The sequence below is a fragment of the Peromyscus californicus genome, unplaced genomic scaffold, assembly GCF_007827085.1.
Source record: "Peromyscus californicus insignis strain IS unplaced genomic scaffold, ASM782708v3 Scaffold_13__1_contigs__length_99412109, whole genome shotgun sequence".
Classification (NCBI taxonomy): domain Eukaryota; kingdom Metazoa; phylum Chordata; class Mammalia; order Rodentia; family Cricetidae; genus Peromyscus; species Peromyscus californicus.
In genome coordinates this window covers 58,561,346-58,683,411 of record NW_026294424.1, presented here as the reverse complement: position 1 = coordinate 58,683,411, position 122,066 = coordinate 58,561,346, and the positions used below count along the sequence as shown (strand labels likewise).

At 46.1% G+C, this 122,066-nt stretch overlaps 2 long non-coding RNA genes across 2 annotated transcripts; both read left to right on the top strand.

The window, feature by feature from the left end:
- The first annotated feature begins 50,572 nt into the window (after positions 1–50,572).
- Positions 50,573–58,952, top strand: LOC128108455 (uncharacterized). Its single transcript, XR_008217475.1, has 3 exons — positions 50,573–52,178; positions 55,562–55,640; positions 56,858–58,952. It is a non-coding gene; the product is annotated as an uncharacterized LOC128108455 (long non-coding RNA).
- A 9,366-nt stretch (positions 58,953–68,318) lies between these two features.
- Positions 68,319–121,704, top strand: LOC128108453 (uncharacterized). Its single transcript, XR_008217474.1, has 3 exons — positions 68,319–68,653; positions 111,789–112,067; positions 116,302–121,704. It is a non-coding gene; the product is annotated as an uncharacterized LOC128108453 (long non-coding RNA).
- Positions 121,705–122,066: the final 362 nt, after the last annotated feature.

Genomic DNA, 122,066 nt, shown 5'->3' with positions numbered 1-122,066 from the left:
AGAGCCCGCGCCCCGCCCCTGGCCGTCCGGGCCGCCTAGCTGCCGCCCGAGCCCCGGGGGGAAGGAAGGGCGGCGCTGGCCGTTCGCGGCGTCACACGGCTCGCGGCCCGTAGCATCGCTTCCAAAACACACACAGCCCCGGTTCGCGGGCGAGCCGAGGAGGGGGGAGCGGGGCTGTCAATCAGCGGCTCCCGCGGGAGGGGCGGCCCCTCCCCGGCGGAGCGCAGGAGGGCGGTAGAGCGGGTGTCGCGGCGGGAGGACGCCGAGTCCCGGCGCCCGAGAGCGCGCTGGCTCCGAGCGCGATCGGGGACCAGGGCAACGGGGGTCGCGCTGCGGCTGCCTGCGCGCTGCAGCTCTGTGTTCCGGGACCCTGTGGCTGCCCTTGTCCTTTCGCCCGCCCTGCAGGGACAGCCCGGGGGCGCCTCCAGCCCGGAGGGACTTTGCTTGGAAAGGTAGAGACCCTCGGAGGCGTGCAACTCACTAAGGCCCCGCCTGCCCTGGAGCGAAAAGGCGGCTGTGGCTGGGCACTGCTGCCAGAAAACTTAGCAAACTTCGGGCAGATCCTCCCACCTGGGGCGAGAGCTCAGGCTGGCCCCGGGCTCAGCCCCGCGACCTTTTCCTTTCACCGTGTTTAGAAAGCAAGCAGCCTCAAGGCGCTTTTCTGTCGGACTCGTGCAAGGACGATTTCGCATAGCTTGGTGCTGGAGTCGGATGCCTTTGAGTTTCTTTTTAAACAGTATTAATGTAATAAGGAACGTAATAAAAAGAACAAAGGACAAATTGGTTCAATTGTTTTAGTTTTGTGTAATGTTTTAAAACAACCCGGCTTCGGTCTATGGCTTGTTATTGCTTCAAGATGTTTTAAAGGCCCTTTAAGTTCAACATTCTCACTTTGATGCCTCATCCAGGCATGTTACTACTTAAAACGTAGTGATACATAGATTCCCCGTCCCTTAATGTAACTACACAGTACAATAAAACTAGAACCCAGTAACCTCCAACATTGAAATTGCCTGTCCTGAGGAGACCCAGCAGCCACTGGTTCAGATACCATCATAATGCCCTCTATTAACTTTTAAAATATAAATGATGGGAGACTTGGGTGGCTTATTTGAGTAAAATACACACACACACACAAAAGACAGTTGATTTTTGTGTCATTTGTTAATTGCTTTTAGACCCATTAGCAGTCTGCTTGAATGGCTTGGATCTGAACAAGCTGAAACACAAAGCAATGACTATGGAATTGTTTACTTGGCTCACAGTAGGTGCTCAAAAAAAAAATGCATGCAGGTTTCAACTCAAGGGGACATGTTGAAAACCCATAACCATAGCGCTCTTCTGTTGTTCACATGGGCATGGGACCAAAGAAAGGTAAAGCAGATATGTTGGGGGAAAGGTGGCCCATGATGAGAAGGTAGTAGCTTTGATGGGGGTTGGGGGATTAACAGGTTAGTGAGCACTCTGGATCAGGTGGCTCCTAGGAGGAAGGTCAACTCAAAACCTGTGTTCAAACGCATCCATTCAGTGCTGAGCAGCTCAGTGAGAGACAAGGAAGCCCTGCTAGGTGGGCAAGTCAGAACTGCCTGAAGTCATCGTGGACTCTTGCCCTCCTAGCAAGTCACCGAACCCTCTTCCATCATTACCTACTCCTTGGTCACTACCATGATCCCCCGCGATGTCAACAGTCTCTCCCATTTGTAATATGGCTACCCAACGCGGAAAGAGAGTAGACGCAACGGAGTAAGAATGTTCTTTCTACATAGAACGCACATCTAAATGTGTCAGTGTCTTGGGTGACTCAGTTTAGACTGAAGCTCAACCTTTCTCTACTGATGGGTTCCTGTATTAGTTACTTTTCCATTTCCGCGATAAAACACAATGACCAAGCTAATTTAGAGAAGGAAGGGTTCATTTGGGGCTTACGGCTTCAACACCATCACGGTGAGAAAGCGTGGCAGCGGGTAAGTTGGCATCAGGAACAGCTGCGAACTCACATTTTGAACAGCAGACAACCAGCAGAGAACTAACTGGGAATGCTGGGAGGCTTTGATACCTCAAGCTGGCTCCCCGGTGACCCATTTCCTCCAGCAAGGCAGCTCCCGAACCTCCCCAAACTGCGCCATCAGCAGAGAGCTAAGTATTCAAATGCTTAAACTACCACATTCCACTCACTGGCATCTCTCATCTGTGGCCATGGGATAATGCAAAATGCATTTAGTCCAAATTCAGAAGTCCCCATAGTCTTTCAGTTTCAACTCTGTTTTAAAGGTCTCAAGTCTCTTCTGAGACTCAAGGCAATCTGTCAGTTGTAACCTCCTGTAAGATCCAAAAGCAAATGACTTAACTTCTAATGCACAGTGGCACAGAGTGTATATACCATTTCAAAAGGGAGGAATGGCGCGGTATGAGAGGAAACTGGAACAAAGTATGAAGCCCAGCAGGGCAAACTCCAAAATTCTCTACCTCCTTGTCTGATGTCAGAAGGCTTAGATGTCACTGCCCTTGTTTTTTTGCTTCTTTGGGGGGCCTGTCACCCAGCTACTGGAGGCTTATTTATTCTTAATTATAAACGCGCAGCTTTAGCGGTTTTGTTTTTTTTTTTTTTTTTTTTAGCCGGCTTTCCTTAACTTTCATTATCCCGTCTACCTTTTGCCTGTGGGCTTTTCCCATTCTCTTACTTCTGTAAAGCTTCCTCTTCCTCTGTGGCTTGCTGTGGAGCTGGGTGGCTGGCCCCTGGAGTCCTTCCCTGCCTATTTCGTTTCTCCCACATCTCTTTTCTCTTCCTATCTACTCTCTCTGCCTGCCAGCCCCGCCTATCCTTTCTCCTGCCTCGCTATTGGCCGTTCAGTGCTTCATTAGACCATCAGGGGTTTTAGACAGGCACAGGAACACAGCTTCACAGAGTGAAACAGACGCAGCACAAACAAAAGCAACACACCTTAAATAATAATATTCGACAGCCCTTCCAGCTCTGCTGCCCGTACCACAACCTCCTCGCTTGGGTTCTCCTCCTCCCTGTGGGCCGCTCTCCTTGGCCGACGCCCCACAGCTCTGGCATCTCCAACATCTTGGGGTCTAAATTGCAACTGTGGCTTCACTTCCTCCACAGTGTCACACAGCAGCCTTTCTGGGCCCCCACAAAAGGACTCTTCTGCCATATGCCTGACCTCAGCGGCTCTCTGAAACCATGGAGTAAGATTCTATAATTCCTTTACTTATATATCCGTCATGACTGAAGTCAGCATCTCTTGCAGAATATTCCTTTACACTGTGTGAAGATGTGTCACTGGGATTGGTTTAGTGAAGAGCTGGATGGCCAAGAGCTAGGCAGGAAGAGATTCGGGCAGGACTTCTGGGGACAAGAGAGGCCACGGGGAAGAAGAAAAGGCGGAGTCACCAGTCAGATGTGGAAGGAGCAAGATGTGCAGGAGGAGAGGTGAAAGCCACAAACCACGTGGCAGTACGTAGATGAATAGAAATGGGTTGATTTAAGTTAGAAGAACTAGTTAAGAACAAACCTAACCTAAGGCCAAGCATTCATAATTAATAATAAGTCTCTGTGTCATTATTTGTGAGCTGGCGGTCCTGACAAGAAAGTTTGTCTACAAGCATCACCTGGATAACACTGTCTAGTTCAGCTCCAGTTTGGGATGGATCCTCTTCCCCTTGAATGACATTGGCCGCAGCTTTTGTTTGCTCTTCCTTTCCAGGGGCAGAGAATTCTTTATCTCCTTCAGCACAAGCCTTGGCTGCAATATTGAAAGTTCCCAGTGCTCTCTTTCTCTCCAAACTGTACATTTTGTATTTCTTTGTGCCCTGCTTGCTCTTTTTTTTTTTTTAATTGTAGATCTGTGTAGCCATGCAACAGTCAATATTAGGCTGTCTTGAAATCTCCTCTACCAAAGAGATCAGACCAGTGGTTTTACACTTAATCTCAGGCAAATTCTTAGGGCAAGGGCAGAAGGCAGCCATAGCTTTTGCCAAAGTCTCACAAGAGCAGTTCCCAGCCTAGTTGCTCTTAAAATCCTTATTTCCTTCTGAAACCTCTTGAGCTGCTCATCCACAGTCTCCAAAGCTTCCAGCACTAACGTCTTCCAAATTCCTACTAGGACATCCCATTAAGCCGTGCTTACAGAATTCAACTGCTTTCTAGTTCAGAGCCTTACAGTCTTCGACTTTACCCCAACCGCCCACCCCCCTACACACAAAATCAGTCTGTCACAGCAATATCTCCCCCTCCACACACACACAAAATCAGTCTATCACAGCAATACTCCACTCCCTAGCACAAACTTTAGCCTTAGTTCATTTTCTGTTGCTGTGATAAAAGATCTTGACCAATGCAATTTAGAAAAGGAAGAGTTTATTTGGGTTACAGTTTCAGAGGGATGAGAGTCTATCACCATCATAACAGGAAAGCGTGGTAGCAGGCAGACATGGCTCCAAGGCTGAGAGCTCACATCTTACATGGCAGGCAGCAAGCAGAGAGAGCTAACTGAGGTAAGGCTTTGGTATCTCAAAGTCTGCCCCCTAGTAAGGCTTGCTCCAGAAAAGCCATGCATCCTAAGCCTCTCCAGACATCTACCAACATGGGACAGACCAAGTATTCAAAGGCCCAAGAATCTGAAGGACAGCTCATTCAAACCAACTCAGTTCTCCACCTCCCACGTAGATTCCATTCTCCTGTTCTCTCTTCTCACCCTTCTTCCCTGGCCATTTCACATGCTTGGGTCTCTAGGACAGTGGTTTTCAACCTGTGGGTCACAACCCCCTTTTGAGGTATTCACAGGGGTGAAATATCAGATATCCTGCATATCAGATATTTACATTATAATTCATAACAGTAGTAAAATTGGTTATGAAGTAGCAATAAAATAGTTTTTGGTTGGGGCTCACCACACCATGAGGGACTTTATTAAAGGGTCACAGCATTGGGAAGACTGAGAACCACTGCTCTAGGTGGAGAAGGCTCCTTGTCTTTTATCCCAACATTTTACCTCCACATTTATTTCCCTAAACTGTTTACTCTTTAGGTTGAGACTTAAATGATGGTGTCTCAGAGTTATATCTCCTCCTACCCACCATCCTCCACCTTCCTTTGGACAAATTAAGATGCTCCTGCTAGGTACTCTAATAGCCCCCAATTTCTCTTTTTGAGAGGAGGAAGATTGGAGATAATCTTGAACTCTGATTCTCCTGCCTCTACTTCCCAACTTCTGGCCTTATAGGTATGCAATACCACATAGTTTAATAATGTGTGTATGGAGTGTGTATGTGTGTGTGTGTGTGTGTGTGTGTGTGTGTGTGTATGTGTGTGTGTTTAGAGGCCACAGGTTGGCACTGAGTCCTTTATCCCTCTCCACCTTATTTTTTGAGATGGGATCTCTCAGTGAACCTTCTGCCCATTGATTGCCTAGACTGGCTGGTCAACAAGCCCCTCCCCCATTCTTCTGTTCTGCTTCTCAGTCCTGGGATTGTAGACATGCTGCCATACTTGCATGGGTGCTGGTGATCCAAATCCAGATCCTCACTTTGTGCTGCAGGTTCTTTACCAACTGAGCCATTTCCTTTATCCTGGACATTCCCTCCTTCCCCGCTTGGTGTTGAAGATTGGACCCGGGGCACCAGGCCAAGTTATACTTTAAGCCAATAATAATTATTTGATCCACAGGTTCCTTGAGGACTTTCAGCCATGCTGGATTTTTGAAGATTTGTTTTTTCTTTGTTTGCTTATTGTTTTGTGGTTCTGAGGATTTAACACAGGTCCTTCTGCATGCTAGGCAAGAACTCCACTGCTGAGTTCTGTACACCCATTTCTCCTCTTATCACACTTTCATTCTTTGTCTGTGCACCGTGATGATTTCTCAGTGGAACAAGAATGGAACCGAGGACAGGGATTGCTTCTTGAGCAATATTCCATGTCCAGAGTCTGGCTGTTCAGTGACAGCATGTCTCGTGAGTAGATGTGCTTTATGAATAGGGAGGAAGAGAAGATCTCAACGCAAGAACTGAAGGCTGAGCTCTGTGGTACAGTAGATCTCAACACAAGAACTGAAGGCTGAGCTCTGTGGTACAGTGGTGGCCTAGAATGTACAGGAGAGGGAAAAAAGAAAGGGAGCACTAAACCCAAGTACTTGGCAGTAGTGAGGAGGGTGGGGAGGAGGAGCAGGAGGGTGTGCCTCTTGCTGAATATTCTCAAGCACTGGAGTGGAAAGGTAATACTTGAGTAGGGTTTGTCACTTGGCTTTGCCTTGTGTTGTTTTTGCAGTGCTGGGGGATCTAAAAAGCTGTTGTCTGCTGGGCGAGCACTCTAGGGCTCTATGCTAAGCTGCTGCTAGCCCCAGACCTAAGGTTTGGTTTGGTTTTCTTTTTCTTTTCTTCCTTTTCTTTTTATTAATTTTTTGTGGCAGGGTTTTGCTGTGGGATGTCTTTCTGTATGCTGTGAATATGTGTGGCTCCCATTGGATGATAAATAAAGCTGCAGTGGCCTATGGCAGGGCAGGATAAGGTTAGGTGGTACCTTCAAACTGAAGCCGAGACAAAGAAGGGTGGAGTCGGGAGAGATGCCAGCCAATGCCAAGAGAGCAACACGATGCCAGCAGACTGGTAACGCCATGGCCACGTGGCAACATATAGATTAATAGGAACGGGTTAATTTAAGATGAAAGAGCTAGCTAGCAAGAAGCTGAAGCCATAGGCCATACAGTTTGCAATTAATATAAGCCTCTGCATGATTATTTTATAAGCGGCTGCCAGACCACGGGGCCAGGTGGGAATGGAGAAATTTCCATCTACAGGGTCTGTTGTTCTCCAGGCTAGCCTGAAACTTGCAGTGTAGCCATGAAGGATGAGCTGTAACATCCTGATTCTCATGTGTTCACCTCCCCAGTACTGGCAGTACAGGTATGAACACCTCACTTAAGGTTTATTTCCTGAACCTCCTATTTTATTATTATTTTTTTTTAGAGAAATGAGATGTTTTCTTTTTTTTTTTTTCATTTGTTTGTTTCAGACAGAGTCTCATGTCTCCTAGCCAGGTTGGCCTCGAAATCACTATGTAGCCAAGATAACCCTGAACTCTGGGTCCTCCTGCCTCTACCTCCTGAATGCTAGGATTACAAGCATGGGCCCCCACACCTGAGAGACAAGGGCCTTACGCGAGAGTCCAAGCTAGCCTTGAACTTTTCACGATCCTCCAGCCCCAGTCTTCCTAGCGCTGAGATTTCAGACATGAAAGACCATGTCTGGTACATGGTTTTCTTTGTATCCTCAACGCTAGCACAGTGTCTGACCCAGGCTTAGGTGCTCAATCACTCCAAGATAAATACAGTCTCTCCAGCTGGCTTTTGGGGTGGCTGCTTTCCCCAGCCAGCCCTGCTGACAGCAGGCTGGTCTGCTTCAGTTCAGGTAGCTCAGGCTCAGCACAGGCTCAGCACAGGCCACCCCTCCTTGTCTTCTGCATAGCCACAATTGCTCCCAGCCATTCACTGCAACCCCACCTTTCTGGCTGGAGAGTAGGTATGTGACCTAGTTCTGGCCATTGGGGTAGGAAGGCAAGTTATGCCAGGGCCTTGTGGGAAATGTTTTTCTTCCTCACAACAGGAAACCCCCAGACCTACTTTGGAAAGTGTGATGTGAGGATGTGATACTTAAGCATACTGCATCTATCTTGTTTGCATGAGAAAGCTAGGATTTCAAGTTTCCACATTCATGGTTCTCTTCTCCTCCCGTTTAGTTTTTAGTTCAGCTGTTACTTCTTCAGGGAGGACTTCCCTGCGAGCTTTGTTTATTGTTTCTGTGACAGAAGCAGCTCAGGAAGGGAAGGTGTATTTGGCTCCTAGTTGGAGCAGACAGTCCCTCATGGCAGGGACGGCACAGCATTGAGAGCAGCCGTGGCCATGGCGGCGGAAATGCGTGGCAGCTGGTCACAGCGCATCTGCGGGCCGGAAGCAGAGAGACAAATGGTGATATTCAGCTCCCTTTCTCATTTTTTCACTTTTGTCCACTCTGGGGTCCCAGCCCTTGGGGTGGTGCTGCCCGTATTCCGAGGGGTCTTCCTTCCCCGGGTAAACCTGTCTGGAAACACCCTCAGAGACACCCCCAGCGGTGTATCTCCTAGGCGACTCTAGAGTGAAGATAACCATCACAGTTTTCTTCACTACAATCTGTCTCGTTCCATTCCTCTCCCTTCTCCATTCACGGCCCTGTGTAAACATGCCATCGACCAAAATTAGCTTATCTTCCTGTGTGTGTGTGTGTGTGGGGGGGGTGAATGTGCACATGAGTGTCTGTGGAATCCGGGTTGATATGGGGAATCTTCTTCAGTTCTCTTTCACCTAATTCTTTTGAGACAGGATCTCAGTCAGACTCAGAGCTCACCTTCATGACTAGTCTTGCTAGCCAGCTTGCTATGGACGCTTCCTGTCTCTACCTTCCATGGCTAGAATTATAGGCAAGCAGCCATACCTACCCATTATTTTTATGTGGGTTCTGGGAACCTGAACTCTGGTCCTCTTGTTTAAGGGGCAAGTGCTCTAACCACTGTGCCATCTCCCCAGCCCTATCTTACTCTTTAAAAAAAAAATTGTATTTTTTGTTCCTTAGAAGGAGGATGAGGACACTTTCATTCATTCCTCTGTTGTAGACAGCAAATAAAAGGTATTCCCCGGGGATTTACGGATTAATGAATGACAAGATGACCACAAGATAACCCAGACTGGACAGGATGACCACGAGATAACCAGGTTGAAAGTGACTCCGGGTCTGGTAGATCCGTGTCTGCAAAATCCCAGTTTCTCTTGTGCTTTCATCAAATGTAGTTCCACGTCAGGCAGCTGTTTGTGTGCAAAAAATAAATAGCCCTGAGATTTCCTCTTTTCTGTTGGGGTTTAGAAGCTTTCGGTTTCTTGCTCAGGGAAGTTTCTCCTCCCGTCTGAGGACGGGAGAAGTGACAAGAGCAGAGATGTGCCATGTGACTGTGAAATTGTCATGTGACTGTGAAATTGTGGACAGCACAGGTCTGCGTGCCTTGGAGAACGAGGCTACTGTCTTTGAAGTGAAGTGGGAAGTACACGGAGGGCCGCCCGTCTCTAAAACACTGCCATGCTGTGGAGATTCTCTCAAGCATCTCTAGAAGTCCCTACTTACCCGTCTGTTCATCCATCCGTCTGTTCAGTTTAAAACTGCCAAGAAAACATTGAGTATCGGAAGTGTTGAGGTTGAATTAGATGGCTAAGAATTGGTTTGGTTTTAGGTAGTGTTAGTTATTCGGCTGCGCTGTGTTCTTACCCTGCACGGAAATGTCACGAAACACGACAGAATCCGCTAACAAGAGTTTTATTAAAGGTAAAGGGACAGAGAGTGAACAGGCCTGCGGGAAACACGTGTGTGGAGAAGAAGAAGAAGAAGAAGAAGGAGAAGGAGAAGAAGGAACCGGGAACATGGCGCCGGATTTTAAAGGCTGGGCGTGGACAGATCAACGTCACTACTACACGCAAGCGCGTAGATCACATGGCCACGTTGTGCGCCTACGTAGCCAACGGAACGTCACGGATCTTGGTCACGCGAGGAAATGGCTATCCTGACCTGGAACTGGCTAGGCGGAAGTGTCCGTCGGGCATATGCGAACACGCCCGACTGACCATGGGGGCGTGTTGTAAACCCTTCAGGTAGAATCTTGCTACATAGTCGAGTCTGGCCTCAAATCCTCAATTCTCCTGCCTGTACTTCCTGAGTCCTGGGATTATGGGTGTGCAGTACTCCACATGGTTTGACGACCAAGAGTTCTGATGAAGTCCACACTGTGTATATCATTTCCTGCCTGCTTCACTCAGGAGTGCAAGCATTCCTAATGCAGGTGCAGAGTGCCCTGGATTCTGTTTTGGCTGGTCATGCGATTCAAAGACAGTGGCACCAAAATAGCCAGGTGTGGTGAGACACAGCTGTATTCCCAGAGGTAGGGTGGGCTGAGGCAACAAAATTAGAAGTTTACGATTAGCCGTGGCAACCCAGTGGTGGTGGTACACACCTTTGATCCCAGCAATTGGAGGCAGAACCAGGCAGATCTCTGAGTTTGAGGCCAGCCTGGTCTGGTGAGGGCTACACAGACAAACCCTGTCTTGACAAACCAAACCAACCAACCAACTAAACAAACAAAAAGATTAACAATGGCTGCAGATTGAGTTCAAGACTTGCCTGGGCTACTCCAGATTCTATCTCAAAACAAACAAACCATTGACAACAAAGTTAGGGGGCGGGGGAGTGTTCAACCCAGAATAATAGCACAAATAGTTGAATCATTGGATCTCGGAACCTAAGTAGGGGAGTTCAATCAAGAGGATGTGGGGAGACGGCCAAGGGATTAACATCTGGACATTCCAAATATCTAGAAAGTGAGAGCACTGGGAATAACGTCATGAGTGACCTGGAACTCTCAGAGGTGAGGGGTCAAAGGGAGGCCTGTGAGTTTAACATCTACAGGTGAAGCGGTCCCTGGGACGGCGTGGTCCAGGGAATGTGGGTGGAAGAGGAAGCTAGAGAGCAGAGACACTCCTGAAGGACATCAGCGGGCACTGTGCACGGCTCCATGGGGATCCTGAAGTTACTCAGAACCGTGGCCACAGGATCCTGTGAAGACCCAGCCTCCTTCTGCCACGGGATCCTGTGAAGACTCAGCCTCCTTCTGCCGCGGGATCCTGTGAAGGCTCAGCCTCCTTCTGCCGCGGGATCCTGTGAAGACTCAGCCTCCTTCTGCCACAGGATCCTGTGAAGGTTCAGCCTCCTTCTGCCACGGGATCCTGTGAAGGCTCAGCCTCCTTCTGCCACGGGATCCTGTGAAGACCCAGCCTCCTTCTGCCGCGGGATCCTGTGAAGACTCAGCCTCCTTCTGCCACGGGATCCTGTGAAGACCCAGCCTCCTTCTGCCGCGGGATCCTGTGAAGACTCAGCCTCCTTCTGCCACGGGATCCTGTGAAGACCCAGCCTCCTTCTGCCGCGGGATCCTGTGAAGACTCAGCCTCCTTCTGCCACGGGATCCTGTGAAGACCCAGCCTCCTTCTGCCGCGGGATCCTGTGAAGACTCAGCCTCCTTCTGCCGCGGGATCCTGTGAAGACTCAGCCTCCTTCTGCCACGGGATCCTGTGAAGACTCAGCCTCCTTCTGCCACGGGATCCTGTGAAGACTCAGCCTCCTTCTGCCACGGGATCCTGTGAAGGCTCAGCCTCTTTCTGCCACGGGATCCTGTGAAGACTCAGCCTCCTTCTGCCATGGGTTCCTGTGAAGGCTCAGCCTCCTTCTGCCACATCTTCAGTCTATAGGAAAAAACCTGCCAAGAAACTGCTGGTGGCAGTTTTGCTGTCCTTAAAGCAGCTTCCCTGAGTCGTGGGTAGCTCGAGGTAAACGTTATCATTCATGTTTGGCTGCCTATTGGTTATTTTTTCTTGTAAATATGTCAGTAGCTTAAGTATTTCTATAGCATTGAGATTTTAAGTTAGCTCTGAGGGACCAGTCAGAGCTATTAAAGAATTATCATATTGTTTCAGAAGGATCTGGTTCATAATTCTGAAGTCAGGGACTTATACATGCAAAGATTTATATAGAAATTTTATTGCTGATTGGGAACTGAGTTCGTTCATTGTTATTTTACTTATCTACTTTTTGGTTTTTTTTTTGTTTGTTTTTTTGTTTTTTTTTTTTTTGAGACAGGGTTTCTCTGTGTAGTCCTAACTGTGCTGGAACTCACTCTGTAGACCAAGTTGGCCCCCACCTCAGAGATCTGCCTGCCTCTGCCTCCCGAGTGCTGGGATTAAAGGCCTACACCACCAGGCTCAGCACTGTTATTGTTATAATAATAACATCACACACTGAGCATGGTGGGTTCGATGTAGTGTGTCCCCCAAGAAGCTAGATCTCCAGTATGGAGGTGATACATAGGACCTTTAAGAGATGGGACCTTAGCAGGCCCATGGTGGTTCCTGCCTGCAATCCGAGTATTAGGGAGACAAAAGTGGATCTCATATTCTAAGTCTGCTTGGGTACATGGGAAGACCCACGTTTTGTTTTGCTATTTTAAGTGTATGTGTGTGTGGGGGGGTACAAATAACTAAATCACATCAGGCCAGGACATCCCAAAACGATAATGGAGATGCTAGAAGAAGTGATATTTGTCAGATATTTGGAGAGAGGAGCCTTGAGTCCCATTTTGGGGTGTAAAGAATATAGGATAATATAGGATAAAGGTTCCACTGGGAACCTGGGGTCCTGGGGTAGCATAAGGCAAGACAGGACAGACCAACTCAGGCTATGTCATAGAGAAACTGTAACTAAACACTAGGAAGCATGGATGGATTTTGAAAAGATAAATACCACGGTAGCATATAAAGCGGTATTAAAGGACTTGGGGAGATGGCACCTGGCATAAACACGTGAGGACAGAAGTTCAAATCCCCAACATCCACACACATGCTGGGCAGGTGTGATGGCTGCGTGTAGTCTCAGTGCTCAGAAGGGAGAGGATCCCTGGAGCAAGCTGGCTAGTGAGACTAACCAAATTGACACATTCTGGGTTTAAAGGAGAGACCCCGCCTAAACACATAAAGTGGAGGGCAACCGAGGAAGAAACTGACATTATCCTCCAGCACCCCCTGACATGAGACCACACACCCATTAGAATACATGTACACAAAAGTGTACCCAACACACATACACACGTACAAAAACTGACAGAAGGAAAAAGAAAAGGTGTTATGCCTGTTAGAGTGCTCATGCCTGTAATCCAGCGCTCAGGAAATAGAGGCGGCGACAGGCTAAGGAGTTAAAGACGAGCCTGGGCTACCCAAGACTCAGAACAAACAAACACGTGACCAGGGAGGTGGTTCAGCAGGTAAATGCGCTTGCACATGTTTGGTTGGGACCTCCAGCTCACCCCATTCCTGTGTCTCTCTCTCTCTCTCCAAACCCCACCCGCCCAGAGTCTCCCATGGAAAGGAAGGTAACAAAAAGCTCAGATCCACAGTCTTGGTGGTTACTCTAGCTTTCCTCCCCTCAAGCTGCCAGCCACCCAAGTCCTCGCCTGAAGTGCCCGGCTTTTGACCATACGTGGGCGTAAACCCAGACCATCATCGTGCCTCACCTACAACCTATAAAGTCTCCCTGCTTTCCTTTGTGGGCGTGGCTTCTCTGGCCTCCATCTGGGACTGGAGAACCCACCCTGGAGTTGTTTTACTCAGTAAACCTGTCATACTCTTTCAGTTCGGCTTGATCCAGCTTGCCACATTGGTGGAGAAACCTATTATCAGGGGTCAGAAAACCTGTTACCACATAAGTCTGATGACCTGAGTTCAATCTCAGAAAACTATGATAGGAGAGAAAAATCTCCCAAAAGTTGGCTCTGACCTCTGAACATGTGTTGTGCACTCGTATCACACACACACACACACACACACACACACACACACACACACACACACTAATAATAATAATAATAATGATAATAAAAGTCAAATTAATTTTAAAAGAAAAATATTAAATAACATCATTGAATAAGCAGCACCTATAATGAACACAGATATTTCCTGACTTCATATGAGGCTCCTACTCAATAAATCCCCCCCCCTCTTCTTTTTGAGACAGGGTTTCTCTGTGTAGTCCTGGCTGTCCTGGAATGTACTATGTAGACCAGGCTGGCCTTGAACTCAGAGATCCACCTGCCTCCTAAGTGCGCCACCTCCACCCCATCTTGAACTGATCTTATTAAGTGAAGATGCAAATGCAGTTCAGCACCACAGTCCTCCATGGAGAACTGCCATGCATAGCAGGGCCAGAGCAGATCCCATGGCCTGTCACCAGCCCCAGGGGAGATGGAAATCTGAAATGTAGTGGTTCCTTTTTACACCATTGTAGAGTGTATTAGTCATGGATCTCTAGAGTCATAGAACTTACAGAATGAATCTCTCTCTCTCTCTCTCTCTCTCTCTCTCTCTCTCTCTCTCTCTCTCACACACACACACACACACACACACACACACACACACACACACGGGATTATTAGAATGACTTCTGGGCTTTGGAAAGTCTTAGAATGTGGTAGTTGCTCAGTCCATGAGGTTGGATGTCTCAGCTGGTCTCCAGTATACACTGGAATCCCAGAGAAGTAGGCTCTAGTGCCAGTGAAGGAGTGGACTTGCTAACAAGGTGAGGCCAAACAGGCAATAGAGCAAACAAAAACTTCCTTCTTCAATGTCCTTACACAGGCTTCCATCAGAAGGTGGATTATGATATGAATTACAGATATGAATTAAAGGTGTGTCTTCCTACCTCAAAGATCCAGATTAGACCCTCCTACTTCAAATTAAGCAAAAAAAAAAAAACCTCTCCATTTTTGGATTCAGTTCTAGATGTAGTCAAACTGACAACCATTACTGCTATGGGATGTCATTCTGTATGCTGTGAATATGTGTTGCTCTGATTGGTTGATAAATAAAATGCTGATTGGCCAGTAGCCAGGCAGGAAGTATAGGCAGGATAAGCAGATAAGGAGAATTCTGGGAAGAGGAAGAGCAGAGTCAGGAGTTGCCAGCCAGACAGAGGAAGCAAGATTACAAGGAAGAACTGAGAAAAGGTACCAAGCCACAAGGCTAAACAAAATAAGAATTATGGGTTAATTTACATGTAAGAGCTAGTCAGTAATAAGCCTGAGCTAATGGCTGAGCAGTTATAATTAATATAAGCTTCTGAGTGATTATTCTATAAGCAGGCCATGAGACTGCGGGAGCTTGGTGGAACCAGAGAAAACTTCCAACAAGTCCATTCCTTGTCAACTTAACACATAATCATATCTCATCATGCTTCAGTATGGTGGGGAACACGGTAAGGCCAGTGGATTCCATGGTCATGGGCCCACTATCGCACCTCTCTGGCTGTGAAGTGACTTCCTTGGTCAGAAGCAATACTGTATGGAATTCCATGGTGGTGGATTTGGCATTCTGTGCATCTGTGGATGGTGATTTTGGTGGAAGCACTATGTGTAGGAAAGACAAATCCATAACCAGAACAAGTATCTACTTCAGTAAGGACAGAGTGTTGTCCTTTCCATGGAGGAAGTGGTCCAGTGTAGTCAACCTGCTACCAGGTCACTGGCTGGGAATGGTGCCATATTGGGGGCTCAGTGCTGGGCTCTGCTGTTGGCAGATCTGGCACTTAGCTGCAGCAGCTGTGGCAAGGTCAGCCTTGGTGAGTAGAAGTCAGTGTTGTCAAGCATAACCCCAGCTCTGCCACCATGGCTACTTTGTTCATGGGCCTACTGGGCAATGACAGGAATGCCTGAGGAAAGAGGTTGACTGTCCACAGAACAGGTCATCCTATCTACTTGATTATTGAACTCCTCCTCAGCTGAAGTCACCTGTTGATGAGCATTTACACGGGACACAAGTATCTTCACATCCTTCCACACAACCATTTGGAGAGATCCATCCACGTACTTCTTTCCCAGATGTCCTTCTCTCCAATTTTCCAATCATGCTGTTTCCAAATCCCTGGCCATCCAGCCAATCCATTGGCAACAGCCCATGAATCAGTGGACAATCGCGCATCTGGCCATTTCTCCTTCCCAACAAACTGTAATACTATGTGTGCTGCCTGAAGTTCTGCCCACCAGGAAGATTTCCCTTCACCAGTGTCTTTCAGAGTTGTTCCTGAAAGGCGCTGTAATACTTCAGCTGCCCACTTCTGGGTGGTGCCTGCATATCATGCAGACACCATCAGTAAACCAGACCCTAGTCTTCTCTTCCTCAGTCAACCGATCATAGGGAACACCCCACGAGACTCTAGGTGCATGCTTAGCAAGACTCTAGGTGCATGCTTAGCGAGACTCTAGGTGCATGCTTAGCAACAGATGGCATTGTAATGGGAGTACAAACCATAGGCATTTGGGCAACTTCTTCATGTAACTTGCTTGTGCCTTCAGGACCTGTATATATGGGCCCAATCAAGTATATACCACTTCCATTTGATAACCAATTGCTGCTGTGCATGTCCTACTTGATGACTTGTTGGGTCAGGTACCACCCAGCTCATGATGGGCAGCTCAGGTCACATGATAACTTGGTAGCCCATTGCCAAACGTTCAGTTTCCACTAAGGCCCAATTAAAGGCCAAGAGTTGTCTGTCACAGGGAGAATAGTTGCCTGCAGATGATGATAGAGAATTGCCCCAAAATCCCAAGGGTTTCTGCTATGATTCACCTATAGGGGCCTGCCAGAGACTCTGAATAGCATCCCTATCTGCCTCTGACATGTCGGGTACCAGTAGGTACCAGTAGGTCTCCTGGAGCACATGGTCCAAGTGGTAGAGCGGCCTGCACAGCAGCCTGGACCTGGTGAAGAGCCTTCTCTTGTTCCAGGCCCTACACAAAGACAGCAGCTTTCGGAGTCACTTGTGAAGGGCCGGAGTAACACGTGCAAGTGAGGAATGTGCTGCCTCTAGAATCCAAGTGGGCCCACCAAACGTTATGCTTCTTTCTCAGTGAGAGGGGCAGGTGCAATCGCTTATCCTTCACCTTAGAAGGAATGTTTCTGCATACCCCACACCACTGGACTCCTAAGAATTTCACTGAGGTAGAAGACCCTTGAATTTTGGTTGGATTTATTTCCCATCCTCTGATGTGCATATGGGTTAAACCAGTGAGTTCAAAGTGATTGCTACTTCCTGCTTACTTGGTCCAATCAGCATAATGTCATTAATATAGTGAGCCAGTGTGATGTTTCTGGAAGAGACAGACAATCAATATCTCGTCTAACTAAGTTATGACACAGAGCTAGAGAGTTAATATATTCTTGAGGTAAAACTGTAAAGGTGTACTTGCTGGCCTTGACAACTGAAAACAAATTTCTCTCCTTCGGTCCTTACGAACAGGTACTGAGAATAAAGCATTTGCTAACTCAGTGGCTGCACACCGTGTACCAGATGTATTAATTTGCTCAAGTGAGGGTACAATGCCTGGTACAGCAGCGGCCATCAGAGTCACTACCTGACCAAGAAGGTCCACATCAACAGACTCAGCCTGATCCAGTTTTACGTTCCTTCCACTATTAACCCTCACCCTTCAAATCCATTCCCACACACATTCTCTAGACTTCTGCTTGAATGAATTAGCAAACTCATTAAGCTCTTTAGTAGTGTAGCTTACCTCCTCACAGACTACACTTTCTACCTCCACTCTAGGAGCTGGCTTTGTCTTAAGTCTGGGTATAGGTCTCGAGACAACTCTTGGTGGACCCTGCCGGACATCAGTATTGTCTGGCCTGGCATGTCCTTCAGAGAAGGTCACTGCTGGTTTAGCAGACAATGAAGGATTCATTTCCTCAGTCAGAGGTGGAAAAGGCGATATTTCAAGGGGTGGGGCTGAGGGCAGAGTGTTGACTTCCTTAGGTGAGATTAAACCCTTGAGAACCTGAGGGTTCAAAGTTCTCAGCTTCATTAGGGTCCTACCACACAGCTCCACCCCAAGTTACATGATCCCATTCTTTACCAATTAATGCCCTCACTGTAACTGCCCAAAGCCTCCAAAGCTGGGACTTGAATTTTTGCTGTAGTTCGGCCAGCTTGACTTTCCACAGCTTGAGCTCTGTGGCTGCTGGAAAGAAGGTTCTATTCCAGCGCACACTTAGAAACTTTTAGACTAGTGATTTTCAACCTTCCTAATGCTGCGACCCTTTAATACAGTTCCTCCTGTTGTGGTGACCCCCCCAACCATAAAGTTCTCTCACTGGTACTTTATAACTGCAATTTTGCTACTTTTATGAATTGTAATGTAATCTGATACGCAGGATGTCTGATATGCGGCCCCTGGGAAGGGTCCTCATGACACACAGCTTGAGGACCACTGCTTTAGACTCTTCATGCTCATCTGGAGCAGGTCAATTTTATCACTAAGTTCATTGTTGTCCTTCACCCGAGTCTGAGATGCTAGGAGTTGGTTAGTTTTATCATGGAGCTCATCCGTATCCTTTGTCAATTCATCCGGAGAAGTTAGGAGCACCTGACCAGTATCATCATTTTCCTTATTCTTCCCCAAATTGTCAGAAGCCTCTTATACAAGGTCATTAAATCCATTGTCACTCACAGTTGTTGAATCAGGATAATCAAATGCATTCGTCTCTTTAAGTCTGTAATGTAGTTCACACCATAGGCTTCCAGTCCTCTCTGAGCTACCTACCAGGAGAGGCTTCTGTAACCGGGGAGGCTTCAACAACTGTAGGTGTTGGCAAATTGAAAAGCTTATTCCAGATACTTAAGAGATCCGTCTTTATACTTCTCTTGTTCTAGAAGTACTTCTAGTCCAACTTCTGTATTAGTCAGGGTTCTCCGGAGTAACAGAACTTATAGAGTGAATCTCTCTCTATATATAGAAAGGGAGCTTATTAGAATGACGTACAGATTGCCGTCCAGCTAATCCAACAATGGCTGGTTGTGAACAGAAAGTCCAGAAATCTAGTAGTTTAAATAAATAAAATCATTAGGTTAAACCATTCAGTCATGGACTGTCCATATATGGATGCATGTATACACGTTGCGTCTTTTTGCTTTTGAGGGTTCACACATGCATTTTTCTCCCTCAGTGATTCAGCCAGCAGAATGTGAAATACACTTGAGGTACTGACACATTCATGTCATCTTCCCTTTTCTCCTTCTTCCCAAAGGACTGCCTGCCCGGCCTCCCAAATCTTTGCATCTAAATCGAGTGACATTGCACAGGCGTCCAGGTGCATGGAAGGACTTAGCCATGTAGTCCTGGGTCTCCCAACTTGGTGCATCCACAAGGACTTCGAAAGTTTGACTGGTTTGTCCATGGAAAGACTCAGCATGTGGTCGTCCTTAGGAATGGGGCAGACATCTTTATCAACTTTGGGAAGAAAGATTTGCTGAAAAAAAAAAAAACATGAAAATGATTGGAGTGATTGTCCCAGTGGTTGGCGGGAGGGTGACTTTTTTTCTTTCCATTTCTATACTCTGATGTAGTTTTTCTTTAATAAACACACTTTTAAGAAACAAGGAAAAGTGTGTGTCTTTTAAAAAAATTGTAGAAAGAAGTGTATAAGTTTTGTCTAATGAAATGCAAAATTGGCCCCTTGGAAGCCCCCCAGACTCAGAGGCACCTGGAAAGGGGGCAGGAGAGCGGAGAGGAGGTGGGAGGTGAGAAGCCTGGAAGAAGCAGACTTTTTAAGTTTTCAGTGGCCGCTTGAGTGGTTGGGCCTGCTGAGTTTCTTGAAACTAGAATTCTTCCTCAAAATATCTTTCTACTTGAAAAATCTCTCCAAGCAGAAAAAGCTGAAAACCAGAGGAGCCAGCAAATTAGGCTGAACAGAGCCCAAGTTCCTATTTTTAAAGGCATGTACTTCCTGGGGCCCAGGGTCCACTCTTCCTCTCTGCGATCCTTTGCCAGGACCTATTGAATCCAAGGCCAACAAAAGAGGAGTCGGTGGTTGGGGCTATGAACGGGAGAGAGCTCCCCCAACACCTGAATACCTGCCTTGGATCTCCTCAGCTTGAGGGAGGGCGTCCAGCCCCCAGTGTCTTCCTTCAGGCTTGTTTGTCTGTTATTGTTCTGAAGGTTTTCAGGGTAACTATAAGCAACAGATCTTGTTAGTTCCTCTTAAGATTGCCCACTCCTCCCCCACCCTTATTTCTCACCTCCCAGCATCCTGTTTGTCTCCCTGACTTGGTTCCCCTGCCCCACCCCTGACCCCCACCCAGCTACCAGTCCCCTGAGCCATGCTTTTCTTCCCTCAGTTAACTTTTTTCATTTTATTGTGTGTACTGAGACCAAACACACCATGCGTGCGTCTAGTCAGTTCTTGTGAATTTATTCAATTTTTAATTCACTAAGACATTGGTTTTTCTCTCATGAAGACACGTAAAGCATAGTCAGATCTGATGGTTGTCTCTTCCTTCCCTTCCCTTGAGGCAATGTATTTATAGACTGAAGGGGAATAAGAGGAAAATGTGGAAATAAGGAAATGTGGGCAGTTATGGTCTAGATATGCAGTCTCCCTAACAGGCTTCTGTGAAGGCTTAGTGTTCAGTCATTGAGAGGTGGGTGATCAGTCCAGTCATTGAGAGGGGAGTGGTCAGTCAGTCATTGAAAGGGGAGTGGTCAGTCAGTCATTGAAAGGGGAGTGGTCAGTCTAGTCATTGAAAGGGGAGTGGTCAGTCATTGAGAGGGGAGGGGTCAGTCAGTCATTGAAAGGGGTGTGGTCAGTCCAGTCATTGAAAGGGGAGTGGATCATCAATGCACTGACCTACTCAATGCGTGATGTTCTTACCCACAGGTCGAATGCATAATCTGATGGCATTGTTTGGAGGTGAAGGGAACTTTCAGAGGTGGGGCCTAGTTAGAGGAAGTAGGTCATTGGAGGTATGTCACTGGGGGCTTTCTCTGGTTGTTCTCCAACCTCTGCTGTCTATGAGGCATACAGCTCGGTTCTGTCATACCTTCACCCTTGACTCAGCCTTGACCCAGATGCAAAGTGAACAATGGGACAAGTGTCTGGATTGAAACTTACAAAACAGGGGCCAGAATATAAAGCTGTGGGCTAGAATAAATCTGTCCTTGTATATTGTTTTTTTTTTTCAGGAATTTGTCACAGTTACAAGAAACTGACTAACATGGATAAATTTGAACCAAGCACAGGACATTTTTAGTGGTCTTTGACTGTTTAAACTTGTCTGGTTATGAGTGGGTTAGAACTATGTAATGCACTGTACAGTTGTGTTCACATCAGTATGATGTTTAGTTTATTAGATGTTTAAAAAAACATATGTGTATATATGTGTGTGCCATGGTGGTCATGTGGAGGTCAACTTTACCACTTTGTGGGGTTGTTTTTTTTTTCTTCCCACCATGTGTGTGGGTTCAAGGAATCAAACAGATCATAAGAGTTGGCAGCAAGTGTCCGTATCTACTGAGCCTTTTCACAGGCCCAATTTATTACACATTAAAGAATGTTTCAGTAGGTAGTATACAGTGGTACACACATGTAACCTCAGCACTAAGAGGCTAATGCAGGAGAATGGCCATGAGTTCATCTAGCTCAGCCAGTGAGTACAAAGCAATCCCACGCTACATTGTGAGACTTTGCTTCCAAAAAAAAAAAAAAAAAAACAAAATACCCACCCAGTATTTTAGCCAGCCAGTAATCTTACACGAGCTATGTTAGTTAGCTTTCTGCACTGTCATGAAATACCTGAAATAATCACCTTATAGTGAAAAAAATGTTTATTTCTGCTCAGTTTGAAGATTCCAACCTGATACCAGTTGGGCCCTTCCTTAAGGTGGCACACCAGGATTGTTTACCCAGGATTAGGAAGCCAAAGAGCTAGGAGGGGCTGAGTGACCTATAGTCCTCCTTAAAGGTATAATTCAGTAACTTGAAAACCTCCCACTAGGCCCTGCCTTTTAAAGGTGCAACCACCTCCTTATACTGTTGCCTAGACACCAAACCTTTGACACATGGGTCTGAGGGTGGGAGGGGTTGGGGGGGTGGCGTGAAATTTAAGATCCAAACTACTATGAACTGTCTGGACTTTGGCTCTATTATTTATTTATTTATTTTTACATTGTTGTGGCAAATGGGTCTGCTAGCCCTCTGGAACCTAGCTCTTCAAATTTTTCAGGTTTATAAAAAATATTGTGGTGGTTTGAATGAGAATGGCCCCCTACAGGCTCATAGGGGGTGACACGGTTAGGAGGTGTGGCCTAGTTGGAGTGGGTGTGGCCTTGTTGGAGGAAGTGTATAACTGGGGTTGGGCTTTGAGGTTTCAAATGCTCAAGTCAGGCCCAGTGTCTCGCTTTCTTCCTGCTGCCAGCTGGTCCAAGTGTAGAACTTTCAGCTTCTTCTCCAGCACCACGTCCGTCTGCCTGCTTGCCGCCATGCTTCCCACCGTGACAATAATGGACTAAACCTCTGAGCCTGTAAGTCAGCCCCAATGAAATGCTTTCCTTTGTAAGAGTTGCCGTGGTCATGGTGTCTCTTCACAGCAATAGGACACTGACTAAGGCAAATATTTGTCTTTTAGGACAATATTCATTTTAGAAATACCAGAATAGAAAAAACAATTAGCTCTCCAGCACAAGTGAAAATATAACTCTGTACAGTTGCCACAATGTTATCACAGAAAAAGATACTTGTAAAAAAGGAAAATTCTGTCTTTAAAAATACTTACATTTATTTATTTTTTATTTTTTATTTAGTGTGTGTGTGTGTAAGTCAGAGAACAATTTATGGGAGTTGGTTCTCTTTCTACTATGAGTCCTAGGGATTGAACTCAGGTCATCAGACTTGGCATCAAGTACCTCTACCCCCTGAGCCATCTAGACAGCCCTCCATTTCATTTTTTTTGAGAAGGGATAAATACTTTGAAAACTCACTGAGCACAACCAAAAGTAGTTTGTCTAATTCCAGAAATGGAAGGTGATGGTGATGGTGGAGTCCATTAAGATCATGCTTAAACCTTGGGTTTCTCTTACTATGTCGTGGATATTCATAAAATGAAGACTTACCCCAGATTCACTCGATGTCCGTGTTTGCTTGTGTGCTTATTGGACAAATTTTTCCAACACAATTCATGTTCCTTCACTCAGTGCTGAGACAGCCAGGCATCATGAGGAAGGCTCCTTACTAGAAAGGGACAGGACAAGCCTTGTTGAGGATTGTCACCTTTTCCCAGGACAGAAACTCTTGGCAGCACCTCCCCCCACTTCTTTCCCTCTTTGCTGAGGCGCAGGAAAGCATCTTTCCAAGGTCCAGCCTTTGGGACTTTTTCATTACTAAGTGGTAGCACTTTCTGGCGAGTGGTGTGATGTGGATAAGGACATCATTAGCCACACTTGTTAAGGCAACTCTTTTCCTCTGTACATAGAGGACAAGTATGCTCAGATGCTTAAAAACAGTCCTAGTCCAGAAGACCTGACAAAGCCGCATTGTATAACTCGGACCCAGCAGAGGCAGTGTGTGACACCTTCCCTGACAACATGGCTGATTATGTTATTTCAGTTCCAGATAACAATCTTTCTATTCCACTCCTTTATTTTAAAGGAAACTTTTCCTGTGTCATTGTTTTTCAAAAGTGTCTCAATTTTCGTTTCCAATCAAAAACTAAAAGTGTGCCCTCCAAATATTTTAAAATTTGTTTTTAGACTTTGCATTATCCTCCCGCATCTTGAGTTTTCCAACTAACTGGACCACTAACCATCGTTTCTATTCTTATGAGGGCAAGGGCTTCATCTTCTGTTATAGCTTTTATATTTAACAGGCAGTTCTATATTATTTTCTTTACCATGGATTTTTTTATTACCCTTGTTGACACAGGCCTCAAGGTTGTTCTTTCCATGAAAATCTTTAGTAAAATATAAAAGATTAATATGATCTGAAGAGAAACTGGAGGATGTAAATTTCCTTTTAAATTTAATGGTCAGCACCCACAGAAAGGATGTCTGTGTTACCACTGGGAGAGTGCTTGTTTCTATGTGTATATTGACACATTGTTACATATCACTTGCTTTGGTATTTTTGAATTACATTCCTAAAAATACAAACTTTATTGGCAATAGTATAGTTTAAATCCTTACTTCCCAAAGAGATACTATAACAAAATATCCCATTTCAACTATAATCAAAATCTCAGGCAAAATGTCCTATTACATCACACCAAAAGGAAGAGAAAGTTATTCCGGGATTAAATGAAGAAGTTGGACTATGACGTCCGTGCCTCCCAGGCTAGGGATAATCACTGGGCCCGATTACCTAAAATTTTAGTTGTTGCCTGGATGCCATTCAGTGCAAAGAAATGCACCAAGTCTTTTCAAGGTCATGCCAAGGTAAAATCAAGAGGTCTGGAAGCAAATGGAAAAACATCACACTAATTTTTCCTAAATGCTCTGCCCTGAATCCAGAGAAGAGAATTCTGTTACGCTGGGGCAGTTTCATTCACACCAAGTGAAGCAGGAAAAGACTGACTACCGGAAGCTAAACAAAACAAGAAAACTCCACAGGAATGCATTTCTCCCAGGATGCCTTCTACTTATAATCGCGTAAACGTACTGCAGATGATTGCCAGAGGCCGGAAAAGCAGAGAGCATACACATTTCTGCGTTCTGCTGCCCACCTGCTTATCTGAGGCAAGTGCCTCTCAATCAGAAAAATGAGAGGAAAGAATGACGGGAAGTTTTGGGGAGGGAACTTCCTGTGTGGTGGTTCCAATGGGATGTCTATAATAGTGTCAAGCATTTGAATACTTTGTCCCTAGAGGGTGGTGCACTTTGGGGAGGTTAGGAGGTGTGCCCCTGTTGGAAGAAGTACGCCACTGGAGGAAGGCTTTGGGGTTAGAAAGCCATGCACCATTCCCGGTTTGCTCTCTCTGCTTTACTGACTGCGTGTCAGAGACCTGAGCCCTCAGAGTCCTCTCTCGGCAGCCAGCCACCATGCCTGTCTGCCGCTACAGTTCCACGTGACTCTTCTCCCTCCAGAAACATAAACTCAAATCTTTCTGTGAGTTTCTTTGGTCAGGATGTTTTCTCACAGCAACAGAAAAGTAAGTAATTACAGAAGCTGGTACCAAGGAGTACCAATTGCTATGACAGACAGGACCGTGGGTTTTTGGTGTTCTTTGAGGAATGTGGAAGACTTTGAGATGTTAGACTCTAGAATGTTAGACTAGACTAGATGTTAGCCTAACATCTAGAAAAGGGGTTGAGTGCTATAAGTGAAGCTGAATGGGCCATCCTAGGAGTCTGGAAGACAGTAATGCTGAGAGATGCGCAGACCGTGGAAGCCCAGTATAGGAGGTTTTAGAGGGAACAATATTAGCAGCTGGGCTGGAGACCACTTTTTAAAAAATTTTCAATTGATTAATTAATTAATTTTTTTTGTGATATGTTGGCAAAGAATGTGTCTGCTTTCTGCCCTTGTCCTAAGAACTTCTCTGAGGTCAAATGAAAAAGTAATGGCCTAATTTCTTTGCCGGGGGGGGGGGGGGGGGGGGGGGGGGGGGGGGGGAGATTTCAAGACAGGCTAATGTTGGTTCTGCTGCATGGTTATTAGTAATCACTCTTCAACGGGTCTGTCATGAAACAGAGTAACTGGGGCAGAAAGCAATGCAAATGCACAGAGGAGAAAAGGTACACCAGAAACTCTAATGCTGCAGCCAAGGCTTGTGTGAAAGGGAGAAGGAAATTAAGGACAGGCCGGATCTGCACTGGAAGAAAGGGAGGGGCGCCCTTAGGGCAAGATCCCACCCCACTAAGCTTCCAACTTGTAAAAGGAAAATGCTCAGGTCATTTTCTGCTCCTGTAAAGCAACAACACACAGAAGCTGCTGAGAATGTGATTCAAGGGGAGGAGAGTCCATCCTAAGCTGGCAGCCGAAAATGGCAATGTCATCCATAGCCTGCTAGCTTTAGAGTCATAAAGAGTGCACAAATAAAGAGTTATGGAATCTTACACCATGGTTCCAGAGAGCTGCTCAGGCCAGGCATGCAGCAAAGTAGTTCCTGCAGGAAGGCCCTGAAAGACCATTGTGTGGAGCTGTGGACGTGAAGCATGGGTTATGTTGGAGACCACGGGATGTTGGAGATGCCAGAACCATGGGATATCTGCCAGAGAGAGACACAAACTGGGAATGGAACCCGCCCAAGAGAAGGAAGTACATTTCAGGCATCAAAATTAGCAGGGCAGAGACATCTAAGCCCTTTGACACAGAACATGGAGCTAGTGTATTTGGTATTTGCTGTGCCGGGTTTGGGTCTTGCTTTGTTTCAGTGTTTCCTCACTGTGCCTCCATCCCTCCCCTTAGAATGGTGATATATACATTCTGTGCCATTATGTGCTGTAGCTATGCAATTACTTTTTGATTTTAGAGGGGTTACAATTGAGAGATTGCCTTGAATCTCAGAAAAGACTTTGGGCTTTGAAACTGAGATTGTGAAAGACTATGGAGACTTACAGAATCAGACACATGCATTTTGCATTGTGATATATGGCCACGAGACTATGGGGGTCAGGGAGCAGAACATGGTGATTTGAATGAAGATGTCTCCCAGAGTCTCTGGCATTTGAATACTTTGCCTATAACTGGTGGTGCCCTTTTGGGAGGTTAGGAGGTGTGGCCTTACTGGAAGAAGAAGTGTGTCACTAGAGGAAGGCTCTGAGGTTATGAAGCCCATGTACAGTTCCAGTTTGCTCTCTCTGCTCCTGCTTGTGTGTAGCAATGGGAGCCCTCAGTTTCTGATGTCAGCACCCAGTTGTTATGCCTGACTGTTGTAATGTTGCCCTGATGTGACAGTGGTGGACTCTTGCCCCTCTGTAAAAGCCCAAATAAGCCCTTCCTTGTACTCGGCTGTTTCTTTCAGGCCACCAGCCAGCTCCAAAATCATGACATGGAGACTTCTTATTAGTTATGCGTGCCCAGCCTAGCTTAGGCTTGTTTCTGGCTAGCTCTTTTAACTTAAATTAACCTGTTTCTCTTTATTTCTGTTTTGCCTCAGAGCTTCTTTTTTTCTTCCTTTCTTCCTTCCTTCCTTCCTTCCTTCCTTCCTTCCTTCCTTCCTTTCTATATATCTTTTTTTTTTTTTTTTTTTTTTGGTTTTTCGAGACAGGGTTTCTCTGTGTAGCTTTGCGCCTTTCCTGGGACTCACTTGGTAGCCCAGGCTGGCCTCGAACTCACAGAGATCCGCCTGGCTCTGCCTCCCAAGTGCTGGGATTAAAGGCGTGCGCCACCACTGCCCGGCCCTTTCTATATATCTTACTGTCACTAGTTCTTCTGTCTGTCTGTCTGTCAGATACCTGGCTTCTGACCCCAGGCATGTCACTCTCCTCCTCATTTCCGTCTTTCTTCTCCCTTCTCTTGTTCCTCCTATTTTTTCTCTCAGCCGCCAGCCCCGCCTTTCCTTTCTCTGCCTAGCTATTGGCCATTCAGCTCTTTATTAGACCAATCAGGTGCCTTAGGCAGGCAAGTTGAAACAAATGCAACACATCTTTACATCATTAAACACTCATCCTTACACTTTTAAACAAATGCAGCATAAACGAATGTAACACACCTTTACACAGTTAAAGTAATATTCCACAACATAAACAAATGTTAACACATCTTTCAAACCACCACAGCTTCTAAGCATGAGTTGACTGGAGGGAAATTTTATTTGCATTTAAATGACTTATAGTTTCCCTCACTACAAAACCCACCACTGCTACGTCCTCTTTCTCCATTAGAATATTGCTCCTACCCAAGTACTGGAGATTGAATCCAGGGCCTCTGTAGATGTAATGGTCTTATTAAATAAATAAAAAACACAGAGCCAAATGCAGAGTTAAAAGCCCAAGAGGTCAGAGCAGTAGCTAAGAGCTGAGACTAAAACCGTCTTCTTATCCCTTGCTGCCGCTGCTGTTCTTCCCCTGAAAAAGAGTCCTACTTCTTGTGTGTCTGTATTTTTATTGACTTTCTGTTCTGCCTTCTCATTGGTTGTAAACCCAACCACATGACCTCCTTGTCACTGCCTGTCTATACAGACCTCCAGGTCTCTATGGTTGGTATTGAGATTAATGGCATGTGATTCCAAGCTGGCTGTATCCTTGAACACACAGAGATCTGCCTGTCATGTGATTGGGATTAAGGGCATGTGCTACCACTGCCAGACTTCTGCTATGGCTTGCTATTAGCTCTGACCCCCAGGTAACTTTATTTATTAACATACAAATAAAATCACATTTCAGCACAAATAAAATATCACCATAAGCCTCCCCCAAGTTGGCCTTGAGCTGGTCATCTTCCTGCCTTAGCATCCCAAGTAGCTTGTTGTTGTATGGTATTTTGTTTGTGTTCTGACAAATAAAGCTTGCCTGGAGATCAGAGAAGCAGAGCAGTCAGCCACTAGAGACTTCTTACCTCTACAAAATCTCAGACCAAATGGAGGAGAGTCCTCAGACTGAATGGGGGGCCCAGGATCCTATTACCAACTGCCTTATATTCCTGTCTCCACCTCTTGATGCTGAGATTAAAGGTGTGAGCCTCCACTGCCCAGCTCTGTTCCTCTTTTAGACTGGTTTAATCTCGTGTAGCCCAGGATGGCCTTGAACTCCTAATCTCCCTGCATGTGTGTGCCTGGTGTCTGTGGAGGTCAGAAGAAGGTGTCAGAGCCCCTGGAATTGGAGGTACAGACGGTTGTGAGCCACCATGTGGATGCTGAGAACTAAACCCAGGTCCTCTCGAAGAGCAGCCAGTGGCTCTGAACCATGGAGCCAGCCTTCTATTTTGGTCATACTTCCTTTTCTTAAAAAAAAAATCATTATTATTTTATGTGCGTTGATATTTTGCCTACATGGATGTCTGTGTGAGAATGTCAGATCCCTGAAGGTGGAGTTATAGGCAATTGTAAGCTGCGTGTAGGTTCTGGGAATTGAACCCAGGTCCTCTGGAAGGACAGCCAGTTCTCTTAACTGCTGAGCCATCTCTCCAGCCCCTTGCTCATACTTTCAGTATTATCCCTTTACCAGATTTCTCCTTCTTCACCCTTCCCTTCACCCTAACCATTATTTCTCAATTCTTTTTAGTACATGGGTACATGTTTTTTTAATGGAATATTATTCCAATGAGGGAAAAGAAAACTTAAGGTTTTTCTTGTTGATGTTAATTGATCCGAGGGTCTTTCTCTTTATAAAGAAATGCCACAGAAAAAGTTGGAGGCTCTCTCCCCTACATTTTAGATCAATTCCTTTTATAAATTATAAATTGCAATTCTTTTTGTTTAATTTAATATAGCATCTGGTGGTAATGGTGATTCAGACCAGTGGTTCTCCACCTGTGGGTCATGACCCCTTTGTGGGGGCTGACTGACTCTTTCACAGTGGTTTCCTAAGACCATCAGAAAACACGGATATTTACATTATGATTCATAACAGTAACAAAATTACGGTTATGAGGTCGCAAAATTTTATGGATGGGGGAGGGGTCACCACAACATGAGGAACTGTATTAAGGGGTCACAGCGTTAGGAAGGTTGAGAACCACTGTTCTAGACTTGTCATGTGCCTCTAGAAAAAGGACATCCTGCCAATATGATGGCTTGTGCCTGCAACCCCGGCACCCAGAAGGCTCAGCCGGGAGGCCTCTTGTGAGATCAAGCCCAGCCCAGCCTGAGCTATATAAGTCCTAGGCCAATCTGGGCTACGATAGGAGACCCCAGCTCAAAAAACAAAAATATGACACGAGAGAGAGAGAGAGAGAGGGGGGGGGGGGAGGGGGGAGGAGCTGGTGTAGATGAATACATGCGCTCAGAAATGCTTAGTCTGCAGTTAACTTCCTTTCATCTTTTCCTGTAAAGCCCTCTCTGTCCCTTTGTCATACCTTCCTGGACACTAGAAATTCATATCATGCCATCAAAGATTTAGCTAAACCCCTAAGGAAGGGCTCTGCATCTGCCTCTGTAGCTCCATATAAGTCAGTCTAATGGCAAGTCTCCTTTGGAAAGTGTAAGGATTCTGTCCTTAATTACATCATCAGCCTGCGACGGCGTCCCAGCCTAAAGAGCAGGTGGGCCCTCTGTGCGTCCCTCTCTTTCCTTTCTGCTCCTTCCTTCCGTCTGTCCTCTCTCCTCCCCCTCTCCCCCCACTCCCTATAAAGCTCAAAAAGGTAACTGTGGCTCGTGACTCTCCTCCAGCACTGTCCTCCGTCTGCATGGCCGCCGCAGGCGGCAGCCAGCCACGAGCAGCGCCACTTAACCAACAGAACGTCTGAAGACTGTGTGCATCTCAGAAAATTCTACCCATCAGAAGATAAATAGAGAGATGGTCCCTTGTAGTCATGGTGGAGTAACAAAGACCAGGCCTTAACGGTGTAATAAAGTATTAGAAAACAGGAGGAAGTATGAAACCATTGTGTTCCGACGTCAGACAGAAGTCTACACAGAATCCTGACCCCTAAGAGAAAAAGATGCAGCATAAGCTCCATTTGGCTTTCTGCCTGAGGCTGTTTCTGGATTTTAAACTCAGGAAGGAGCAACCAAGGAAGATACCGGTAGCCTTGCTGATAGATATGGTGGAGACCAGAGTCTGAGGAAGCTGAGGTGACCAGAAGTCATTGAGTAAAGTTCCGAGAAGAAAAGGCTATACAAGAGTGGGAAAAGCTAATGAATGTGAACTGTGCATAGGAGTCTTTGCAGAGCACTAGACCCAGGTTCACAAAACGACACAGCGCACTTAGAACACAAAGACTAGTAAGCTGTGAGATACATAAATCTCCAAGCACACAGGAAGTGGGACTGTGTTTAGATCTGCCTAGGCACAGGAGAGCCCCTGGAACGTTCAGAGGAGATTCCTGAATCATGTGCTGGTAAGTAAGTCAGAACTATCTTTGGAGTAAAGTATACTGTAGACCTGGGGGTGGAATGTTTTTCCAAGATTTATAGAGAAGAAATACTTTATACTTGGGGGCGTCTCATGGTCTCTGCCATGCTCATCAGAGTGAAGACAGCCATAGACATTACAGAAGTGCTTGTTTGGGCTGAGTTCCTCTGATGTCTAATCTTGATTGTCAACTTGATTAGATTGAGAGATACCTAGAGTAATAAACCACACCACTGGGTGTGTCTGAGAGGCAGTTCCGGAGAAGATTAGCTGGGGGGGAAAGACCTACCCTGAATGTAGCTATGATTCCAGTACTTTGGAAGTAGAGGCAGGATTAGAGTTCAAGCTCACCATTAGCTAAACAATGACTACAGGGGAACTGATTTCAAAAAACGGAAATTATTCAGTCAAGATCAAAATGATAACCAGATAGAACTATGAAACACAATATACCAGAAGAAGTAAACATGTGGGCAGGGAGAAAAGATTTTGTTGTGTCAGTTTTAAATTTCTTGAAAAGTTAATTGGTTATATAAAGTAAAATTAATAATGCGCTTTTGAGACCTATCAAATATGTAGAGGTAAAATGATTGGTGATATGTTGAAAGACGAGATGAAGAAAAACAAGTTCTGCAGCTGTAAGAGTTTGGCATTATACATGAAATAGTACAATATTATTTGACTATTATGAGTTAAAGTGGGTAGTATAAAGTACAGAGTAGTCACCCAAAACATCCTCACTTGGAGGGGTTACATCCCATAATATCATCAAGTTGAAAATTCTTAGCAACACAGTACCCTGTGGAGCATGAGTTGTTTCTCTTTATGATTGCATGGCTGTGTAGAGCTGTGTCTTGCAGCTGGCAAGCATCATGAGTATGATACCACACCATGGAGGAAAAGATCAAAATCCCAAATGTAGTTGCTATTGAATGTATATTGCTTTGTCACCATTGTTAACTAAAAATGAGTTGAACCATTGTAATTTTTGGACTGCCTATACACACTTGTGTATGTACTGTGTATAAATACTATGGAGTAAAATTGAATACTAAAAGGAACTAGTTAATTTAAAATAAGCATAATAAAGGAAAAAATGAAATAATTACAAGTAAGTCAAATAAAAAGCCATTAGCAAATAATTGATTTAAACACAACCACAGTGATAATTATATTAAATATAAATGATCTAAATATTCCAATTAAGAGTCACAGGTTCTCAGACGGTCAAACAACAAGTAAGATACAAAGTATACAAGAAAATCACTTTAAATGTACAAGGCAGATGCAACTAAAAGAAACCCAAAATATGTATTATACAGATATAAATGACAAGAAAACTGGACTGGCTAGATTAGTATCAGAGAAGGCAGACAATAGAAAAACAGGAACGTTACTATGAGTCACAACAGACTTTTCATAATGGTTAAAATATAAATTCCACCCCAAAGATATGGCACATATACCTTTTTGTGCATTCTAAACACAATGCAGCTTCAAAACATTTGTAGCAAATGCTAACAGTACTGAACAATTTTTTTCCTTCAGGGCTGGGGATCGAATCCAGAACCTTGCAAATGCAAGCAAACATTCTATCACTGAACTACAAACACAGCCCCTCATGAAAGGAAGCTTTAACAATCTACAGTTACAGTTGCAGATTTCAACACTTTTCACTTAATAATCAACAAAGAAAAGACAAAATCAACAAGAATATGGAAGATTTGAACATCATCATCAACCAACTGGATCTAATTGGTCTCACCCCAAGGACTTCAAAATACACATTCTTTTCAAGTTTACATGGGATATTAGCCAAAGGAGACCATATGTTAATCATGAAACAAGTCTAAAAAAGTTTGAAAGTATTGCAATCATGGAGTATGTCTTTTGACCATAATTAATTAAATTAGAAATCAATAGCTGCTATTTGGAAAACCTCTAAATATTTGGGAACAAAACAGCACCCTTCTAAACAACACACAGATAAAAGAAATAAATCACAAGGACACAGAGAATATTTTGAATTAAGAGGAAATGAAAACACATGTACAAGAACTTGTGGGATGTAGCTCAGGCAGTGTGTCCAGGGAATATGATATGAAATGTTTATATTGGAATAGAAGAATAAAGTCAGTATTCTGAGATTTCACCTTGAAAAAAAGCAAGAAATGAACGAATTAAATCGAGAGAAAATAGAAGACACAAAATCACAAATATAAAAAGCAAATATCAGTAAAATATAAAAACAGAAATGAAAGGAACAATGGAAACTAATGCCGGTACTTGGAAGTGTTCAGCTAAATCATAATCCTCCAGCTAGACTCAAAGGAGAGGGCACAGGTTAGTAATACTAGGAGAGAACGTGCTATAGGTGCACAGATAGAAAGATAATGAAGAATACTGTGGAGCCTATCATGTCAACAAGTTCAACAATGTAGATGAGTCTGTGTATTAGTCATTTTTTCTGTGGCTGTGAGAAAACACCATGACCAAGGCAACTTATAGAAGAGAGATTATTTGGGCTTATCATTTGACAGGGATAAGAGTCTGCCATGGCAGGGAGACATGGCAGCAGCAAGCTGAGGTTCTGATCTTGAACCAAGAGTGTGGAACACAGACAGCAAACTAGAAACAATCTGGATTTCTATTACCGCTGCAGCTATTGTTATTCATTAAGCATCGCTGTTTACCGTTCGAGAGAAGCCACGAGGTAGGACAAAACCCACTCTAAGAGTTTATTAAGGGAAGGGAACAGGAAAGACGTGCATAGGCCTATGGAATGACTGTACAAGAAGAGAGGGGAGGAATATGTGGAACCCGCTTTTATAGGCTAACCCCGCATATGCGCATATGGTCTTACATAGCCACACCACACATGCGCATAGATAACGTGATCAGGATGTGGCCAAATTATGTGATCACGCAGCGCAAGGATTGTGTAGGATGTAAGGCCCTGGGATGAGTAAGCATTTTGCCAGCTCTTGCTTGATCATGTAGCAGGGGAAGTGACTAGAAGTTCTAACAGTTATACTATACATTACGGGTCATTTATATATTATGGAGCATTTGCTGCAATCCAGGAATCTTGAGGAGGTTTTTTTTTTTTTTTTTTTTTTTTTTTTTTTTTTTTTTTTTTAAAGATTTATTTATTTTATTTTATGTGAATTGATGATTTGCCTGCATGTCCATCTGTGTGTGAGGGTGCCAGATGCCCTGGGACTGGGGTTACAGACAGTTGTGAGCTGCCATATGCGTTCTGGGAATTGAAAAGCAGCCAATGCTCTTAACCTCTGAGCCATCTCCTCAGCACCCTGAGGAGTCTTTTAGAAGAACACTGTGAGGTAAGGGATATTCTTACAGGACATAATGGCTGGATAAGCTTAGGCACGGAGACATGAGGAACCTCTCGATGGTTCTGTAGCTACTACAATTTGAACATTTGTTTAATGCCAGAAGCGACCCTCTGCCGATACAAGTGTTTGTTGGAGCTGCTCAGCTTCACGTCCTGGCCTAGCAGGACTTAGTGTATCAGCCCCGAATGGCCTTCCAGTTTTTCTGTTCATGATTTAGAACTGCCATCTCAGTCAGAATATTTAGTTTCAAATGCAAAATACTTGCAAACTAAAATTATGTGTATTAAATTGTGAAATCTGCTCTACTAGAATGGGAAGGGTGCTCCATGACACCCTGAGCTTTTAGTTAAATTTTTGTCTGGCTACAAGTATCATGGCTTGCTGTGGATATCGCTCTGTATAAATAAAATGCTGATTGGCCAGTAGCCAGGCAGGAAGTATAGGTGGGACAAGCAGAGAAAAGAATGCTGGGAAGTGGAAGGCTGAGGCAGGAAGATGCTACCAGCCGCTGCCATGACAAGCAACATGTAAAGATACCGGTAAGCCACAAGCCATGTGGCAATTTATAGGTAACTAGAAATGGGTTAATTTAAGATAGAAGAACTAGATAGGAAGAAGCCTGCCATGGCCATACAGTTTGTAAGCAATACAAGTCTCTGTGTGTTTACTTGGTTGGGTCTGAGCGGCTGTGGGACTGGCTGGTGAGAGAGATTTGTCCTGACCGTGGGCCAGGCAGGACCAGAAAAACTCTAGCTACAATGGCTTCCAAGTAGAAAACAGTGATTTCCTTTTCTTTGGATGGAATAAAATGCCCCTTCCCTCCCAGTGTAGACTTAGATTTCAATGCCACGGCCCGACTTGATTGCACAAAGACTCCCACAAGTCTTTACACCCTGAGAGCTCTCTGTCCCCAATTTGCAAGATGGGAGGTTTTGGTTTCAATGTGGGTCTCTGAGGATTAGAAGGCTTGCTCTGGAGTTCTACTTCCTCTGCTTCCTCAGTTTCTTGCCTTCTGTATTTCCAGAGCTTCCCAAGTTGGAATCTCTCAAGAGTAGTGTTTCTCCAACTTCTTGACCATCGTCCCACTATAAGAAATGCACCTGGTGGCCGGGCGGCGGTGGCTCACGCCTTTATTCCCAGCACTTGGAAGGCAGAGCCAGGTGGATCTCTGTGAGTTCGAGGCCAGTCTGGTTTACAGAGCGAGATCTAGGACAGGCACCAAAACTACACAGAGAAACCCTGTCTTGAAAAACCAGAAAAAAAAAAAAAAAGAAATGCACTTGACTGTACTAAGACTGTAGCTCAATTAATGACTGCTTGTGCAGTGTACACAAAGTCCTGGGGTTGATCCCCAGCACCCTAAAAACCAAGTGTGGTGGCACACACCTGTAATCTCAGCACTTGTGGGTGGAGGCGGAAGATCAGAAATTCAGAGTCATCCTCAGCTACATAGTGAGTTCAAGGCCAGCCTGGGCTATATAAGACAGCCTCAAAAAAAAAAAAAGTACCCTCATATAATCAACTTCACAAACCGAGATACACATTATTTTAAAATACATATGTAATGTAGACGATCCCTTTATTGTACAAACTGAGAAAATGATTGCTGAAGATATAAGTACACTGGAGCAATGGGGAGAAATGGGCTCTTCTGGGAAAATTGGAGCATATGTCTCCAAACCACTTAACCACATTTATTTTGATACATTCTGTTATCTTATCAAGTATACTAGATAATTAAAAAAAATGCTTTCGGGGACCTGTTAAATTGTTTTCCGTAGCTCACTAATGATTCTCCGCCAAAGCACTTCGATTCCCTCTAGAGACTAATTAGTGTGTTTCAATATTCCTGGGTCCAGGAGCGCTAAATGTTACTAACATAATTATTTGCATATACAAATATGGAGAACTCAGGCCCCAGGCCAGGAGGACTCCTAGTTACCAAAGCTACTCTTACTCTGTCTCTGTTCATTCAACTGCTAAGTCTTGGAACCCCTTCTTGCTGTCCAGTGCTGGCAATGGCCAGGGATTTGGTGGTTGTGTTGTAGTGGGGTTCACACTTATGAAAGGCTGTCTTCACAGAACATGGGCATGAGGGAACGCTGTAGGGCATTGACTCATAGGCCGTAGAAACAGAGGGAAAGGAAGGCCAGGAAGACGGAGGAGTTCAGAAGAGGAGTAGCAATTCCATTTGTCCCATTCTCCAGGAGGATGCTGATGTGTTCGGGGAGCGAGAGGGACCACCACAGAAATGCTGTGCTGCTGGCACCTTCTCACAGGCTAGTATAATGTGGTCCTGGGTCTGTGCCAGCCGCTCTTCCTGAACTTATTTTAAACTTCCTGAACACACTTACAATAGCTGTAGTCTTTTTGCAGGGGATTGGTAGTCTTTCTCTCTTCCTTCCTTTCTTTCTTTCCTTCCTTCCTTCCTTCCTTCCTTCCTTCCTTTCTTTCTTTCTTCCTTTCTTTCTTTCTTTCTTTCTCTTTCTTTCCTTCCTTCCTTCCTTCCTTCCTTCCTTCCTTCCTTCCTTCCTTCCTTCCTTCCTTCCTTCCTTCTTTCCTTTCTTTTTTTTTTAAGAAAGGGTCTCAGAACCCCAGGTCATCTCGTCTTCCAACTTGCTATGTGTCTTTAGTTGACCTTGATCTTCCTGTTTCTGCCTCCCAAGTGCTGGTATCATAGGCACACACTACCTCTGCTACTGCTGGACCTGCCGAGTTTTTGACATACAGTGGACAAGGGCCAACTCTCTCGTCTCCTTTCTTCTTCCCGCCCTGCTCACTCTGAGTCACCTTTCCCACAGCACTTTCACCTTCTATAAATGTCCTACATGGTTGACTTATCTGTGAAGTTTAGTATCTGTTTCCTCCTGCAAGAGAGCAAGCTCAGATGGAGAAGGCCTGGTTTAGCCACCGAGGTGTCTCCTAGCTCCTAAAGATGTAGCTAGTGCACACGTAGTAGAGTCCTGATAACTTTGCTTTGGAATGACTCCAAAAGTTTGTGTGTGTCTGTGTGGGGGAATGTCCATGTGTGAGTGCAGGTGCCTGCAGAGGCCAGACGAGGGTGTCAGGTCCCCTGGACTTGGTGTTATAGGCAGTTGTAAGCTGCCTGATACAGATGTTAGGAACTGAACTCTGAAACAGTAGTACGCACCTTAAATGCAGAGCCATCCCTCCAGCCCCCAAGGAGCACATTTCTGTGTATATAAAAAATAGTACAGTTATTATCCTTGGATTTGAGGGAAAGCAAAGGCAGAAACCTGCAAGAGATTATTGTGATGGCATCTGCTTCCTCCCTCAATCCAACAGCCCTTGATCACTAGCTCTTTTGTTAAAGAAAACTGAAACTGAAAAGTTAGAGAAAACTCTAACATTTGTTAGAGAAAACTGATAGTTCGCCCTCTCTTCCTGGAGCTGCCCTGCTAAGAGTGGAAGCAACATTTGCTGAGCTGTCTTACTGCAAACTGGGGTGATCGTTATGTGTGTGTGGGGGGGGGGGTGGGGGTGGGGGAGTGGTACAAGCATTGCTCCAGGAAGGCAAGAATTAACGTGTGGCTTGGCCAGAGAACTCAGGGACCTTATCTTTGGGTAGAAGTTAGCTCGGTGAGAGGAGAGCCAGCAGAAGCATTCAGGCCAAGAAAACAAAACTGTAACAGTCAGGAGTAGGAGAAAGCCTGGTGTTCTGTGTGTGAGTGTGGGGGAGGCAGACGAAGCGGGCAGGTGGCCCGGTAGAGGAGGGAAGGTGGGAAGACATGCCAAAGAGGGTGACTCCTCAACCCAGGAGCGAAGGGGAGCTACAGGAGCTGGCTGTGCAGAGGTGGTAAAAAAGGTCCAGCTGGAGGAGAGACAGTGGGCTGGGGAGGGCAAGGAGGTTGCAGGGAGGCAGGTTAGGAGGTGTGTCTAAGTCAGGGTTTCCATCGCTGTGAAGAGACACCATGACCATGGCAACTCTAATAAAGGAAACTATTTCATTGGGGCTGACGTACAGGTCAGCAGTTTAGTCCATTGTCATCATGGCAGAAAGCTCAGCAACATGCGGGCAGCCATGGTGATGGAGAGGTAGCTGAGAGTTCTACATCTGGATCCGTGGGCAGCAGGAAGAGTGTGAGACACTAGGCCTGGCTTGAGCTCCTGAAACCTCAAAGCCCACTCCCAGCAACACACCTTTTCCAACAAAGCCACATATCCTAATAGTACCACTCGCTATGGGCTTATGGGGGCCATTTTCATCCAAACCACAACAGTGTGCTTTACTGGACAAGGCAAGATGCAATGGAGTGAAGATGAGGGGGTGGGCAGATTAGAAAATGAGACAGAATTCAGAGTGATGGCGGCAACTCCAACAAATAGACGGTAGCATATAGACAGACAGACACAGACACAGACACATACACACACACACACACACGAGGATTTTTAATATTTCTATGAAGTAGAATATAAAGCATCTTGTAGGGAGCAGAGGAAGCCCCCAGTGAATGAAGTCCTGGGTGAGTGCATATCGTTGACATGAGCAGTGCCATGGTGAGAACCCCAAGGCCTCCAACCTGAGGGAAATTGGCAAAGCTCTTTCCCATATGGGTCAGGATCAAAGCCTCTCTCTGTCCAAACACAAGTGGTTATGGTTATTGATCAGTGTGCACAGAACTAGTAACTGCAGCTTCCTCCTCCCGAATATTTACATCCTGAGACTTCTCACCTCAGAGACCTCCTGCTCCATCTAGCCACCCTTAGTTATACCTAATAAACACAGGAGGCTCTGGGTTCTGTTGGTAGTAGGTAGAGCTCCATTGGAGCACACACCCCACCCTGTGTGTCTGTCATCTCTTCATTCCTCCGCTGCCTCAGTCAGGTTTCCAAACCCAAGCAGGACTGGTTAAAGCAACTTTTGTTTGTGTCCTTTCTAGGAGCCACTAACTTCTTTGGTGTTCTTAGTTTAGCTGGGTGGGATGTTGCCTTAGGGCCATGCTTCCCTTTATTCCAAAGCAGATTTGGCCATTTCTTAATCTTCTGTGGTGATATTGTGTTCCCCAAAATATTGTGCACCCTAATAAACTTATCTGGGGTCAGAGAACAGAACAGCCACTAGATATAGAGGCCAGAAAATAGTGGCACTCGTGCCTTTAATTCTATCATTCCAGAGGCAGAGATCCATCTGGATCTCTGTGAGTTTAAAGTCACACTGGAAACAGTCAGGTGTGGTAATAAGAGCCTTTAATCTCAGGAAGTGATGGCAGGAGGCAGAAAGGTATATAAGACGTGAGGACCAGGAACTAGAGCTGGTTAAGGTTTTAGGCTTTGAGCAGCATAGTTCAGCTGAGATTCATTTGGATAAGGACTCAGAGGTTTCCAGTCTGAGGAAACAGGATCAGCTGAGGAACTGATGAGGCGAGGAAGCTGTGGCTTGTTCTGCTTCTCTGATCTTCCAGTGTTCACCCCAATACTTGGCTCAGGTTTGATTTTATTAATAAGACCTGTTAATATACTTGCTACAATCTCCATATCTCTTTCCGCAACATTTAGTTTCCTGGTGGCCCTTTTCTCTTCAAACTGTACATTATATATTTCTCTCTGCCCCACTTGCCCTTTTTCACTGTAACCTGTAAAAGAGTGATTACTAATAACCATTCAACAGAGTCAATTAGCCTGCCTTGAAATCCCCTTCACTGCAGAAATTAGGCCATTATTTTTAATTTTAGTCAAGTTCTTAGAACAAGGGCAGGAAGCAGCTACTTTTTTTTTTTTTTTGCCAAAATTTTACAAGAATGGCCTCTAGTCTACTTGCTAATATTGTTCCCGTCTGAAACCTCTTGAGCTGGCCTCCACAGTCCACACTGCTCTTAGCTCCGCTGTCCTTCATGCTCCTACTAGAATGACCCGTTAAGCTCTACTTACAGTGTTCAACTTCTTTTCTAGTCCACAGCTCCAAATCTTTCTACAGTCCTGCAAAAAGCAAACGAACAAAAACCGTAAGGTCAGGTCTGTCACAGCAATAGCCCACTCCCCCGTAACAACTTCTGACTTAGTTACTTTTCTACTGCTGGGACAAAACACTGTGACCAGGGCAACTTATAGAAGGAAGGGTTGGTTTGGCTTGGGGTTCCAGAAGGATAAGAGACCATCATGGTTGGGAATCTGGGGTCAGGCAGCAAGCATGCAGCTGGAGCAGAAGCTGAGAACTCACATCTGGAACTCACATCTGGAACCACAGCAGAGAGTGACGTGGGGATGGAGCATGGGCTTTTGGGACCTCAACGCCTCTCCCAGTTGCGTGTTTCCTTCAGCAAAGCCACACTTCCTAAACCTACCCAATCAGTGCCACCATCTGGAGACCCAACATTCAATTGTTCGAGACCGTGGGGGACCCCTCATTCAGACCACCGCAATAGATAAGGATCCTAAGAAACTATCCCTTTATGGAGAAAAGTATGCATCAAAGACATTCATTGCAACCCTGACAAGAAAACCAGGAACTGCTTCAATAATCACTGAAATAATGACTAAAGAAGGGTATGGTTTAAAAGTTTTAGAAACAGGTAGCAAAATACCACATAGTAAAAAAAAAAAAAAAAAAAAAAAAACACATTGCTCTCTGCTCACAGTATATGAGATAAAACATGGAAGTTGCATACTAGTGCATATAGCACAGCATGTTTTCTATTAAAGGTCTTACCAAAAAAAATGTGTTCTCCATAAATGGGCTAGAATATGCTTAGAAAATGAATACACGGATTTTATGAAACTTGGAATAATGATTATTTCTATAGAATGAAGCTTTGCTTGTCTTGACACTGAATCTTTCATATTTAGCATCCCGTTGCCCTTTGGGGGCCTGGGCTGTACTTCAGGTCTCTGTATCCTCATCACCTGCCCTCAGAAGGCCTCATTCACTGTTTGTTGGATGGTCAAAGTGCCCACACCCCTTTTATAAGATCTATACACAGCAGTCTTGAAGTACAAGAGACCATTTTTTTCCTCCTTTAAGAAAATTAACATACATTAATTATACTTAATAATGGGTTTTCATTCTGACATTTTCAAACTTATCTGTCATGTTCTTGACCATGTTCACCTCCATTATCCTCTCATGCCTCTGTCTTATTTCTGCTGACCCTCTTTCTGTTCCCGAATCCTTCCCCTTCTACTCTTGTGTTTATATGTCTATAAACCAATGGTTTTAATTAGGGATACACACAGGGCCATGAGCAATTTACCAGTGGCCACATCACTGAAGAAACGAAGCAACTGAAGAAATGAAGGGACTGAATTTTAAAAGTCTCTACAAGTCGGTTTTGTTTTTGAACATTGAGCCTAAAATAAAATTTAGAAACAGAAAATTCCAGCATTTAGAAAGTGAAGGATTTAGGACGTACATGGAGGACTTGCTTTCAATCAAGAATCGGTGGAACACCCCCAGGCATGGGAGCACATGCTTGCTGTCCTAGACCTGGGATGCTGAGCAGGAAGACGGCGGATTCTAAGCCTTCCTGGGTTATGTAGTGAGACCTTGTTTTAACAAACAAATAAAAACAAAAATAAAGACTGAGTGCCAGTCTGGCAGCATTCACACTACAGCTGAATCTGAGAAGCAGGAGCAGCGAGCAGCTGGTTTACAGAAGCAAGGTCAAAGACAGCACGCTGGTTCTCATCCATCACCTCTCCCTCTCATCTCAAGGTCACTTGTGAATGATGTGCAAATGGGTGGTGGTGTGTGTTTTTATTTTCTTGGTAACCCATGTTAGTGTTTGGTCTCTTCTTGATTAGTTTAATTGCCCTACGAAGCCCCCAAAGTCTAGAAGGTCAAAACTGAGAGAGAGAGAGAGAGAGAGAGAGAGAGAGAGAGAGAGAGAGAGAGAGAGAGGTTTTCACAAAAGGAATGGATGCTTTATCTCTGTTTGTCTTTATGCTTTTATGCTGCTGTCTGTTGTATATTGCAGCTGTGGACATTGAAACACATCCTGTATATTTGATATGATTTGGCTTCTGTTCAGCAGCTTACATTCAGAAAAAAAAAGCATTTAGTTACTTTTTTTTTTTTTTTTTGAGACAGGTTTCTCTGTGTAGCCCTGGCTGCCCTGGAACTCACTCTGTAGACCAGGCTGACATCAGACTCAGAGATCCACCTGCCTCTGCCTCCCGAGGAGTTACTGCATTTGTGGTAGTCTATCTGGACGTAAGTTTGCTCACTGCAAAGTGTTTGTAACCACAAGCTATTGCTTGCCAGAGCTTGGTGACCTCAAAGTTCTGAAAGTGTTCATGTGCAATATTACTACCGACTTTAATGTGAAAATAAAGTCTGCTTACTCTCTTCCAATTTTCGATTGATTACTGAGTATGAAGATGTTACAAACACTTGAAAATTGAATTTGGCTATTGCTTTAATTCTGGCTTTTAAACATCCAAATACTGTACAACTTAGAACTTCTATTTCTTTTTCTTTTTTTTTTTTTTAAGGCCGAATGCTGTTTATTGAAGGAGGGAAGAGGTCTTAAATACAGGCTTACAGCACAGTGGGAGAACCCCGGAGGGCAGAAGTTCGCTACTGATGTTTTACAATCTTGCATCTAGGAACTTCTATTTCTAAAATACTTAATTTAATTTGATTATTGCTTGGTGTGTGTTTATGATATGTGTGGGTGTAGAATACCACGTATGACGTGGTGCATGTGTGGAGGTCACGAAAACTCTTGGGCCTGACTTAGCTGTCTTCTTCCTCAGTGGGGCCTGGGGATTGAACTCAGGTCTTCAGACCTATGAGGTAAGTACTTTTAGCCTCTGAGCCATCTCTCAGGCCTGGTTTCCAAGAGTTTCTCTCAAGGAAGTTCTGAGAGTTATACACGGAGACAAGTGTGTCAAGACATTCATTAAAATGCTGGCGTTGCCCTGGGCTTGGTGGCACGGGCCTGGAATCTCAACCCTCAGGAGGCTGAAGCAGTCAGGAGGATTGTTCTGAGTTCGAGACTTCCTAGGCTACATGGAGAGACTCGGTCTCAAGAAATCACCCACAAAGAAGGAAATAACATAAGTAGTGAATAGAATGAGTACAATTTGATCTAGCCTTCATTTATTTGTTTTTTTTAAATTTATTTTTGCATGAACGTGGGTGTGTTTGCATGAATTTATGTGTACCACATGCATGCCTGGCGCCTACAGAGGTCAGAAAGGGGAATTGGCTTCTCTGGAATTGGAGATAAAGATGGTTGTGAGCTACCATGTGGGTTCTGGGAATTGAACCCAGGTCATCTGTAAGAGCACTGAATGCTCTGAGTCTTCTCTCCAGCCCCACAGCCATTCTTTGAAAAATACCAGAGTCATAAAAATGACTCTGTATTTTCTTCTTCTTCTGTGTGTGTGTGTATGTATGTATGTATGTATGTATGTATGTATGTATGTATGTATGTATTTCTACTTTGCTACCAGGGGTGGTGCTAGGACCTCCTGCATGCTGGTCACGTGCTTTACCACTGGGCTAAATCCTCTCGCATTCATTTTATAATTTTCGTTTAGCACAGCATATTGTGTTAGTTACCTTCCTCGTGGCTGTGAGGGAAGGCTTTAACTTGGCTCACAGTTGAAGATAGTGCAGTCCATCATGACGGGGAGCAAGCTGCAGAGTTCATGATGGCGTGAGCATGGGGCCAGAAGGGCCTGACGCAGAGAGCAGCGCGGGCTGGCGCTCCGTTTCTCCAGCCAATGGGATGCCGCGGCTGATGTTCAGGACGGGTATTCCCTCCTCAGGAAACCGCTCTAGAGATGCCCTCACGGCTATGCCCAGAGGTGTGCCTCCTCAGTGATTCCAGATCCAATCAGGTTCTGGATGGTGCGTAACCATCACCATAATTACTCGACTGGAAAAATGGCAATTTGGGCCTCGCTCAATGCTTTCTTCAATAACAATATCCCTTGCTCCTTGGATGTTTTTATTTACCCAATTTGTTCTTATTGGTTAGCATAACTTGGTAGCCCCAGTTCAGCCTTCCCCAGCTCTAAGTTTTAACTTGTGCTTAGCTTTTACATCTTCTATTTTTGGGATTTCTTCTCAATTTCGGTTCCTGAGACTGAGCCGCTGTAAGTCCCAGACGGCGCGCGCTGGCGAGCTGTCAGGTTCGTTTTCAACGCTGCGCGCTTCTGCAAGCTCTCGCAGGAGGGCGGAAGTCTTTTCGTTGTGTTTTTGCTTTTGACACAGGGTCTCGTGTAGCTCAGGGTGGCCTCTAACTCCAAACATAATCAAGGCTTGACGTGATCCTCCTGCCTCTACCTCCTAGATGCTGGGGTTACAGGAGCGTGCAGCCATGCCTGTCTTGGGAGGTCAGGGACCCCCAGTCACTGCTCTGTTTCTATCCCGGAGGTGGCTGGAGTTACAGCTTACTGGTAGAACACTTGTCTGGCATGCATGTGGACCTGGATTTGAGCCCCGGTACTGCAGAACAAGTGTGCAAACAAACCTCAGGACCGTGCATAGATGCCGTTACTTAGTAACTGTTGCTTTGGTGAGTGAATTCAGATTCAATGTCTCTGTCACTGTTGACTGTCATCATGTGTTTGATGTGTCCTTTGGCTGTTGTCTACCTAGTTAAAAACTTGATGCACATGGTGTTTATGAAGAGGGTGACGTTGTTCGTCCTCTCCTCTCTTAATACTTACAGCTCCTACAGTCTGCTGCACTGTGTTTCCAAAGGAGACGTCCGTTCTCCAGGATGCTCAGTTTCCCTTCAGCAGACACGAGACCACTAACACTGGTAGCCAGGAGCCAGTCCGTGTGTTGTTGAAAGTTCCTAAGTCTTCCAGTCAGCCAGATTTTACAGCTATAACCCAACAGCTTATTTTTGGGAAACGCTACACTTTTAAAGCAATATTTTCCAGAAGAACACTGACTTCTGGCCGTGTGCTCCGTAAGTCACAGAACAAATGGTGATAATGTATGCTAACCTTAAAATTGTGTGCCTCCTTTTATACAGCAAGAGCGATGTCACTTCTGAGCTCCCCGTCAGGCAGGAGACTCGGAACCGCGGTCTGTGCTCACTTACACTGCCGGTCCTTAGCTTTGCGGCTGCTTTGCTTGTCTTGCTCCTGGGTGGCTGGTGTATTGCCCACACTGGCCTCAGACTCGCAGCAATCCTCCTGCTTCTGCTACTCCTGCTGGGATGACAGGAACACACCACCACATCTGCCTTTAATCTCAGTTTCCTGAAGGAGCTATTCCCACCCCCCCTTTTCCTTTGCCACCTTGCTCTTTCAGCCTCTTTAAAGTGGCACTCTGTTTTGTCAAAAGTGGCCTCAAATTCTTGTTGCTCTGCATAAAATAATTATCGTTAATGAGACCAATTAAAAAAAAATTGCTGACCTTCTCAGGGGCTTTGAAGGCCTGCACCTCACTGTACCACTGAACCTTCTTCTGGATCACTGGGTAGGAGCCCTCTCAGGGGGCCACGTGTCTCATTTCAGAGAGCCAGGGACATAGGCATGTCTTGCCAGAGTCAGAGAAGGCCCAGAGAGTGCTGGGTCTGGGGTCTGCCAGGCCAGTCCTTGTGACATGACTGCATGTCACTGGAGGGACCCTTGGTCTAGTCACTATACCTCAGTATTTCTCCCCTTGGGTATAAAATTCCGAGCCATACTTATCTCTGGGCTTTTATGAAGTAAGATGAGAGGATGGATGGCAGTATGTTCTACCCACGTTGCTGTTGTCTACATGTGTCTCTCATGGATGTGTAATGAAATAACTGCATCACAGATTTAAAAAAAAATTTTAACAATTTTTATTTATTCTTATTTTATGTGCATTAGTGTTTTGCCTGGATGAATGTCTGTGTAAGGGTGTTGGATCCCCTGGAACTGGAGTTACAGTTGTGAGCTGCCATGTGGGTGCTGGGAATCGAACCCAAATCCTCTGGAAGAGCAGTCAGTACTCTTAACCACTGAGCCATCATCTCTCCAGCCCCTAGATTTTAAATTTTTATTGTATTTTATTTCTTTTGTGTGTGTGTGTGTGTGTGTGTGTGTGTGTGTGTGTGTGTGTGTGTACAGCATGAGTGTGGAGGTCAAAAGACAATTTATAGAAGGCAGCTCTCTCCTTCCAGCATGTGGGGTACAGGGATTGAACTCAGGTCCTAGGAGTTTGGGCCAGAGACCTTACCGACCTTACCATCTTGCTGCCCTGCGTCCTTGTTTCCACAGAATCTGGTTTATTGACCTAAGCTGTCTGTTCTGGAGCTCACTCTGTAGACCAGGCTGGCCTTGAACTCACAGAGATCTGTGGGCCTCTCCCCCGCCAAGTGCTGGTGGGAATAAAGGCATGAACCACCACACCCAGCAGAGAGGGCACTAAAGATGGCTGAGACAAGTCTTGTCAGTCTTTCTCAGAAGAGTTCTGCTGGTGGCTGTTCATCAACAAACCAATTTATTGGTCAGCTAGCCTGAACTAAGACCCTCCGTGTGTATCTTCCAACACTGGGGTTATCTTAGTTAGGATTACTATTGTGACCAAAAGTTGGGGAGGAAAGGGTTTATTTGGCTTACACTCCACATCATTTGTTTATCTTAATTGAGGTCTCCCTCCTCTCAGATGACTTTAGCTTGTGTCAAGTTCACATAAAACTACCTGGCACAATTGACTCCTTGTTAATTTGACACACAAACACATCACTCACAGTTAAGCCGTTACCTTTCCTTTCCTGTTCATCCCCAAGATCACACATTGATCTCAATATCACAATATAAAACATTTTACAAACTTAAAAAGTCTCACAGTCTTTACAAATTCAAACACTGTCAATTCACTCTCTTCAAAAATCCATAGTCTCGCCGGGCGGTGGTGGCGCACGCCTTTAATCCCAGCACTCGGGAGGCAGAGGCAGGCGGATCTCTGTGAGTTCGAGGCCAGCCTGGACTACCAAGTGAGTTCCAGGAAAGGCGCAAAGCTACACAGAGAAACCCTGTCTCGAAAAACCAAAAAAAAAAAAAAAAAAAAAAAAATCCATAGTCTCTTTTAAAAGCTAAAAATCTCTTCTAAAATTCAGCCTTTCAACTGCGGGCTCCTGTGGAATAAAAAAAAAAATAAGTTAAATACCTCCTTACTTCAAGAGGGAAGTTTCAGGGTACAGTCACAATGAGATCAAAGCAAAACCAAATTCCAGTATTGTAAATCATTCAATGTCCAGTATCTGGGACTCACTCACAATCTTCTGGACTCCTTCAAGGGTTACTTCTCTGGCTCTGCCCTCTGCAACACACACAGCTTGTCTTCTAGGCTCTGGCAGGCTCCACTCCACAGCTGTTGCTGATTTTGGTGGTCATCCCATGGTACTGGCATCTCCAAAATGCTGGATCTTCTGCTACAATTGAACTGCACATTCACCAATAGCCTCTCCTGGGCTCTCTTCATGGTGCCAAGCCTCAACTTCTCTGCATGACCCTTTCAGTCCTGAGCCTTCAACTGCTACTCTGACTGCACCTTCACCAATGACCTCTCCTGGCTTCTCCCGGAGCCAAGCCTCAGCTGCTCTCCATGGCCCCTTCATGCCTTCAAAACCAGTACCACCAGGGTGACTCTTACACTACCACACAGCTTCTGTGTGCTAACTCACAGGAGTCACTTGCAGAAGATTTCACCTCAGTAATGCTGGTCTCGTCTTAATCATCACTAACTTCTCAGCTCCAGCTAGCCAGCATCAATTGTCCCAGTAAAGCAAAGGTTTCACTTTAATGGTGCTGGTCTCTTGTTAATCACTGCTGACTCCAGACACATTTGATCAGAACCACAGACTTTTAATTCAAATAGCAAATATGCAATGGTCCTAGTAGTCTTTAAGAAACTCTCAAACCTCCCCCTGAAATGTCACAAGCCAGGCCTTCATCATCTGTAGGTTTTGTTTTGTTTTAAAGTTCATCATCTGTAGGTTTTGTTTTGTTTTGTTTTAAAGTTTTTTTCAAGATAGAGCTTTTCTGTATAACAGCTCTGGCTGTTACAGAACTTGGTTTGTAGACCAGGCTGGCCTCGAACTCACAGAGATCTGCCTGCCTTTGCCTTTCAAGTGCTGAGATTAAAGGCGCACACCACCACACCCAGATCTCCATTTCTCTCAACACTCTTATCTTCCACGATCCCATAGAACAGCTCATCAAACCTTGAATACTCAATGGCTTTTCTTGCCCAGGTTTCCAAAATCCTTCCTTAATCCTCCCAAAAACAACATGGTCAGGTCTGGCACATCGATACCCCGACTGTGGTACCAATTTCTGTCTTAACTAGGGTAACTACTGTGGTGATGAAAGACCATGACCAAAAGCAAGTTGGGGAGGAAAGGGTGTGTTTGGCTCACACTTCTACATCACTTGTTCATCTTAATTGAGGTTCCTCTCAGCTATCTTTCGCTTGTGTCAGGTTGACATGAAACTATCCGGCACAGACAGGGTTGTTCACCAGAGGAACAAACACCAGAACAGAAAATTAGCAGTGTTGGCCTTGTAGATCCAGACATGCCAGAGCCACACAGTGGTGGTGACTGAAGGGCTCTGTCTGCCTTTAGATATGGCTTCCTTGCTGTAACACACTAATATCTACAAGCCCCCGTGTGTGTGTGTGTGTGTGTGTGTGTGTGTGTGTGTGTGTGTGTGTGTGTGTGTAGGCCAGAGGTCAGTCTTTCATGTCATTTCTCAGAGACTTATCACTTAGGCGAGGACAGTTGGCCAGGAAGCACCAGGGAGCTGTCTCAGCCTCCCTCAAAGGGGCTTGCAGATGCACACTACTGTGCCAGCTTTTGTCACGGATATGAAGGTGTGAGTGTCAAAATGTGCTTACACGGCAAGCGCTTTCCAGGCCAAGTTATTTCCCCCAGCTCTGAACACTAGTGTTTTAACATGGGAACCAGGTATTTAAAGTCTAGAGGTCAGGGGCTGGAGAGACGGGGTGAAAGTGACAGCTGGTCTTGAAGAGGACTGGAGTTTGGATCCTAGCACCCACAACAGGCAGCTCACACTGCCTGTAATTCCAGTTCCAGGGGATCCGATCTCTTCTTATGGCCTCTGAGGACTCTCTCTCTCTCTCTCTCTCTCTCTCTCTCAAATTAAAAAAAAAATATATATATATATATATTGGTTTTTCGAGACAGGGTTTCTCTGTGTAGCTTTGCGCCTTTCCTGGGACTCACTTGGTAGCCCAGGCTGGCCTCGAACTCACAGAGATCCGCCTGGCTCTGCCTCCCGAGTGCTGGGATTAAAGGCGTGCGCCACCACCGCCCGGCAAAAATATATTTTTTAAATCTAGAGATTAGGATGTTGCCTTTTGAAAACAGGAAGAACTCTTCATGGCAGGCTAGGCTCTTTCACAGGGACAACTGGCTGGTGCAGTATCTCAGCAGCCATTGAGACGTGCCTTCTCTCATTATCACGGAGAGAGCCCCATGTCCCCATGGTCTCCCGACCCATGAGGCAGATAGGAACCATCATCTAATGTCACCTACAATAGGATGTATTGCTTGGACACTGTTCTAACCACCTTGGCGAACCATTCTTTTATCCACCCACCTACTCATCTGTCTCTCAAATGTAACAAAAAGAAAGCACGCTAGGACCAGTCTTCAAGGTCTCTGCCTCAAAGCTCTCCGGGTTTTACTTCTGACCACTCAGTTGTATCACCTGGCAGTGAGTTTATTTGGGATGGTGCGGGAGGAGGTAAGATGCCCCAAATCAAATGTAACCACAGTGAACGGTTGTGGTACCAGAGCCTCTTGTCCAGGACACTGTGTTTCGTTTAATTAGAGAAGGGGCCACATCAAAAACAAAACAAAACAAAAAAAAAAGGTGATTTTTGTAGTTTAAAGATCAACCACTGCAGCCAGGTTGAACCCCTGCATGAGGCCATCTAAGACCGGTGCAGATGGGGAGAGAGCAGAATGGTGTCGCCAGACCTGGGGCAGACCAGACAAGCAGGCTAGCTGCTGCAGAGGCTGCTTGCTGGGGCTCCGGGCTTGCTTCTGATACCAGGGGGAGGGAGACTAACCTGGGTATTGGGGTCAGGGAGGTGGCCATAAGGTGTCTTTTGACCAGTGTGGTGTGGGATGAAGGCATTCCTCCAGGAGTCCTGCTGGACTTCATTCATGGCTTTCACAATAGAAGAAAGTAGGTTTTGTAACCCCCGTCTCCCTACGGTGCTGGCCTGACTGTTTACTTCTGCCTCAGTCCCTGAGCCTGTGAGCAAATACTGCAGGCACTGTTAACGAGCAGAAACTTGAGACAGAGCTTATCTTGTAACGCTGGGGTTTGCATCACACGCAGGGCGTGGCGCTGTTTTAGAAGGCAAGTTAAATAATTACGTGTTTACAGATTGAGCAAACAGCCTGTGTGGCCCAAGAGGGCTCCGGCTCTGCTCCTTGAATGCCAAGTGAACCAACTTGTTCAGCTGGGTGTGGGGTGGGGGCGGGGGTGGGGGGGGAGACTCAGAACTTGGAGGCATCAAATGGTTTCAATATGATATATATTGATATGATATATATATATATATATATATGTACATGTATGCTTACATACATACAAACATTTTTAAATATATGTGTGGGCAGACATTGAACATCTATGTATCACCTTGTATTGAAGCGTACCTATTGATAAATTAAGTATCTACGAAATAGAGTAGGCAAGCTTAGAGATGTTCTGTGAGTCAACTAAGGTTAATTTAACAAGCCCAGGTTATTGACCCATCTGTGTACCATCTTTATATATATTAAATATACTACTTTATGGTTTTGGTGTTTCCTACATGAACGGCAAATTGGCAGACGTTCATGCTACCGTCATCAGGGCCATCATAAGCTTCACTGTTTTTAAAATTTTTTAAATTTTAACTTAATTCATTTGTGTATTTTGTGGTCTGTGTGAGTGTATGGTGTATGTGTGCAGGTAGCCAAGGGAGCCAGAAGCAGGGCTCGGATCTCGAGTCACAGGGAGTTGTGGGCCACCTGATGTGGGTGCTGGGGATGGAACTCAGGTCCTCTGTGAGTGCTCTTACCCATGAGCCATCTTTCCAGCCTCTGAACTTCAGTCTTTAGGGGGAAAAACACCAACAAACAAAGTTATGTGTTCCATTCTCTTACTTTAATGTTCTTTTTCCTGGGAGAAGGGATGGAACCATGTTTGATATTTGTGTTGTGGTGGTGTTGTTGTTTCAAGAGACAGGGTTTTGCTGTGTTGCCAGTCTGGCCTCAGACTCTTTTTTTTGTTTTCTTTTTTGTTTTCTTGAGACAGGGTTTCTCTTTGTAGCCTTGGCTATATTGGAACTTGCTCTGTAGACCAGGCTGGCCTCAAACTCACAGAGATCTGCTTGCCTCTGCCTCCCGAGTGCTAGGATTAAAGGAGTGAGCCACCACCACCACCGGTCACGGCCTCAGACTCTGAAGGCTGATGCAGCCCTACTGTCTCGGCCCCCTGAGTAGCTGGGACGACAGGTGCCCAGCTATATGGTGTTTTTTTTGTTGTTGTTTGGTCGGTTGTTCTGGTGGTACCGAGGATCAAACCCAGGTGCTCAGGCACGCTGACTCCATTTCTCAGGCTGTCAACTTTTGTCAGGAAGCAGTCGTAAGAAGCCTTAGTCATGAGCCCTCGCCCACTCCCCCACCGGCTCCCTTTCTTTGCTTTATTGCTCGTAGATGATTTCTCCCTGTTCCATTTTTGCTTGTTTTCAAGGACAGCGCAAGCCGTGAAAGTTATCTTCTGGCTGTGCTGGCTGAGGACTTTTTAAGCCTTCTTGAAACGGGGCCGTCACTCATCCTCATGGCTTGATGAGAGACCAAAAGGTGGCGGCTCAGGTGCGGCTCTCTCCTTCCCTCCTCAGCTCAGCTTCTGTGAACTTCGTGGGAAGGGCTTTAGAATTATCTGCATAGGGGGGCCAATGCCCCTGGTGTTCTTGGAAGTGGCTTCAGGGCGCAGGTGTTGGGCCTCCTTTGCAGTGACTTTACATGCCACGTTTCCACTGTCATAGTAGTTTTGTGGACCAGGCTTCCCTGTGGAGTGAGGAGACGATAATTCGGGTGACTCTGCTTCCCTGTCCCTGCCAGAAGGGTTCGACAGCTTGACTGTGGAGTCATGTTGCTGCTCCTCGTGGTATCGTCTCCAAAGTCTCCACATAGACTTTGAGCCAGGCCGGCATGCAACTTCCTGAAGGACTGCTTCCCTCCTCCTCGGAACGGGGAAGGCCACAGCTGCACCAGGATCCTATACCAGCCAGGTCTCACTTCCTTATTTATAAAGGGTGAGAATCAGACAAGATTGCCTCTAAGATCCCTTTTGTCACCAGCCAATGGGCTAAAGAAGACTAAAACACATGAGCAGGACATGCTGGTCTATACCTAACTTCCCAGCACTTGGGGGCCAGAGGCAGGAGGATTGCTGTGAGTTCCAGGCCAGCCATGAACATGATGCGATCCTGTCTCAAAAATGTAAGTGAGAAGGGTTTAAAAACGTGTCCACAGTGCATTTAAAGTGCTGCATGTGTGACTGGCACAGAGCAGTCCCTGTGGAAATGAGACGAGTCACTGCGATGACAGATTTTAGGACTATGGCCGGGAGGCTTGCAATAGATTAGATTCCCAGGAAGATGACATTTGCTGCCCTTCATGGGTGTGAAATCCCTGAAGTTGATGAAGGACTAAGAATGCCCAGTGCAACCAGAAGTGATGGGCAGCGTGTGGTGCAGAGGGGAAGGGTTCTTCTGGTGGGCAAAGCCCTCCACTCGTCGACGTCTATCACTTGATGCTGGTATATGTGTTTTTAATGAGGCTATCTCATTATCAGTATAGTCTTGTGACTTGGCCAGCCTTATTATCTCAAGGGCACTGTCATATGCTGTATCCAAAGACAGTATATAGATGACATATTGTGACTCCTGTTTCCCATAATAGATATGGGTGTGTCCGATAAGAACCCGGGATGAGCAATTCTTTCTCCATGACCCAGATATGGAGACCGACTTTGGTCTGCAGTTACTGTACAGTTTCCCAGCACCTGCCATTTCTGTGGTTCCGTATACATCTGGATTCCTGGCAGTCCCACCTCAGTTTAGGACTTCTCAATCTGGCTTCTCTAGGTCTCGGGGTATTTGTGAAGTCCTTGCAGTTCCTTACAGAACTGCACACGTATGGGTGTATTTCCATCAGAGCAATGCCAGCCAGAACAAAAGAGTAAAAGAAATGCAGCTGGGAATGGTAACGTACACGTATAATCACCGCACTGAGGCAGGGGGATTGCTCTGAGTTTGAGGTCAGCCTGAGTTACCAAGTTGCTCCAGGGCAACTTGGGCCACAGAGTAAGAACTTGTCTCAAAATGAAACAGCAAAGCAAAGAATAACAACAACAACAACAACAAAATGAATAAAACCCGAAACGGCACGAGGTGTTCATGAAGGTGTTCCAACCAGGGAGGGATTAACATGACTTTTGAGAGATTAAGAAATAACCCCAGCCCAGTGATCCCCAAATGCTTCTTTGCTCCCCAGCCACAGCCCTTCCTGCTCCACACACCCCGTTCCTCCCTTCCCAAGCGATGCCATGGTGTTCATGGTGTCAGCCAGCTGTCTGGGACAGAGCCCAGGGTGGCTGAGAGGTCTAAGCCGCTCCCATGAGGAAGTGTGAAGACTTGGCACTTTCTTTGTCCTTAGAAAGGGAGACTGTCCCCCCCCAACCTCCCCCCAACTTAAATGTCATAGGATAGTTTCCAGGGGAAGAAAAGAAAAACCGGCTTTAACATTAGCAGTTTAAGAGTGTAAAATAAGCGTTGCAGGGTGAGACTTAAAAATGTTGAATTAATTTGTTTTAAGGGAAAAAGGGCTGCTTTCCACTTCTGTTTGTGAAGAGTGACCCCTGGATGCCTGGTTTTGCCTCTAGGCTGGCAGGGATCACAGGACCACACCCTAAGGCGGCTCTTGGCGAGGTCAGTCACTCTTCCTCCTCTCTACTTTTCTTCCTGTTCATCCATTCCACCCCTCAAAACACCCCAACCCCTCTTCTCTCTCTCATTCACACACACACACACACACACACACACACACATTTTATTTATTATTATTATTATTATTATTATTATTATTATTATTATTATTGGTTTTTCGAGACAGGGTTTCTCTGTGTAGCTTTGCGCCTTTCCTGGAACTCGCTTTGTAGACCAGGCTGGCCTCGAACTCACAGAGATCCTCCTGCCTCTGCCTCCCGAGTGCTGGGATTAAAGGCATGTGCCACCATGGCCTGGCGGGTTAGGAATATCTTAAAGAGATACTAGCCACCATGGATCTATTTGGGGGAAAGGAAGTGGATTTTAGTCAAATGTGACTTTGAATATACAAAACGTCTCTTTTTAACAACGGAGACTGGCCTGGGAGATGGCTCTGGAGGTAAAATGCTTATCACATATTCGAGAGGATCCGAGTTTGATGCCCAGCACCCACATAAGCAGTCGCTGCATGTGTCAACGTCTGCAATCCCAGTGCTAGGGAGGAAGAGACAAGTGGATCTCTGGGGCTCCGCCGGCCAGAAAGCCTAGCTGAATGTGTGAGCTCCAGGTTTGGTGAGAGATGAAGTCTCAAAGCAACAACCAACAACAGTCTTTGGCCTACACATGCATGTATACACACTTGCACATGCACCTGCACACACATGAACACATCTGCACAGCAGGCTTATAGATATCTATCTAGACAAATAAATTGTGAAGCCTCTGCCGCTATTTAGATGAGGGAGTCCATTCGTTCAAGAGTTAATGTGCATAAGATGCTGGCATGCAATTCTAGAAACTTTCCTTTTGGTATGTGTCGTGTATGAAACAATCAACAACAATAATGTTTGGTCAGACTTCTGAAATAGAAAAGCTGAAGTGATTGGAGAAATGTACCAGGTCACCCACAGACGGATATTCAGTGTCACTCAAAATACAAGTGGTGGAGCCTGGCGGTGGTGGCGCACGCCTTTAATCCCAGCACTCGGGAGGCAGAGCCAGGTGGATCTCTGTGAGTTTGAGGCCAGCCTGGACTACAGAGCGAGAGCCAGGATGGGCACCAAAACAGCACAGAGAAACCCTGTCTTGAAAAACCATTAAAAAAAAAATACAAGTGGTGGGTCCGAGGGATAGGGTACTTGTTATGATACAGCACATGGGAGGCATTGGCAGTTTTGGACCAAGGTGCCCTGCAGCGGCAGACGCTGTCACCGTGATGGCGGCAGTGGTGGCGGTGGCTGGTGGCATGGCAGGATGGAATCACACCCCTGGCACACATGTCCACGGGGAAAAGAGTTTATTTTGGGAGGGGAGGGGAGGAGAAAGGAGAGAAAGAAAGAGATAGGAAAGTGAGAGAGAGAGAGAGAGAGAGAGAGAGAGAGAGAGAGAGAGAGAGAGAGAGAGAGAGAGAGGTGCGGGCTACCTCTAGCGAGAGGGGGAGAGAGGAAGAGGGGAGGGTTTTTTTCCTCTTAAGGGGGCTTTAAGGTAAGATGCTGTCAGGACGCTGGGTGGGTTTCCAAGGGGAGGGTCAGAAAACCAACAATACTGTTCAGCAGTCAAGTGCAACAGCAAACTGCCTCCATTGGATCTTCAAAGATGAATCTCAACATTAGTGTTGAACAAAGAAAACAAGCTTTAGGGATGCACAAGCTTCACTCTGTGTGTGGTGGTGGAGGGCGTGTGCCTAGCCCGTTATTAAGTGTGGGCACTTGTTTTTAGTGATCTGGAGAGAAATACAGGGTGACCATGCCGGGGACAACGTAAGTTTCAACTGTTTGTGCTGGTGACTGACTGGCTCTGTTGGTGACCTCTGGAGGCCTGGCTTTTTTTCTACAGAAAGCATATGCGGTTTTGTGACTATCCTGCCGCCGTCTAATGGGCTATGGGACTTCCTGGTAACCACAGCCTCACCCAGGTCCAGAGAGCCAAGTCTCTTCCATTTATGTGTGTGTGTGTGTGTGTGTGTGTGTGTGTGTGTGGCTTTTGGCATAGCTATAAATAAATAAATACATAACCAAAAATGCAGAAATGCTAAAAGAACGGTACCGCCAGCCCAATATATTTTCAGTATTTGCAATTTATCCTTCACGGTGTCTGGTGAATTCTTCTACCTCTGATCCCATCCACAGCCTACATTTGAAGTCCTGTGCCAATAGCCTGCCAGCTATGCCTCTGCATGGCCCCATGACTGGGCCCCAGTCATGGGCAGAAGGCCATGCTCCAAGCAGGCTGTCAGCCTGACTCTGAGAGGGCCTGAGAAGGCAAGTGCTCCTGACTGCTGTCCTTCCTCCCAGGAGGGTCCTCCTCCCAGGCAGGGGGATCTGTGGCTTCTCTTCGGCGACATAAGGCAGGCTCCAGACCATGCATGTGCCCTCCAACACAGAATAAAGACATTTTTACCTTCCCAGCCATCCTCCCTGGCCTCCAAGCAGGGCATTTAAGGTCAAACAGACTTTGAGTACACACCCTGTGCCAGCCAGGCCCCACCCAGGGAGAGAACTGGGGCTAGATATATGGCTACAGTTTAATAGCTCTGTAAAATGTCCAGCCATCTTACTATTTTTTTTTAAAAGCAGAAAATGTTCATCCCTAAGAAAAAGTTGCAAAGAGGCATAAACTACTTAAAATGGAAATCTATTTTACTTTATCAGAGGGAAATGGATGTTGTGTTAAAGTTGTTACTTGGGGCTTGGGGAAATTCCTGTGTAAATGGCTACAGAAGTTAATAGCTTCAGCCAATTAGGAGAACACTCTGGGAACCTTTTGAAGTCTGGTCCCTCCCGCCCCCCTCGTTTTAATATTCTATTAAGTTTTGTATACTCTAAAGCGTTCTCATTGTGAACCACTGGATGCTGTCACGAAAGAACACATTTATTTCGACAAATATACCCCCATGCAACCACAGGCTAATGCACATTTTACAGGATCAAAAGGCAAACAATAGAATTAGGCATCAATTTCAGGGACTCAAGAGCCGTAAATCCAGGCTTGCACCAGAGCCCTGGGCAAGGTTGGTAGGTTAGCCGGTTATGAATCCAATTTTCTAAGCTCGCTGAGAAGAGCTGAGGACAACTTCCCCAGACAAATGAACAAGAAGGAAAGTGTCTGTTGGTTTTCCTTTGCTCTTTCCAGATCCTGGCTAAGGGCATACTGAGCCAGCAGGTTTACCAGGAAGCTGTTGAGCATGCGCAGAAGCATTTTCTGCAGGATGCACTTCTTCTGGACCGTTGCCAAGGGTTTTCCATTCTTCTGTGGTAGGCGTTTCTTGAATGTTGTCGTGTAACCAAACAAAGAGCATTTGCTTAAAGGGTAGAAAATGGTGAAAATCCATGTTTTCTTTTTTAAAAAGCAGGTTAAGCTGGGCAGTAGTGGTGGTGGCGCACACCTTTAATCCCAGCACTCAGGAGGCAGAGGCAGGCAGATCTCTGTGAGTTCGAGGCCAACCTGGTCTACTGAGCTCCAGAACAGCCAGGGCTACACAGAGTAACCCTGTCTCTAAGACACAAACAAACAAACAAAAAAACCATAAAACAAAACAAAACAAAAAACGGTTGAACAGCAATCCAAGCCAAAGACAAGACCAAGAGAGACCCCACTATTCCTCCAAGTGTGTTTCAGTTAAAGTATTGTGATTTTATTTTCCCTTGTAACAGAGTCATAACTTTTCTGAAGTTTTGATATACTAGTAATACTGTTTTCTAGAAAGTAATCCCCAAGGCCTGCTTTCCTCTGATGTCATTAGATGGTTTTCAAAACTGAATTTTCACTTTAGACATTTCTCATGCTTTTTAAAACAGTATGGGAGCCCCTGGCAAGTGTAAAGGAAACCTGGAAGTATAGAGAAATTTCTGAGACAGAATTTCTTTGTCACTTCTAATTCCCAAATTCTGCTTACAAGAGAAAAAAAAAATCTGAAAAATGTTTTTGTTTGGAGCAGACAATACTTTTTTTCCCCCCAGAGACAGGTAGTTTTGGTGTCTTTCCTGGAACTCACTCTGTAGCCCAGGCTGGTCTCCAATTCACAAAGGTGTACCTGCCTCTGCCTCCCGAGTGCTGAGATCAAAGGCGTGCGTGGCTGCTAGAGCAGACAATACTTTAAGACTACTGCTAATTCATAGGGATGGAGAGACAGGACAGTGGTAAAGAGCACTTACTCTGGCAGAGGACTCAAATTCTGTTCCTATAAAGGATGGCTCACAACCACCTGTAACTCCAGGTCCAGGGGATCCAATACCATCTTCTGATCTCTGAGGGCACTTTTACCCACCTGTACATATCCACACACAGACACAGACACAGACACAGACACAGACACAGACATACACACACACACACACACACACACACACACACACACACACACACACGCTAGTTAAAAATGGGATGTCTTTCTGTACGCTGTGAATAGTGTTGCTCTGATTGGTTGATAAATAAAGCTGCATTGGCCTGTGGCAGGGCAGGATAGGTTAGGTGGTACATTCAAACTGAAGACAAGATGAAGAAAAGTGAAGTCGGGGGAGACTCGAGCTTGAGGCCCAAGGAGCAACAAGGTGCCAGCAGACCGGTAACGCCATGGCCACGTGGCAACATATAGGTTAATAAAATGGGTTGAGTTAAGTTATAAGAGCTAGCTAGCAAGAAGCCTGACCCATAGGCCATATAATTTTGTAGGGCCCTGCCCGCCCCCCCTCCCGTTTTGGGTAGCTGTTGCCTTGCTTGCTGACCTTAACCTTGATGTCCTTCCTATGCTAATCCCCTGCCAGTTTCCTCCTTCCTGAGGTTCTTTGTGTATTCTGCATTTGGTGTAAACAGCTTAGATGCCAGAATGTAAAACATCGGTAGGGTTCTCCCATTGTGCTGTAAGCCTGTATTTAAGGTTTCCTTCCTTCTTCAATAAACGACATTCTGCACTCTGCTGAGGCGAATGACCCGCCGTCTCTTGTCTCTGTTTTTTGATCCACAGCCCCTCACTCGGACATGGCATGGTGAACGGGTGGTGGTAGCGTGGGCGTTACCGCTACATAATTTACAATTAATATTAAGCCTCTGAGTGATTATTTTATAAGCAGCTTCAGGACCTCGGGGCTGGGTGGGACTGGAGAAACTTACGGCTACAATACATCATTAAAAACTATTGCTAATTCAATGTTAAATTCTAAGCTTAAATTTTGACACACTAAAAAAATACATAAATATTGCTCCACCAGTTATTTTCCTTCCTTCCTTCCTTCCTCCCTTCCTTCCTTCCTTCCTTCCTTCCTCCCTCCCTCCCTCCCTCCCTCCCTCCCTCCCTCCCTCCCTTCCTTCCTTCCTTCCTTCCTTTCTCTTTTTCTTTCGAGACAGGGTTTCTCTGTGTAGCCTTGGTTGTCCTGGAACTCATGCCATGGACCAGGCTGGCCTCGAACTCACAGAGATCCGCCTGCCTCTGCCTGCTGAATGCTGGGATTAAAGGCATGTGCAGCCACCACAGCTTGACCTAGCCATTTTTAGAAAATTTACTATTTTCTAATAGTAAATACTCGAATCCTCCCACATACCATATTGTTGTTTTGTTCGCTTGTTCATGTTTTTGTTTTCCGCACTGGGCATTGAGACAGCAGCCTTGCAAGTGGCAGCCGCACTCTCCCCCTCCCCCCAAGTACTTCCTCTTCCGTTGTCTCTCTTTTGTTTCTCTTTTCTTTTTAAATCTGAGACAGGGTCTTGGCTATTATAGTGGTAAAACACCATGACCAAGGGAACCTATGGAACAGTCAGCGGTTCTCGACCTTCCTAACACGGCGACCCTTGAATGCACTTCCTCACGGTGTGGTGACCCCCAACCATAACATTGTTTTGTTGCCACTTCACAACTGTAACTTTGCTACGGTTATGAATCATAACATAACATCTGATATGCAGTCCCTATGAAAGTGTCATTTAACCCCCTGTAGGGGTGACAACTCGCAGGTTGGGAACCGCTGCTAAAGGAGGAGTTTGCTTGGGCTTGGAGTTCTAGAAGGTTAGAGACCGTGGCGGCTGAGCAAAGGCAGAGCAAGAAGCTGAGGACACATCTTTTACCACAAGATAAAGCAGAGAAAAGGAGCTCAAGATATCCTGAGTCTTCAAACTCTCAAAGCCCAGTTCCGGTGACACCCTGTCTCCCCTGAAACTCCCAAACTCCCAAACAATGTCTGTTGGCATTCAGACCCACCCCTTGGGGACCCGCCCAGCATCCTGACATGGGTCCCCTTTAAGAAAAAACTGCTCCCTCTCTTCTTTCCCCTCTCTCTGGCTCTGAAGTAGTGTGTGCACTTCCTCTCTTCCTTCCTTTTTCTCTTTCTTTCCTTTCCTATCCTCCTTTCTCCCTGCCCCCTAGTAAAACTTTCCACGTGGATGCTGTGTCTGCATGGTGTGAGTAACTCTCCACCACGTCACGCTGCCGCCAGCCTCGTCTGCGTGGTGTGTCTCCTCTACCCGCTGTGCCCCTTGGCTCCACCCACCAAGGCCTCTGGTGTACTGTTTTACAACAATGTCATCAATTAGGGACCAAGTATTCAAATCCTGAGACTACAGGGGGCATTGCTCATTCAGAACATCACATCCACTTCCTGGCCCTCATAGTCTTGTGGATGTGTGATAACGCAAAAATACACATAGTCCAACTTTAAAACTCCTCATCGTCTCTTACACTTGCAATACTGTTTTAAAACCCAAGGTTCAGAGTCTCTTTCAAGACTCAAGGCAGTCTCTTCTCTCTAAGCCCCTGTAAAATCAAAACACAACTTACATACGTTCCACATGCAATGGCACAGAATATAAATTAACATTCCGAAAAGAAGGAAGGGGGGCACAGTGAGGAAATAGTGGACCAAAGGAAGACTGAAGCCCGGGAGGGAAACGTCCAAGCCTTGTGGCTCCATGTCTGGTGTCAAAAGGCTCAGATGGCTCTGCCCTTCAGGTGCTGCTGGCTATAACCTGCTTCTCTCTCTTGGTCCGGTTCCATTCCCCCTGTAGAGCGTTCCTCAGCAGATATCTCAAAGCTGTGGCATCTCCAACATCTTGGAGGCTCCACTGCAAACCGGGCTTCGTTTCTACAACTTCGCACAATGACCTCTCGGGGTCTCTCTCCACGCAGGATATCCCCCACACATTACCTGGCCTCAAGAGCTGTCGGAAACCATGGAGGAAGATTCCACTACCCATTTACTCTTGCATCCTTGCCACGAGGAGGACGCCGCCAAGCTCGGCTGCCAGCTTGGGCTGGACTCTGTTCACTTGAATCACGTTTGCAGCAGCGTTTGTTGGTTGTTCCTTTCTGGGAGAAGACGATTTTTCTTCCGCAAGTGGGAAGCTTAGGTGAGTGGGATTTTAATGAGGGCAACCTTTGGTTTATTCCAGTGCAGACTAGGCCTTTGCCTAAAACAATAATCTTAACGGCTGCAGCCTCTCTCCCAGCACAGGCCTTGGCTGTAATATTAAACTTATCAGTGACTTTCCCCTCTCCTAATAGCACATTTTGTACAACATTTTGTATTTTTTTTCTCTCCCCCATTTGCTATTTTTCACTGTAGACCTGCATAAGAGTGATTACCAATAACCACACGACAACGATGCTAGTACTAGGCTGTCTTGAAAGCTCCTCCACCAAATAAGTTAGACTACTTTTAAATCTAGTCCCAGACATTCTTGGGACATGGACTGAAGGAGGCCTCATTCTTTGCCAAAAATTCACAAGAATGATCTCTGTCCCAGCAGCTGATTTGGTTTTCCTCTGAAACCTTCAGCTGGGCCTCCACAGTCTGTGTAGCTCCGAGCCCCACTGTCCTCCAAGCTCCTGCTATGAGGGCTTACTAAGCTTTGCTTTGAGTGTTCAACTGGTTTTTCCAGTTCAAAGTTCAAAATGTCCTGTTTACGGTTTCTAGTGCCGTCCTATCACACCATAACTGGACATCAAATTGGGGAGGAAAGGGTTAATTCGCTTAGACTTCCAGGTCATCCTCCATCACCAAGGAAACTCAGAGCAGGAACTCCAGCAGGGCAGGAACCTGGAGGCTGGAGCTACTACAGAGGCCATGGAGGGATGCTGCTTCCTGGCTTACCTCCCCTGGCTTGTTCAGCCTGCTTTCTTATAGAACCCAGGACCACCAGCCCAGGTTGGCACTGCCCACGGTGAGCTGGGCCCTCCCACTTCAATTGTCAGTCCAGTGGACATTAAGCTAGCCAGCACACAAAGCCTTCTACGTTCCCCATAAAAGCTACACGGCTGGGTCTGTTGCTGCAATAGCCCACTCTCTATTACCGATTTCTGTATTAGTTACTTTCTACTGCCGTGATCAAACACTGTGATCAAAGCAACTTGTAGAAGAAGAAGGCTGTTTGGTGTATACTTCCGGAGGTTTAGAGTCCAGGATGGCTGAGCGAAGGCCACAGCATCAAGGGCAGGAAGCTGAGGGTCACATCTTGAACAGCAAATATGAAGCCGAGAGAACAAATATAAAATGGCATGAATCTTTTAATTCTCAAAGCCTGCCTTCGATGACGTACCTTCACCAACAGGGCCACACCTCCTAAACCTTTCAAACGATACTGTCCAAGTATTCAAATGTCCGAGACTATGGGGGACAGCTCTCACTGAAATTATTATGGTTACCCTTGATCTCACTGTAGCCCAGGCAGTCCTGGAACCTCTGATTGAATTCTGCCTTCTGAACAGTTGGGATTACAGGTATGTACCTCCAGGCCTGGCGCCACCTCACTTTAACAAGGTTTCAATTAATACCCAGTCTCACCCAGTGATAATATAATTTGTGGCCAGGCAGTGGTGGTGCACACCTTTAATCCCAGCACTTGGGAGGCAGAGGCAGGTGGATCTCTGTGAGTTCAAGGCCAGCCTGGTCTACAGAGTGAGATCCAGGACAGCCAAGGCTACACAGAAAAACCCTGGCTAGAAAAACTTAAAAAAAAAAAAAAGCCTTTCTGATCTTCCACTGTGCAGTAGGAATGCTAACACTGAATGCCATATTCACCGTGATGCTGTGAGGATTATCGATGTCTGTAAGGGATCCCAGCAGGGCCTAAAAGGCTTGTAAAGGCTTAAAAGTTTATTAATTCATTTTTCACCTTCCTTCATTTATTCCACCAGTACAAATCAATCTGGAGATTAAAATAGAAGTAACTGATGTGGTTTCAGATGGTGGTTTTTTTTTTTTAGCGTTAGAGCATTTCTGGGAGCTCCATGTGTTATGTGTCCTTTGCATATACAAATTTCTGAAAGTATTCTTCAACCCAAATAAACCTGTTTTTATTTTGATGACCGTGTGACTGACTCAGATATATTTGGAGAACTGAATTACATGCGGAAGAAAGTCGATTCTGAAAAGCCAGCTCTACCTTGAAGGTGTTCTCCGTAGGAAGACAGTAAGATGGCATTTTCCTGCGTTCAGCGTTTTACTTAACTCCTGAGGCAAACCATGGCGATTCTCTTTTCCTGCCTGAAGCCTCCCTCTTGCCCTCAGGTTTGGGCTTCAGTCTTAAGCCTGGCTTCCCTCAGTTGAGTTTTGTTGTGTCCTCGGCTCCCACTGGTGAGCATCACTTCCGGGGCGCGCAGGTGCCGGCAAGCACCGCAGAGTGTCGGCTGAGATGCGGGAGGCGGCCCTAGGGTGCTGCGCAGCGGTCCTGCAGTTTCCGCTTTAGTTCTCCAACAGCAGCGCTGGGGGCCGCCCCCCTTCCTCCACAGCCTCTTTGTGAGATGGGAAGCATGGGGCCTGTCGTTTGCATTCCAGATTGAAAGGAACAGAATTCAGAGTTTTCCTCCTTTTTTGGTGCCATGACAAACCAAATGACAGGAGACGGATTTATTCTTTGGAAAAGTACACCAGTACCAGTTCCAGGGGGGAAAAGCCTCCCTCGTTTTGACTTGTAGTCATTTTTGGGCACTGCTACTCCCACTTTGACAGAGAATGTTTTTAATCAGATGGAGGATGGTAGGTTGTGTGTGGCATGGAAAATACAATTTCTTTCCCCTCCCCCTCGGCTTTCGCCAGGCAGTAAATTCCCCAATGGAACCTGTACAGCAGCAATTGCCTGGTTGGGCCAAGAGGATGGCTCGGTGTGTGAAGGAACTTGTCACCGAAGTTTCAGGACCAAACTTCAATCCTGGGGACCCACATAGTAGAAGGAGAGAACCAACTTCTTCAAGTTGTTCTTTGACCACACCCCTCCACCAGCACACACACACACACACACACACACACACACACACACACACACACACACACGCACACACGCACGCACGCACGCACGCACGCGCGCACACACAAACAAAAACTAAAATGCAATAAAAGCTTAAAAAAGAAAATTCTTGGGACTGGAGAGATGGTTCAGCTGTTAAGAGCACTGGTGTTCTTCCAGAGGACCTGGGTTCAATTCCCGGCACCCACATGGCAGCTTACAACTGTCTGTAACTCTACCTCCAGGGGATCTGACACCCTCACACACAGACATCCATGCAGGCAAAACACCAATGCACATAAAATAAAAAAGAAAAAGAAAATTCCTGGTGTTCGAGGCCAAGACTTTGTGCTACGGCATGTGTGATGCAAACCTGTGGTAGGCAGCCCTCTTAATCTTGGCTTCTGGGGTTCCGCCTTCTGCGTAGTACACACATCCCGGGCAATTGTGGCTTCCTGAAGGGTCAAGATCATTGGATACAGAGTTATTTGAGGCAGACATGGTGACATATACCTGTAATTCTAGGATTCTGGGGGCAGAGAAAGGAAAACCATTGCAAGTTTGAGGCTAGCCTGGTCCACATAGCAACACTCTGTCTTAAAAGGACAAAAAAGTAAGAATAAAGGCTCAGCTGTTACGAGCACTAGCTGCTCTTCCAGAGGACCGGGATTCAGTTCCCAGCACCCACGCGTGTGGAAAGCTGCATTGAGAAGGGCAAGTCTCAGATGAGCAGAATGAGCTATCCGAGGTGTGTGGTGGCAGAGGCCCACGTTTTTTCATGTCATGTTTGTTCCCTGACTCTGACCCAGGAGAACAGGAGCCTCCCAGGCCAGGATCCTGCACAGTCTGAAGAAAGGCCTCACTAGTGAGATGTCAGCAAGTGTAGCGCTGCAACCCTGGGCAGACCTGGGCCCTGGGGGAAAGATTGTTATGTCGGCGCGGCAGTAAGAGGGCGAGCCAGGAGTGGCCGGAAGGAGAAAGGTGATTCCCATGGTCTGGGCCAACGAAGGGTTTTGGACAGGAAAGGGAACTCATAACACAGCACACTTGACAGGAATTGTTTAAGGCTTTAAACCCTTGCCAAGTAACACGAGACTGGCCCTATAAGTATTTTAGCTATATATAGGGTGTAACCTGAAAATGCCTCCTTCTGCGGCGCTCACGCTTTTGAACTGACAGTGCCCCCCTCCAGGGAGGATAGAGTGGGGGGATGGGGTCCTGTTAGAGACAGACAAAAGTAGGGGGGCACTGCCTTTGAAGAATTTCCTCCCTTTTCATGCCTGGGGTGTAACCAGAGACCAGTGTCAACAAAAGATCCCGCTTGGGAAAGCTTTTGTGTGCAGCTCTCTTTGGGGGGGGGGGTATGACTCGCTTTCTCAGAGGTCAATGAATTGTAAATTGTATAAGTTTATGCTCTCCTGAACTCCAGGGGAGTGAGTGCTTCTGAGAGGGTGTGGGTGGGAGAGGGGTGGGTGGTGTCCCTCAAAGACATCCTGGAAACTTGTCTGTTAAGACCAGACCTGGCCACAAGAAATCCTCCCACTTGGAAGAGAGCAGGAAATGTATGTGGGTTTGGATGTTCACATCTGAATTTGCTCTAGCAAATCAATCCGTATTAAATTTCGAAAATAAGGTACCATGGCAAGTTCAGAGACGGCAAAGATGGTAAAATCAGTTATTTGGTCTGACTGATTAAGCTCCTGCAGTAGTTAGAGCTACTTATGTGCCTCCCTCAAGCACCTACTTTAGCTGGTTCTTAATCACTCTGTGTGTGTGTGTGTGTGTGTGTGTGTGTGTGTGTGTGTGTGTGTGTGTGTGTTGGGGGAGGGGTGTGGTCAAAGATGAGACTGACATCTCCATTGTTCTTCTCCTTATTCACTGAGGGAGGGTCTCTCAGTTGAACCCAGAGCTCACCGATTCTGCTGGTCTAGCTAGCTTGAGATCCTTTCTCCCCTTTCCACATGCCAAGATTACAGGCAGACCCCCATGCCCACCTGGCACTGACCTGGGTTCTGGGGATCTGAACTCCAGTTTTCATGCTTTGTCCACTAAGCCATGTCCTTGCCTCCCTGCCCCCCCCCCCCGTCCCCATCCCCCCCAATAACTCCAATCATTTTTGATCTATATTTCCTCACCCTCCAAAGTCCTTCACCCTCTGGCTTGGCAAAGGATGTGACACTAGTGCTTGACGGGCGTTTGTCCCATTCAAGGCACTGTACTGAATACTCAAGACACAGAGCAGGACAGAGGTCTAGGCTTTCCCCCGCTCAGAACGTATAATCTGTGTTGGAGGAAAACAGGCTGCAAAGCAAGCCAGTGACGTCATTGATCGGTAGTTGGTACACACTACCTAGAAACGGAAGGGAAATCCAGGAGGTAGAGGTGGCATCTTTCGGGAAATGGGGCTGCAGCCTAGTGAGGGAGCACGTACCTGCTTCCAACTGAAGGTTGCTCTAGACGAGGGGGTGGGGTGAAGGGACAGTGGGGGAAGTACAGTTGACGGGAATCTGTTGCTGCAGACCTGGGGCCCTCGTGGGTCACTGCAAAGACTGAATTTCCTTGTGGGTGAGATGGGAAGCCTCTAGAATGTCTTCAGAAGTGAGATGAACGTTTTGGCTGGTGTTTTAAAAATAAATCCAAGGGGGCAAAGATGGGAGCCGAGAAACAGGATACAGTGATCTACGCAAGAGGTGATGGTGGCTGGGTCTAGAGATTTTCCAGATCTGAAGTGTTGGGGAAGGACAGCTGGCAAGATTTCCCGCTGAGTGGAATTCTAAGCAGGAAAGAAACAAAGGTGAGTCAGCACCTTACCCCTGAGCAGGGAGATGGTGGAGACTGACCCCCACCCTTTTCTCAAGGTCACTGTCAGCAATCCAGTTTCACCCAGATCTGGAGAAGAAAACAAGAACAACATTCTGGCTAACGTGGTTAACTCATGGGTTCTTCTGGGTGAACAGAAGCCGAGGAGTCAGCCCTAGACTCTGGGCTCCTTCAGGCAGGGCTCAGGAGGAATTTGGATGCCACAAAGGGAGATCAGGCCAGAGAGAACTGTGAGAAGAATTGGGTCCTGGTTTGGCGGGTGTGTGTTTCCAGAGCCGTGGCTTCTGCCAGCAGAACAATATCGTTTATCCTTCCATCTGCTGAGCGTTTATGCTACTCCACTGTGATAGCTGCTTTCTTCTAAGATGAATAAAATCCTGCCTGGGAGAAATTCTTATAGTGTGCTCGAATGATGGGTATACAGGATGCTATGGTAGTCCAGATTGAAAGCCCTCTTCTGTGTGTGTGTGTGTGTGTGTGTGTGTGTGCACAAAGGAGAAGTCACTTGATGGCTTGTCTGGTTCACCTCAATTCCTCATTTCTGGAGCCATGTGACCATAATCTCTGGTCAGAGACCATGTGAAGAGTCCTAATATGTTAGAGAGAGTCCCCGGGTTAGTCTCGTTGTCCCTAGCAGTGATAACTCTCTTAACCATTTTGTAAACCTTCTCTTGCACTCTGGTTCCAGCTGCTAAGGAACTTTTCTAGTTTCAAAGCTGTTGACTTTCAGAGGTTCTTTGTGTTTTTCTCATCTAAAGCCCGGACTTTGGAGAAAATCCCACTTCCCCTTCTCTGTACCAGTCTTAACAACATTTTACAAACGAGGCCGAGGGAAGTTAAGTAATTTGTCTAAATTCACATAGCTAGAGAAGGAAAAGGCACTGAATTTTCACCCAATATTCAAAGCTCTGGCTGGTTCGGTCTTACTGAATGTATCCCTTCAAAACTCATATGTGGAAATCCTAGGTGAAAAATTGAGGATGTAGAGCCTTGAGGAGGTAGGTGATTAGGCCATGAGGCTGGAACCCTTAGGACTGGGATTGGTGCCCTTTCTAACAAAAGAAACCAGAGAGAGTGGCCCACTTCACCATGTGAGAGGACAGTGACGTCCACCAGTTATGATGGAGCCGGCACTTAACGGATACTGCCGGGATCTTGATCTTTGACCTCCTGTCCTTCAGAATTATAAAAAATACTTTTCTGTTGTTTATTTATCCTCAAGTGTCTTATTGTAGTAGCTTTCAGATGGCCATGTCTAAAATAGTCATAACTTCTTAAACTCAGAGTTTTCTAGGAGGAAAGACAAAATACTTGCTTTGTCATTTTAGAAGCTTTTGGTTTTTGTTTTTTAACTAAGGTCCTGTTTGTCCTTTTAGTCTATGCTCATTTCTGCCTCTAAGGTGTGTGTGGTATTTTAAAAGTGAATATAGTTTGTTTTTTCAAGTCTAAAGTCTCATATATGAGCTTTTGTGATCATGTCTGTATTTTAATTAATTAACTAATTAATTAAAGTGTGTGTGTGTGTGTGTGTAGACCTGTATGTGCCATGGCATGCATATGGAGATCAAAGGACAATCTTTGGGAATCCATTGTCTCCTTCCACTCGGTTAAGGCTGGATCTTTCTTGTTTCTGCTACTGAGCTGATTGCCTTAGTCAGTGTTCTATTGTAGTGGGTAGCCATTCCATCTTTGGTCTGGAAGTTCCAACCCCCATTGAGGCTTTGGTAACTATCACGCCCAGGGAGGACCCTGAAGACCTGAGATCCGGACTGCCACGCACTCTCTCTTGCGGCTGTGAGCCCGGACACTAGAGGTGAATGGAGGAGAGTTCTCCAGAGAACATCGCCGGACTACTGCTGCATCTTTCCCAGAACCCTCAACCTACCTATCCCTTCATTTGTAAGTTGCGCCATTAAATAAATCTCCTTTTATGTACGTGGAGTGGCCTTAATAATTTCACCAATCCCTGGCACCCAACGTGGGGCAAATTCCAAAGGCCTGGGTGGCTCCCTCCCTCAGCCTCCTCCCCGGCTGGCAGGTACCTAAACTAGGCTGCAAAGTTCCATATAACCAGGGAATGCCTACATGGTTCCATTCCCAAAAAAGGGAGCAGCTAGTCCGATCTCAGTTCCCTAGCTTAGCCCCGAGACCAGCGAAATACCGCTGTGAGTGAGGCATTCCCCTGCTCCCTGAGTGCCGCCTCCGGCTCCCCGCCATCTGGATTCCTGAATTCAGCTGCAGTCAGCCAAGGTCACCAGCAGGCCCCCTTTTGCTGTGAAGAGACACCATGACTGCAGCAACTCTTATAAAGGAAAACATTTAATTGGGTGGCTTACAGTTTCAGAGGCTTAGTCCATTATCATCACAGTGGGATATGGCGGCATGTAGGCAGACATGGTGCTGGAGAAGGAGCTAAGAGTTCTACATCTGGATCTTCAGGAAGAGACTGAGACACACTAGGTCTGGCTTGAGCTTCTGAGACCTCAAAGTCCACCCCCCAGTGACACACTCCCTCCAACAGTGCCACACCTACTCTAACAAGGCCACACCCACTAGCGCTAGTCTCTATGAGCCTAGGGGGCCATTTTAATTTAAACTACTACATTCTACTCCCTGGCCCCCACAGGCTTATAGCTATAACATAATGCAAATTGCATTTACTCCAACTTCAAAAGTCCCCATAGTCTATTAACTCAAGACTGTTAAAAGTTGAAAGTCTCTTCTGACATTCATGCAGTCTCTTAACTGTAATCCCCCGTAAAATCATAATAAAAAAGCAGATCACATACTTCAACATACAATGGCATGGGATATACAATTCCAGTCCAAAACATAGGAAATACTGGACAAAACAAGACCAAAAACCAGCTGGGTAAACTCCAAACTCTGCCTCTCCATATCTGATGTCAAAATGTTCTTCAGATCTCCAATTCATTTCAGCTTTGTTGACTGCAACACACTTCTTTCTCTTGGGCTGATTCCACTCCCTGTTAGCAGCTCTCCTTGGCAGGTATCCCATGACTCTGTCATCTCCAACATTTTGGGGTCTCCAAGGCAATCCAAGCTTTACCTTTACAGCTTCACACAATGACCTCTCTAGACCTCCATTCAGGGACACCGCTGCCACATGCCTGGCCTCAGCAGCTTTCCTTAATCACAGAGGGAGATTCCATAACTCCTTTCTTCTATCCCTGACTCTAAAGCCAGAACCACATGACCAAAGCTGCCAAGTTCTGCTGCTTGCTGGGACTGACTTTAGAGCCCTCTTTTTATTCACAAAGAACTAAACAGTAGTGCAGCTCATTCCATTACTTAGCTCCCATAACATTAATAAGCATTTCAAAAGAGAGCAAAGTGGACTTCTATATCATCAATCTCTATAAAGTATATTATATTTTAACTTTTTATTTTTTCAATCTTTTATATGTTATATTTCAATCTTTTTGCTTTTCTGTGTATCGTCTATCATGTTTTTCTGTGTTAAGTATATAATGTCTGTATATTGTATGCATAGCTGTATCCATAAGACACACATATAAAATCCAGAACTGATTAAAATATGCATGTTTTATAAATAACTTTTAAAACCTTTTTATTGATTAGTCCAAAACGTTCAGAGACTATTATTTAGGATTAGCTCTTGAAGCCAGGTGTGTTGGTCACATCTGTAATCCCAGGGAGTAAAAATAGGAGGACGGGACAAAGAAGACATTCTCAGCCGCATCCGGAGTTTGAGGCCAGCCTAGGCTAATGAGACCCTGCATTAGAAAACAAACAAAACGACAAGGTTAGGACTTGAACTTGCCTTCTAGGCTTTGCCGCTTTGGATGAATTGGTCTTAGTCTACAGCACTATCCCATTCCTTTTATAATGTCATCTGTCTATTGAGTTCATAATATTTATCACAGATTATAACCATACATTAACTTTTCTGTTTACTTGTTGTTTTAGGGTTCCTATTGCTGTGGAGAAATTCCATGACCCAAAAGCATGTTGGAGAGGAAAGTGTTTTTCTTCTGCTTACATTTCCACAGTACTGTTCATCATCGAAGGAAGTCAGGGCAGGAACCTGGAGACAGGGACCGATGGAGAGGCCGTGGAGGGGTGCTGCTCACTGGCTTGCTCACCTTGGCTTGTTCAGCCTGCTTTCTTATAGAACCCAGGACCACCAGCCCAGGGATGGCACCACCCACAATGGACTGGGTCCTTCCACATCAGTCATGATTAAGAAAATGCCTTACAGCCTGATCTTATGGAGGCATTTTCTCAATGGAGGTTCCCTCCTTTCAGATAACTCCAGCCTGTATCAAGTTGACATAAGACCAGCCAGCCCACTTGCTTACTAGATTATAAACTCCAGGAGCATAAAATTTATGCTTATCTTCTTTACCAGTAACATATAGAGTCTAGGATGGCATGTAGCAACCAATATTTATTAAAGAGATAGATCATATGTTTCAAAGTAAGATGGACCTAGTGTAGTAGCGCTCCTCCAAGATGGTCTCCAACAAACCCACATCCTGGTACTCATTCTTCTGTGTAGTTCCCTGGATCCCTGTCTCTCAGCAGCTGCATTTTGTAACAATGTCTGTTTGGTCTTTTAAGCTGCTTAGTTTGGGGTCATTTGTTACTCAAGGATAGCTAACTAATACACTTGGATTTCAATGCCAGCATAAACTTTTATTTACAATGTATACATATAATTTAATCTCTAGGGGCTTGTTTCCCTTCTTTCAAAATGGTTTTTTTTTTTTTTTTTTTTTGGTTTTTTCGAGACAGGGTTTCTCAGTGTAGCTTTGTGCCTTTCCTGAATCTCGCTCTGTAGACCAGGCTGGCCTCGAACTCACAGAGATCCGCCTGCCTCTGCCTCCCGTGTGCTGGGATTAAAGGCGTGCGCCACCACCGCCCAGCTTCAAAATGGTTTTAATATATATATTTACAGTGCTGCTGAAGCATAATCCCAAGTGTAATTTCTTAATGCCCTTTTACTTTTAAAATGGCTATGATTAGGTGAAGTGGATTTATGATACTCTGCCTCACTTCAGGCTCAGAGCAAAGAAGTCCAAAGGCTGTGGATCAAAACTTTTGGAAACCATGAACCAAAACAAATCTTTCTTCCTTTCATAGGATTACCTCAGGTATTTTGTTACAGTGATTAAAAAGCTCACTAATACAAAGTCTGGCGATGCTGGTCTAGGTCCATGAGTCACAGTTCCCAGTCACCTGTGTGATCCCAAGGGGAAGCCACCAGGACTGGCCAGCATATGGTGTTGCTAACTCAGGGTGTTTGGTGAGTTGAGTATATTCAGTGTGTCTTTTAACTTCTGTGGGTTTATTGTGATGTAACCCATTGTCAGGCAAAGAGAATATGTATTCACTTTGGCTCTCTTTATGTTTTTCAGAACAGTTTTATACAATGTACCCCATCACACTCACTTCCCATTCCTCCCAGGTCTACCCTTCCACCCTTGCATCCCCTTCCCCAAAAAACAAACAAACAAACAAACAAAACAAAAAAACAAAAAGCAAAAAAAAACCCAAAAACAAACAAACAAACAAGCAAACAAACAAACAAAAAAACCCCAAAACATCGAGTCTAATTTGTGTTGCCTATGTACTCATTGGAGCATGGTCAAACTCCCAGTGACCAGGTCCTTAAAGAAAACCCAGTCCTTTCCCACCCTACCTCCAGAAGCCATCAACTGTGAAGAGCTACATGTCAGCCTCTTTATTATAATTTTTAAGGACTTTTTTCAGTAGCTTCCTATCTGGACTGTTTCTTTTTTTGGCGGGGGGGGGGGGTGTCTCACAGAAGCCGTATAGTGTCTCTCATTCAAAGTTATGTCTGCAGTCATCAATAACACTGTAAAAGAAGCTTCCTTGCCCGTAGTAGCCAGGGGCAGCACCGATCATGGGCATCAACATTGTTTCCAGTGGTAGCTCAGATCTCAGACATCAACATGCCCTCCAGCAGCAGCATGGACCAGGAAATCAGTAGGCAGCACAGATTATGGCTTACGGTGGTGGCAGCATGCACCATGGAAGTCTTTCGAGGAGACTTAATCAAGAAAATGAATCATTCTTCATCTCAGGGTGATGGTGTGGTTGGGCAGCGTGTCTGGGGGCAGGACCTGTGCAAGCTCAGTATGCCTTACACCACCCTTGCCCTCAGCGCCTGCCACCCTGCCTCTACCTGGGGCACGACCACTGCATTTGAAGCCTGTGGGTAGCACCGGGGCCCATGCTCTCTTTCCTGCAGCAGGCAGGCGAACATCAGGAGTTGCAGCAGCAGCAGCAGCAGCAGTATCTCCAAGCTTTGGGCTGGGCCTGCGGGTAGAGTGGTAGCATCCCGCATTAGCAGGCCACAACAGGGCGAGGCTGGTCGGTGGTGGCCCAGCCTCCCAGAGGCCCAAGGACCAGCTCTGCTCAGCCACAGCATGCTCCTTTGCCCACAGCGGCCACACTCCCATACCGGTCCCCATTTGCTGCGTTTCTAGTTTCCCTTCTCTCCTCTGGGCTTGCACATCGCTCTGTTCTGCCATCATTTTCCCGACGTCATGAAATGAAACGACTTTTTAAAAGCACCTTCCCATCTTTTATTTATTTATTTAGGTTGTTCCAGAGATGCTGTATACTGTGTGTTTTGCAGGCTTAGTCTCTTCTGCTGCTGCATCTTCCCAGGAGAAGCCTCCGTGGATCTCTCTGGCTCCTCAGAGCCGCCCTCCCCTCTGAGGCCTCGAGGTTGCTGGTGGCCGCCACCATCTTGAATCTATTCAAATTGTCACCTTCTTAGGGAGCTCTTTTCTACCTGATCAAGCTGTGTTCCATTACACTTCCCACTCGTCTAATTTATTCTCTTTACGTCCCTTAGTATGTCCTAGATCGCCTTTTTGCCATGTGGGAAATTCCAGTAATAACATAACTCATGTCTTTGCTATCTCCGCTGTCTGGAACCGCTCCTGGTATGTGGAAGGTGCTCACTAGACATTGTTGGGTGGGTGTGTGGACGTCTGGCTTGAGATTCTTACCTTAAGACTTAGTCTTTATGGGGAATGAAGAATGGCAGGAAGGAGCATGGTAGCCTGGAGAAGACAGATCCCCCAACCCCTGATGCTCTCCCGGCCTGTTGTAGCTGCTGGGAGTCTGCCTGCCTTGCAGTATGACAGCAAGGGTTTGGATTCTCCTCGGCTCCCTATGGTGCCTTTACACCCTCGGTTGCCTCACAAGGAGACAGCAGGATTCCAGAGAGTTGCTCCATGGGTCGCTTTTTCATGCAGCTGGAACATTCTGGACTTGTATAAGTGATTCTCTTACCCTCGCCAGCTTCTCCCAAGTTGCCCCCGGTTACAGAGAGGGATGAAAGCTGCTTCTCTATTTGCCTCGGGAGTCAGGTGGGCTTTGTCGGTAGCCACGTCCCCAGTGTGCCCTGCTGTTTGAGATCAAAGGTCAGGAGAGGGCATGTGAGATCATGTCGAAGGACACTAACATGAACAAGACGCAAACCGAGGACTCAGACCCTTCATAGTTGCGTTTGTTTTCCCCTGTAAGAGTAGAGCACGCACACCAGCCCTGGCTGTAGTTATGGCGTCTCAGCACACAGTTGCTGGGAGTCCTGGCCCAGTCATGCTCATGCCTCACCTCCCACCATTCAGCCTTGGCACCTGGACTTGGGAAGCTGGAATCCTTATATAATCTGGGTTGCTACCATGAGCCATGGGCAAAAACCAACAGGGTCTTCTACAGGAAATTCGGGAGAGAGCCTCACAGGGTAGCCTCTGGCTTTGACTGCGGCGTGCATGACACTGGTGAAGGATGTTTTCCAAAGGACACCCGAGAGTCCTCCTGAACGGGATGCTCCACAGTGTCTGCAGCACAAGAATTGGGAATGTTTGCAGATCCATTTCAGGCTTATCTGTCCTTCAGGCGGGACATTCTGACTGTACCGACTGCCTTCGTGTCTGCCCTTTATCTGTGTTAAGAGTCGGGTAGAGACACTGAGACTTGTTGATGACCTTGGTATTACCTACACACCTTGTCATGCCAGGAACAAACTGAAGACGGTTTTGACAAGAAGCAGGCTGTGTGGGTGGGATACTCGACAGCTCCCAAGGGAGCCACCTTGGGGGTCTTTGTTAGGGCCGCTCAGCCTCCTCTAGAACGTTCCTTAGTTTGTGTGGGAGCTCAGGTCAACAAATACCAGGCCCTATTCCCAATTAGGTGCAGAGAATAATACCTAGACCAGTGATTCTCAACCTGTGGGTCATGACCTCATTGAGGGAGTCGAAAGACCCTTTCACAGGGGTCCCCTAAGACCATTGGAAAACACAGAGATTTACAGTACAGTTCACAACAGTAGCAAAATGACAGTTACGAAGTAGCAATGAAATGATTTTATGGCTGGGGGGCGGTCACCACAACACGAGGAACTGCATCAAAGGGTCACAGCATCAGGAAGGTTGAGAACCATTGACCTAGATGAACAGAATTCTGCCCTTGTTGTCAAGAAACTCAGAGCTTTGTTGGGACAGGGACCTGTGAGCTGGCCTCAAGGTGGCCACTAATGCTTCCTACTTCTTCCTCTGAATCTGGGTCTTGTCACTATTTCTGACAAAGGTGGGGGGGATGCCATGCTGTACGACCTCTTTTTTTTTTTTTTCATTCTTAAAATGCTTCTTGTAGGGGCATTGCCACCTTGGAAGGAGTGTGACTTGTAAGGAGGCCACCATGCTAGGAGGAAGCCTAAGCTAGTCACATGACGTGAGACTGGAAGAACATGAAGGCCGTGCACCAGCCAGCAGGCCGTTTGCAGGCCTAGTCTTCACCCAGCTGTCAGCAGAGCGCAATTAAGCAAGCGACCTCCTCTGATGCCACACAGAGCAGAAATGCCCGGGCAAGCCGTGCCGACATTCTTGACCCATCAAATTGGGAACAGCTAAAGTGGCTTCTTTTGATCCCCAAATCTTGTGTTGTTGCGCAGCCTCAGAGAGCGCAATGGGCAATCTCAGACGATGACAGAGGAGGTAGGCATAGGATGCTGCAGGGTCACAGAGGAACAGCGTCCAAGTCAGCCTCCAGAGAGGACCGCAGAGCATGGGATGATTCTAAAGGTTTGCTGGAGTCCAACGTCCTCTTTAAAGACCTGGGTGTGAGCCAGACTCTTGGGAGCGAGAAGGCTCTCTAGGCAGAGTGGAATCAGATTAAAAAAAAATGTGAAGGTGACTCAGGCATGCAGCCTAGCTGAGGGTCCTTAAGGGTGTGTGAAGCACAGAGTCGTGTGTAAGTGTGCAGAGATGTTCATAGTGATAGCGGGTGTAGATGACACTTGTTGGCTCCTTACTCTATGATACATGTTCATCTAAGGTTTTCTCTGTGTGGACACATTTCATTCTCCCATTATCTGTTCACACTACAAGGAAACGAGGCAAACAGAGAGTCAGTGCATTGCTCGAGGGCACCTCGCCGGCAAGCGCAGGGCCCAGATTCAAGTTCGGGGAGCACTTGAGGAGCTGGGTTTGACTCCTTAAACAGCTTGGGGCTTGTCTGATAGGCGATGGGAATCGGCTAGAGGTTTAAAACAAGTGATGTGTTTCATCCGAAGATTCTGCATTTGCTGGGCATGGTGGCACACACTTCTAATCCTATCACCCTGAGGCTGAAGGAGGACATTGCCTTTGAGGATAGCCTGAGCTACATAGCAAGGACCCTGTTAACAGACACCCCCCTCCCAACTTCCCTGCGTTACTGTTGTAAAAGCTCCCAGTTCTCCACTTTGGTTGCTTTTTTTTGCCTGTTGACGATTTCTCTATAAGGCTAGCGACGGACTCCTTGTAAGATAAGCAGAGGGACAGGCCGCTTATCTTTGAGGGATACAAGGACAAGGTTCAGGGGACATTTTCCACTTCACAGAGGGCCATGGCGGTAGAAGGGAGGACAGAGCACTGAGGGAGATATGGGTGTGGCAGCCACGAACCGAGGAAAACGTCCACATACTTCAATAGAGGATGGCAGTGGGCACTAACCAGCCTGTTCCCCTATCCCGTGAGCTCTCTGGCTTTGCAGACAGTCTGCATTTCTCTCCTTCCTCTGGCCTGGGGCTTTTCAGATCGTTAGTGTCAAAATATTAAAACAGCTGTTGGGGTCCAAACAGCAATTTAGCAAAGAAGACAAGCTCTTCTCATCTCAGTGGTCCGAGCTGAAGGGGTGCTCATGGACAGACCAGGGAGTTGGGGCTCCTGTACCACATCCACCCACGTTCTCTCTTCCCTCTGTCCTGTCTAAGTTGTTCAGGGGCGTCTGAGCGGACTCAGTAGAGTCTGAAGTTGTGTGCAGACTCGTTGTACCCATGCTTCAGCAGCCGTCTGTGCAAAGAGGGAAGTCTGTTTTAGGAGAGAAGCTAGACTTGGCCTTGAGACTTAGTGTGGCTGACAACTTGCTTTGTGATGATGTAGGAAAATGTCTGGGCTTTTCTAGTATTCTTGTCTGCCCTACAAGGCTGTTGGTTGGAGATTAACTTCACTACAAACAATGCAAAGAACTGTGGCCTGGATTTTCTGGATGAGAGCCAAAAGCTTGACATCGTGCTAAGCATTTTGCATGCTTTAAAATCAATTAACTTTCATCTGAGACAGGATCTCATGTGTTCCAGACTGGCCTTGAACTTTCTATATAGCTGAAGATGACCTCAAACTCCTGATCTACCAGACTCCACTCCCTAAGTGCTGTCATTACAGATGTGTCTATAGACATTACAGATGTGTCTATAGATTCTTCTTTAAAGTATATATGAAGTTCACCGATGCCATCTCTTATCCTGTATCAGTAAGCTATTGCTGTGTAACAAAACTCAGTAGGTGAATACAACAATAAATGTATAATGTAGTCTGGCTGTGGTTCAGTGTAGAGTATGTGCCTGACATACACAAGGTGATGGGTTTGAGCTCCAGCATCTCAAAAATAAACAAATAAAACCAGTAAGTTCACAATACATAATAAGTAAGTCTCACAGTTTCTGTGTGTCAGGGATGTCTTGACTGGGTGGTTGCAGCTCGGAGTCTTCTCTTAGTTTTCTGGGGCTACAGTCATCTCAAGTCTGGACTGGAGTTCATAGGTCACTCTTAACACAGCAGGTCAGCTTTGGCTCTGGCCAGAGGATTTATTCATCACTCCTTCATTGTAGGATTGTTCACAAGACCACTCACTGGAATGTCCTAGAGCATGTCAGCTGGCTTCCACTAGAGTGAGTGATCCAAGACACAGTAGCAGCTGCATCTTTTATGACCTTGGAAGGCATGTACCACCATTTCCCCAACACTCCATGGTCACATTGTTCAGCCTGTTCCATGTGGAGAAAATCACATTGGGACACACACACACACACACACACACACACACACACACACACACACACACACAACTGTGACCCAGAGATCATTGATGGTATCTTTGAGGCTGCATGCCACATCTTCCCCATATATTTCTATCATGTTAACTATGTTCTGCCTTAATAACACTTACCTGCAAATATGGGGTTTGGTTGTTTGGTATTTACTTCCTTCCCAGTAGATCATGAGCTTTCCAAGAGCAGGAAGCTTTTCTTGCTGTATCCCCGGTGTCTAGAACAGTCTTAGGCACATAGCTGATACTCAGTAGTGAGCGTGAGATGGACACTGTTTTTAGCCCTGGACAATTGCTTTGACACAGACTAGGGACTGCACTTTGATTTTTACTCTTATTGGCCTCTGCATTCTTTGCAAAAATTGTCTGTAAAGAATAACCTTATTAAAATGACTGAGCACATTTTCCTTTAAAAGTCCCACATGCAATTAAAGTCATTATTTGACTAGTGAGCATCTTGCTAAATTACACATGGATTGCTAACTTGATTATGTTTGTGGGAATTATCCATTTTCTGGATTATTTGCTAGAAAAAGAAAAGTACTTTGCTGGCCACCCACTCTTCATTTTCCTTCCCAGCCTCCTGAGGGAGGGGCCCTGGTATTCATCAGGCACACAATGGGGTACCCCTAGAACAATGCCTCACCCACCCACTCTCCTGGCTAGGGAGGAGAAATTTAGAGCAGGCATGGGGAGAAGGGATGAAAGTGTTCCTATTATTCTTCTTTCTCAAGGGTATGCTGGGTGCAGTTTTTGGAGCAAGGGATGCAGCCTGTAGGGGAGAGAGTTTTGGAGTTTGAGAAAGACCAGGATGCGCGAGAGCCAGGAGAGCGGCCACCAAAGTTGGCCGCTATGATCTTGTCTCTAATGAAAGGTGATGATGGATCCTGAGTTTCTTCAAAGCTCAGTCCAGTCCCCTCCACTGCCACCCTACCGCCCAGTAGGAAAGCAGAGGGATTCTAAGCCAAAGACCACCTTAGGGAAAACAAAAGAGGTTGTGTTGAGTTGCAATCATCCATAGGAACCTGTGTGTGGCTGTGGACAACTGGACCAAGACCAGATCCGCCCAGCAGATGGACAGGTAAGCATCTTCAGACAGTGAGCTTGACTTCACTAACTGTCTAGATGTTTCTGTGCAAAGGAGGATTGTACTTAACATTTACCCAGAGTTCATTCAGGGTGGATTCTCCTAGGGCCTGCCTTTCCTTTTCTGTGACTCCCTCAAGAGGGGCTGTGTACAGTAGTGAGGAGTACAGGCTTTAATGGTTTGCCTGCCTCAGTCTACACCCTTGATCCAGTACTCAAAGGAGGTGACCTTATGTGAGCTATTTTACTTCTCTGTGCCTCCATTTCCTTCCATGGGAAGGGGGGATAAGGACTGCGCTTTGTTCATGAACGGAACAACCAATTGGGAGAAGTCGTGGAACGCTTTTTGATCGTCATGTTCCATTAAAGAATTCATGTCATAGACATATATGAAGCAATGCATATTGCCATGTGTTGGAGTAAAGAAACAGTGAAAAGTTCCTAGATGAGACTCTCATGATGCTTATACTTGTGTATGTGGGCTCTGCGTGTGTGTGCGTGTGTGCAGGCACGTGGTGAGGGTAGTTAAGAACTGCCCAGCCCAAATGTCCATATTCTAACCCCAGAAACCTGTGACTATGCTAAATTACAAAGCAAGGGGGAAATAAGGTTGTAGATGGAAGTAAGATTGCAAGTCCCCTGGCTTTAAAGTAAATGTATAACCCTGGGCCATCCAGGTGGGTCTAACGTCATCATATCCTTAAATGGCAGAAGGGACGCAGGAGAGTGTCCGAGTGAGGCTGTGTGTAGACTTGATCCGCTATTGCTAACTCTGAAGATGGAAGGAAGATGCTCTCCAAGGCACCCAGAAACCTTCCCACAGTGGAAAGGCAAGGGGATGAGCTGTATCCTTAAGCCTCTGGAAGACGAACTGACTGAAATCTTGATTGGTATCTCAGTGACAGCCATTTCAGACACCCAACCTCTAGAACGGTAAGACCATAAATCCGTTCAAGCCCCTGTGCTTGTGGTAATTTGCTTCAACAGCAGTAGGAAGGAAGAAAAAGAAGAAGTGAGTGAGTGTCCTGGGCAGTCTTACTCCTGCTGTGATAAAGCACCATGACCGAGAACAACTTGAGAAGGAAAGGGTTTCTTTGGCTTACACTCCCACAGCGCTGTTCATCATCATCAGAAGTCAGGACAGGAACTCAGACAGGGCGGGGATCTGGAGGCAGGAGCGGATGCAGAGGCCATGGATGGATGCTCCTTATAATGTCTTGCTCACTATGGTTCGCTCAACCTGCTTTCTGGTAGAACCCAGGACCACCAGCCTAGGGATGGCAACCCCGCAGTGGGTTACGTCCTCCCCCATCAATCACTAATTAAGAAAATGCCCTATAAGCTTGCCTACAGTCCACTCCTGAAGAGACGTTTTCTCATTTGTAGCTCTTCCTCTCAGAGGACTCTAGCCCGTGTCACCTTGATGTAGAATTATCTGGCACAGTGCGCGAGCGCATATTGTGACTCAGGTAGTGACAAGTACTGAGGAGACAAATGAAGCATAGGAGGACAACCGGGGAATGAGGGAGGTGGACGCCCTGTGAGATGACATCTCAGGAGGATGACGTTAGAGAAGACACTTCAGTTTGGTGAGATGAGAGGACAGCCACAGGTCTGCTTCCCAGGCAAGAGTAATAGAGTCCTGTGCTGGGTGCTTTTGTCTCCTTGACACGAAGTAGAGTCACCTGGGAAGAGGAAACCTCGACTGAGGAATTGCTTGTCCTGTGGACTTGTCTGCAAAGGCGTTTTCTTGATTGATGATGTGGGAAGGTTCGACCCACCGTGCAAAGGCGGTCTCAGGTTGTATAAGAAAGCAGGCTGAGTAAGCCACGGAAAGCAAGCCAGGACGCAGTGTTCCTTCATGGTCTCTGCTTCAGTCCCTGCCTCCAGGTCCCTGCCCTGACTTCCTGCCCTGACTTCCCTTGGTGTTAGACTGTTCCTGGAATAAACGCTTTCCTCTCCGAGCTGCTTTTGCCTACGGTGTTTGTGGCAGCCGCGGAGGAGCTAACGAAGCCCACAACAACCTTCGAGATGGAAAGGGCTTGGTGAGGCGATGGACATACCGTGGGGGCTGGGGCTAAGGCACCCTGGGCAAGTGAGCAAGGAGGAGAAACAAGGGGACAATGCGGAGTTCAGACCCGATCAGCCCTCGGGATTTGGGTTGCATTTTCGTTCCGGCTGGAAAGCATTGGGTATCTCCGTCCCATGGAGGCACACAGGAGCTGATTCACAGTTTACAAAGCTCACTCGGGCTGCCGTGGCGGAGAAGAGACTGCCTGGACTGGGACAGATTGAAAGCAGCCAGCCGAGGGACAAGGATTCCATAGAAGAACGTGGACCCAGTTCGGCTGGTGGTTAAAGTCATGAGAAAGAGTTGCGTTGTAGCCCTGGGGTTAGTGTCTAGGAGGTCGGGTAGGCCCGAGGGAAGCAAGGGATCAAAGAAGCCTCCTCGGTTTGGGTGGGAGCAGCCGAGTGGATGGACAAGAGAGTTCCTCGTGTGAAGAAGACAGGAGAGGAGTAAGTTTGAAAAGTATTCAGTGTTCATATTATCGACACCTAAAGACACTGGTCTGCCATTTTCCGCCCTAATGTGGATGAGCTATGGCTTCAGTGTGGAATGTCCCCCACAAACCCCTGTATTGGAACGGAGTCCCCAGATGACAGTGCTGATGTTGGGCTGTGCGGCTTTTGTGCACGTGCATTTTCATGTGGGTGCAGGTGCACATACGTGTGCGGGTGTACGCAGACGCCAGAGTTCAGCCTTTGCTATCGTCCCTTGGGTGTTGACCACCTTGCTGTTTTAAAAAAGATCTTCGATTGGTCTGACACTTGCCAAGCAGTCATGCTGGCTGCCCAGAGAGTCCACGGATCCTCCTCAGTGCTGGGGTTACAGGTGTGCCTCATGCCAGCTTTTTTTTTTTTTTTTTTAGATTTATTTATTATATGTGTGCATGCATGTCTCTGTATACATATATTCACATGTATACTGGTATCCATAGATGCCAGAAGAGTGTATCAGATCTCCCTGGACCTAAAGTTATTGGTGGTTGTAAGTCACGTGATGGATGCTGGGAACTACTGTCTTTTGCAAGAACAGTATGTACTCTTAACCACTGAACCATCTCTCAGACCTAGTGGTGGTAGCTGACTCCTCCCCCTCCTTATACTCCTCCTTCTTCTTCTTTCCAAATGTGGGTTCTAGAATCTCAAACTCAGGTCCCCATGCTTGCCAGGCAAACCCTTTATCAACTGAAGTATCACCATAGCCTGAGCTGTGGATTTTTTTTTGTTTTGTTTTTAATTGAAAATAGACCCAAGTTGTGGGCTTTTTCAGAAGCAAGGCCTGGTCACTGGGAGTCAGCCTTGGGTCCCAGCTGTCCATCATCTGACTGCCAAGCCTATGTACTCATATGCCCTGGGAGCTCCTGCCACCCTCCCTCCTAAACACGAGCCAGAACAAACCTCTCATCCTTCAAGTCATTTCTTGTCAGGTGTTTGATCCCCACGGTGAGAAAAGTAACAGACATGATGGGTTCACAGTATTTCTCCACCTGGGACTTCCTCCTCTCACTGAATGATCAAAGGCTGAATTTATATTCACCCTCTCTCTTCTCTGTTTTCACTCTTGGAGCTGTCGCCCTTCCTGTGGACTCTACAGAGTGTGGCATTGAGTCTCTATAAATAGGCGCATCAGGTTCTTTATTAGATAGTAGTACCCAAAATAGTGGCACACACCTTTAATCCCAGCACTTGGGAGGCAGAGGCAGGCGGATCTCTGTGAGTTCGAGGCCAGCCTGGTCTACAGAGTGAGTTCCAGGAAAGGCGCAAAGCTACACAGAGAAACCCTGTCTCGATAGTAGTACCCTTGAAGGCAGGGACATTCATTACTTTTCTTGAGTACCTTAATGCCAGGCTTGCACTTGAGAGTGGCCCCTAAATGAATATTGAAGAGAATTGGAAGTCACAGGGCCGAATTGAGTGGGAGAGCTGAAGTAGATGGTATTTAAGTTCCTGTTAAACTTTTGTGACTCATTTCTGTAGGTTGGTAGGCCCCATAAGAAAGTTTCTAAGTTGCCTGGTTCTTCACTTGCTGACATGACCATGGAGGAGGATACAATCAATCTTCAAAACCAGCCCAAGAAAGGAAGGAAATATTAAGCTTCTGCAGACATGCAGACATGGTAGTTCTGGCCTGGGGAAACTTGGCTGATCTTATCTGGGCTCACTGTGATCCACTGGCAGGCCAGTTGGGAAAACTGGGTTAATTTCCACAGGGTCTTCTCTGTGGTTTAGCCCGGTCGTCTTCCTATGGTGGGAGAACCAGATGAGTGAGAAGGGAATTATGCAACACCATTTGAAGCCCTTATTTTGAACTTTTCAATGTTGCTTCTGTCTCAGTTTATTGCACAAGGCAAATCACAAACATTGCCCAGATCTAAGAGATGGATAAACTGCCTCTCACTGAAAGAATGACAAGAAGCAAAGTTGACCGCAGAGATTGTAGATTCAGGGAGGGGCGAAGAATGGCGACTGCTTTTACAATACGTCAGTATCAGTCAGGATACGTTTCCTGTCAGCCCCAGGAGCACCAACAAGTTGTCTAAGAAATAAGGATACCTTGTCTAACAAAATAAGAAAGAGAATCGTTCCATTGTAAAAAGCAGAGTTGGGGTTTACTAAAAGGCGTTTAATTTTGAGAGTTGAAAGAAGGAAAGAGACACTGTGGAATAAAGCTGAGAGCCTAGGCTGGTTTCTATTCAGTTTTCCACTGTTGTCCTCGGCCTATTGGTTTTGGTCTTAACAAGATATCTCTCTGTCAGTTACAGCTTCACTTACAGATGACAAACTTCAGAGGAGAAAGATGTGGTGCCTGTCTGTTAGAGATGAGGGAAGGCCATGGAGAGCATCCTTGCGTTGTTCCTATTGAGTCTCGGTACATCCTACCCTCTGTCTGAGCACTGATGGGTAGGAAGTGCTGACACCCAGCTTCTGACCACTAGTTATGTGAGTAGGAAGTGACAGTGGAGATGGTGGGTAGCCCCCATGCATACATTTCCCCACCCAAAGTAGAGCAGGTTAAGGATGCTGGGAGTCGGGCAAGTGGCCTTACCCAGGGTTGTAGATTAGGGTTTATTTATCTGTATGTTCCGTAGTTTACAGTGTTTTAAGCAAAGACAACAACCACAGCAGCAAATGTAGTAGATGGAAAACATGTTGGTAGGAGGTGATGTGGACACAGAATTTCAAGATTGGCAAGTTACAATAAACAGTTTTTCAACAACTGGGCCAGTGTGATGGTCCAGGGGTAGCATGCATTCTGCACAAAGCCTGAAGACCTGAGCTTGATATCTGGACCCCAAGTTAAGGTGGGAGGAGAGAATCAACTCTACGGAGTTGTCATCTGGCTTCCGCATGTGCATCGTGAGTCTCTCACACTCAATATAAACTTTACAATTTTTAATGGTTTACTTATTTTTATTTTATGTGAATTATTTTGCCTGAATGTATATCTGTGTGGGGGTGTGTGAGATCCCTGGGAATGTAGGTGCTGGGAACTGAACCTGGGTCTTCTGGAAGAGCAGCTAGTGCTCTTAACCTCTGAGCCATCTCTCCAGCCACCGCAATAAACTTTCTTAGCCACAGGATTCTTACTCTGACTCCCCACGTTTGCTCCATGAGCTATGTAATAGGAAACACATTTCTTTAAACACGAAAGAGCACTGTGGACCGAGTCTCATAGCTTACATATGCTGTCCAGTAGCGCAACACAGTGAAAAGGCAACCAGAAGCCACAGAGCTCTAATTCACAGAGCCGAATTGTAAAAGGTGAAAGACCCTGTTTCAACACACAGTGACTTCTGGGCAAAATGAAGACATTTGCCTGCAGGCCCGTTGGAAAGTTGCATTAGTCTGTTACAATGTTACAATCTGCTTTCCCATTTTCTCTCATTGTTAACTGCTTACACTTCAAAAGCCTTTCCTCTTTCTCTAAGTATCACTGTTACTGTGAGATCAGTGGCTGTGGGCAGTGAGTTCCACACTCTGACTTTTCGTGAAATTTACATTGCTGCTGCTGATTGAACAGGATTTGCTTATTTGCATGAACGTGAGTATGGGTGTGTGTGGTGATGGTTGTCAATCATTTTGCCTAAAATGTCTTAAATACCCTCTATATGTCTTTTAAAAGCAATCTCACAATACTTTTAGGGAAGTAGGATGTAGTTGGTCAATGTTCAAATGTTGGTAATAAAAGTATAAATTTATTTTGTAGTTGACTTAAAATGGATATTCTAAAGTTGCCTGTTGTAGAGGTGTTAAAGGGTATAATGCTAGCCAGAAGGAATTTGAGATAATTTTCACTTAAGAATTTTTGCTGGGGGTGGTAGCACTTGCCTTTAAGGGGCAGGTGGGTCTCTATGAGTTCCAAGCCAGCCTGGTCTACAGAGCTACTTCTAAGACAGAGAAACCCTATCAAAAAAAAAAAAAAAAAAAAAAACCCAAAAAACAAAACCAAAAAATTTTAGCCTTGGGGTGGGCGTGTTAGCTCATGCCTTTGATCCCAGCACTTGGGAGGGAGAGGCAGGCTGATCTTTGTGAGTTCGAGGTTACAGAACAGCCAGGGCTACATAGACAGAAAAAAACCAAACAAGCAAACAAACAAATTTGAGTCTTTTCCTAGGAACCAAAAAAAAAAAAAAAAAAAAAAAAAATCACAGCCAGCCATACAGGGCCAATGTTGTGCCCATTCCCAGTATTATGCCTGGAAGTAGGTGGAATCTACTGGAAGACAGATTTGGAGGAGGCAGTGTTTTGTTTACTTTGGGCTCTGCAGCTGTGGTCAAGGTATCGGTGTTTGTAATTGGTTAGCCAGGCAAATGTCAATCCCATCTTCTGATAAATGTTTTAAACTGCCGTCGGTAGGACCATGAAACCATGTAGGTGCTGTTAAAGGGTCGACACATTAAACAGGGTGAGCATATGCACTGGCCATTCCACACCACCATATACTCAGAGTAAGTGAAAGCAGTCATCTGGGTAGGTGTCTACGCAGCAGCACTCAGAGCAATGTTGCTCACCAGAGGCAGCAGGCAAGAGCAAGCCCAGTGTCTCCCGACTGACGACGGGGAAACAAAATGTGACGACTATGAACAATTAGCTTTAAAAAGCAAACCGTCTTGCGCTGCAGCGTGGATGACCACCAAAAGACCCAAACTGTGATTCGTCCACCTTTGGTCCTACTTGCGGTGGGAGGTCGGATGTAAATTTAAATACATCTATGGGCTCTGATACATGCATGTCTTAACAAATGTTAGATATAACATTTTTTTATTAAACAATGTTCCCATATTTTTGTTCCCGGAGATGGCAGGACACCTGAAAACTCCGTTGTAAATCACAGCAGCCCTGGAGGGAACAATTGTCTGTGGAATGGGTAGATGTCGGATAGAAAAAAAATAGGAAGTGTGTGGCTTTAGAGTCCCCCCCCCCCAACACCACTATCACCGAATATTTCCCTTGGCCTAGAATCCCCTTTGTGTACACAGCCTGTATCGTGTTCTTTATGAAACCACTCTAAACAGTATAGCATGGACTCAAGTGACGGTTAGCAGCTCTACCATGCTTTTAGAGCAAGTCACGTCATCCCCGCTAATCCGTTCATCTTTGTGAAAAGAACTCCATGAGGGCCGTGATCTTCTCTTCCTCTTCTCTCCCGAGCATAGACAAGTGAGCTAGAAGAAACAGTGTCTTCGTGTCCTATGACTGCTCTAAGGAATGCCCACACAAACAAAGCAGGTGGCTTAGAACGGTGGGAATAGGCTCTTCTGCTATTCTGGGGGGCTGACATCTGAAGTTAAGATGTGGGCAAGCCTGGAGGAGATGGGAATGGGGGGGGGGCGTTGGGGGGAAGGTGAGGGGGACGGGAGGGGGGAGAACAAGGGAATCCGTGACCGATATGTAGAACTGAATTGTATTGCAAAATAAATTAAAAAAAAAAAAAAAAAAAAAAAGATGTGGGCAAGGTTGACTCCTTCAGGAGACTCGAGAGGCAAACTGTTCCAGGCCCCTCTCCTCTGTGTTGGGTGGTTACTCCAAATCCCTCGAGTTCCTTGGCTTGTGGACGAATCCTGCCATCCTCTTCTCCGAGCAGTTTCCTCGTGTCTGCCTTCTGCCTTTGTCTTCTTTTTTTTTTTTTTTTTTTTTTTTTTTTTTTTTTTTTGGTTTTTCGAGACAGGGTTTCTCTGTGTAGCTTTGCGCCTTTCCTGGATCTCGCGCTGTAGACCAGGCTGGCCTCGAACTCACAGAGATCCGCCTGCCTCTGCCTCCCGAGTGCTGGGATTAAAGGCGTGCGCCACCACCGCCCGGCTTGCCTTTGTCTTCTAAGAACACTTGCCATTTGACTCGGGGCCACGCTAAGCCAGGATGACCTCATCTCAAGATGCATAACTTAACCGTGTCCGTGAAGGTCCTTTGGCCAAACGGTCCCATCCATTCCCAGAGTCTGGGTGTACGTACTGCGGTAGTTCCACATTCAACCCCGTGCAGTCAGCCTACGTTTCCGCCTTCTTCCCCTTCCTCGTCTCTTCTGGGAGCGAGCCTGCCTACGGGAACAGGCCTGGAGTCTTGCTCTTCTAGGAAGGCCACTACTTCTAGGAATCTCACTGAAGGCTGGATGAATCAGCCCAGTTCTGCCTGCAGGATTAGAACCCACACATCGGCAGCGGTTGGGCCTGAATTCTTCACTACCTGCTTTGTACGGGAACAGTGACGGGGCTGGTCTTCCATCTGCTGTGAGCTTTGATCTTTATTTCTCAATTGAACATTCGGGAATGAAATTGAGACAGCTATTTATTCTTTTCTCTCCAGGGTCCCTTGACAATTCAGGAAATTGTACTTAATCTGCGGCTCAGTGTGGTCTGTGTTTGAAATCCCCGCTACCACTTGCCCACACAGAGTCAACGTGTCTCCCAGGTCCTCACACTGCCTTCTTTGCCTGTCCTTTTTCTGTTATGTTTTATATTGTGTTATGGTTGTCTAAAGCCCGGGCCCCTTTTAATTCACTGAATAAAACTGCATTTCAACAACCTGCGTGTCCTGCTAAGGACTCCTAATGCAGGATGCATGAGGCGAACCGAGCGTCTGCTACTCTGTTGTGTTTTCACTGTCTGTTTGTCTGTCTTCTTGGTTATTATATCCGTGAAGAAGAAAAGCGATCTTTACATGAGGCGGGATCCAGAGCGCTGTATTTTCCGTTAAGACAATGTATGGGCTTCGCCTCCTAGCCAAGGATGGTCGTGTGTGCTGCTCTGCGTGTCTTACAATTCGGAAACCGCCTCTGCGTTTGTCCTTTTGAAAGGTGAAGAAGGCATAAATAAAAAAGGAAAATGCAAAGGATCTGCAAGAAAGCATGTGAGATTCAAACACCAACTCACAGTTCACCGTTCCTGTCAGCTTTTCTTTCCAGTTTTCTTGTCCTCAATTTTATGAGTGCATGAATTCCCTAGCAATATGTAAGTCCGAGTGTATATTTTATATGTGAGCTTATATGATAAACATACTAACTATATTTAACTTATGTGCATAGTGGAAACCTTTTACATCTATTTGTGTGTGTGTGTGTGTGTGTGTGTGTGTGTGTGTGTGTGTGTGTGTGTATGCGTGTGTGTGTGCACCACAATTCACATGTGGAGGTCAGTGAACAACTTGCAGAGGTCAGTTCTTTCCTCCCACGTGGATTCGGGGGCTTGAACTCAGTCCTTCGGGGTTGTCCCCAAGTGCCTCTATCCACTGAGCCATCTCCCCGGCCCACAGACATGGATTTTTATTTAACATTATATTGGTGAACACTGTCTTTTGTCACATTATTTTCCAAGTCATGATTTTTGGTAGAAGTTTGTATAATACGTCTTGTTAGAAACATTTTATAATTCATCTGGGTGTAGAGGTACATGCCTGTCATTCCCGTAGTAAGAAAGCTGAGGCAGGAGGATCACTCTGAGTTCAACACCAGCTTGAGCTACATAGTGAGTTCCAGGCCAACCTGTTTCATTCAAAGAATGAAACCTTGTCTCAAAACCCCATGAAAACCAAGAAACCAGAACAACAACAAAGATCACAATTCAAGGAGTTTCCTACCCAGTTGTTTTAAAACTGGCTGATTGAAATTAACTTTACATGGGCTTTTCCAAAACTTCTGACTGTGGCGTCATTTATAGCAAAACTGAAGGGTTGACACAGTCAAAGTCAAGATGGCGAGGGACCCACTGTGGGCTGTGTCACAACAAAGGCAGCAGTGGTGAGCGGTGGCCTCTGCCACCCCTCTCCCCAGCTGCTGTGCGCGGCTCTCTAGGCCCAGAAGGACATCTGTACCAGGCCACCGCTTCCTGGGCTACAATGGACTACAGTGACAACTGGCCCAGCCGCCAGGGTGTGGTCCACCAAGTGGCCAGTGTGGCAGACCGACACCAGAGCCCCGCCCAGTGCGTCACTGGGTCCTCATGGCACCAGGCCGCCACACAAAGACTCTTTCACACAATTTGAATTTGAGATCCTTTAGGAGTCTCAGGCAAAATACTGCACACTCTTGCAGGGTGTGTGTGGAGCTGTGACAGGGCAGGAACCCCACAAAAGAGAGAAAGCACAGGCCGGGAGGACCTTGCAGAGAGTGGCTGTGCTGGAAGAGGGGTGGCAGATGCCTGCTGCTCAAGCCATGTCAGAAGGAACAGGTGCTGGAGATATTCTGTGTCCTGAATGACATTCCCAGCTCAGCCAGGCCCTGCCAGGCAGCTGCCGAGGTTGCTTCCTGCTCTTCCTACTTCCTCCTGTGGCCTCACAATGAACCACATTGACCCAAGTCACCAGAGCGTGTCTCTTTTCACGGTGACCCGAAAGAGCCTAAGCGGCACCATGTACTATTCATATCTTTGTCATAGCATGGCTCAGGGGGCACGAGGGTGACTCCCCTTGTTATACTCCTCTCTGTCCTCGGTCTTGAGGACAAGGACCGTGTTTAGTGTCTTTACAGACATACCCTTAGCAATCGGACAGTGAAACCCCACATACTAGGTGCTTCCTAAATGTGGAGTAAATGAGGACCAGGAACATTCCTGTGGCCAAAAGAGCAACCGGAAGACATTTCTCTAAAGGAGCTAAGGTTTTTGTTCATTTGTTCTTTTGTTTCTTGTTTTGTTTGCTGATAGTAAAGTACATAAAAATGTCCATTAAAAAAAACTTTTGGGGGGCTTTGCTTGTGTATTTCTGTGTGGTATGCGTGTGTGAGTGTGTGTGTGTGTGTGTACACGTGTGTGTTGAGGCACCAGATTGAAGTCACGTGTCTTCTTCCATCACTCTTCACCTTGTCTATCCAGGTAGGGACTCTCACTGAGCCTGGAACACGCTGGGTTGGCCAGCCTGGCTAGTCAGATTGCTAGGGACCCCCTGTCTCTGCCTCGCATATGTGGGGGTGAAAGGTGAGCTCCCACACTTACCTGGATTTTACTTGGATTCTGGGGATCTCATCTCCAGGCCTCATGGTTGTGGGGCAAGCCCTTTGCCTAGTAAGCCATCTTCCCACCCTTAATAACTTTATTTGAAAGGATACCTTGACAGTTCTTTAATTCTGCTATTAATAAAACACACTTAAGAACTTATTTATTCACCAAACATGAGCAAGCATGTCAAACGTGAGCACTAGCATGTTATTCAAACTAACCTCATTATGTATGTTACAGAAGCTTGGTGGGGAGAAAGCCTAGAATACATTCTAGATCCAGTGGGACTTTGTTTGTTTTTAGTTGTTTCCTCCACACTGAGAAGAATAAGGTCGTGTGGAATACCTGTCTGCTACAAAGCACTGTGGAAGCTCACTGCTGAAATGTAACTTTAAATAAGGCACAGCAAGTTGCACAGACAAACAACTGCTGTTGAGGCGAAACAAGCGTCTTTAACAGTGGTTGGGGTTTGGGGAGATGCTCAGTGAATAAAAGCACTTGCTGCAGAAGCCTGACACCCCAAAATTCAGATCTCCAGAACCCACAGAGAAAGCCAGATACACTGTTGTACACATCTGTAATCTCAGACCTTGCCAGAAATGACCCAGACTCTGCTTCAGGTGGAAGATGGGAGCTGACCTCTGTCTCTGTCTCTTTCTCTTTCTCTCTCTCTCTCTCTCTCTCTCTCTCTCTCTCTCTCTCTCTCTCTCTCTCTCACGCACACACACACACAATTAGTGTGCCCTGTACATTGTCAGTTTAACTGAACACAATCTTCAAATTTTAGACTCATTTAAGTTTTTTGAAATGTCCTGGGGAGTGAATTCCGGAATTAGTTTTTCCCTAGTAACATATACATATCACCAGTCTTAAGGCATGGTGACAAGAAATAACTAATTATTATTTTTTTTTCCAAAATAAGGCTTAGCAAATGACAGAGTTACATCAGCTTGCTAATGTTCTTTAATAAGCTGAATGAGTTCAGTTTGGCAGTGGGGAGTTGTACTATCACCTTGTCTACACTGAGTATACGTGTCAGCAACTGAGTCAAAACTTAACTTTGTGACTCAAAAGTGTAAGACACTTATTTTGCTGTGTTCAAGCCTTGAAGAATGGTTCCTAAGAATGTCTGCATTAGAAAAAAATTATCAAAATTTTCATCGACATTGCAGATCAATTTAAAGACTATCTTTCCAGTGGATACTTACATTCTTGGAGGAGCCTGTATATTGTTTATATAATTAAAATTTGAAATAAAATTTCCTATTACTTAAGCTTTTGCTCTGCTTTCCAAGTTTGGCATGAGTTTAACTGAAGAAGATTCTAAGTAGACTTTAAACAGTCGTGCCCCCCGGGTTTGAGCCCCAGCACCGCAGAAGAAAATAAACACGCGTGTTCACCATCAACACTGCCGCTGCTCACCTCCAGGAGCAAGAATTTTCTCAGTGTTTTGCAAATAAAATAAAACACAGAAACAAGTCAGATGCTGAAAGTGATTAAAATCAACAACAAGCCTGCAATGACCTCTTCTGCTTTGGGAGCCGTGCTAAGCTACAGCAGCATGGTTAGGACAAGGCTGCTAGCGTGGCTCGAGTGTCGGTTCTGGGGCTATGCTGGGCTCTGTAGGAGAGACTCAAGTCTGTAAGGATGGGATGATCCCCAAGACCCCGAACTGTCCCGGGGAGTGCTTTATCTTGGCAACGTAGCAGCCATCCTAGAACATTTTTAGTAGAAGGATTTGTTTATTGTTTGTATGTGTGTATGTGTATATGCACCCATGTGCCAAGCTGCGTGGGTGGAGGTCAGGGGATAACTTGAGGGTGTCAGGGATCGAACTCATGAAGTCAGGCTTGGTGGCAAGCTGCCTTTACTCTCTGAGCCATCTTGTCAGCCCAAGGGGAAGCTTCATAGTACCTCTTCATGAGAAGCTTTCCTGAGTTTCTCTGAGTAGATGTGACCTCTCTCGGGCACACCATTGCACAGCCTGGTCTGAGTCATTATTGTCAGGACATCCCTGCCCCGCCCCATCCCTTCCTACATCATACACTCCTATGTATGTCCCTTCTGCCTAAATATCCTGCCCAGTAATGGGCATCCGAGGCAGACTTGTCACAGGAAGTTTCCGCGCCATGCTTTGAGACTGCTTCTGATTTCGTTCACCATCCTCGCTATTTCCCGACTCTTCTCATCTAGGATATAAGTGAAGATATATTCACTGACCTGTCATTCGGACAGCATTGACAGCCATCAAACACTATCAATAATCCATGTTCCACCCACTCACAGAGCCCCGGTCCAAGGGTGAATTTTTATGAGCTCTGATTATTGGTCTAAACATAAACACGATGATTTTTAATGGGACCTTGCACCAAATATAGAACATCACAGATTGAAGAGGCGCCAAGGCTATTCCTCTTGGTGGGTGTTTCCATTCTTTATAAGTCTCAGTTTGGTACAGGGGTTTCAGACGTTTTTCCTATGGTAGTTTCTACTTATCACAATGAGAAATGCTCACCTAAGGAGTTTGCAAGTATTTCAAAACGTCCTCTGCTATCAGGAGGCTTGCTTTATAACCAGCCATACAGGCAGGGCAGGCCATCTTTCCTGAGCATCTTTCATGACTGTGTCACCTTCAAGGCGCTGCTAATTGACTTGCATGCCTTGGGCCAGCTGATCTGGTATTGACATCCAATACTGCTCTCTTGAGTGGCTAATGACATGCATTCTACCTCCAAGTATTAACCACTCCCAATTTCAGCTGGACTTGTTGGACAGCATTCAATGCTTTTAAACTGGCTTCTCCTTTCCAGGTGGACTCTCTGTTGGTGAAGGTGCCAGTCCTGCTCTCTCCCTGTCAAAGAAGAACACCCCCGGGACACTTTACCCTGTATCCAAGTCAAGCCATCCTCATACCTGGAGTAGGATGCTTGTCTTTGAGTTGGTGACAATGAGCAGAGAGATGTCCTAGTTTCTACTGACTGCTTAAAAAAGCCCCGCCCCCAACAATGGGGAGTGTGAGCTCCAAGGCAAAGGTTAGTTGTTGGGTTGGCCTAGGTCCAGTCCAGAAGTACGAAGTCTGAACTCCTATCTCTGAGACTGAATTCAACTGGGTTGATGGCGGGAGGGGAGCAGGGTGTTGGCCAGAGAGGCGACAAGGTCCTACGCCCTTGGGCAGTTCTCCTTTGTTGGACTATGCTTGCAAATGATAGGTTGGAAGACACTATTTGGGACATGTGCTGACATGTTAAAAAGAAAGGGCTACTCTGGTTTTCCAGTTTTCACCCCGCCCCCACCCATTTTTTTCAAGTTTATCTTCCATGCTCCCTCGGTCATCCACTGTCGGCACTTCATCGGGGTCTCCAACTGCCGTCTCTCAGAAGCTGAGAAATACCCCAGGAGTCAGAAAGTCAAAGAAGGAGTTCCTCTTTTTTTTTTTTTTCTTTTTTGGTTTTTCGAGACAGGGTTTTTCTGTGTAGCTTTGCGACTTTCCTGGAACTCACTCTGTAGACTAGGCTGGCCTCGAACGCATAGAGATTCGCCTGACGCTGCCTCCCCAGTGCTGGGATTAAAGGCATGAGCCACCACCGCCCAGCTCCCTTTTATTTTTTTGCTGTCTTCCTGCTAATATAGAACCCCCAACACACACATATTCACAAATGCACACACACACACACACACACACACACACACACACACACACACACACTTTAGGATGTAGGACAAAATAATAAATGATGGCTCTCTGGTTTCTGGAATCCTTGCAGGAACCATCTGTTGTTAAGGAAGAGGCATGAGCTTTACAGTCTGTTGAGCCTGAGTTCGAATCCCATCGTTGCCTCCTTTGAAAGTGGATACTATGGTCATTAGTGTGTTCAGAGACAGACTATGTATACAAGTACACCAATCCCATGTGGTTTATTGTGCAGTATGGACATTTTAAAAAGCAAAGCTAAGTGGAAATGCTAAGTAACTGTGTCGCATGTGTGAGCAAGCTATTTACTGTCCCCGGAGATCAGTTTTTGTTTGTTTGTTTGTTTTCACAAAGATGGTCTCCGTGGGTGATGCCTTGTTTGGTGCAGACTTTCTCTTCTCGCATTTTGATCCTGAGATTTTGGATGTCTTCCTGTATCCTCAAAGGACTTAGGGTTTAGTGGACACTGAGTGTCACATCCACTGGTTCCTGCAGATATTCGGAACAAGGGGCTTATTGGCCATCTCTCTCAAAAGGCCCTGGGCAGCGAGAAGGAGAAAGAGGAAGTCAAGAGATTTGGGAGTTGGAAGGAGATGAGTGCTCTCTGTATCTACACGGCAGAGTGGAAGTGCCATGGCGCAGAGCACACAATGACTGCCTTTGTTTGTGGGAAGGTTGTGTGTGCCTTGGGTTTTCGAGTTTCATCAAGCAGAAAACAAGGGACCCCGAGTTCCCTTCAGTCCAGCAATATGCGGCACCATAATATTTTTCTAAAAAAATGTTTAAGTTCATTGACATAAAAATTTAGGAGGGAAATGTGGCATTGTTGCATAAATGTCTGGTATTGTTAAGCCCAGTGAACCAAAGCCTTATAACTCTGTGAGAGAGGAAAAAAAAAAAGGCCAAAGTGCGAAACGTCTTGATGTCATTAACCTGGCAAAATCATCTTAATCATTGAGTACGTACTGAAAATATTTCAGACATGTATCTCTCTCACCCCCACATTTGCATTAGGGGAGGAAAGATTTTGCCACCTCTATACCATAAAATAATTCAGCAAGCTTTGGGCCCCTCACTATTGTACAGGGGATAGGTGTGTGCGACCTGCTTCCGTTGGAATGCCAGGCCCATCTTTTAACAAACCCTTAACCTTGTCCTGTGGGTTTCTTGTCATGCGGGGTTACTATAGGAAGGAATGAGCGAACGGAGGTGATGCACACAGCTCAGCAACATGGAAGTGTAAGAATTCCCCCCTCTTTCCACACCATCCTGTCGCCCTCCCAAACTTTGGGAAAAGGACAAGACAGAATTCAGTAATGTCCTTCTGGCTGACAGGAAGCTCACAGTGATGAGAATCCTTTTCTATGATCTACCACATAGTACCCTACTAAGGTGAGATTCAGGGCCAGTGGGGCAGCTGAGCGACTAAGGTATTTGCTAAGGAGCCCGACAACCTGAGTCCAAACTCTGGGCCCCGCATGGTGGACGGGGAGAGCTGACTTCTGGAAGTTGTCCTTTGAGGTCCCTGGTGAGCTGAGACACAGCCCTATCCCCCTCCCCCTCAAAGTAAATGAGACATAAAAAAGTGGCCATCTCAGGCCTTTTGACTTTCTTCTGTGTCTCCCTCTCTTCATCTTCTCTTGAATATTTGAAGGGCGGAATGAACTAAGCATAATTGTTGATGTCTGGGCCTTTTGTTTGTTGTTCTGTTATTTGTTTATTTGTTTGTTTGTTTTGAGACAGGATCTCACTATGTGGCTTAGGTTGGCCTGGGACTCCTAATCCAGCTGAGAGAACTGGGATTACACATGTGTGTGTCAGCTGCTTGCCCTTGTTCCAAAATGTATTGACTGACTAAATAGAGTGACAGTGGGTTTCACATCCAGTAATATTTGGTTAATGTTGCCTGGTATACCATCAAAGGCGTTCAAATCCTTTTGTAGAGGAATTCACTCACTCTCCAGAGTCACCAAGTGCTTTATTATTTTTGAGGTTGGATTGGATGAAGGGAATTGGTGTCTGAACCATCATCACGCCAAGTTCAATAACTCAGTGGGAAAGGAAAGGCCCACACACCCGAGGTTCTAACACCAAAGTCACGTTGTTACAAATGATGCAGTCACCGAAGAGGAAGCTTTTGCACAATCTGAAAGTGTGGGTAATCATAGGAGAGGTGTGTTTCTGTATCATGTGTCCACACGAGAGCTATCACTACTTTTTATCAAGACATTAAGAGCTGAATCACCCAGGCAGTTCCTGAGCTATAACAACTGTGCCAGCAAAGAAAAGTCAGGGCGAAATCCCTCCATCCTGTGTCTTTACTCAAGGGTTCTGGAGCAAATGAGAAGGTGGGACAGGGTTGTGGCACGTGGGAGACAGACTGGTGGGGTACACTGGCTACACACCATGGGAGTTTGAATGAAGGTGAGCTACCAAAGCTGTCTGGAGAAGTGCTTGTTAGAAATTGGCTCAAGTTGCGGCGGGAAAGTTTGTTTGATTTCTTTTAACTTTTTAGCAAGAATTTCTAAGTCCTTTTCATGGAATTTTGTAACTGAGAAGTACCTTACAGTTTCTATGCCATAGCTTTGTCAGATTTCTTTTTTTCCTGTAAACAGCTGAAACTCAGAGATGCTCAAGAATTCTTCTGATGTCACTCAGCAAGCTAGGGGTAGCCAAGCAAAACTATGGCTTTGAATTCATTTTTCATTCATCTGAAAATACTTGATGAAGGGATGACGGCTCTCTACATCTCCCACTGTGTGTGTGTGTGTGTGTGTGTGTGTGTGTGTGTGTGTGTGTGTGTGTGTGTATGTGTGTATGTCTGTGTGTGTGTCTGTGTGTGTGTGTGTGTATGTCTGTGTGTGTGTGTGTGTGTGTGTGTGTGTGTGTGTGTGTGTGTATGTGTGTGTGTATGGGTGTATGTCTATGTGTGTGTGTCTCTCTCTGTGTGGTCTGTATGTGCAGACGTGAGCACCTCTTCATGTGGAAAGGCCAGAGAATGACATCAGGTGTCCTCTTGTGTTGCTGTCTGCTTTATTCCCTAGAGACAGGGTCTCTCACTTGACCTGAAGCTGTGACTGTGGCTAGGCCAGCAAGCCACACCCGTCCTCCTATCTCCTCCCCTCTGCAGTATTGGAGTTACAGGCTTGTGTGCACACACCTGGCTTTTTATCTGGGTACTGAGGATCAGAAGCCGGGTCCTCATGCTCGGGCAGCAAGTGTTCTCCCCCACAGAGCCATCACTAACCTCCTCACACTTTCTGTATCACTTTCACAGAGTTGGGGGTTAGGGGTGGGAAGAAGATAATCTTGTGCTTTGTAGCAGGGTTTCCAGCGCTGACTCACAGTTAGAGAAAAACGATTCCATTTATTTCTTATTTTCCTGTGTGCCAAAAGGAGAATTATTCAGTGGGGATGCATCTGATGAGAGGGCCAGATTCTAAGACTCAGCCTTGTGGTGGAAATCGCAGGAAAGCGAGCTGCCCTTTCCGGTCTCCGGGGAGCCTGCTGGATTGCTGTCCTGCAATTCCCTGCCTCTTTGCAGCATGAGGCTGCCTTCTGGTGCCAGTGAAGCCAAGAACTTGAGTTCTGGAAGTACGAATAAGGACAATGTGTATACTAAGCGAGAGATCGTCTACCAAGTGGCCTGTGGGCATGGAGGCTGGTAGCACAGCAGACTCATTCCTCAGCTTCACTCCTGGAGTGTGCCTTGCCCCCCAACCCATAGCTTCACACACGCTCCTTCATACACGAGCCATATTTCCAGTCTCCAGATAAAGGCTTTTAAAGATGAATATTCATTCATTCATTCATTCATTCATTCATTCGTTCACTTCTCCCATCCACTCTCACTGAGCTTACAAAACTTAAATGTGTGTAACACTCAACTTCGTTGCCCTCCATGGCCCGTGGGGAAGACCGAACAAAGAACTGATCAGAATTTTCTAGGACTAGTGAGATTGCTCAGTGAGTAAAGGCACTCCCTGCCAAGCCTGATGGCCAGAGTCCACGTGGTGGAAGAAGAGAACTGATTCCGGCAAACGCTCCTCTGAACGCTACACACCGATGTGGCTCGCACAATGCCCCCAAACCCACTTTCTCCTTCCCACAGTGAGTAAAAGTGTAAAACATGCACTGTCATATAAATTTCCTGGAATCAATCTCTCTCTCTACGGAAGGTATTTATTTTACTTTTTTTTTTTTTTTTGTGGGGCTTCTTAGAGAAAGGCGAGCCTGCCGAACTCTCGGGGCGGGTAAATTCCTTGGTGCTCTTCTGATTTTATTCGCTGAACTGTGGATGTTTAGAACAGAAGATGGAGAGGATACTAGTGTGCTGGGAAAAGAAGACATAACCATACAGCTATTGCATTTTGAAAAATCCCAACTCAAGAGGAACTCGGCCTCCACCCTTTCTTCTTCCTCCTAAGAAGCAAAACAAAACAGCAGCTAACTGAATTAATAAATCTAAGCAATCTTGGTTGGTACAAGCTTACCAATTAAAAATTGCTTCAGGTGTTAACACCTCTAGAGCTACCGGTGTCCTGAGCAGGCTGCCTGCTCTTTCTGCCTCTCTGAGGCTCTTCCTTCCTCTTTCCTGCCCATCTTTCTACGCCCACATCGCCATTCCTTCCCACTCACAAGTTGCAGCCTCATGGTGGACACAGACCACAGTCTCCCGGAGGTCTTTGTGGGAATGTATTAAACTGGCTCAGCTTAATCTCCTCCTGTAGGCATTAGGAGGAGGACTTTGGACACAGACAGTGGGTTGATTTCCTGGAGCAATACCTTGGGAATTTGTTTTTGGATCCAAGAGGATGATATTTTAAATAGTTACGTAGTTCCTGATCTTGTGGAGATTGCTGGGACCATCTAACATGCACAGGAAGCTTGGGCTCTTGGCCTAACAGGCTTGGAGTCTAAATATTTGGAAGACGAATGCTTGGAAATGCATTTAAACATTCAAAGCATTTTATTTGTTTTTGCAATGAGTCTTATTGTGAGTGTGATATGATTCTTCAGCAAGACTGTATCTGCCGAAAGTGCAAGCCCAGGCCCAAGCTCCAGCTCAGGTCTTGGCGGGAAGCCAAGGATGCAGGGCTATTGGCTAATGCCTACACCCTAGGGTTATTGCACCAATCCCTCACCTTCCACACCTGCATCTGAAAGTCATCCTGAGGGTCTGAACCAACTCGGCACTAAAACCGGGAGTGGACCACACACACACACACACACACACACACACACGCACACACACACACACACACACACACACACAGTTTTTCATGTCAGTGCTGAATATACCCTGTCAACTCAGACAACCTGTTTCTCTCTAACCCATCAGGTGACATGCTTTTCAGCGAGCAGATGTTAGGAGGCTACACATGAGCATGAACGCATTAGGTTATGTAAAACATAATTAGGGAGAGAAATTGTAGAAGCAGCCCGTGTGTTTACGGAACGCAAGCGATGGAATTTTCCATGTTCTTTCAATGTCTACATATACTGTAGGACTTAAACAATATGAACTGTTGACCTGTACCAATCACATTATCTAGATGGTTGCCAAATATCTCCTTTGCCTACTTTGCTGTGCCGTATAGTGGCATGGAGTGGGCATTGGCTTCATTTCTGAAATTTGTAGAAAGGGGTGGGGAAGGTGGATGGGTCGGGGTGGCCGTGGGAGTGCACCTGGCCTTGGTAATTGCCCTGGTGCTAAGGTGTCTTAGACAACAAAGATAATAACCATCTCTGTGGAACTGGGGCTGCAGCAGCAATTGTAAAAATTATATTAAACTGGGCTTGATGCCCAGACTATCAGCCTCAGACAAACAAAGTGTGAGGAAAACCTTTGCGGAGGAACTGAACTGAGGGTTCAGGAGGCTGAGGGAGACAGGTGCTCATTTCACGGAGGGCCACTTCTCCCCGCTCACGGTATCTACGTGCTCAATTCAATTGATTCAACAATCTAACCACCAGCCCATCGATGGTCCCTTGCCGCTGTCAGGATGCTCAGGGACCACGCCGCACACCCTCCCTTAGCTAAAAGGTTGCTGACTCCCAAGCCTATCTGAGCTCACGAGCGTAATCCCAGCCCTCTGAAGGCCGACAGTAGTGACCGCAACAGTGTGTGACAGTGTCTCCCTCAGCATGGGTGAGGGCAGGACCGGCCATCTGCTCTTGAGGAGAGTGACAGACAGAGTCTGCTCCATTGTGGCAGAGGACTCCCCCAGCACTGGCCAGCTGGCTTAGAGTAGACCAGACTGGACAGGGTAACTGGTGTCCAGTGATTCTCTGAGGGAGCTCCGGGTCCACTCTCTCACGTTTGTATTTATCCCTGCCTTCTGTAATCCTCTCTCTCTCTCTCTCTCTCTCTCTCTCTCTCTCTCTCTCTCTCTCTCTCTCACACACACACACACACACACACACACACACACACACACACACACACATTCACCTTTTAAACAGCTAGAGCATTTATTCTATTGACAGAGCAAGGACCAGAAGAACACGGAAGGCCCCGTGGCTATGGAGAAATTGGTGGCACTATGGACCTTGGATCTGACTGGTGGTTTACCTCTTAACTAACAAGATCATGGTTTCTACCTCTCTCTTTGTCTAACTCTAGAATTTTCACAATGACCATCTAAGACATTTGCCATGCAAATAGGGGAACTTTTCTGATTTCTCTCTCTCTCTCTCTCTCTGTCTCTCTTTCTGTCTCTGTCTCTCTGTCTCTCTCTCTGTCTCTGTCTCTGTCTCTGTCTCTGTCTCTCTCTCTCTGTCTCTGTCTCTCTCTCTCTCTCTCTCTCTCTCTCTCTCTCTCTCTCTCTCTGTCTTCTCAGAATTGGAGAATGAATCTAAAGCCTTAACATACGGGTCAAGTGTTCAGAGTTCTGGATGTTTTCTCATGTGACAGAGTCTCATGAAGTAGCTCAAACAGGCCTTAAACTTGCTTCGTAGTCCAGGCTGGTCTCTAATTTTCAGTTCTCCAAGCTCCTGCCTCCTGAGGGCTGGAATCAGAGGTGTGTGCTGTCATGCCTAGATGTTTCTAGGACCATGTGGCCCCAGACCTGCCCCTTTCCTCCCAGCTCTCCAGAGTGAGGACCTGCCCTTGCAGGCTGCGGTCCTCAGACCTGGTGTCTTCCGCCTTCCAGGTGGGTCTGGCCAGTGGGAGGCCCAGGAGTTGGAGAGCAGCAGCACGAAGGGAAAGGGCATTTTCCCTCTTCCTTTGTCCAGGGATGGGATCCTTGGCAGCTGCCCGGGCTCTTCTGTGAGCTCTCACCAGCACGGATTCCAGCTTCCTGTGAGCAGTGCCAGGCCCTGGGCTCTGGTCCCATGGCCTGCCCTCTTTGTCCCTCCCTCCTAGGAGTGGCAGATACTTCCTGCTGTGGCGAGTCTCAGGATTGCTTCACCCTCCCATTTGGCTTCTGAGTTTCTTTCATCTCCTTGCATTAAATTTTCCTCTGTTTTAAATATGCAGAGTGGCTTCTGTCTTCCTGGTTGGGCTCTCACACAAAGAGACAAAAATGTACTTAAAACAAAGACGAAGGCAGCCAAAGAATTTAGAGGAGCCCAAGTTGAGAAGAGACGGAGGAAGCAGGACCGCACGGAGCCCGGCAGCACACTGCAAACCATGCCAGGGTCTGGGTGCTCACAGCCGGAAGGACTTCTGTTTCGATGCGTGCATATTTCAGTAGTCATCACCTGAGGTTGTGAGCTCCCTAAGTGAAGGGTAACCAAGTGGGAGATAAAGGAAAAAGCAACAAAAGGCTTTTGAGTCATAAGACATGAGTGCCAGCCTTGGCTTGTGGTAGATGCGGAGTTTAACTCCGTTCTACCGCTGCCCGCCCCCTCCCTTCATGGCAAAGCAGCTGTGTTTACATGGGACTGCTCCAGCCTTCAGCTTCTGGGCTGTGGCCTTGATTGGCCGTGGTCACAGGCTCATATGTGGGGATGCAGGCCTGTGCCAATTAGTATGTGGGCCATTCCCCTGGCCACTGGGGAAATGAAACTAACAAGGAAAAGCCCCTTCAGAAATGACTTCAGTGGTTGCTTTTCCTGTTTGTCTTGAGACAAAAGTCTCAAGTAGCCCAGGCTGGCCTCAAACTCCCAGGCTAGCTAAAGATGACCTCCGGCTTCTGGTCCTCTCGCCTTTACCTCAGAGTGCTAGGGTTTCATGTGTACGTCTCCACACCCGCTGTGTGCCGTGTGGAGTGTCTAACCTAGGGCTTCATGCAGGTCAGGCAACCTGTTAGCAGCTGGACTCCATCTTTAACCTCAAGTCATTGCTTCTGATTTAAAAACAAAAACCAAACCAAATAAAAACACTCAAAATAAAAGCTGGCATAAAAACCAAGGCAAACGAGGCAATCAAGGCAGACCAGACGTGGGTTTCTGGTCAGCCTGTGCCTGGATGCCACCTCTACCAACATTCTCTTCCTGTCGCTCGAGTGTCTACATCCCCTTCACTATTTAGTATGATTTGCAATGAGCTGATTACTTACAACAAATATGCAACAATGTGACTTTATTGGCTGTGTGTCTTTGGGTCAGTCAGTCTTTCTTTCTTTCTGAACCTCAGTTTGGTCATCTAAAGGAATTGCTTTGTAGATTTTTTTTTTTGGAGGATCAAGTGGGGTACTAGATGTGAACATGCTCTCTGTACACTGTAAACAGTTTTTCAAGTATTCCTATGACTGCATGTACAAGGTACGGTTAATGTGGTTCTGCATCCCCCCTTCCAAACAGAGTGTGTCTATTCTCAAGTACGCAATTCTGTTATCCTCACCTCACCGCTGGGTTGTGACTGTCCAAGGAGAGTCAGCGTTGCCATGATTCCACTCCGCACAGCTCCAAATAGTTGACTTTTGAAGTCTCAGGCAACCTACAGAAGCTTGAAAGGTTTACCTCAAAGCCCCTGACAAGTGGAGGCGATTGAGTAACACTCGGTGTGATCGCTCACAACTCCCTTGTAAAAGTGTGTGGTTTTCACTGCCACCTGGAGCTGCTCGGGAGAGTGAGTGTGCAACATTCCTCTCCCCGCATGAAAGTTCAGGTGTGTCCACCAAGGACCTGCTGGCCAGCTCTGCCCTGGCAGCTGCTCAGAGTTTCTGCTCAGAAGTGCCTTGGGATCCTAAGAGAGGTGCCTGGGTATGGACCCTTCAAAGGCTAATGGCTGGGTTGTCATGTAACTAAATTGTTAGAGCGCTTAATTAGCATTCACAAAGCTCTGGGTTTCGTTTGCTGCTGTATAAGCCAGATGTGGCGGTACAGGCCTGAAATTCCAGCACTTGGGAGGTGGAGACAGTTGGATTAGAAATTCAAGGTCATCTGTGGCTATATAGTAGGTTTGAGTGCAGCCTAGGTAACAAAGAGCAGCAGCTAAGAATATCTTGGGAGCTAACGATCAGCATTTTACTATAATAACAGAATAGTAAAGGTGACCATTGATTGAGCTTGAAAAGGTCACAAAGCACAAGGGAAGTGTCATGTACATCTTTCTTCTAGTCACTGGAATATCACACAAGGGGCTTGGGCTGGGGTTGCGGACGGAGCATGATTGAATGGGGAACTTGGTCTCTTCCCTCCAATGACCATTACGTTGTGTGTGTGTGTGTGTGTGTGTGTGTGTGTGTGTGTGTGTGTGTGTGTGTGTAACTATTAGAGATTATTTACAATGTGGATTCTAAACCGTATCCTTCCATGGCTCCTCCCAGGGGGCAGGGCTTAGAATCTGAATTTTCCTAAGAAGGTTGACAAAGAATGCCTAGGTGGTCCTTGGAGAACTGTGTGCTCACCCTGGTCGCTCACACAGCAGTGTACCTTGGTTCTTTCATCTCTGTCTCCAGCTAGGACCCTTGTAGGACAAACCTCACAGCTGGGTTCCACTCTGCCCCCCCAGCACCTAGCATAGCTCTCTGTGAGTGTTCAGTTAAGGATGTCAAGGCCTCCTGGCAAAGCATATCTTGAGACCATGGTGGGGCCAGGAGCAGTCAGGGTCGAGGCAGTCAGCATAAGGGTTGGCTGGGCCAGAGAGCAGGAGTTCAGGGCCAGATCATGTTGGAGACTCAGGTAGCGTGGAGGGAGTGCTCAGTAGCACTTTGGTCTAAGGACACAATGTTAGAAGAGGATCCTGTTCTGAGGAAGCAGAGGGGAGGCAGGGCCGTCAGGGGAGGGGCTCACGCACAAGGAAGGAGGAAGGAGAGGACAGTGCATATAAGAGGGACCAGGAAGCGCTTGGCTATGTAACAAGCATTGAACTAGAGAAAAGGGCAGCAAGGTCCCTAGTCTCGCCTGACTGCCTTAGAGGGTAGCAGCTGCCAAGTTGGTCAGCAAGTGAGATTTACCTGGAACAGGGCTTTTGAAACCAGGTGGACGGCAATCAGATGCCCAAGTCTTTTGTTTTGTTGGTTTTGGTGTTCGAGACAAGGTTTCTCCGTGTAGCCCTGGCTGTCCTGGAACTCTCTCTATAGACTAGGCTGACCTCGAACTCACAGAGATCCGCCTGCCTCTGCCTCCCCAGTGCTGGGATTAAAGGTGTCCAGCTAGATGCCTGAGTCTTGACTGAGAGTTACTGAATGTGACAATGGATATGTGTAGAGAGATTTTAAAATTCTCTGTAGCAGGAATTTTGGCATTCTCTTCTCCCCCGCTCCCCACTGCCTCCCGGTGCTAGAGATCGCACCCAGCACCACACACACACACACACACACACACACACACACACACACACGGCAAGTGTTCTACCACTGTGCTACATCTCCATCTCTGTGCCACGTCATCACATGTCCACAGTCGTGAACATGCACCACGTTCATCCTGGTGCTATGGGTGTGCCATTTCTGTTTAAGGAAATCAGATTCTTTTTTTGATTCAGGAATATATATATTTATAAAATTATATATTTATATTTATATATTTATAAATGTATATACTTATATGTTATACTTATATGTTTATATTATGTTAAATCTATTAAACTCTTATTTCTTTGTTATCTCTTCTCTTGCATCTCTCTGGTCTCTATCTGTAACTTCCATAGGTGGATATTGGAATTTCTGGCCATAACTTCTATGAATCCAATTTTTTTCCTTAATTTTGTGTGTGTGTGTGTGTGTGTGTGTGTGTGTGTGTGTGTGTGTGTGTGTGCCTTTCTAGTTTAGTGCTGTGGAGCAGTTTTTTCGCATGCCCGCTGTGGTGGTTTGAATAGGAATGGGCCCCATAAGCTCATACGTTTGAATGCTTGGTCACTATGGAGTGGCACGATTAGGAGATGTGGCCTTGTTGGAATAGGTGTGGCCTTGTTGAAGGACATGTTTCACTGGGGGCGGGCTTTGAGGTCTCAGAAGCTCAAGCCAGGCCTTACTGTCTCTTCTTGCTGCCTGTCCATCCAGATGTAGAACTCTCAGCTACCTCTCCAACCGTGTCTGCCTGCACACTGCCATGCTTCCCACCATGATGATAATGGACTAAACCTCTGAACTGTAAGCCAGCCCCAGTTAAATGGTTTTCCTTTATAAGAGTCGTCATGGTTATGGTATCTCTTCACAGGAATAGAAACCCAAACTAAGACAGCTTCCTAGTACCACACTTTCCAGTTGTAGCCACAGCTGCCCATACACTGTCGGACTGGTTGCATTTTCATCATTTAAGAATGTGGACTAATTCTCTAGAGCAGTGCAGAGGACTCACTTTGTCTGTTATATAGATGTTGGCTCTGCGGTTACGTTAATTTGGCTCTCTCTTCACATTGGTTTCCCTTAAACATTTGGTGACTCTACACTGTATTTTTCACTGTTTTTATTTGATCAGGGCTAGCACACAGTGGCCGATGGGCCAAATCTGACCCCTACTGACCTTGAAAATAAAATGTAATTGGCCTGTGGCCGCATGCATCTATCTACTTATCACTTGTGATTGGTTTTCGAGGACAGCGGCAGATGAAACTGAAAACATGGAGTCTGGCTTGTTAGCAAAATGTTTACCAAATGCTTTCTAGGGCGAAACATCACTTGCCAGCAAATGGGAGCCACAGAAGAGCACGATAAACAAGGCTGGTGTTTAGCGGGCTTCCCAAGCCACAATGGAATTATTTCTCCACAAATAATCATTAAAAATACAATTCACTCTTATGAATTAAAAGCTATTTAATATAAATGTCATCTCAAATCAATGTGAAACCCTTTCCTAGATTTTAACTTAAACCAATCAACCATAAAGACAAATTCTAGAAGCAATGAGAGGAAACTGAACATGGCCAGTATTTTTAATAGTCAGAAACAAACCACTGTATAATTTAGCCAAGTAAAATACCAGCTATAACTGGGCATGGTGGGTGGCATAGGCTGTGATCCCAGCCCCTCCAGAGACTGAATTGGAGGATCATGAGTTCAAAGCCTACTTGGGCTACAGAGTGAGTTCTATCTAATTCAGCTTAAGTAACTTAGTGAGACCCTGTATAAAAAGCAAGGAGAGAGATTATAGTTCAGTGGTACAATCTTGCCCAGAATTTGATCCTCAGCACCACAGAAAACCCAACATCAACAAAACCGACCCAGGGAGCAAACCCAGCCATGTGGGTTGTTCACACAAATTCGGTGGGTTGGGAATTTGGAGAGGGAACATAGAGACACCGTAGTCTTTATATTGTCTGGTGACTTTTATAAAGGCTTGACTGGCAGGACTCCATGGAGAGTAGTGATTGGACTACCAGGGACATTTCCAAAGACAAGATGAACATTCAGAGGCCTTCCCAAAGACAAGATGGACATTCAGAGGCCTTCCCAAAGACAAGATGAACATTCAGAGGCCTTCCCAAAGACAAGATGGACATTCAGAGACCTTCCCAAAGACAAGATGGACATTCAGAGACCTTCCCAAAGACAAGATGGACATTCAGAGGCCTTCCCAAAGACAAGATGGACTTTCAGAGGCCTTTTGGACCTTGTCTCAGAAGTCACCTGCACACACACATTATGTAATTGCAGTGAGTGATGGAGGCCCACTCAGAATCGAAAGAGAAGAAATTGTATTTCAGTTCCTGATGGAGTGTGGCAGCGCAGGGGCGCAGAAGATGGAAGAAGCTCTGCCACCACTTTCAGAAAATGCAGTCTGGCTATAATGGGCTGTATGATATCACAGCCTCAGTATCACCTTCTGGAAGCATGTGTGTAGAATTAAAAAAAAAACACTTGATGTGTCAGAGGCAGAGTCAAGCTAAGTATTAAAACACAATATACTGGTGCTGTATATAAAACAAGGCCAGCAAGATGGCGGTCATTGCTGAAGCAGGGCAGGAGTCTTGGTTGCTTCATAACACTCTGTAATTTGTGTGTGCTTGCCCTTTTCCTACATGGGAAATGAAAGGCTGGTCCTGGCTGCTGATGGATGATGGTCTTTCTCTTCATACCCAGCATGAAGGGTGCTGTGGGTAAGGCCAAGTCCTGCAGCTAGGGTCTCCTTTCCTTCTGGGAGTCTTGGTTCCCTGAAGGCACCTTCCTGTCTTTCACAGCCATGGTGCACCCCTCTTCTGACTGGAGGCCCCCGCCTTGCAGGTCAGCTTCTTAGTCCTTACAGGCAGAGGGAAGAGCCTGCTGGACTGAAGCAGCTGGAGGGAGGAAGGGTTGATGTGGGTACATGGTTTAAAGGTATAGTCCATCACGGTGGGGAAGGGTTGATGTGGGTACATGGTTTAAAGGTACAGTCCGTCACGGTGGGGAAGGGTTGATGTGGGTACATGGTTTAAAGGGACAGTCCGTCACGGTGGGGAAGGGTTGATGTGGGTACATGGTTTAAAGGTACAGTCCGTCGTGGTGGGGAAGGGTTGATGTGGGTACATGGTTTAAAGGGACAGTCCGTCATGGTGGGGAAGGGTTGATGTGGGTACATGGTTTAAAGGGACAGTCCGTCGTGGTGGGGAAGGGTTGATGTGGGTACATGGTTTAAAGGGACAGTACGTCATGGTAGGGAAGGGTTGATGTGGGTACATGGTTTAAAGGGACAGTCCGTCGTGGTGGGGAAGGCATGGACACACAGCAGGAGGTGGCTGGTCTGAGACAAAGTGTGAAGACAGACAGCTGCCAGGAAGTGGGGCTGGGCTATCAAACCTCATGGACCCACTTCCTCCCACGAGGCTCCATCTCCTAGTGGTTCCACAGCTTTCCAAAAGCTGCTCCACCATTCGGGGACCAAGCTCTGAAACCCAGGAGCCTCTAAGGACATTTCATATTCAAACCACAACAGCTGGGCTGTTACGGTCTCCAAGTCGTCATATAGCTCCTTCTTGTTCTTTGCAAGTAACACTCAGGTCCCGCCCTACCCCTCTACCCCCAATCTGCTGGAGCATGAAGTTTTCTCTGTAAGCCTGCTTCTCTCCGCTTTCTCTACTTCATGGATTACTAGGGATTTCTAATCTGATGACCACACCCCATATGATGTACCATTATTATGGACTCAACCTTCCCAAGAGAACCAACTTTCTTTTACTTTTAGAATGGTGGCCATACTCACTCAACCATTTTGATCCAATATTTTGTTTCTGCAAGGCATTACAGTCAAGCATGTATATCCGTATGTGTATATGTGTGGGTGTGTCAGTGTGGACATACGCTGAGTGTGTGGGAGTGCTAGTGGAGGCCTGAAGAAGGTTACTGATCCCCTGGAGCTGGAGTCAAAGGTGGTGCTGGGAACCAAACTCAGGTCCTCTGGAAGAGCAGGAAGAACTCTAACCACTGAGCAATCCCTCCAGCCCACAATGTAGCTCTCATTTTTCACCTGATTTACAAAATACAATGTGATGGCATACATCTTTAATCCCAGCTCTTAGGAGTCAGAGATACTCAGATCTCTGTGAGTTTAAGGCTGGCCTGGTCAACATAGTGAGACTCTTTCTCAAGGGAGACAAAATGTAATTAGAACATATGTACTTCCTGCTGTATTAAAGACTATTTGTTATAATAAAAATTCATTAATGTATGTTATATCTTCTTTTAAATATAAATTTTATTTTATTTTACTTATTTTTGAGACAGAGTTTGATGTAGCACAGTTTGGCCTCAAACTCACTATATAGCCAAGAATGACCTTGAATTTCTGATCCTCCTGCCTCCACCTCCTGAGTGTTGGGGTTCCAGTCATGAGCCACCACATTCATTTTCTCTGTCTGGTGCTAGTGAGCTAACCCAGGGCTCCACTCCGAAAGCACTCTGGCTGAGCTACACTCCAGGCCCTTGTGTCCTGTGTATGGGTGGCCAGTTACAATTTCTAAGCACTCACCTTGAGAGCATTCCCAACTTTTTGTTTCTAAGCGTATTTACTGGGATATTTTGAATTGATTTATTTTATTTATTTGATTTTGTTTCCGTAGGATGATTTCTAAAGTCGGAGTTACAGTGAAAAAGCGTGGTGTATAAAATGATTATTGATGGACGTTGTCAAGTTTATTTGCAAATAATCTCCTCCGAGTCACAGCTTCCTTTTCCATCCCACAATGTCAGCGTGTCCATTTCGTCTTTCCTCTAATTACTGGGGCTGCTTTCATCTCCACTGACTTGAAAACAGCTAATGATACCCCATTCTCTCATGCCCCCCTATTATTTTTTCCAAATGAACTTCCTTCAGAATCACTGGATAAGGTCGGTGGTGGTGAAAAAAAAGAAAACTTGTAAGTCCCTGAAACCCTTTAAAATTCTTCCTGCATTAAAAAAAAAAAGTCCTAGAGACCTAAGTTTTATGTATGTAATTAGTGAGCAAGCTTATTTAAGAAATAAAATGAGTCAGCAGTATATGAAGGAGTTAAAAATCAGCTTCCTTTTATGTTCCTGGTGTTCTCCGCCGTCCAAAGGCAAAGCACTTAGCGCATTGATACAGCTCTCGAAGAACCTTTAGGAATTTACACTTATGTGGTCTAGTAACAAGGTGTGTAACCTGTCAGCTTGATGGTTCTGTTTTCCCCTCTATTTTATCTCATCATGCCACTCTTCCTGTGTCTCGAATTAAACCATGCCTGTGTCCTTCCCTTATAAGAAGATTGAAGCCTTGGACGGTTTTTTTGTTTTTTTTTTTTTCCTGCCCCATCCTCTTCATTTTCTACCAGATGGAAATAATTCCATCCCAGGTTGGTTCATTAGTCTTTACCGAGTGGCTCATATTTGAAATTAACTGTTTATTTAGCTTTTAACTAATAATCAATTATTAATTAATTACTTTGTTTTCCAGGATTTTGTGTCTGCCACACTTTTCTTTTCTTTCATTTTGCTGAACCGCATTCTCAAGTAACGCTCTCAGGAAGGACGAGGATGGCAGCTTGACTCCATTCTTCCCTGGTCCAGAGAGCATCCTATGCTCACGTTCAGGTTCTGCTAGTGTCTTTGTGCTGCTATGATGGGACACTCGAGGCCGGGTATTTTATGAGGAAAAGGGGTTTATTTGGCTTAAGGTTCTGGTGGTTGGAAGGTCCAAAGAACATGGCGTTGGCATCCCATTGAGGACTTCCTGGAGGGGAAGTATAAGGAAGCAGCTACCTGCACAAGAGATAGGAACATGCAAAAGCAAGAAAGGAGACCAGGGAGGGGCCAGGAGACTAATCCACTCCTCCCAGACTGGACCCACTCCCTGAGATGACAGTCACCATTGGTGAGGGTGGAGCCCTGTGACCTAATTACCTTTCAGTAGTCCCCATCTCTTAACATTTCCACCAGCTTGACTCTGCTGCACAGGACTAAACTTCCAGAGTGAACTTCTGGAGGATAAAGCAAACCTAGGTTATGGTCCTTAGGTTTATGACTTGAAGTTTAAAATCCTATTATCTCAAGCGGGGTGTGGTGGTGCATGCTTTTAATCCCAGCACTCAGGAGGCAGAAGTAGGCTGACCTCTGAGTTCAAGGCCAGCTAGGACTACACAGAGAATCCCTGTCTTCAAACAAACAAACAAACAAACAAACACAAACAAACAAAAATAACCCACCACCAGCAAAAACTAACTAACCAGAAACATTTTATCTCAAAATATTTTTAAAAGTTTTTTTAATGTGTATGCGTGATAATCTGTTGTATGTGTATGTACCACATGTGTGCAGAACCCATGGGGGCCAGAGGAGGGCATCAGATCCTCTGAAACTGGAGTTACGGATGGTTGTGAGCCTCCATATAGATGTTAGGGACTGAACCCAGGTCCTCTAAAAGAGTCACAAATGCTCTCAACTATATGAACACACACACACACACACACACACACACACACACACACACACACACACACACAATTACCAATCAGTGACAGACAGATTTCCTCAGGCACCTGCAGCTCTTCCTTGCCCGTTTCCATGAGAAGTGTGCGCTCTATGACCAAGCTTCCTTCCCTCTTTCTCTCCTCCAGGGGCTTTACTGGCCACATCCCAGGGACCAGCAGAGGCTCAGGAACTAGGGATAAACACCAAGGCCACTGCAGTCTCTGCCTGCAAGGAGCTTAACATTAAAGTGGGACTGAGAGGTGAGACTGTAAACAAACGCATGAAAGAAAAGCATGAAGACACCAAAGGAACTCACTGCTGTGACAGAGAACAAGAAATCGGGTGTGCGGCTCCTGAAGATCAGGTGACGCTTAGAAACGCCTGGAGCATCTTTCCTTTAAATGATGATGGACAGATCACTTTAGGTAGAAGACTTATGACTATCTTCAGCTCTGGGAATTTTCCATTTTCTCCATGACATGACTTTATTCTTCTCAGGTCTTACTGGCCGCCTCTGTGACTGTAGATGAATATTGATTAGAATTCTCCACTGTAAGCTTATGTCTTAGTTTGCCTTTTGTATTTCCAATTTCTCCTTTTTGCTTTTGGAGATGAACTCTTTAATGGAGCTGAGAATGATTTCCGGTCCTCTTTCCTCCAACTCCCTAGTTCCGGGATTACAGGCACGTGCCACTATGCACAGTTTAGGTGGTGTTGGGGATTGAACCCAGGGCTTCATGGATACTAGGCAAGCATTCTATTGACTGAGCGACATCTCAGTCCCTACCTCTCCTTTTGAGACAGTCTCACTCTGCAGCCCAAGTTGGCCTGGAACTCGCTGTGTGATCCAGGCTGGCCTCAAACTCTCAGCGATCTTCTTGCCTCAGCCTCTGACACGCTGGGACTGTACATGTGGACCACCACTCCCAAGCTCTTCTTGTATTTAGTTCACTAAGTCTTGGGGGCCTCGTCTAACTTCATCGAAAACCTGGCCATTGAGCTCTTACTTTTGACCCTTTAATTTTTAATCTTGCTGTCTTTAAAATCTGCAGTAGGGTTTCCTTCTCTTTCTTTTATTCGTTTGTTGATCTTTCTAAAGTTCCGAAGCTTATCTTTGAACACCATAAATACAGCCGTTTTCTAGTCTATGTCTTTCATCTCTTCATATCAGGAGTCTCTGCGGGTCTACTGCTGTTGTCTGTTTACTCTGTGGGTTCTTGTCATGATGCTTTATCTTTCCCATGTTCAAAGCCTGTCTCTCCTCCCCTCCCCTCTCCTCCCCTCTCCTCCCCTCTCCTCCCCTCCCCCCTCCTCTCCCCTCCTCTCCTCCCCTCCCCTCCCCCCTCCTCCCCCCTCCCCCCTCCTCTCCTCCCCTCCCCTCCCCCCTCCTCTCCCCTCCTCCCCTCCCCTCCCCTCTTCTCCCCTGTTAGATCACGTTTGTATCTATAGCAATGTGGGAACACTGGAATCGAGGCAGGCAGAGCAAGCCTTCCAGGCACACCTTGGTGGAAACTGGGTTGTCCCCAGACTGGAGAAGCTGGGCTGTCTCTGGGTAAAGGCCGTTTTACCTTGAGGGTCCTGACTCAGGGCAGGGTGCGGAGTGTTGTCTCAGAGAACTGAGCGAATAGTATTCTTTGGTGTTCTAATTTTCTCTCTCGTCTTTGAGACAGTCAGTAGCAAACAGTTGGCCAGTTGCTTCTCTGGATTCTTGTCTTCTGGGTAGGCCCTTCAAGTCTCACTCTTACCCCTGTCCCCTTACCACCTCCACAGTTTTTCTCTGAAAGACCCTGTTCCAGAAGGAGATCTCCTTTGCAACGCGAGGCTCTCAAACATCTCTGACGAATAGCGTCATTTAGGAAGCTTTTAAGCAGCCAAGCCTGGGATGAGCGCTCTTCCCACCTACCCTTGGTGGAAACTTGGTGGAATCCTGTTAGGATTCTGGCACTCCAGCTATATGGCCGCACATGGGCAGTTCAGTAGCTAAGTAAGGGGTCTGTCTTCTTATGTCATTTGTGCGCTTGATTACATAATGCGCTTGGCGTGGTCACACAATCTGCACATGCGTGGCTTAGCTCCGTAGGTCCACCTGCGCATGTGCAGGGGAATCCTTAAAAGCCTGACACAGACTCCTCCCCTCTCTCTTCTGCTCTCTCCTCCTGCCCCCCCCCCTCCTCTGCACGTGTCTCTTCCCAGGCCTGGCTGATCTCTCCCTTCCCCTCCCCGCCTAATACTGGGTTTTGTCGTTCCTCTGACCTTTCCTCACACGGTAACCACCGCCGCTTATTTTTAAAACCAATACCTCACACCCCCCGACAGAAGAGGGCTTTTAAGGGTCTGTGACATGAATGGTTTTGAGATGACTTACAAACCACCAAGGTCCCCCAGTGCTCTCTCCTAAGGAAAGGCCAGCCCTGCTCATACTGAGGGAGAAAGGCAGACTTTTGTCCTATACATTTGTGAGAGCCCAAGTTACATTTCAAGTTTTAATGACTATGCCTAAGAGACCCAAGAAACAAAAGTGCCTCTGATCTGCAAGCCCCTTGCCCAAGGACACACAGTCCCTGAAATGCTGGAGGCTATTGTTTATGGGAGATAACAAGTCATATGTTCTCACTCCCCTAAACAAGTTTGTTTGACCTATGTGCACCAGATGTGCTTGATCACATGTGGGCGGGAGGTTAGGAGGGAGGAAATATGTCAGGATGTATGCTTGCTCCTGATTGGACTTCATGGGAAATGTGGTGAATTATGGGTAGTGCCTTCTTAAGCCCCTGCAAAAATGTGACTTGGGGCCATTTTCTGGGAAACCAGAGATGCCCCTGGCCAGAGAGTCCATCAACCTGGCCAGTATTTAATTAAGGTTGCTTCAGATTTGACTTTAAATAGTGGTAGTGGACTTATTCTCGACCAGTGGGTAGAACACAGGCCCTGCCCAGAGTACAATGCCCCAGTGTGGTGCGCCAATGCCTCTCAGAGCACTAAATGAACCAACCAGAAATAGTGCTGTAGCTGATACAGAACATGCACTAAAGAAGGGGTTCCACCCTTCTACAAAAGATAGGAAACCTACAGAGCTATTTCAACAAACTTGAACTGATACTTGCTAAGCATTCAGAATTACCTTGTGTTTTAGCTCAGAAGGGCTCCAAAGAACAGAGAGCTATTGCCTCACAAAACTACTTCTGTTCTTGCAGTCACATATGTGAATACATTTATTTTATTTTTTATGTAAACAAAGAAGAAATAAGTGATACTGTCCTGTTGATAAATACTAATCAGTACAATTAATCTCTAGTATTGCATTTAATTACATCATCACACATTTGTTCATTTTATTATTTAAATAACTTAGTCAATTAAATCATTACACAGTTATGTAATTAATTACTACTTACCATAAACACCAGGTTCTAAGATTTTCCTTAAGCAGTTTCTGCTAGAACTTTACTTTCCATGTCTGATGTTTTCCAAACTTTGTAGGATGTTTCTAGATAAATTTTGCAATAGTAGTATTTCAATCAAGAAGAAACTACCTTTGACACTTAGATTTCCATTTGTAAGAACATTTAAAAACTAAAATGGTGATTTAGATGCTTTTTTGGTGGCATCCTAGAGGGTTACCAGCAAAAGACACAAGACAAACATATATTTCTATCAATATTCTCCGGGAGAATAGTGTAGAAATCTGAGTTGAAGAAGAAAAGAGGCTGATGTAAAGTTAATCGTTTATTCAAAATCTTTCTATCTTAACTGTGGTTGGCTGCCCAAGCCCTTGATAGAAAGCACCCTTAGAAAGCACTGGCTACTCTGAAGAGAAGATTGTAATAATTTTAATAAGTGTCAACATTGCAACATGCCAGGACTTACCCTTAACAACTGAACAAGTCATGAAATTCAGGGGCCAAATGACAATGTCTGAGGGGTGGTCTAGTGTAGTGATCTTAGGTGTACATACTGAAAACTGCAACACCAACTTGCAGAGTCTGAAACCCACCCAGCAGGCCAGGTAGGGTGGTATGTGCCAGGAATCCCTAGCACTTGTGATGTAGAAGCAGGAGGATCAGAGTTCAAGATCACCCTCTGATATATAGCAAGCTTGAGGCTAGCCTTAGCTATATAAGAAAGACACCATTCATCCATCCATCCATCCATCCATCCATCCACCCATCCACCCATCCACCCATCCACCTGCCTGCCCGCCTGCCCACCCTCCCACCCACCCATCCGTCCATCCATCTGTCCATCTATCTGTCCATCCACCCACTCGTCCATCCATCCATCCATCCATCCATCCATCCATCCATCCATCCATCCATCCATCCATCTATCTATCTATCTATCTATCTATCTATCTATCTATCTATCTATCTATCTATCTATCTAAAGACGACCAGCAGAGCAGGATTGGCTCCAGGAACCTGTCATTTATGCCTTCTCCGGAGTCTTAATGACCAGCTTGATTGGGAAATTGTCACTGATGTCAGTGGGTGTGGCACTGCCACTTCTCCGCTTTTACTTAGTTTCCTCGCAATCTGTCACATCTATTTTTAGCCACTTGAGACTTGGGTTTGTCAAAGCCCCTGCTCTATTATAGGTTACTCATAATTAAACCTCTTCATACAGTCATCACTCATCAAACTCATTTGAATTTCTCCCCAGGGTGTCTGGCTTCTGGAAACTGCTCAGCTGGTCTTTGAAGACAGTCTCCAAAGGGTAATTTCAAGGGCTTTAAACAAGCTTCTCCACATTGCAAGAAGGAAATCTACACATGGAGCCCCTTCCTGGGGTGCCCACTTCTGGGTCTGGGTGCCCTCTCTTCCAGTTGGCTCCTTGTTCCCTGTTTTTTTCAGGCTTTGCCTTCTGAGATTCCCAGGTGGAGAAACAATCCTTGTGAGCTGCAGATCTGGGACGGCTTTGAGGCGGAGAAGTGTCAGAGCAGAGGGAGGGTGGGAGATGGAGGCTCAGGGTCTGGCCAGCAGAAGAGCAGAGGCAGCTGAAGCAGTGACATCGGAGTGATACAGGACCATAGAGGTGACTGTCACCTTAATTGTAAATGTTTGCCATGCTGTGATGTAACAGGGCCCCCTGCTATGTCTGAATGTGATGCCTCGCCCCCTCCCAGGTTCATGGGTCAGAAACAAATGTCAGTTAGGTCACCAGGCATCCCCTCCAGCATAGATTAATTAATGACATCATTATGGGATGGACTTCTGATAAGGTCCCACCCTCTCTACTCCACCGGTGCCCTCTCCTCCTCAGCCTCACCTAACTCTTCTTCTCTTGCCCTGTGGTGATTTCCACCCCGGGGTAGCACAGCACCAAAGCTCTTGCCCGACGTCAGTGCGCGTGCTCCTGAACTTCTCAGCCCCAGAACTGTAAACCAAATGTACACTTTTGTTCTTTAGAAATTGCCCAGCCCATGGCCTTCTGTCACACCAGCAGAAGGAGGAGGACACGTACTGCCTTCAACCCCCAGTGGATTCTGCAGCCCGTATCTCTGCTGTCTTCAAGGGAGAGAGTTAAGGGACAAGAATGTGGAAGGGCGTGCTTTAGGTGACCAGGGTCTAGAGGTACAGGAAGTGAGACCTGGAGCATGGGAGCGCACCATCACAACCTGGCTTTTTTTATTTGTTTAATAGGATGATTCTAGAAGGCTGGAGGATGTTAGGGCCGGAGGCAGAGCTGACTTCTGACACATGGCAGCCCTACCTCAGCTACTTTCATCCTGTTTTAGGGTGAGGAAATTCATGCTTCAGAGGTGCTAGGTGATCCATCCGAGGTCACACAACTGGGAAGTGCGAGTACCCAGATTTGAACACGAGTACCTCTGGCTCCCAGGCAAGAACTTTCCTCACCCTTCTATGCTTTGCTAATCCTGAAAATTGAGAGAAAAAGACCAGTTCCACAATTTTTGAGCCAAATTTGAAGTGAGATTTAATTGAATGCTGGCCAGGACGATGGACTCTGGCCAGGTCCATTCCAGGGTTCCCAGAAAATGGCAAAGAGTCACATTTTGCAGAGGCTTAAGAAGGCAACCCCATAAGGCCACCATTTTTCTCATTAGGTCCATTTGGGGTAAGCATACATCCCGACGTACTTCCTGCCTAGGTCCCAGATGTGATTAAGCACATCTGGTGCAGTTGGGGCAAACAAACTTGTTTAGGGGAGTGACAACATGAACAATAGCCTCCAGCATTTCAGGAAGTATCTGTCCTTGGGCAAGGGACTTACATGTTATAGGCATTTTTGTTTGTTTTTGGTTTGTTTGTTTGTTTGTTTCATGGACCTCTTAGGCACAGTAATTAAAACTTAAAACATAATAATTTGGACTCTCATAGCTTCCTTCCTTGTAGCATGTATAGGGATCTGTAGCATCTTCAAATCTAACAGCAATTATCAGGAGGAAGGCCTGAGCAGCAGGCAAGACCGCCACCCAAAACCACACCATTGGAAGGCACACAAAGATCTCCTGAACTTGATCTGGGGAGGGAAATTGTGGCATACGGCAGGGAAGGCCATGGAGGCCCAGAGAGGACACTTTATGAAGCTGTGAAGGTGAAGTCTGGATTTTGTGGGAGAACCTGAGATGTTGGAGATGCCAGAGCCATGGGATACCTGCCAAGGAGAGCTGTATCTAGGAGTGGAATCAGTCCAAGAGAAAGAATTGTGTTGAAGTCAACAAAGCTAGAAGGACTGGGAGACATGAAGAGCCATCTACGCCTGTAGAGGGAAGTTTCTCAGTCCACCTAGCCCTGCGGTCTGGACGAATCTTTCCCACCCAAGCTCTCACAGCCACTTATAAAATAATCACTCAGAGGCTTTTATTAATTGCAAGCTGTATGGCCTAATGGCTAAGGCTTCTTACTTGCTAGCTCTTACAACATAACTCAGCCCATTTCTATTCATCTATATGTTGCCACGTAGCTGTATTGTTACCGGTCTATTGGCATCTTGTTGCTCCTTTGGCGGCAGCTGGTGTCTCTCTTGACTCTGTCCTTCTCTCTGTGTCTCTGCCTGGACTTTCCCACCTGGCTGGAAGTTTCTTGCCATTGGCCAACAGGAGCCACACATATTCACAGCATACAGAAAGTCATCCCACAGCAGACGCCCTTTGAAATTGGACATAATACTACTTGATTTGGTGTTTGCCCTGCTGGGTTTTGGTCTTGCTTTGGTTCATTTGGTCTTTGCCCTGCTGGGTTTTGGTCTTGCTTTGGTTCGGTATTTTGTCACTATACCTCATTTCTTCCCCTTTAGAGTAGCAATGTGTGTTCAGTGCCGTTGTATGTTGGAAGTATGCAATTTGCGTTTTGAATTTGATTTTACAGAAGGTTACAATTAAGAGATTGCTTTGAGTCTTAGGAGAGAATTGAACTTTTAAACAGTATTGAGACTGGGAAAAACTATGGGGACTTTTGGATCTGGGCTGAATGCACTTTGCATTATGATATGGTTGCACGTCTATAAGGGCCAGGGAGTGGAATGGGGTGGGTGGAATAAAAATGGCTTCCACAGGCTCATGTTTGAATGCTTGGTCTCTAGTTGATGAAACTGTTTTGGGAAGGATTAGGAAGTGTGGCCTTGTTAGAGGAGGCTTTGAAGTTTCAAAAGCCCATGCCCAGGCCCAATCTTTCTCTCTCTGTCCCTCTTTCTCTCTGCTTTCTGCCTGTGGATCAGATATGAGCTCTCAGCTAATACTCCTGCACCATATCTGTCAGTCTGCTACCATATTTCCCATCATGATGGTCATGAACTCATCCTCTGAAACTGTAAGCAAGTCTCTCATTAAATGATTTCTTCTATAAGTTTCTTGGCCATGATGTTTTCTTCATAGCAATAGGAAAGTAATTAAGAAAATTTCAGAGATACATGGGTTTCAGGCTTCTCTTTCTAAATGTATTTATATCTTCCAGGACTAGCTCAGGTAGATGTGGGGCTTGGAACCATATCCAAAAAATACCTAAATAGTGTGATCTTTACTGCATATCCCAGGACACTGAAATTTGGTTATCAGGAGCTATATATAACTTTAAAAATATTCCAAGACAAGTATCTTGTTCTACATGTTCTAATGTCCAAGGTGAACTAATGTTCTGATGTTAAAAATTCTTTATGTCCTTTCTCACTTTCTGTTCCTCAGCTCTCCTTCCCATGGTCCCCTTCACACATACTGAGGCCAGATAGTGAGTGCTTCCCACTGGAATGTTGACTGACCTTGTTGGCTTGACCTGGTCTAGGTTTTGTACAGATGACCACAGACACAGTGATTTGATTTGTGCAACAACCTTGACATGCCCAGAAGACATTTCACAGAACCCTTCCTCATGCTCCAGCCTTTACATTCTTTCTTCTTCCTTTTCCCTGGAGTTCCCTGAGACTCATGTGGTGTGTGTGTGTGTGTGTGTGTGTGTGTGTGTGTGTGTGTGTGTGTGTGTGGTGTGTAGTTGATAGCTGTCTGTCCCATTTAGGGCTGAGCACGCAACAGGCATACTTTTTCTCAGCACTTTGACCGGTTATGAACCTCTGTATTAACCCTTACTCACTGCAGAAAGAAGCTTTTCTGGCCAGGGTGGAGTCACCATAATCTGTGGCTATAAATATAAATATTTAGAAGGCAGTTTGGCAACATGTCCATTTATCAGAACAACAGTAGTAGGTTCCTTCCCAGGGCCTATGACCTCCAGAGCCATGGGCTTCTGGCCAGGTTTATAGTACTGGCATGAATTCCCTTCTGTACAGCAAGCCTCAGATTGGTCACACAGTGGCTGGTTACCTCTATAACCTTCAAGCCACCATTGTACCAGTGGGCACTTAGGTATTACAGCGTTCAGTATCTCCCACTGGGTGAGACCACCGATGCCTCTTTTATTCCTTCAGCAGGCTGGGTAGCACCTTCCAGCACTATGAAAACAAGCTATCATAGAGGAACTTTACAGGTTAATTTCAGCTTGATGTCTCGGTCCTGTAAGCGGAGGGCCTCGCATATACCAAGGACCTTACATATAACATTAATTCTTCCTGAAATCTGAGCTGGAAGGGAACTTTTCAGATGCCTCCGGTGCTTTAAGATAGCCCTGGGAGGATGTAGCAAGGCTAGGTAGTGCTGCAGCCCCGACCCCTGTTCAACCTGAACAGCTCTATCTGTCCTCTCTGTTGAGCTCAGAGCTCTTCTCACAAAAAGAAGGGGAAGGTACATGCTGTCAAGTGGAGTTTAAAAGCCACCCGCCTACTCAAAATCAGCTTTAAAGAGTGACTTATCTTTTCTAGCATCCTCATCTTATAAAGAAGGAAGGTGACAGGAGCAAAGGTCCGAAGACTTGATCAAGCTGTAGCCGACAGCTGAGTTCCCCGTCACCCTCCCTCCCTGTTCCCGCCACAGCGTTGGCAGACGCGGCAACTGATGTGCGGCCTGCACAGGTTATGAAAGAGGGGATTTTCTGAGGCATTCCTTCTTTGTAAGACAGGAATTCTCTGGGCTAGCAAACCATCTAGGAGTCTCATGGAAGGAATGCCATGGGGCTCTACACCCCAGCCATAGAGAAAAAAAAAATAGTACAATATAATTGAAAACCACGGAGGCCTGTGACTTCAGGGTTGGCTTGATCAGTGGTCTCAGTCTGTCACCTCTACTGCCGCCCATGGGCCACCGTAACAGTCTAGATCCCACAGGATTGTTACTGTGGGAAAGAGAATCCTGAAAGCGTCCTGACCGTTGCTTTGATTGGGGCCTCTCCGAGCCAGGGGCTGCAGCAAGCTGATTTGTTTCCAAGCACAGCTGCCGTGGGTCCTTGCTGCCTGCCCGGTGCCCTCTTTATCCTGTTTGTGCTCACTCAGTTTTAGAAGGTTCTTTAGTTGTGTCAGACGAGCTAGTCTTCGAGTTCCTTTTTTCTTCTACCTCCTTTTCTGCCCAAGTAGTGCCCTGTCTAGGGTCCCATGCTACGCCTCTTCAGCGGCGCTATCTGTGACATTGTCTAACCCTAAAGGCTGGGTGGGATTGGTCAAGAGTTGCAGGACTCACTCTCAGATAGGTCTGTTCCTTTTTTTTTTTTTTTTTTTTTTCTGTTTGTTTGTTCTTTGTTGTTTTGTTTTTTGGTTTTTGAGACAAGGCTTATCTGTGCAGCTCTGGCTGTCCTGGAACTCACTATGTAGACCAGGCTGGCCTGGAACTCAGAGAGATCTCCCTGCTTCTGATTCCTCATCAACCCTAACCCAAGTGCTGGGATTAAAGTCATGCATCACCACTGCCTGGCTTGTTCCTCTTTTCTAACAAGGTTTTGTTTATCTTGTCTTATAGCCAAAGCTCATCTGGAATTCACTACGTAACCCACGCTGGCCTTGAACTCACGATTCTCTTGTCTCAGTCTCCCAAGCATGAGCAATACAACTGTGACTCCTCCTTTCTCATGGTAAGATGGAGTTCTATA